The sequence below is a fragment of the Cervus elaphus genome, chromosome 2 (assembly GCF_910594005.1).
Source record: "Cervus elaphus chromosome 2, mCerEla1.1, whole genome shotgun sequence".
Taxonomy (NCBI): domain Eukaryota; kingdom Metazoa; phylum Chordata; class Mammalia; order Artiodactyla; family Cervidae; genus Cervus; species Cervus elaphus.
In genome coordinates this window covers 17,837,573-17,953,925 of record NC_057816.1, presented here as the reverse complement: position 1 = coordinate 17,953,925, position 116,353 = coordinate 17,837,573, and the positions used below count along the sequence as shown (strand labels likewise).

General features: G+C 43.8%; 1 protein-coding gene and 1 non-coding gene across 2 annotated transcripts; one reads left to right on the top strand and one right to left on the bottom strand.

Moving 5' to 3' along the window:
- Positions 1–10,128: 10,128 nt before the first annotated feature.
- On the bottom strand, positions 10,129–10,235 carry LOC122677545. The gene has a single exon (XR_006335831.1). It is a non-coding gene; the product is annotated as a U6 spliceosomal RNA (small nuclear RNA).
- A 3,137-nt stretch (positions 10,236–13,372) lies between these two features.
- On the top strand, positions 13,373–89,738 carry BARX2 (BARX homeobox 2). Its single transcript, XM_043873268.1, has 4 exons — positions 13,373–14,465; positions 74,624–74,921; positions 80,330–80,414; positions 88,769–89,738. Exons 1-4 carry the CDS (start codon positions 14,279–14,281, stop codon positions 89,033–89,035), a joined length of 837 nt encoding a protein of 278 aa, XP_043729203.1. The 5' UTR covers positions 13,373–14,278; the 3' UTR covers positions 89,036–89,738.
- The last annotated feature ends 26,615 nt before the right edge of the window (positions 89,739–116,353 follow it).

The window sequence follows — 116,353 nt, the reverse complement described above, 5'->3', positions numbered from 1 at the left end:
GTTCTCTGTTGTAAGATTATGCCATGTTCTTATCTGTAAGGATGTTATTTTGCTCCTTATTCCTTTTTTTTTCCTTGTAAGAATTTCCAAAAGGTTTGATTTTGATACTTTTCTATTGCTATTTTTCACATGAGGTTAGTTTCTCTGAATTTTTAGAAAGAGGCAGAGTTGAGAGGCCCATCTAACTTCCAAAAGCATTAACAAACATGGTAGCTTGCTTTCTGAGATTTCCTGTCTCATTTCCTCCACCCCAACTTTGTCTGGGCCTTTTCTTCCATTGTCTTTTTTATCCCTGTCCGGTGAAATCTGATTTCACTCTTAGGACTTTCTCCTTAGTATAGGTTCTGTTCTGGAGGTCAGTCTTTTTTTTTTTTAATGGTACAGTCACTTAAAAAGTGCTCCTGCATTGGGAACTCAGAGTCTTTTTTGGGGGGGGAACTCAGAGTCTTAACCACTGGACCACCAGGGAAGTCCCTGGGAGGGAGTCTTGGAGGTCAGTTTTGAGAATTTCAGAGGCTAGGGTCTCTAGACCTTTCCATGTTCACCTTGGACTCCTTGCACTCACCTATTACCCATGTAAATGGTACTACCATGCAGTTGAAACTCTTCAGTGTCAGGTGCTGCTCTCAAGTTAGACATCACAGATTTTAGGGAATACTAGCTGCTATTTTGGGGTTCACCTTTTGTCAACTTCTCAGATACCCCATTGTTTGCATCTGCACAGGCGGCAATGCCCTAGTAGTCTGTGCCGTGGGTGGGCTGCCCTCACGGCTTGCATTTTGTAGTTCATGGGGACACTTTATCACTTAGTTTCCCTGTAAAGTCGTGGCCAACTTACACAATCCCATGGACCGTAGCCAGCCAGGCTCCTCTGACCATGGGATTTTCTAGGCAAGGACACTGGAGTGGTTTGTTATTTCCTTCTCCAGGGATTTTGGCCCCTGGTTGACAACTACCAATCACACCTCCACCTCCACCTCCACTCCTATCAGAAAAGATAAGCAGAAGCAGTCTGCCCTCACCTGGGTGGAATGAAGGAAGACCTTTACAGTCCTGTCTCAGAGCCTCACCACATCTCCAGCTCTCTGACACATAAAATCCAGAAGGATTTGACCATCTTGCTCTCCCGTGGGACATCATGCTGGCCCCTGACACTGATGATATTTTTTCTAGTTGAATCTGGAAGAAAGAACTAGGGAGCACTCTGACGAGATGGATGCACGCTAGAGGGGAGCTCAGAAGTGCTTGCTCCATCAGTGACAGTTCCAGGGCTCCTAGGGTCTGGGGCTCAACAGCCACTGCTAAGTGACCTGCACCTTGCATGCTCACTGCAAAGGAAAAGTACCCCATTTGTGGGACTGTTTGGGTTGTGGGGCTTCGCATCTGACATTTGGCTGTGCTACTTTGACTCATGCACTGGGTCCCCCATTAGGCCACTGATTTTGAGTGGAGTCTGATATAAGAACCCTTGGCAGAGCTACAGGCTTCATTTCAAACTATCCTACCTGTTTCACTGTAAAATCCACTGTAAAAGACCTAAAATTATGGCATCTCTGGCATACAGAGATGCAACCTCCACCCAGCTCCCACGGGAGACCCCAGGGGCAAAGCCATGCCTATTCTGTGAACAACTACACTGCATTTGCAAATACAGCCACCTCACAGCTGGGTCCTGGCAGAGACGAGATGTCTGACGATGGGATACAAGATGAGTTTGTAACCTGGACTGTTTGACTAAACTACATTTGTCATACAACTAAATGCAACCACAGAGCAGCATGTCAGCATAGGATGGAACCAATATCTATGAGGTCAGGCCTGAACATGTCCAGGAGACACGTTTTCCGTTGCCGCGCAAGAAACTAAGTGGTTCGAAACAATGACTTGTTATTTCTCCCGATTCCGTGGGCTGGGAATTCAGGCAGGACTTGGCAGGGGAGTGCATGAGCTCCCTGCCGTGTCTCCACGCTCTGAGGTCATGGTGGGGCGAGATCGTCCGAAAGCATTTCACTCACATGCCTGGCTTCTTGAGACCCATCTGCATGGCCACTCTCCTCCCAGGAGTTCGGGATTCCTCACAGGTCTGTGGTCTGTCAGGGGAGCTGGATTTCTTGCACAGTACGTGCTTTCCAAGAGACAAAAAGTGGAATCGCCGGTTCTCTGAAGAGCCAGGTCCAGAACCATCACTTCCGCTGTATGTGTGTGTGTGTGTGTTAGAGGCTCAGTCGTGTCCAACGCTTTGTGACCCTATGAACTGTAGCCCTCCAGGCCCCTCTGTCCGTGGAATTCTCCCGGCAAGAATAGTGGAGCGGGTTGCCATTTCCGTCTCCCAGAAAGGAGGCCTGATCTTCCCTATTTCAGAATGTGATAGCGATTTGTGGTACTTCTGAGACAGCCCTGAGGTCTGGGAGCCCCTGGAGTGGAGGACTGGGGAACTAGTTAGCCAGGGAGGGCTTCCTTAAACGTCTGCATTGAAATACAATAGAATGTTACCTCCTGAGGACCTCGGGCGCTGTTCTGGGCCCAGGTGATGCTCTGAGCCCACCGGCGCCTGCTCCGAAGCCAGTCTTGGGCGATGATTTTTCTGCCAGTAGAGGGAGACGTGGCTCCACAGCACAGACGCAGTTCTGCCTTTCATCCGGGAGGGGGCAGTGCCGGCCACGCCGCCGCCCGAGACACCGCGGGCTCCCGGACAATCCGCCGCTGACTCCCGGCAGGGTCCCTCCGAAAGCCAAGGCGATTGGGCCCTAAGGCCCCGCCGGGGGCGTCGGGAAGGACTGCTGGGAGGTGAAAAACTTGTGAGAACTCCGAGAAAGCTCGTTGACAGTCTACCTTCTACATGCTTATCAACTCATTTTCCTTGCTCATGAAGTCTCTGTTAACTTTCAACAGGTGATTGGGACTGTCTATATTTAGAGTAACCGAAGCTGCAGGACACATGAGATGCTTCGGCTTACCATCCGAGACCAACTTTGCTATTTCCTGACTTTAATATGTTTTCATATCAGCCTCCTTAGTATTCAGTACATCTCAGTTTTATAAAGTGCTGAGCATTATTCTTAATGTGGAAGATGAAAAACAGATATTTGTATAACTGTAATTATAACTCTTCCCACCCCCTTCCCTCCTGTTTGGAAAAATAAACTGGGATTCTGGAAGAATCATTGTCCAGTGGGAGGTATAGTGAACTTGAACTCAGAAGACCTGGGTCTGGGTTGTTTCCTCGCTAAGTCCTGTCAGACTCTTTTGTGACCCCATGGATTGTAGCCTGCCAGGCTCCTCTGTCCACGAGATTTTCCAGGCCAGAATACTGGAGTGGGTTGCCATTTCCTTCTCCAGGGATCTGCCCAGCCAAGGGATTGAACCCCTGTCTCCTGAACTGGCAGGTGGATTCTTTACCACTGAGCCCCCTGGGGAGCCTGAGGCTCTGAGATTAGGGTCTGCAACATTCTTAGCTGTGGGTGGGGTCCTCAGGTAAAACATGGATTGCTCATACCTGAAATACAAATGATGAGATACGTCTCTTTTCATTCATAGGACTTTGTAAGCCTCTAATGAAATAAGCTACTTGGAAATTTTCTGTAAATGTTAAGTGTTCTGCACATGTAAGATGTTTTAAAAGTGCACAGTATTTTTGAACTTAAATGCTTTTGAGGAAAAATGAGAAATGTTAATTGAAAAATAATTCAAACAATATGCAAAACTACAGAAAGGAAAGTAAGTCCCTCAAAATTTCACTATCAAGAAATTATCACTGTTAATATTTGAACATGTTTTCAGACAACTCTGCATGTCCATATTTACATATGTATGTAAACAGTGTTTCAAAAATTAAATTGTATTCCACATTCTCTTATTTAAATGCCTTTTCCTCCACTCTATTGCATGATATCTAATATTTATTGATCTTTAATAATGTGTCAGGCTTTATCTAAGCCTTTTAAGTGAATCATTATTTAATCTCAGAGCAGTGGCATTGAGTATCTACTTTTATTGTAAAGATGGGGAACTGAGGTTCAGAGAAGTGAAATAACGTATTTTCCAATTTCCTGCCACTTTAAGGAGTCTTACAACTAATACATTTGCTTCTGCTTATGGCTTTTTCTACTTTTATTACTATGTCTTCAGCACCCTGTTTATTGGTAGTCAAATCAAGAGAGCTACTTATTTAATATGTCGATTCTCATACCTGCAAATCTCTGGGGAAAGAGACTTAGGGGTTGAGAAGTTTTTAAACAAGCTCTCCTTGGAAGTTGTTATGTGTACAATCATGTTTGAGAACCACAACCTTAGTTTAAATTCCTGGGTTGGGTTTGCTGGATCAGTTTTAAATCTGAGACATAATGCCAAACGGCCCTCCAGAAATGTCAACTAGTTTACATTCCCACAAACCGTGTGACTAATTCAGGCTCTCTTGCTTGGATCTCTTTTTCTATTCCACAATATTATCTTATAAATTGCTTCCTAGTTTGTCATCAGGACAGTAACCTACTTGTTGGCTATTTAGCGTGTGTGTGTGTCTGCTAAAGTTTCAATTTGAGGTTGAGCACGTGTATTAAAATATGTTAATTATTTTGAAGTTCAGGAACCTTTGTGCATATTCTGTTCAATGCTACTTTCTCTTCCTGTCTCATCTCTTCAACACCTTGCCTCATGCTGTTCTCTTCCTGGTCTCCAAGCCATTGTCTTCAGGGCTGTAAAACATATTTTTCTAAATCCTACTGGATAAATGAAAGTATAAACTGTGTAATTAGTACCTCCAGGTGGAAAAAAGATTCTTGTTATTTCCACAAGAAGTCAACTACAATCTACCTTCTGCCCCACTGTTTGATCTCCCTCGTTTATCCTATTCTTAACCCAGAGTCCTGCCAAATTCTCCAAAATGTTTTGATCTTACCAACCTCCAGTCTCCCCACGTCAGAACTAAAGTTCTCCCCCTTGGCTACTTGAACATCATTCCTTTACTGGATTCCAGAGTTTATGAAGCAAGATTCTCCTTGTACTAAAGTTCTAAATAAAACATCTTTTCTCCTTTCTCTTTTTCAAAAACCATCTTCTTCCTACCTAGGAAACTGTATTTCTTTGAATTTCTTTGTCCTCAAAGTAAAGAGTTATTTTCTCTCATAAAGATGACAGACTTTTTTTTTTTTTTTACCCATTCATTAACAATTAACCTTTAACAATTAAGATAGGGACACTTCACAAGTTATACACAGACAGCCTCTAAATGACCATGTACTCTGGAATATTCAGTAGGAGGGTGAGTTCATCTCAGACTTAAAGTTTACATTATTCATTTAAGACAGTAATTGTTTCTAATTATCTGTATCTTTAGAAAAAATTTTTGAATCTATGCGCAGAGAATAAAGCCCTGTAAAATTAAACATAAGTAGGTTATCTGGATTTCATTGCCCAAAAGAATATAAAAATGTCTTCTTTTTCTAATGCATTTATGCAAGTGAGAGCTTTCATTCTGATACAGTTTTCTGAAACAAATTATTTTATAAACTGTTTCAGATCAGGTTTTTAGTCTGTGAATGAGAACATGAATGTGAAAGGAAGACGGGTTAGTACAAGCAGAATGTTGGGCTGAGGTCCTGACTTTCTCTTCCCTTCTCCGAGCATTTGTTTCTCCTTGGGGCTGTCTCTGTGTGATCTAGAAAGGTAGTGATTTGAAGTCACAAATATTCATTGACAATTCCATATAGGAGGCTGAAAAAAATAAAAGGATTTCATTGTTTTGATGATTTTACAGAGAAGCATTCTATGCAGCAGTGATTCAAAGAAAAGGCTGTATTCTCATATATGTGTTGTTCAAATAACGTATCATATTTCCTTTAAGTGAGGACATAGGCGGACAGGAATGCTAGTAAATTCCTGGGGAATAAACACTATTCGGTGATTTCTAATACTGCTGCTTTTATTTTCAACATTTAACAAACACCAGTCTGGCTTAATTCTAGCATGATCCCAACCTCAAGAACGTCGAATTCAAATCAACACAGAATTGTCTCAGAGACTGGCTAAGCCATCTTCATACCCATGACATTTTGGACTGAAGATCTGTCAGAACACCTCCCAAACATTAACCGATAAAAATCGCAACCTCCTTCAGGAACCGGTTTCAGAAGAGAAAATTAAAACCTTTTGAGCTGTATCCACTTACTGTCTACTCTGAGAAAACAACCCATTGTTCTGCTGTACAAATGACTAATTTGACTAATTTTTTCCCCTGACTTGGCAGAATCTTTTATTGAACTGATTGAAATGACCAGATGTTTTGGCAGCTTATGTAGACATAATCTAAGAAACTCAGTAATTGACTTAAGTAAACGTATCAGGATGTGGACTGGCAATAGAATTGGGGATTCTCTGTTCTGTGATGACTTCAAATCCCTCTTTAAAAGGAAGGCTGCTTGTGTAATTGAAATGCACAACAGAGATTGGCACCATCTCATTCATTTACTTTAGTAATTTATAGCCTATGTAGATCGGAGCATCTCTGTAACTTTCAGAAAAAAAGCAAGGAAAAGCTTCAGCATTAGAGAGTTATAAAAATTGTCTGTGAGGCTGGCTGCTCAAGTGAAATGAAATACTTCTTTGCATAAAAATCCCCAGATGAAAAGATTGAAGCAGAATTTCATTTGACTCAAATTATCTAGAAAATGATACAATTGCATTGCCTTAAGTTTCTGAGTGTTTTTTTGAGAAAATATTTAATACCAGAATTTTCCATGTTATTTTTTGATTCTCCATTTTGCTTTGAGCACACTTCTGTGTTATAATCTCTACTGGTAATAAAAATATTCATCATAAATAACTCATTAAAGTCAACTTTCTCTGAAAAGCTTATAACCAAAGGAAAGATTTTAAATTGTGGTTTATTCCTTAGAAAAAGAAACAGTCTAATGAAAAAAAAAGGAAACAGTCTACATGTCTTTCTGTGTCTAAAAGCCTGCCAACCCAAGAAGAGCACAGGGCAGAAGGCAAACAAACGTCAAACTTTGGGCTGGACAATTCACTTGGCCTCAGGTTTTTTTTTTTTTAAGCCTGTTTTTTCCCTCTCCTCTAAGATTAAGGATTCCTCTTGAATTTATTTAGGAAACAAGGTTTTTGAGTATCTCTTATTTCCTCCTTTTCCTGTTGTTTCCTACTCACTCATTCATTCCTATATTTTACAAAATGTATAGAACCTGGGCTCTGGCAGGTTTGCACACCCACCTCCTCTGCACTTAGAACTAAGTAGGTGATTAGCACCTGTGACCAGGAGTCTGAGCAAACTTCCTCTTCCTTACCAGCTTGGAGAGCAGAGGCCATTACGTTCTGACGGGCACTCTGCACCCAGTGTTCTTGGTAAATATTGTTCTGTAAGAGCATAATAACCATCCCACCAGAAAGTTAATCATTCGAGCGTTGTTTTCCCTTCATGTGGTCAGAGGCAGACTGGCTCCACAAGTCTTTCCCCTGCGCTGGCTGACACAGGAACCTTCCTGTCCTTGATAACAGCCCATGCCAACAACCAAAGGACTGATCGCTCTCTTTGAAATCTGGCCTCTCTGGGTTGGTTGCTGGCCGGCCCTGTGTTAGGGCAGATTATGGAGAATTCACATGAAACCTAACTGAGGCCTGCTTGAAACAGAGGAGAGAATAAAAATACTTTATGAGATGATTTGGGTGAGCTGTCACCCAGTGGGTGCAGGATCCTAGCATTGTTTTCTGCAGACAGAAAACATAACAACGATAAATGAGCACGTCTCTTGTGAAGTGCTGGTTAGGATGATTGACACCTACAGATGTGCTGAGTCTGGGCTGCAGGTGCCAGATGTTGAGTAGCACTCAGGGACACTTGGTGACCAGCGCCATTCCCCTCAGTTAACGACAGTCCCTTACTTTTATACTGGTTCCTGTCACTCTTCATTTCTTGGTTGATCCTAGGTTCTGAACATGGAACAAAAGCCTAAACCAGACATATATGAAACTGCAGTGGCTCTGACGCTTTTTAAAATATGCAGTTGTATTTTGTGATGGTTTCTTACTCTAATCCTTGTTGTTTATCTATAAAAAAAAATTTTTTTTTTGGCCACTTCACAAGGCGTGTGGGATCTTAGTTCCCTGACCAGGGATCGAACTTGTACTCCCCCTAATCTTGTTGCAGTGAGTGGGGGCTACTCTTCACTAGGGTGAGCGGGCTGCTTATTGCAGTGGCTTCTCTTGTTGCTGGCCACAAGCTGTAGGGTGCATGGGCTTCAGTAGTTGCAGCTCCCAGGCTCTAGAGCACAGGCTCAATATTTCTGGCACATGGGCTTAGTTGCCCCGAGGCCTGTGGGATCTTCCCAGATCAGGGATCAAACCCACGTCTCCTGTATCAGCAGGAGGATTCTTTACCACTCACTGAGCTTCCAGGGAAGCCCTGTGATGGTGTTTGAAAGCAAATTGCTTCCTAGGTTCTGAACATTGAACAAAAAACCAACCAACTCCCCCCACACATGAAACAGCAGTGGCTCGGATGCTTTTTGAAAAATGCAGTTGTATGTGTGATGGTTTTTGAAAGTGAATAGCTTATTTTATTGAACTCAGAGTAAAGGCAGTGGGAACACCGGCTTCTCATGAATTAGTGCAATGCATACAGTCCTCCATGGAACCCTCCAGCAAACCTGAGTTGGCTACCATCATCCCACGTTGCGGGTGAAGACAAGAGGTCAGGGAGATTACTAACTAGTTGGGGTGTGAATGGAACACATATTTGCCTGATTCAAAAGTTCTTCCCACTTACCCCAGGCTCAGAGCACTGCTCCCTGACATTTTGAAAAATGATTCTCCTCTCTTGTGGCAGCTTCCTCATGAGTGAGGGGTATCATTTACAAAAAAGGAACAAATCAAAACCAGTGGTGTCCCAAACATCAGTATCCATTTCTACAACATTGTGAAAAACATAGGAGTGCTTAAATTTTATTTTCCTGGCTATATCCAATGGGATAATTGAGAAAAATAGGCAGAAACAAGACTGTTTAGCCTGGATGGAAGGGAAGGTTGGGGAAGAATGGATACACGTATATGTATGACTGGATCCCTTTCCTGTCCACCTAAAATTTATAACAACGTTAAATAAAAAGTAAAAAAAAAAAAGAAAAAAAAAGAAGACTGCTTAATGTTAGGATAGAGCAATTTAAAAAAGGAAATAATCAGCAAAACAAATGTTTTTTGAACTTTTTATTTTATATTGGTGTATAGCTGATTCACAATGCTGTGATTGTTTCAGGCGGACAGTAAAGAGACCCAGTCATACATATACATGTATCCATTTCCCCCCAAACTTCCCTCCCATCCAGGCTCCCACATAACATTGAGCAGAGTTCCCTGTGCTATACAGTAGGTCCTCAAAACAAATTTGTGTGTGTGTGTTTTAATTTTTAAATCTGTATACCAAGCTTCTAAAAATTTGGAAACATTTGGATGATTCACTGCATTTTCACTTTTCACATAAATGTTAGGTGCCCTGTAGATACAGCAATCGTCTTTTTTTTTTTTTTTTTTCAGTTTAAACTTTTCCGCCAGAAAGATGTTTCGAGAAAGAAGGACCTATTCAGACATTTCCAAGCCCATTTGTCAAGTGGATTGCATTTGTACCTCTCTTAAAAAGATGCTTTACAGAGTATGAGAGCAGTTTTTGTAAATTAATATCATCATTAAAAATAAGCTGGCTTTCTTGTCTGCCTCCTTTGACTTCTTGTGCAAGACTGCTGGGCCGGGCTCTGCAGGCAGCAGTTTTGGCATGGCCCTGGAGCCCAGGGGAATATTAACTTACAAGGCTTTCCCTATTTTGCTTTTACATGTCTGAAACTATTTCAAAACTTAGCGACTGAAATACAAGTTATTAAACACACTTTACTGGAGTGTAAGGAGTGCTTTCGCTCCCCTCCCCCTACTTGGAGAAAAGATGATGGGGAATGAATTCGTTTACTCAGAAGACTTATTTATGCACTGGCCACTTCTGTATCTACCTTGACACATTGCCCAAGGTTATAAGATGATAGTTACACAAAAAATGAAGCTGAGTTCATTTACCTAGGGTTAGCTCCTAGAGGCAATTAAAATGCCACCCTAGGATTTTTTTTTTTTCTTTTTTTAAAAAATATGGAACGCTTCACGAATTTGCGTGTCATCCTTGCGCAGGGGCCATGCTAATCTTCTCTGTATCGTTCCAATTTTAGTATATGTGCTGCCGAAGCGAGCACCCACCCTAGGATTTTTAAATACTGTTTTGTTTTGTTAAATTTTCATGTATTCTAGTTGAGTAGAGACACTGGGTGTCAGCTGAAATGGGAAAGAGCAGGTCTTTGGTTTCCAGTTGTCAAAACCTTAAACTTTACACAGGTGTCTTGGCCCCTTATTTCTGGCTGGGCCCTATCCCCAGGAATCAGGCGCCAGATGGAGGAGGGGAGCCGAGCTCCTGAAGCCTCCTGGGGGCGTGCATTTTTATCCCCCTCCCTGCCTGCCTGAGCAAGAATGGCTGGGTACAGACGGGTCTGTTTCTCTCCGTGTGTGTTCCTCCCGGTAGAGGGGCAGACACCACCGGGGCACCGTCGTCACAGGAGGCTGGGAAGTGTCTGTGGGTCTCCAGCAGCTGGAAAAGGTTTGAGGCTCTTTGGCAGATGTTTGCTGTTCCAGCCACTTCATTAATGTTGGAAACTAAACCCCGGACTATTCCTGACCAAAGCCCCACTTTGTGATTGACAGCTGGGGTGTGCTTCCTTCTACGAAAGCCCTTTACAGTCTGAGATCAGGAGAAAGGGAGTGAAAAGAGAGAGACGAGAGCAAAATGGGAGCTGGGCTGGATGCTGTTGCTGAAAAATCAAAACTACAAAGGAAGGAGAGATGGATTTAAGGAGAAAGACAAATTCAGTACAACTAGTTATGATCTGAAGTCCTACCAAGTTCTCGAGTCTTACACACATTATATAATGATCCAAACTTTCATGCATTAACTTGTTCATGACATGTACTGAGAACCTACTATGTGCCAGGTACTACGCTGGTCTTGGTGATACAAGATGAATTGTTCAGTGGGTGACATTAACACACAGAAGACAGTAATTTGGTAAAGAAACCCCTAAGATAGGAACAGCAACCAAAGTCTTGAGAAGTGGGGGATATTTTTTCAGAAGAGGTGACATATGAGATGGGCCCTGAATTACTTTTTCAGGCAAAGAAGGAGGGAGGGGATGGGGTGCCTTGGGCATTCTCATTGAAGTCAAGAGCTGTAAAAAAAAGGCACGGATCATGAAATGCCAACCTTGTGAAATAGATATTATGATGGTCATGTACAAATGAGAAAACAGGCTTGTCTTTGATTATAAACAACACAGAGCTGGAGGCTCCAGACTCCAAGATCGGGCATCCCTCTCCACTCAACCTGGAGACTTGTGCTGTCAGACCCCTTCTGAGATTTCTTGCGTCTGTGGTAGAAAATAGAAAAGACGGAAGGTCCAAGAATTATTACTTAATTTATTATGTAGCTATTTGGATACGCTGCAGATTTCCAATGGCAGGACCAGTTGCAGGAGAGTCTGAGTGAACGTTGTGCAGTGGTCGAGTGCACGCCGGGAGGAACGCGGGCTGGAGGGCGCGGCGGGCAGAGGCGATGCCGGTTCCCCCCAGACCGGGCGTCTGGGGCTTTGGCGCAGTCCAGTCCCGCGAGCCACCCGCAGCCATCCGGGTGGCAGAGCGGCGATGCAGGGGCACAGGAGCGCGGCTTCAGATGCGGGTCTGAAGAGAGGACAAGAAGGAGCAAGGAAAGGGAGAGAGGAAAGAAAGAAAGAAATCAGGCTGACAGATGGGGAGAAGGGGAGAAGCGGGAGTTCGCTCGAGCAGAGGAGGCCCGAAGGGCTGGGAACCGTGGGGGAAGGAGAAATGGGCGCAAGCGGGGGAAAGGGACGGTGGCGGTGGAAGGGCCAGGAAGAGCCGGCCAGGGGAGGACGGGACAAGAGGTGAAGGAAAAGACAGGGGCCAAAGGGCGCGCGCGTTCTGTGAAAGCCCGACAGAGGGTCCAAGCGGTTAACGCTCGATCCCTCGCCAGGGTCGCTGGGTGCGATGCAGAGCCCCCCCCCCACCCGCCCCCCCCCCCCCCACGCCGCGCCCTCCGCTCCCACCAAACAGTTTCTCGTCGCTGCAGACAGCGCTGCACTTTCCAGCAGGAAATTTAGCTCCGCACCCAACAATGTCCTCTGCTTCAACGCCGCACCCCTGGGACGGTCCCCAGCTCGTGGCGCAGCGTGTCCTTGCTCCGCCAGCATTCAGAAGGCGCCCGGCGGCGATGCCCAGACTGAGCCCGGAGCATCCTCGGCCCGGTTCCCGGCAGCGGACAGGCCGTGGAACCCGCCACCACGGCCGGGGGCGCACCGGGGCCCAGCAGGGGGACCTTCAGGCCTTGCGGCGGGACGCACGCCGCCACCCGGACGCATGGCAGCAGCTCCCACGGGCCCTCGAGCTGTCTCTCCGGGGGTGGGGGGGGCGGGGAGAAGAATGAGCATAAGGAGATATGAGAATAAACGAAAATCGTATTAAATTGGAGGGGAGGGGCGGAGGGGAGCCAGGGTGCACGCAAACACTTTGGGAATGAAGTTCCTCAAAGGCGCGTAGCGGGCCACGTCTAATGTAAGGCTATAATTCGGTTTATTACTACTTTTTTCTAAGAGCCTCGTTATTAGTTCTCCAGTCGTGGCGCTTCCCTTGTAGTCGAACCACTCGCCCAGGCGCGCGCGTTCACTTGCTTCGCGGCGACCTGGGCTCCGGGACAAGCAGCTCCGCGGGGAGCCCGCCGCGATAGAGACCGCGAGATGTCACCAGCCACAAACTCGGTCTCGGCGAAGGCCATCCGCATCTGTAATTCTTAATACCCCTTCCGGCCCCGCACAAACCTTTTCCCAGACAAAATCGCGCGGAACTGGCAGCACCGACAGTTTCTGCCGAGCGCGGGCGCGCGGGGAGGATGCCGGCAGGACTGTCAGTCTGGGTGCCTAGGCTGGGTGGGGTCCCCTCGCCCAACAATTTCAACTGAAAACAAAAGTTCGTTCAGCTGCTAACTGGAATAGACTCGGAAGTTAGGCATCCAGGAGGGAAAAGACAAAACACTTCATGAACGCGTGTCCTCGAGACTCCCCGAACCCTGCGCGTCGCCAGGGACCTGGGGGAGGAACGCTGCGGTGCCTGAGTATTCGGCTCCAGGAGCCACCACCGGGCCGGCTGCCCGAGGACCAGCCGCACCGGCAGTCACGCTCCGCTGGCCCTCCTGGAGGCGAAAAAAGGTTTATAAACAGAGTTAAAGAAAAAAAAAAAGAACACATGTTTTTACTGATTCCCTTTTTTTTTTTTTTTAAGTTTACTGGTGGGGGATAACGGACAGCGCTAGGGTCATTGATGGCTTGGGATCTCCGTGGAACCATTAACTTCGCGATCCCAGCGCACACTCCGGGTGCTGGAGCGCGCGGGCTGGGCGCGGGCTGCGAGCCTAAGGAACGCGAGGGATGCCCTGGTCCTCGGGAAACGGCCTCCGGAAGTCCAGATGGGGAGGGAAGGCAACCAGATGCTGGGGGACGCCGGTTCTGGGGTCCGCAGTCTCGGGAGCCACGGCGAGGTCTCCACTTCTTTCTACTAACAGACCAGGACGTGCCGGCCGGCTGGGTGCTGGCGATGGGAGCCGGACCGGGAGCGCAGCATGCCCGGAGCGCCGGGCTCGGCGGGGGCAGCGGCCAGCCGAGGCCTGGCCGGCAGGCGGGGGCGGCGCGCGCTCCCCGCACCGCGCGCACACACAGGCGCGCACACTGCACACACACACCTGGAGCTCGTCCCGGGAGGGGGGCGGGGAGGACAGCCAAAGCAAGTGTCTTAAAATAGGCAGGCAGAAGAGCGCTAGACGCTGAGAGGCGGGAGGAGGCGATCGCGAGCGGCAGGCACTAGGCGCGCAGGTCCGCGCCGGGTTGCACAGGCGGGCTGGGCGGGGTGGGTGCCGACGCCCCTCGGCGGCCAGCCCTAGGCGCAGCTCCGCACCCGGCCCCGCAGGAAGCGCGCGCTGATTGACAGCTGCGATGTCCCCAAAAGGCTCCGCGAAGATGCTGATCCGCGGGTGGGTCTAGACGCGCGGCCGGCGCGCCGGGTGCCGCCTCCCCTCCGCACCCCTCCTGAGCCCCGCCGCCTCCCGGCCGCGGAGTAGCCGGGCCGAGGCCCCCGCCGGCGCGCCAGCCCCACGGCCCCGGCTGGCGGGCGCTCGCCCGGGCTCACCATGCACTGCCACGCGGAGCTGAGGCTGAGCTCGCCCGGCCAACTCAAAGCAGCCAGGCGGCGCTACAAGACTTTCATGATCGACGAGATCCTCTCCAAGGAGACCTGCGATTACTTTGAGAAACTTTCGCTGTACTCCGTGTGCCCGTCGCTGGTCGTGCGACCCAAGCCCCTGCATTCCTGTACCGGTAAGACGGCCCGCGGGGGCGCCGTGGGGTGCGGCAGCTTTGGCACCGGGGTCGGGCGCTTGACCACTCTGTTCTCCCACCCGAGGGCGAGAGGAAGCGAGCCGGGAACTCTGGGCCCCTGCAAGGGAACTAGGCTTCTCCGCGGCTAGCATGGCAGAGGCCTCTGCAGCTTGGGGAAAGGCCTCGCAAGGTGTCGATGGCCAGGTTGGAAACGCAGTCACGGCAGCGCGCCCCGGAGAAACGGCGGCTCCGCAGCGCCTGGGATCCGCCGGCAGGAGAACCTTCCTTCTTCCCCGCGCCGCTGTGGTTTTCCGGCAGAAGAGGCTTGTTTTCGGGCACAAAAGGCTGACTTGGTTCAGCGCCTAAATCATTGTTTCAGGAAGTGGTGGTGTTCTCACCTGAGTTAACTCGTCCCACCGCCTCCTGTCTCCAGTGAGAATTTTACATGTAAATCAGTAGTATCCTGAGGTTCCCAGAAAAATCGTGGATCCACTGAAGTTTGCTTTAAAGGATCGCCTTCTGGGGAAGTAGTACTGGGAAGTGTGGAGTTGTGCGGCAAGCTGAGGTCAGCCCCCTGAGTTCTAAGCGAGTGGGAAACAATGCTCACAATAAAAACAGCCCTCAGGTCTGGTTTCCTTTCTCCATAAGAGCTAAGACCCTTGGGAAAGATAAAGAGCACTTAATAAATATATTTTAGAAGTCGTAGGTTTATGTAGAAAATAAATCCAAAGGTATTTAAAAAAAAAAACTTTAAGAGAAGCTCCAAGTTTCATAGTGCCCTGGTATTATAATTATAAAATCATTATAATTTGGATTTAGACTATCCAAACGTGGGTATAGCAAAAAAAAAAAAATTTTTTTTTTTAATCAAAAAAACCTGTTGACTGAAGGTAAAAAGTTCAGTATTTCCAAACTGAAAGACCCTTTGAGGTTATGTTTGTTGCATGGGTGATATGAAATAAATGAATTTAATTGTACTAACATTGAAAAAGTAAAGGGAAGTGTTAGCAGTGGTTTTAAAGACAATTTTGTAATATTCGGGCCAACTGCTGGTACACAATGCTTGGAATACTACATTTTCTGTTGGCTCCATTGACGGGCTCTTTAGGGAAATCAGTAAATAAGTGTGTGAATAGATACAGTAAAGTTCTTTCACAATCAAGTTGTTCCTACATGTGTTTGGTAATAAATGAATATTCTATTCAGTTACTCCTTTGTAAAATACAATTTGTCTGTAAGGTGGAGTTAGGTCTGATAGCCCAGAGCAAGACTTGAAATACTGAATTTCAAAAGCCAAGAAATTTATGAAACAAGAAATGAAGAAGAAATTTTAGAAACAAGACAGATATGGTTGATGTTGTTTTTACTTTTGTGTGTCTGTTGTGCATTAACCCTGGGATGAATTGTCCACATAGATCTTGAAGAGAGGAGGTAGGCTGAACCTTGTTTTGAGTATGTGGTATCATTTCCTGAAAAAACTCAAATCCCTTAAAGGAAAAAGAGAGGATCTGTTTTAATCATAAATCTCCGTGAACCCCGCAAAGACTTTCCATACCTGGGGGTCCCTAGGACAAAGCAGAACAGCTTCTCCTAAGCACCTTGGCATGGGCTGATGCCTACAAACTTTTTAGTGACTTTGTACCATGCGTTGACTTGAAGGCAGCTTTTCCTGGCTTTTAGCAGTCACAGAGTTGGACCAGAGAAGAAATCATGCCAGAAAAAGAGTAATAAATAGCCTCCAAAAACAATGATCCAGTCATCAGTTGAGGCTGAGTAAGTTCTGTGTTTTATTGAACCTTGTGCGGGACATAAATCAGAGGAAAATACAATGATTCATATGTACTTTTGTGAGTGTTAAGAGTGAATTGCACATATTTCACAAACTAAAAGTTTTGCTCAGTCTTGTGCTTTTGAAGTTCTTTGATGGTTTGTCGGGAAGCATGTTGTTGGCACTGACGTTCTTTCCCTATCATTCCCGCTCTTGATTTCTTTAGGTTGTTCTTTTGAAAAGTGTGTTATGATTTTGCTCTAGTTGAGATTTAAAATATAGAAACTGGGATTGGCCAGTGGAATTAAACCCAAGAAAACTGGCTACAATAGTCCATCCTTTCAGATCATAAGCTTTCAGTGGGTTTACGATTACAGTTAAAGCCTTACATGTATTAGATCATGGGAATACCATTAACGACTTCTCAAAGGCTTTGCAAATACCACGCTTTGAAAGTTTTGCTTTTAACAGTAATATTCAGGTTCACAAATCTTAGATTGGATGAACTTAAATTTTTTTGAACTTAATTTTTATTGAAAAAAACAGCAATAAGTTGCTGGCATCCATAATGAAACTATATATACATATATATATATGTATATATAGGATAGAAATAAATACCTTAGCACTTTTGGTGGAACTAATGAATAAAATGTTCAAATCAAGTGAAAGGCATAAATTGCAATTAAAGTTACTGAACTGTCTCATCCTTTGGCTTTGCTGTTTTAAGATTTAAATAACTAAGAGAAGTGAACTTCGTCAGATAAAATAATGAAAACTAAGATAGTAAAGTGACCACCGTCTACAGTAAGTACATAAAATTGTAGAGAAAAAGCTACAGCATTTTAAAAGCCTCTACATAATTAAGCAATCTGTGTTGTTTAGATTTAGCAATCCAAATGTCAATTTATGATACCGATCTCCTCAGGCAGAAGAGCATGTATTCAAGTAAAATGAGAAATGGAAACGTTTTTCATCAGGCAGATAATCGCTTGACAGTAATTTATTATTAGATACCCTAACCTTGACGGAATACTCATCTTCAAAAAAACTGTTTGAACAGGTTTTTTCTTATTAAAATATAGTAAGTTTAGTTTTAGAAAGCAATCTCTAAATGGATTTAAGTTTCCTAATAGATCTCTTACATCATATAATAGATACTCAGTGAAGCAATCCTTTTCTTAAAGCCAAACTAAAGGAACATTTGTCATTAAATTTAAAATGAAATAACTCAGTCTCCATTTGAAAAAAAAAAATTGTTATTCCGACCATTAATGAATATGGAACATGTTTAGAATTGAGTTTATAGCATGTTGTTCATATTTTAAAATCTGATAACAGTAATCTTTATTCAGAGGGGAACGATACTGTCATTTAGAAACCAGTGATCTCTCTTATGAATATTAGAATGTTGACAGTGATTGAAGCGAAATATGACTTGTAGTGTATGATATCATATTTAACTCTGGTGCATTGTTTTATTTTTCTGGTTGTGATGACTGTTTCTTGGTGGGAGAGTTGCTTGAACTGGCTTCTCAGGACAGAACATTGCAGAGGTATCGTCACGGTTCCTTTGGAAGAATCTCTGTTTCAGTTTGATCTTTAGAAATGGGCAGAGTTTCTAAATTTGAGGAGTGTTTGGAAAAAATGAGTAACTTGCATCACAAAAATGAGTTGTTGCAATTTACCCTAAGAGTTTTCATATGAGGATACTGAGAAACCAGTGTACTGTGCATAATTACATATAGCATTATAATTATTGATATTTATAACCTAGAATTACCCTAGGTCTTGGACACTCAATTTAGGGGGAGCTGACTATGATATTTGAACATTTTACAACTCGTGACCACTATATGACTTTTAGTGATCTTACTGAAGCCTATAGTTTAATTCCTTTTCTCTTCTCTGGGTTCTGTTGACTGTCTCCGGGACCCTCAGTGGCCAGTCTTATAGAGCTGACTGGTGAGTTTTAGAGCTGGAAGGAAACATATCAATCACAGACCAAGATTCCCAAGTAGACATACTTTTATTTTTTGCAAAGTCCCCAAACTCCCCTCCCATCCAGGCTGCCACATAAAATGGAGAAGAGTTTCATGTACTGTATGGCTGAGACCCTTCATTTCACCTGAAGCTATCACAACATTGTCTGGTAATTGACTATACCCTGTACAAAATTAAAAGTTAAAAAAAAAAGTGCTGTGGTCACATCAGTGACATATGACAGCTTAAACGTACTTTCAGCCTGCACTGTACACTGCTGTCTTTCATATTAGGGTACTCAGAACTCAGGAAGATTTTTCCAACTCAGTTACACACCCGGGATAAATCCGCACAGTTGCACCCAAGAGACAGTCAACCAGTCAATTAAAAGGGGCATGTGGGGAAGGGTGTTTATCTTAGGAGGTGGCTTTGAGAACATTTTATTCTTTGGTGGGTCTAAGAGAAACAAGTTCTTTTGGGTGGTGTCCTTGGGTTCATTTTTTTATCATAAAGATTGAGTGTCATCCTGGTTAAGAATGAAATGAGGTGTAGACATGTGTGATGACTTCTTTGGGAGTTAGGGAGCTGGCTGCTGCTTCATGAGTTGGCTCTAGTGAGTCCCCAAATTGTAGCTCAGTTTTTTAAAATTAAAGCCCAAGCCCGTTGGATCTTAGGAGCCTGGCTGCTGGGCCCTGAAATGTTGATGGAGAAATTTAAACTGTGGGTTTGGAAAATGGTCTTTATCAACAGGCATTTGTATTTCTGCCAGAGGCAAATGGGCTTTTATTAGCAATTACTCATCTCTGTCTTTCCTGTTCCCATTCTCAGGGTAAATAAACTGAGGAATGCATGCCGTAGAGGACTCAGGGTCAGAATATACTTGGAGCGGAGCTCTTTTGGGATACCGAGCTCTTCTGGGATCCTCAGCGGTCGTCTCTTTTCTCTTTAAATTTTATAATGCCTCTGCTAAATAGAGAGGCTAAGGGGATTCCTTAGGAGTCAGTTTTAAGGAGTTTATTAGCAGTTTCTTCTCTGGTTCTGCTTTTTCTAATAGGAAATGGGAAAGTGATTCCAAATTTAGCAAGTTAAAAATGCCTTTCCAAAAGTGTATAATCTTCAGTGTCATTTAACTCAGTAATTTAATTCAACAAATATTTACACTTGGTTGGTGACAGCAGTTCCATTATTTTTGAGTTTATTTTAAGTCTTGACTAACAGTGGGGATATTTTAAACCTTTCTCTGAAGCACCTGTAGAGCCACTGCCTACCTTTCTTTGTGGTCCTCTGAAGTCTGTTCAGACTTTACAATTGTGGACATTAAGGGCATAGTAGCCCACTCCAGTATTCTTGCCTGGAGAATCTCATGGACAGAGGAGCCTGGCAGGGTTGCAGAGAGTCGGAGATGACTGAACTTCATGACTGAAGCGACTGAGCACGCACGCATGACAATTAAATCCTTTTGCTTACCATCGGGAATTTTCTCTTTGAGCTCCACCTGAAGGGTATTATCAGCACCAAAATTGTCATATTAACCTCCTTAAATGCAGCTCAACTGACCCTGTATATATAATAAATCTTTTATGAAACCAGTTTCCTGCAGTGTCAGTTGTACCTCTGGGTTGAAAATAGAATTTGTGATCCCAGCATAGCCCGTATACAGTTGCTAGTTTTAACATACCTCGGAAATCTAAATGAAAAGATTGTTACATTTTTACATCCAAGAAATCTACGTAAAAAGCAGTAAGGATTGAAGATGTTGTTGAGATTGTAAAGAGAGATGAAAATGAGAAAACAGACGGAATAGGGAAAAAGAAAAAGAAAAAGAGTAGGTTTCTTTGAAACTCTTGAAGCCACTTGATTCTACCTTGTATGTAGCACAGTGTCCTTCAGGATGACCTTAGGGGTGACCCAAAGGTGGCTTCTAAGATTCTTCTGTCCCTGTGTGGAGAGGAAATGACCAACGTGGATTTTACTTAGACATCTCCCTGGGGACCCGTCGGGGAAGAGCTTGGCGACAGTGCCCTGCCTGGCATTTAGGCCTCACGGTGCAGGACTGAGCCCGTGTGAACCCAGGGCATTTTAGGTGCTGTTTGCACTTGGTTTTGAGGTCAGAAGGAGGAGGATCAGGGGTGGCAGCTAGGCAGGGCACGGACCAGAAGCACTCTTCTTTGTAGGAGCCTGGGGACTTTGGTGTTGGAGCCTACAGGCCGCACTCACCACTCATCCATCCAGAGTGAAGACACTTTGGGTCCCCTGGTGACACCGTTGCTGACCTCTTAGCTGGAATATGATTAGAGGCCGTGGGCCTTTGGTTAGATGGATAGATAGAGGCCTCATTCTGTGTTCTCTTGCGGAGTGTCAGTGTCCATTCTGATCTTGAGATGGTGGAGTTTTTCTCATGGACCCCCGACTCTGCTAGATTCACCCCCTTCTAACCCAGAACTTGCCAAAACCAACAGGTGCTCTCTGGCCTGTTGAGAATCTCTGGGCTGCAGGTCTTTTGGGAACAGTACAACAAAGAGGAGGAAAGAGAGAAAGAAAAATAGAGAACCTTCGGGTATAGACTTCCCATGTGAGGCAAAGGCCCTCTGTCCCACCCGGCATGCCTGCCTCCGTTTCAGCTGCTGTGATGTTGGAATGGTTGTTTCTCCTTCTGTAACACAGATGACAGGATTAGAACTGGCCTTAGGATTGATCAAGAGTGGGGTTCAGACCAGGACCGTGCACCAACTTAGTGACATTAATAAAATCAGAAATATTCTCGGTCCAGGAGGAGAGCTATTTGTTTGTTTTTCACCAGAAATGCCTTGCAAACCCTCAGAATTTAATTTATTTTTATTGCAGTTTAATAACAGTTAGAAAAAGAAATGTCTTGTTAAAATGAATGCTCTAAATAAAAACACAGTTAATTTTCCATTACAGTGTCTAATTACTTATCATCACCAGGGCATTTTTATATGGCGATTTAACTTCTTGGAAGCGGAAACTTGGCACACATTTAAGGAAGAAAGCAGTACACCCAGATAGATATCAGAAGAGGGTCTAATTATATTTGGGCTGGAGTTGACGCTTATACATGATTGCTCTGCAGAAGGCAGGAGTAGGGTCACTGAGGAAAGTCTCTGGTTTCCTGAGTGCCGGTGGAAACTGAATCTGGAGGGAGAGATGAGGTGCCAGTCACCGGTGGAAGCTGATGTCAGGACTTCTTGATCGGCCTGGAGGTCAGCTGTAAATGCTCCCTGACTCCCCTGGCAGAGTTCATGAAGATGAACATGGCCCTTCTCCAAGGAGAAGCCAAGATGCAACTGAGTAGAAGCCAACCTGGGCACAAAATTAAATATGTTAAGAGTCTGAGCAGAGAGGCTTACGTGATTCCTTTTTATTGCATCTCTCTAGCTCACCACCATGCCCTTAGAAACATGTGCTTCTGGATAGTAGGGATAGATACGTATTTTCACAGAGTGCTTGCCAACCGAGGTAATGTCAGTGTACTTTTGGTCACTATTAAAAAAAAAACACTTCTGTGTTTGATACGTGATAGGATGATTGTCTTTTTGCTGTTCTTATGTGAGGGACATGCAGAGGTCTTGGGCTTGGTGGCATCTCATGAAGTCAAGGTGTGCTTCCATCCCAGGAACACCAACAGGTCTCTAGCACTGCCTTACCTTCCAGCTTCTACCACCTCCTGCCCTCCTCCCTTTTCATGCAGGTACTTGAAATTCAGGATCATGGTCCTTTTGTAGACAAGATCACAGTCACTTGTAGATTGGAGGATGTGTCACTTTGATGTTTCGTTTAAGCTCTCTCTGGGAGAATCAGCACTGCACACGTTCCTCATAGAAACTTGTAAACAACAGAATCCTGATATGTTCTTGTATCTAGGGGAAGTTGGAGTAAGAGATGCTCAGAGTCCCCTTCCTGAGTCCTATAGCATTTATCCCAAAGGAACTGTGAAGTGGGGAGGAAGGCTACAAATGCATACTCTAAACCTCATTCTTCATCTTCATCACAGTAATGGAAATAGTGACCTGTTTTGAGGCTCTACATGTAACAGGCACTGGACTCAGTGCTTTTTGATCCGCTTCTGATTGTTCCTAAGAGATGTTATCTCCACTTTTCTAATGGGAAGCTGAGAAATTAAGTAACTTTCCCAAAGTCACAGAATATATAAACATCTCTTCCAGACCAATTAAGTAGGACTTCCCTGGTGGCACAGTGGATAAGAATCTGCCTACCAATGCTGGGGACTGGGTTCGTCCGTGGTCTGGGAAGATCCCACATGCCAGGGAATAACTAAGCCCATGTGCCATGACCACTGAAGCCCAAGCTCTAGAGCCCATGCTCTGCAACAAGAGAAGCCACTGCAATGAGAAACCCTTGCACAACTAGAGAGTAGCCCCTGCTTGCTGCGACTAGAGAAAAGCCCACGAAAAGTAACAAAGACCCAGCTCAGCCCAAAATAAATTTAAAAAGACAGCTTAAAAAAAAGGAAAAAATGCAAGTAGAAAAATTGGCAATTCATAGAAATGAAGATCTATGTCCAGTGAACATGAAAAGGACTTTTTTTCCTGGTAATCGAGAAAACACAAATGAAAACGAGGTACCGTTTCATACCCATCAGACAAGCAAGCATGAAAGAGTCTGATGCTATCGCTTGATGACAAGGGTGCAAACAGTAGGCACTCTCGTCCCCTGACGGTGGGAGTGTTGTTTGGTACAATTACTGTGGGAGCCATGTGGCAGCACCTGAAACTGCACATACACACAGAAGCCCTCGATCTGGCGCTTCCACCTCTGTTTATGCCCCGAGAAATCACTTCATGTGGGCAACGGGACCCTGGGAGAGGAGTGTTCATGTCTCTGTTGTTTATGCTAGTGAAAAATCTCAAACAGTCTAACTGCCTTCAGAGGAAAAAATCATGTGTATTATAGTCATGCAGTTAAATTCATGCAATAATGAAAATGAACGTGTGTGTGTATGTGTGCACGTGTGTGTTTAGTTGTGTCCAACTCCTTGCGACCCCATGGACTGTGGCCCACCAGGCTCCTCTGTCCATGGAATTTTCCAGGCAAGAATACTGGAGTGGGTTGCCATTTCCTACTCCAAGGTATCTTCCCGACCTAGGAATCGAAACCTCGTCTCCTGTCTCCTGCATTTCTGGGCAGATTTTTTCCTACTGTGCCACTAAGGAATCCTGAAAATGGATGTCCCAGACCTAACTGTATTAAGATAGATAAGATTTAGAAATACAAGGCTGAGGAAAAACAAGTTGTAGATTGATACCTTGTGTATAATGCTGGAGAACCTGCAGACTGATACTGTTATATTGTTTAGGAAAGCAGGTGCATGGAATTGGGAGGGCTGCACAGAGATTTTTTACTTTCCTGTGTAGTTATTTATTTATTAAGGAAAAGAAAAGGCCTAATGTCAGTATAGCCAGGTATAAATATTGGACAAAGCTTGGTCACAGGCACAAAAATGTTCCTTACATTATTTTCTGGACTTTTCTGCATGTTTGAAATTTTCTATAGTATAAACTTTGAAAATGATAGTATAGGAGACTCCACATATTCATACACCTCTTGATTTTGGGGACTTTTGATGGTTTTCTTAATAGCTTTCTATCCTGAAACAGAAACTTTTAAATACAAGCTTCCTGTATTCAGACTCACAGTAGGGAAAGAACTTTATAATTAGACATGTATGTACCGCTCATCCTGAAACAACCAAAGCGGCTTCTGAAATTGGGTTTTGGATCTCACCCACCTACCCTGGCTGGATGGGGATGTCGTTTATCACCAAGATAACTGCTGTTCCCCCAAGTAATGCTTTGGCATCTGAATAAATGGGCTCTGAGTTGGGCTTGGAGGCAGGAGGGAATTGCTGATAAACTGTGTGTTTATTTTCTCTAAATACCCGTCATTGATCATGCAAGCAAGAGTTGTGAGGTTCTTTCCCCTCTTTCTTAATGATGTTTTCAAAACCCCAGTAAATTGCCTTTGATTGCATCCTGCTTTGCTATTTATCTGCTCAAATGATATGCCACCCTTGGCTTTTGACCAGTGGTCATTGCTATTAACAATTTAACTTAAAATTTGTCTAGGGACATTGGTGAATGTCCAAAGAAGCCAAAACTGTTTTAAAAAACGTAGCTTCTTAGCTGGGAAGAATCATGTGGATGTTGGCACATAAGCTGGTGAGTTCTCTTTATGATTTGATTTTAAACCATTTTTAAACCATTTTTAACCATGATCTGATTTTAAAACTTTGATGTGTGGTGTCAGGGATTGTTAGGAAGGAATGAGGACTATTACCATGGTAATCACACAGCGCGCTGTCTGTTAGGGGTGATGGATGGTCGTCCTGTGGTTTGGAGAGGTTAACCTGGACCGCATTACTCTCCAGTGACAACTGTGGTGGCAAGTGCTTTGTTCGGCCTCGCTTAACAGCCCACACATTCTTCTTTTCTCTGCAGAATAGTTGCAATGTATAAATGTTGCTTTCAGGTACTGTGACAAAAACCTGACACTTTGGGAGCTCTATCTTTCTATGTCCCTTCAGAGGGAATGCACTCCTTGGTGTGAATGAAACAGTCTGTACAGTCAAGAGTTTGCCAAAGCATTTCTCCTTCCAAAATCACCCCTCTGTCCAAAGGAAGGTACAGGGTGCATGAGTGCTCAGTCATGTTTGACTCTTTGCGACCCCGTGAACTGTAGCTGGCCAGGCTCCTCTGTCCATGGGATTCTTCAGGCAATAATACTGGAGTGGGTTGCCATTTCCTCCTCCAGGAGATCTTCCAGCCCCAGGGATCATACCTGCATTTCCCTACCTCTCCTCCATTGGCAGGCAGATTCTTTACCAACCGCACCAGCTGGGAAGCCTCTCTCCAAAATCCATATATAAACAGAGAAGCAAATAGATTAAAGCACCCAGAGCCCACATCCCATCCCTACTGTCCATAGCCAGGGTCGCTGTGCTATCTTTGGTTCTTGGCAGCGTGGCGAGGTCTGCAGGAATTAGTGACCGCATCTGGAGGGTGGTGGCCAAATTGGACATGACTGAAAGGCCGGTGGATCTAGCAGACCTACTGCCAGTGGACAGACTTTCAGGGCTATAGGAGCGAGGCCTTCTGCATTTGATCTTATCTGTATGGAAGCACAGAACAGCCACAGTGAGAAGAATAGATTGAAACTTCATTTGTGCCACACTCTATCCCCTTCCTGGGTCTCTCCAGTGAAATCTTATTCTTTTAAGATGGACTTACCAGGCTCGAGGCTCTGAATGGAGTGAATACTATCGAGAAACACACTCCACGGGCTGTGTGGGGCTGTCCAAGGAAGATAAAATGCAAGTCTTGCTCCTGTTGCCCTGACTGCCCACTTAGTGGCAGCAAATCTAACAGCTCCACCTTTGATCTTCTCTTTGGAATGACTTGGGAAAGGATGAGCAAGGATTTGGGGTATTTATGGTGACTTTGAACAAGTTTCACTGACAGAAGGGGATGTATCCAACCCAAGTCCTTTCTTTGTCACCGCTGAACATTTGATTGAAATAATTAGTAACTCACCCCAGAGGAGATTTTTTTGGGAGAGAATGTTGTTAATTTTGTTATCCCTGGATATCATGGCAACTCATTATTGCTCTTAGCATGTTAGACAGCTGTGTGTCTTGGAAGCATGCTCTCAGCCCTTAATTTGAAGGACGGCAGAAAGGAATGTCCTACTGGAGGGCTGGATTTTTACTTTTTTTTTTAAATGGGACATTGAGCCCGGGCAGTTAGCTGCATAAACAAAATGTGTTTCACTTTTCAGAGAATGGGAAAGTAAAAATAATAACAATTATAAATGGTAACTGTGAGCCATTTGTAGAGGAGCCAACGGTGCTCCTCTATACTGAGGAATTTAAACTTATATGGAGACCCTATAGGAAGTAGTTATGGTTATCACTGTTCTTCAGAGGAGGACAGTATTAATAAAACTCAGAGATTAAGAAAATCATAACACGATCCTGTGAGGAAGTGGCAGAGTTGAGACTGGAACTCAGGTCTGTCTCTTTCAATATCAAGTTTCATCCTGTGATTATATGTTGTTGTTGTTCAGTCACTAAGTTGTTTCTGACTCTTTGAGACCCCATGGACTGCAGCATGCCAGGCTTACCTGTCCTTCACTATTTCCTGGAGTTTGCTCAGACTCGTGTCCACTGAATCGGTGATGCTATCTAACTATCTCGTTGTCTGTCGCCCCCTTCCCCTTTTGCCTTCAATCTCTCTCAGCATCAGGGTCTTTTCCAATGAGTCTGCTCTTTGTATCAGGTGGTCAGCTTTAGCATCAGTCCTTCTGCTGAATATTCAGGGTTGATTTCCTTTAGGACTGACCGATTTGATCTCCTTGCTCTCCAAGGGACTCTCAAGAGTCTTCTCCAGCGCCACAATTCGAAAGCATCAGTTCTTTGGCACTCTGCCTTCTTTATGGTCCAACTCTCACATATATATATGACTACTGGAAAAATCGTAGCTTTGCTTATATAGACATTTGTCAGCATAATGATGTCTCTGCTTTTTAATATGCTGTCTAGGTGTGTCATAGCTTTCCTTCCAAGGAGCAAGCGGCTTTTAATTTCTTGGCTGCAGTCACCGTCTGCAGTGATTTTGGAGCCCAAGAAAATAAAACCCAACACCTTTTTTCATGATCATATGAAGAAGTGTCAATTAGGAGTCAAGTATGCCTTCTTGCGTGGAGGCACCATCCTCTGTGTAAGGAAAGGTCCAGTGAGTGCCAACTCCCTAAGGATTTATTTTGAATGTATTAACTCCTTCACACATGTATTATACAGATGTATTTATGATCATGTCACATGTTTCTGAACAATTCCAGATGAGTCTTAAACAGCAGTGCCGTCTTTGGAAGAAGTGGGTGGTGGGCAGATTTTGGGCCTGCTGCCGTCTGGCTGGGTCACCCTGAACTCATCTCTCACTGTTTCTGGACATCAGTGTTCCCTGACCAGGGACCAGACTGACACCCCCTGCATCAGAAGTGCAGAGTCTTAACCACTGAACCCCGGGGAAGCCCCTGGAAGCTTCTTCTTCTGGATAAAGCTTTTCTGTGGGAGTCTAGAGTGGAATTCCCAGGCATGCCTGTGTTCATTCATTTATTCATTCTTGTGAACCAGAGAGGAAGTACTGAACAATGGAATGCTAGCCAATTGCCTTGAGAGTTAAGATTTGGAATATTTTTCATGAAATACTCATTATTAAGTTCAATGGAAAAAAAAAAAAATCTAGGACTTCCCTGGTGGTCCAGTGGCATCTGCCTTGGAATGCAGGAGACCTGGGTTTGATCCCTGGTTGGGGAACTAACATCCCACGTGCCAAAGGGCAACTAAGCCTGGGCAGTATTACTGAGCCAAGAGAAATTCAAAGTGAGAGAAAAAAAGTCTGGCCATTTTTTTGGCATTGCTGAAAACAAAGGAATAAGAGATTAATTTCTTTCATATTCTATCCAGTCGGGTTGGGGTGAGTTCTGGGAATCTCTATTTTGAAAAAGAGATTGTAATGAAAAGTCAAGTTTGGGAATCACTGTAGTAGATGGCAGCTTAAGGATGAGATTGAGGTAATTTATATCCATGACTCAAATATATGAAGCTGTTGAGCAGAATGATCCTGCTGGATGGATTTAGAGTCAAATGGTCCTTGATTTGTTTGTGTTTTATTATTGGTGTGACCTTAGGCAAGTCATTTAGCCTTTCTGACACTCAATTTCCTCATCTGTAAAAGGAAGATAGTAATAACTACTTAATAGGGTTAGTCATATAGGTTAAATGAGATAATGTGTATAAAGCACTTAGCATTAATTCCTGGCACGTAAGTACTTGGTAATTGATAGCTTCTATTACAAATAATTATCTTATAATAATAACCTCATCTTGGTTGGCTGAAGCACAACCGTTTAGAGAATGATTACTATTCCTGGTGAATGAAACTCAAGAAAAATTAAATATCCTTTAAAAACCACTTCACTCTAGGGCATTCTTGTGGGTTATGTCATTGCACTGGCTGCCTCGTAAGTCCTCTGCCACCAGGGTGGTCTGTGAGCTGTTGAAGTCTTCATGAGTAGGTATGTTTCATTCTTTCCACCATTCTGGTTTATAGTGTGAATTCAGAATTTTGTGAATTCATACATGAGTGACACAAACAAGTCAAACACTACGGCATCACAAAATGTGCTTTGTTACTTTACTTTTTACAAGAACTGTTCGGGATTCATTTACCCCTAGGAAATGTTTCATCATACAGCTGTGCATCTCAAGAACTGTTTTAGAAAAGTGGCAGAATTTCTCAGCATGTTTTTTTTTTTTTTTCCTTTGAAGAATAGAGTTAGGAAAAGTCTTTTCTTTTGAAAGAGAATATGAGTGTTTTTATTTTCTTATCTCAGAGTACTAAGAGAAGGAAAGAAATGCAATTGATACCTTTCTTTCTAATTGGTGGTGTGGAAAGAGGTGGCAGGTTGGAGGGTAATCCTTGTCTTCCTGTATTATTGAGTCTGTGATTCAGGGGGAGTTCTAAAGGAAACCCTTGTATTACAGCTTTCAGTTGCTCATGGGGATCTTTTATGATTGCCTTCTGATCAGTAATGATGACCACTGTATAGAAGGGGCTGAATGCACAGGGTTCTGCATGGATTTTTCATGGAATTGTGTTTCTTAACTAGTCACTGGTATCTTAGGAAGCCAGGTATCTGCCAATGAAACTAACTGGTGGATCCCCTTCATAGGGTGAGAAAAATCCTTTAGATTAAGAAGGGTGAATGGAGTTCTCCCATGGGCTGAAGAAAGTCACAGTGACCAGGGCAGCAGCTCTGTCCAGCTGTTTATAGTGGCAATTCCTGTAGGCAGTTTCTAGTGACGTCATCCAGGTTCAGAGCGGGTGAGGGCTGGCTGGCAGCAGGTGGATAGGAAGGGGGAGGTATCGTCCTGGTGCCTTGGGGTGGTATTAATTTGCGGAGAGAATGCCAAAGTGGTCCCTTAAGCTCCTCAGAACCATTGTAGAAATAGGACTCAGTTGGAGATATGGATCTTTCTCCCGCCTCTTTATGTTTACTTTTTAAGACCATTATTTATTTATTTATTTGGTTGTGCTGTGCCTTAGTTGTGGCATGTGGGATGTAGTTCCCCAACCAGGGATTGAACCTATGCCTCCTGCTTTGGGAACAAGGAGTCTTAACCATTGGACTACCAGGGAAGTTCCTATTTTCATTATTTTTTTAAACCTTTTATTTTGTATTGGAGGATAGCCGATCAACAATATTGTGATAGTTTCAGGTGGACATCAAAGAGATATGGATCTGTGGCAGCTTGCTGAGAATACCCTGTTCCCGGTGAATTCGGAGAAGCAAAGTGTTTCTACTCTGGCGGGAGGGGAGCAGGTAGGGATGGGTGGGGGGCGGGGGTGAGAAAGAATGAGGGGGTTGGGGAGAGAGGAGTCAGCAGAAGGCTTAAACAGGCTATTCTCCTGACGCGTGGATCCTTATGTGCTTGTTCAGCACTTGTTGTCCAGATTTGAAAATGAGAATGGAACATTTCATTTGGGAAATTGCCCTGTGAGTACGTGCTGCTTCTCAGAGGCGTAACTCAGAACTGACAGCAGTGATGACTTGGGGTTGGGCCAGGACTTGCTCAGCCACGTAGGTTGCCTCATTATCATATATATTATGATAATATATATTAATGATGCATTAAAGAGTTTCACCATCCTGGGTCATGGAAGATACTATTATCCCATTAGGATGCAGTAATAGCGCTCTTGTAGTGCTCTGCAGGAGATGTGTGCACTCAAGATAAGCAGGCAACGGGGGCACAGAGTTCGAGATGGAATTGCTCTCAGAAAGCCTCCCCCGGGACTTCCCTGGTGGTTGAGTGGGTAAGCCTCCGCTCCCAATGCAGGAGGCCAGGGTTTGATCCCTGGTCAGGGAACTAGATCCCAAATGCAAAAACTAAGAGTTCACATGCTGGAACTACAAGATCCTGCATGTTGCCACGAAGACCAAAGAGCCTGCATGCCATAACTAAGACCCAATAAACATAAAATTTTTTAAAAAAGAAAACTTCCTCTGGGTCCCCCTCTCTCCGGGCTCATTCTGGGTTGGCTCAGTGCCTCAGTTTCTGCATCAATAAGACAGACTTGCCTCCCCGGTGTGTGGGCAAGAGTGGTTGATTAAGAATTATTAACTTAATGCCCTGAGAAGATCAAGGTGCAGTGAACAAGCACAGTCTCCACCTGAGGGCAGCTGTTCAGTGTCAGGATCATTCTGTTTTTCTAAATGGCTGGACCCCAGGGAGGCCAAACCTGGACCAACACCTGTCTTCCTGTTGCCAAGAGCTCATGATGGCTTTTACATCTGTGCACAGAAGTCAGAACAATATTCCATGATGTGTGAAAGTTACATCAGGTCCAGGTACCGGTTTCTATGAAGTTTTACTGGGGACAGCCATTCCCCTTTGTGTACGTATGGAGTCCATTCGACGGAGAGAGTGTGGTCCACAGGATCTAAAATACTTACTATCCTGGCCCTTCATGGGAAGAGTTTGCAGACCCTTGAATGAGACTGTTGGAAACAGGGTCCCTCGGTTGTGAAATGAGTTTGTTACCGATCCACGCGTGGGATGTCCTTCTAGGCTACAATCTGATGCCTCACACACCGGGCTTGTGTAGTCATCTTGAAATGTGTGGAGGTCAGAAAGTGGGAGCTTAGTGGGGAATTTTACACAGACTCTCTGAACTTGGGATCAGGCTCTTAGCTCTACGGAGACATTTCCATGCCTTTATAGAAATAACACTAGATTATTTTCTGCAGAGAGACAGGGGTCAAAAATATTTACAGGAAAGTGGTTGGGATTCCACTGAACAGGGGCGACTTTTCTTTATAGTTCTAAAGAGGAGATCTTTAGATTTCCCAGAGGAAATATGAGGATGACAACTGATGAGAGGCTGGGAGCAGCAAAATTACTGGCCTTTTTCCGTTTGAGGTTTGGGTGACTTTTATATGCTTCTTCTCCGACTTTAATTTGTTGCCTGGCCCTTGAAGTAATAGTAATAATAATAAACATTGTGCAATCACGGTAGCACAACCCCACCTGGAAGGGTGTGTATTGCTGGATGATGTGCTTAATTGCTGTGGTCCTTTCTGCTATGGTTTCCACACACATCTGTGTGTGTCTGTCGGAACCATCAGCTCACCAGGGTCAGGGCCACCAGGCCTCTCTGCAGGGACCAAGGGTGATTCTCTCGGTGCCTTGTCCCATCCTTGCTTTTGTCTGGGCACTTGAGTTCCGGTGAGGCTTCTGGGTTCCAAAGCAGCCATGAAGTGTTAGGGGAATGGGAGACTGAAATTAACCTGATGAGGTGCTAACTTCCTATTTGTGTTGGGTTTCTCTAGCCACCAGCCTGAGAATCCTTTAGGTTTAACCCTTCCCACTAGGATGGAATGGAGAGTGTGAGGACAAGTGGAAAGCAGAGTAACTTCAGAGAAGGAAGTGATTGATGTTGCAGGTAAAATTCTACCTGGAAGAGAAGTATGTGTGGGACGCGCTTCATCTGACTTTCTTACACCAAATCAGAGGTGAAGTCACAAAGCAACAATAATAACAATAATAAAAGAACTATAAAAACAAATACACATGATAGCAGACACTTACGTAATTGTTCCTATGTACCAGGCACTGCTCTGGATGACTTACCTGAATTAATTTATTTAATTCCTAATAGAATCATATGAGACTATTTTTTTCTTTTTTTAATTTATTTTTTTTTGAAGTAAAGTTGAATTGCAGCGTTGTTTTAATTACTGCTGTAGAGCAAAGTGATCAGTTATACATACACATATACTGTTCTTCATAGTCTTTTACATTATGGTTTATCTCAGGATATTGAATGTAATTTCCTGTGCAAACTAGTTCTCTTATCATCCCTGTTTCATTTGCAGCTGAGAAATGAAGCTTAGAATGTGGGAGAGGGTAGAATCAATGACTCTCCTAATTGCTGTTATCCAGCCTACTTGCATTTGAAACACTGTTATTCTTCCTATTTAATAGTCGAGCCTGACTCTTGGAACCCCGTGGACTGTAGCCCACCAGGCTTCTCTGTGCTTGGGATTTCCAGGCAAGAGTGCTGAAGTGGGCTGCCATTTCCTTCTCCAGGGGATCTTCCCAACCTGGGGATAGATCCCTTGTCTCCTGCATCGCAGGCAGATTCTTTACCAACTGAGCCACCAGGGAAGCACCTAATAGAGGAGGAAGCAGATAGAAAGAAGTAGGGAGATAGACCTCTTCGTGGGTGGGAGATTATGGAGAGAAGAGGAGAGACAGCAGGATTCTAGGTTGTATAGAGATTGACTACATTAAGGGATAATCTTATTATCTTAGCTCTATGATGCTAATATAGAAAGACAAAAACTCTACTCAAAAAATATGTGAGGGAAGGCAGAGGAGAAATCTGAAACCTTGTCATGCATAGGGTTCTGTGTTGCCTCATTTGGAGCTTAAACACCTGAAGAAGAGCTTATTTTCAAAAGCATGGTGCTGGGTACAAAGTCGGTCTTCAGCAATATTTAAATTTATTTTTCTTTTATTACAACTGATTTGACTTTCCTTACCTCATTCTTTATTTCTGGGCTATAAAAACACACCTAGAGTGATGGGGACATGTTTTTTCCCCCCAAGGATCAGTAAAGTTCTTACACAGCTGGAGCCCTAGGGAATGTCTAGATGTCCAAATTTGCCAGGTGTGCTAGTGATGGACGAGGTTCACTATTTTGTCCATTATGCTTCACTTCCTTAGGTATTGTTCCAGGGTGGGTATGACTTAAATAAATTTCACCTGATTGTTGGACACCAAGGCGGGAAAGGAGGGGTGGGATGGATTGGGAGATATATACACCACTATGCATAAAGCAGATAACTAGTGAGAACCTGCACTATAGCACAAGGAGCTCTACTCCGTGCTCTGTGGCGACCTAAATGGGAAGGAAATCCAAAAAAAGGAGGCTATATGTATATGTATAACTGACTCACTTTACTGTCCAGCAGAAAATAACACAACATTTTAAAGTGACTATACTCCAATAAAATTTTTAAATAAATAAATGTCACCTGATTATTAATGTTGTTAATATAAATATCAGGTAGATAAAAATATTTATATAAGATATGTAGGATAGAAAAAAATAATAACAATACAGAGGATTAGAAGAGGGAGGGACTGGAAATTTGGGATTAACAGATGCAAATTATTAGATAGATAATGGATAAACAAGGTCCTACTGTATAGCATAGGGAACTCTATTTAGTATCCTGTGGTAAACCATCATGGAAAAGAATGTGAAAAAGAATATATGTATATACACATAACTGAATCACTGCTGCTCAGCATAAATTAATGCAACATTTTTTTTTTTATTAATGCAACATTTAAATCAACTACACTTTGATAAAAAAGTAACAGTGAATAGCTGTGTACCCGCCACTCAGTTTAAGAAAAAGGGCATTTTGTCTCAGGCTGCTTATGCCCTTTCCCTGACACTGTCCTCAGCCCTTTGCCCATTAAGGAACCCGTATCTCAGCTCTCTATGCACACCGTGTGGTTTTCTGTAGTTTTACCATGTATTTGATGGCTCAGCTAGTAAAGAACCAGCCTGCCAATGCAGGAGATGCCAGAGATGAAAGTTCTCTTTTCTGGATTTGGAAAAGGAGATGGCAACACGATCCAGTATTCTTGCCTGAGAAATCCCATAGACAGAGGAGCCTGGTGGGCTACAGACCATGGGATCCCAAGAGTTGGACACAACTGAGTGTATATACATGCACATCATATATTTATATCTCTTAATCACTTTAGTTTTACTGTATATTTATCTTTTGTTTTTTCTTGGACGAATTCCTTCTTCCCTTTTTATTTAAATGTGAACTGCAAAATAAAATCACTGAGTCAGTTGATTGATTATTCATCAGAGACTTGTGACAGGTCAAGAAATCAATCACTTATTTTAATTGTGAGAGAATGGTCCATGGAAAGAATAAAATAAAATTGTTAAGAGAAATACTGTTGGGTTTCATACCCACCATTCCCTTTCAAATTACAAGTTTTACAGTTAAACCACAGTGCAATTAAAATGTGAATGAACTGGTTGCAGAAAGAGTCATCATCTCTTAATCACATATTGTTTAGTTCTGCTGGTTTTTGAACTTGTTATAAGTGTATTTTTGTGACTTGCTTTCTCACATAACATCCAAGATTTGGACTCATATAGATTCCAAGAATTACCTATGCTGTGTGTAGCTGCAGTTCACTCGTGTTCGTTACTGTATAGAATCCAGTATATAAATATTATACAATATGTTTATCCACTCCATTGACTTTTGCATTGTTTCCAGTTCTTATTACCGATATTGCTACTTGAATATTCTTGCTAAAGTCTTTTTTAAAAAACAATGACCAGGAGGACTCATTTCATTTTTTTTTTTTATTAAAAAAACAGAGCTTAATGAAAATTATAATGTCTGTTCTTTGCACAGATAAATGTAGTTTTCATTTGGGGGCACATATTACATATTACTTGGGTTTATTTTTAGTTGCTTTTTGGGTTAATTTTTTTCCCGAATTGACAATGATCTGTGTATTTTATTTGATAAACAAATTGAAACATTGATTGTAAAAAAACTCTGCCCAATTTTAGGGGAAAGGTTTTGTAAATATTTTGATAAACAAGTTTGAAAATAGTAGTTAAATTAGAATGTGAAGGACTTTCTTCTCTAAATTAAACATGAAATAAACTTTTGTCATCCAGAGCAACAAACAAACAATGTTCCATTATGTAGCTCAGAGGGTCATTGCCCCCTTCTTTTATTTGGAGACTAGAAAAGAAATTTTTAACATTTTCTGACTTAAAAAGATAGAACTGAAAAAACTTGTGAAATCACTGGTAGAATTGTGCACAGGCACAGAGATTTAGTCAGAGAAGGATTTAGAGTTCACTCTGCCTTTTTTTTTTTTTTTTTTTTGACTGGAAGGAAAACCAAAGCTCCGAATAATTAGATGACTTCACCACCATCACAGCAAGCCCTTCTAGCCTTTTAGACACGATTTCTCTAAAACAGCGTTGTAAGCTATAATTTCATTTCTAAATTAGAAGCCACAGCTTCTTTTTTTTCCTTTTTAAATTTATTGACCATCTTCTGTGCTTTTTTTTTTTTTTTTTTAAACTTTTGGCTGTGCAGCATGGCACGCGGGCTCTTACTTCCCTCACCAGGGATTGAACCTGCGCTGTGGGGATTGGCAGCAAGATCATCTGAATCAGGCTTGGGGCTGGATGTGAGGCTTTTTGTGTTTCTGGAATCGCCTGGCCCTCCTGTCACTCCCTCCAGCGTCCCACGCAGCTCCACCCTCTGCCCCATGGTGAAATAGCCTAATTCAGTGGGAGGTGGGGGAATTACCAGTGAGCCCTGCATTTGCCCTGGGGTGGCTTTTGACTTTCTTTTCCTTTCAGGAGAATCTGAAAGCTTAAAATTTGTTTAAAGACCTGATAGGAATGTAACAGAGCGTGGCAGCCCACCATGGAGACTGAGGGGCCAGCCCCGTTCCTCTCTTGGTGACTCTGGGCCAGCCACCAGCCTTTCCTGGGTCTCTCCTTTTCGACTGTGAAGCAGGTATAATAGCACCAATCCTGCTTTTTTGAGCTGAATCTCCATCATTTTACACAAATAATTTCACCTCTGAAATACATCTGAGGGGAAAAAAAAAAAAAACCCTACATATTTCCTTATGTTTCTACATCAGAACCAGGAACACATTTACAAGAGGCCAGAGGGCTAGTGGTTGGTTGCTGGGCTCACGGCCGGTCCAGCCCCGTCACACACCAGTGCCCCCCTCCTGCATTCCAGCAGCGGTGACTCAGTGGGGATGTTATATTGAAACTGTCGGACTGTCCCTCCTGTGGGGCTCTGAGCTTCCATCGGGCAAGGTCTGTGCTTCATTCTTCTTTGTGCTTCTAGCATCTAACATATTAGTGGCGCATGGTAGGTACTCAGCTTCCCAGCTAGTGAGAAAGAATTAGCCTGCCAGTGCAGGAGATGTAAGAATCGAGGGTTCGATCCCTAGGTCGGGAAGATCCCCTGGAGAAGGAAATAGCAACCCATTCCAGTATTCTTGCTTGGGAAATCCCATGGACAGAGGAGCTGGACCATGGGGTTGCAAAGAGCCGGACACGACTGGGCAACTGGACAACAGCAACAAACTCTTGAGAATTGTCTGTCCCTGGTGTTTCTTTACAGGAACTCGTTTTTTTCCTTAATATTTTCTTGTCCACACCTTAGGGCATGTGAGATCTTCGTTCCCTGGCCAGGGATCAAACCCATATCCCCTGCATTGGAAGTGCAGAATTCTTAACCACTGAGCTTCCAGGGAAGCCCCTACAGAAATCTTTCTTATGGTACTTAATGAGTTTCTCTCTCACTCAGCCTTCCCTGCTTCCTCCACACAATTGACTTTTTTCCCCAGTCTGGGGACCACCCAGATCCTACACATGCAGTTTTCACACATTACTGCTCCTTTGTACACCCCCTTTTTTTTTGGGTGGGGTCTAAAAATTTATGATATGTAGCTTGCCACACTTAGCTAATAGGCTTTATTATCTGGAATGGTCTGCTTCAGCGTGAGAATCCTTAAGGCTTTGTTTGTCTATTTTACAGTGTCTGCTGTTTTTTTAATTCTCTTAGTTCACCCTAATTGTACTTCACCATGAGGGCTAACGGTTCATTTCAAGTTAATCTACGAGACTAAAGTGTAGCCTATTTGATGGTAGACGGGAGTTAAATAGCAGCTGTTAAACAGTGCATAGCAACTCCTCACAAGGGCTTAAACATGAAAAAGGAATCGGAGTAATAGAATATGCTGGAATTTGAGGAGGACACTGGGTGCTACAGGCCAGGGGACGTGAACTTGCAGTTGCAGACAATGACCAGCTCCTGAGCCCTTCAGCACCCCCCGCCCCGGCACCCCCAAGAAGGGTTGCTGGGGTTACCAGCCAGTTTCCGGTGTAGCTCCCTGGTCCTTTAGGCTCTGTCCTCACACACCACCCGTTCCTTTCTTCCTTCAAGTTCCCTGTGATAGAGACATACAGACTTGCTCCCTTCCTGAACCGTAAGGCTGATGATCAAACCAACTGCAAAACCTTTTAAAACTTTCAGAGGTGAAAAGTGATAAGAAATGGAAAGAAGTCACCCAGTGCACGTAACTGGCATTCAACATTTTTTTCATGAAAGAATCTAGTCTAAGTTAGTGGCTCTCGAAAAATGCCCTAAAAATGTTGAAAGCATCATTTTAAGAGTGTGGACGCCCTGGGGGTGGGGGGTGGGAGGGAGATCCAAGAGGGAGGGGATATATATATATACTTATAGCTGATTCACATTGTTGTACGGCAGAAACTAACAGCATTGTAAAGCAGTTATACTCCAATTTAAAAATAGATTTAAATAAAGAGTGTGGACCTATTTGGAAATAAAAATTATTAATAAGCTTGCTTGCCTATTTTTTTGTGCACAGGAAATTTTGCTGATGGCTGTTATTTTTTGGATTTTATACAAACTTAGGTTCTAAACAAGTTTATCAAAAACTTAGTGTCTACATTGAAAACCTTAGTGAATTCAATCTAACCCTTAATTGATAGAGTGATCCATACTTAACTTTCTGGCTAAAACAAAGAAAATAGCACTTGTTGTTTCAACTAGAGTTCATTAAAAACAAAACAGGTGTTGTGCTAAAGACTGTGGTTGTGTTGGGGACAGAGCCTCAGAGCTCTGCCCTTGTGGTTGTGGGAGAAATAAGCGGAGGAATAAATGTGGAGTCACCTCACCAGCACAACAAGACATGACACGTTCCATGATGGGGAAGGTCGGTGTGCGGAGGGGCTTCTAACCCAGGCTGGGATGGCATAGCAGTTACAGAAGGTAGCATTAAGATGAAACTACAGGATGAAGAAGCAGGCTGAAAGCAGTGCCCCGACAGAGGCAGAACGTTGCTAAACTGAGTTCATGTTCCTGAATGCTGTAATGAATGTAATTGAACTTTTTTTTTTTGATGGTTGAAGATCTTATGACCTTCAGGGTAATTATTATTTTTTTTTTTTAGTATTTTTAAAATTGAAGTATAGTTGATTTACAATGCTGTGTTAATTTCTGCTGCATAGTAAAGTGATTCAGTTACACATGTTTATACTTTCTTTTTTGTTACAGTTTATCATGTGATATTGAATATAATTTCCTGTGTTGTACAGTAGGACCTTGTTGTTTATCTAAATATACTCCTTTGCATCTGCTAAACCCAAGAATAATATTTTTATCATCAGTATTTATATAATATTGCAGATGAAATTATATCAAATGTAGTAATATTAATGATAACATGGTCTGAAATGCATCTTTAGAAGTTGTATTTTAAAAATAAAACTCAACTTAATACTAGTGTGGTAAGACAGTGAAAACCATTAGGGTGAATTGTGTGTTTTTGAATCATGACTTATTGTTGCTTCATAAATCTATTTTCACCCCCTTTTCATCATTTTCCCCTTGGAAGGTCAGAATATTTTTCATGTCTCTTGATGAAGTTAGGACTTTGTGTTTTACCAGGAATGAAGGTTCACTGATGTACTGGGTTTACTTTAAATTTTATAATGAGCCCCTGGAGTGACAGGGGTAAGCTGTTTCACTTCTTTTGAACTCTTTTCTTTTAGAACAGACACAGTATGCTCATTAGTCAAGTGCTTGGAGGTTCTTAAATATCAAACAGGAAACTTAGGAAAATGTAAAGTATGATTCTCTACATACAAATTGGTTTGTCTGTTCCAAGCAGATGTATGATAAATGTGTCCTGAAGTAAGTGTGATAGAGAATTCAACCATTCATAGTTCATTGTAAAGCATTGGAATCCTAGTTGCAGCAGGTGAAAAAAAAATCTCACTGATATGCCTAATGGACTTTGAGAGCATCTTGTGAGAGTATTTCTTGGGCATACCACACAGCTTGTGGGATCTTAGTTGCCCGACCAGGGATTGAACCCCGGCCCTTGGCAGTGAAAGCATAGGTGTATGAATATTTTTTATTCTGGTCCATTCATCATTTGGTTAGCTCAGTTCATCAAAATCTGCATGGGAGGTCAGGAAATATGTTAGCTCGGTTTGTGCAGGACACAGCTCAGCACCATTTGCAAAAGCTGAGTTTGAGTTCTAATACTTGCTTTATGGAACCTCAAGAGATCCCAGTGACCATGCTGGGGTTTGTGAGAGAAGGGGCTGTGTGGCTACGAGTTTCCTTATCCTCAGAGGCTTAGGATAACTGTTCTGTTCCTTGGTAATATAGTGGCTCGGAGAAAACCATTTCTGACTACTTTACTACCCTAATTTACTTTGGGAATTACAGTTCAACTCTTGGGATATTTTCAGAAAGAGAAAACATATAGCCACTTTTTCCCATAGCTCTTCTTCTTTTTTTTTTTTTTTAAATCATTTTGAAAGTATAGTTACATTTCCTCATACTCATTTCAAGCCATTAGCAACTTCTTTCTCTTTCTGTTCTGTCCTTTTTAAAAAAATTATCTTTAATTGGAGTATAGTTGCTTTACAGTGTTCAGTAGCTCTTCAAGGAACATCATACAGACCACTTGGCAGTCCGTGGGTCTGCTCATGTCCACCTAGTGGAGTAGTCCGTCAGTATTGCATTTATAGGGGCTTCCCCTGGCAGCTCAGACAGTAAAGAATCTGCCTGCAATTCGGGAGACTTAGGTTCAATCCCAGGGTCGGGAAGATCCCCTGGAGAAGGGAATGACTACCCACTCTAATAAACTTGCCTGGAGAATTCCAGGGACAGAAGAGCCTGGTGGGCTACCGTCCGTGGGGTCACAAAAGAGTCAGACACGACTGAGTGACTGACACTTTCTCCTTTTTCTTGATTGCATTCATAACACATAGGGCTTTGGCGCTATAGGCTCTCCTGAAGTAGAGTTAATTAGGCAGCTTATTTTTGAGATTACCGTTCTCATGGGAAGACTTGCAGATCGACTGGAGGGGCAGAGTGGGAGGACTGGCTCTAGAAAGCCAGGAGAACAGATTAGACTGTAAGCCAGCTGCTGCTTGTCCCAGTCATGGAGAGTCTGTGGCTCTTTGATTAGAACTGTAGACCTACAGACCTGAAAGGTACTGAGGCTGCTCATCTTAAGGACCTTTGTTTGGCGTAGGAGAAACAGGTGTGTGTCAGCTCAGAAAACATTCTTGGAGCACCCACTCTTTGCCAGGTTGAGGGAGCAGCTACAATGATGAATTATCCCCTCATAGAGCTTCCTGAGCAGTAAAGGGCTGCAAACATAAGTCAATTTAAATGCTCTTTGGAGGTGCCTTGGGAGCACAAAGGAAGAGATTCAGCCCTGTCCGTGTAGGAGGCAGCGGGAAGGGCTGGGGGAGGCTTTATGGATGAGAAAACGTAAGCTGAATCTTAAAGGATGAAAAGAATTAGCCAGGGGTATGAGAGTCCTGGGGTGAGGCTAACAGCATCCTGGGAAGAGGGGAAATAGAACCAAAGGTGCGGCTTGAGATAGCATGTGTCTGGGAGCTGCGGGCAGCTCAATGGTAATAGGAAGTGAAGTGCAGAGAGCAAGTGCTGAGAGGCGGGGTGGGAAAGGACCACACCTTAGAGGTTTTGTTTTGTAGGCTCTGGGGAGTCCCTGCCTGGCTCTAAGCAAGGGAAGAGCAATTGAGTTTGGGTTTGGGGAGAATCACTATGGGAGATGACTTTGCAGGAACAAGACTGAACATAGGAGGACCAGTTAGGAGGTTCTTGCCATCATCCAGGGAAAAGATGATGGACTAGGACAGTGGTGCCTTCCCATTGTCAGGTGGCTCAAGTGGTAAGAAATCTGCCTGCCTATGCAGGAGACGCAGGTTCAGTTCCTTGGTTGGAAAGAGCCCCTGGAGGTGGAAATGGCAACCCACTAGTATTCTTGCCTGGAGAATGCCATGGACAGAGGAGCCTGGTGGGCTACAGTTCATGGGGTTGCAGAGAGTCAGACACGACTGAGCACACATGAACGCACACAGGACAGTGGTAGGATTGGGCCAAGGATGGAGCCTTCACGGGCAGGAGAAAATTAGGAGCCTAAGCAAAACCCCAGAGAGATAAAAGAAAAAATCATCAAAGAATGTCAAGAAGAGGATTTCAGAAGCAATGGGTGATTGGAGGTATTAAATGTAGCTGAGGGATCCAGTTGGCTAAAGACTGAGAAGTGTCCAAAGTGGTGGTCTGGGGCCCAGCAATGCCAGTAGTATCAGGGGCTGGCTACAAGAGCAAACTCATGACCCACACTTGAGAGACATAGTGTGGATGTAGAGATGGCTGTTGATGATCTGGACAGATCATATTCATTGGAGTGGCTGGGACAGGATCAACACTGCAGACAATTTGGGAGTTAATATAAAATGAGAAATGAGACAAGTGCTCAGGGCTGGTGCGCTGGGATGACCCAGAGGGATGGGATGGGGAGGGAGGTGGGAGGGGGGTTCAGGATGGGGAACACATGTAAATTCATGGCTGATTCATATCAATATATAATGCAAAAACCACTACAATATTGTAAAGTAATTAGCCTCCAACTAATAAATGAAAAAAAAAATGAGAAAGTGGAGCTAATATTGTCTTGAAAGAAACTTGACCTAGACAGGAAAGTGACTTTGTTAGAGACATATGTAAGTCAACAAGGCACATTTCTGGAGCTTCCCTGGTCCAGTGGTCAAGACTGAGCTTTCAGTGCAGGGGGAACGGGTTTGATACCTGGTCGGGGAACTAAGATCCCCCATGCCACACAGCATGGCCAAAATAAAATAAAATAAAATAAAAATTAGATGTTAAAAAAAAGAAGACATATTTCTTAGCATGGCTAAGACTTGAGCACCTGGTTTTTTTTTTTTTTTTGGTCTAAAGGAAAGTAGGAAGATTGAGGTTTATGGTAAGGAGGTGGCTAAAGAAAAAAAAATATGTAGAAGACATACATATCCTTTCATAGCAGTGTAAAAACAAATATAAATTACTGTACAGTGGGATTGAGAGAAATGGCTGTTGCCTTGGGGTTGTGAGGCATGGGGTTTAATTCTGGCTCTGGTTTTCAAGGTTTCTTTGAGAAATCTTGGGTATGAATAATAATACATTGCAGGAGCCTCCCTGGCAGTCTAGTGGCTAAGACTCTGAGCTCCCAATTTGTGGGGCCTGGGTTCAATCCCTGCTCAGGGAACTAGATCCCACATGCTGCAGCTAAGAGTTCAAATGCTGCAACTAAGACCTGGTGCAGTCAAAGGAATAAATAGATAAAAATAAATATTTAAAAATCCCATATGTTTAAAAAATAGTACATTGTATATTAATAATAGCCCACAGCTATTTATGGCACAGACCTGGTTTGAATTCCAAGTCCCTTACCATTAAGTGTGTAAATACGAGCAAATCATCTAGATACTCTTAGCGTTTGTATCCTCATTTCTAGAAAAGGCATAATAATATCCACTATAGTGAGTTAATGTGGTGATTAAATGAGAAAGTGTGTATGTAAACTCTAGGGTGTCCCGTATTAGCATAGACAGGATAAGCACTCAGCAACTGTTTGAAGGAATGACTAAGAGAATTAATGTAAAAATCAGCACGTGACTAGGCAGGCTGTTTAATATTGGAATGTTGCACTTTCCCCATCTGTGGAAAAGGGCTAATAATAGCACCTTTTCATTTATAGAATTTTATTAAGAGAAAAAGGAGCTTTTTATGAAACAGTTGTATGAAATTTAATACTTCAGAAGTTAAAGGAAACGTTTCACAGCACTGACAATTAACTGGTTGGTTATCTTTTTCTGTGTCAGTTTCCTTGTAAATCCTCTACAGGAGAAATCAGTCAAGCAATCAGTCAATCAGCGATTGTTCACGCGTGTGTGCATAGTCACTAAGTCGTGTCTGACTCTTTGCAGCCCCATGGACTGTAGCCCACCAAGCTCCTCTGTTCATAGGATCTTCCAGGCAGAAATACTGGAGTGGGTTGGCATTTCCTTCTCCAGGCAGCAATGACTCATTGAATGTCTAATGTATGTAAGAGAACATTCTAGACACTGAAGGAGAGCCACAAGAAACAAACAACAACAAAAGTCCATGAGGAGCTTCAAGTCTAACAGAAGACATGATGTTCCAGGGTAGAAGTGATTCTAGTCATGTCAGGAGCTCCAACAGTTCACGGTTAGGAACTTGTTCAGAAGAGGAGGAGAGCATTTGCATCTTTTTGCAGATGCGCTATGTTTGGAGAAACGGCAGCTGCTAAGACCAGCGGTGCCCTTGGAATAATCCCAGTCCTTGAGCTGCAGTAGTCTCCCTGGCAGCTTTGCGACTTCAAGGAGCTCTGACCCCAGCGGCTTCCTCGGCCTCTTTACGTTTCTTACTCAGGAACGAGCTTGTTTGGAATGGTGGTCACTGATTACTCTGAAATTTCTTCCTTTCCACTGCTTTTTATATACAGACTAGGTGGTGGGAGAAATAGAAGAGGATGTAACAGGGTGGGGTTGTGAACTTCATTTTCATCATGGAAACTGGGTGACTGCTGCTTTGTCTTCTTGGACACCCTTGAAGGCTGTGTGAAATTTGCATCTGCCTGGAGATGTTGTGCCCAGTTCATTGGTGAGGCTGCTCCTGGTTTCTCAAGCGTCGGCTTCTCAGTGGCAGCCTCCACTCTTGGACTACCATTTCTCAGTATACTCCCCACCCTGCACCTTCGGTCACAGTGCTCACTCAGCATGCGTATTTCCCAAGCTGGTGGTGACTGTGGAAGGCACAATACTACTACCACATGAGGTTCCATCGTATGTTTCCTGTATGACCAGTTGCCATGTTGTGTTGTAGAGCTGATGTGGAGTGGTGGGTGCCTAGATGTGAAAGCAGTAACAGAGCCTCCACATGTTTGTTGCTGAGATCTATCTGGATTGCTTCCATTGCAAGTGGATTTGGATCCAATGGAAATTTGTACTTTTCTGTAGGCAAAGAAAGGTCAGTAGGAGTAAGGACTGCATCAGAACAAGTGACAGGATGCTGAACCAAGGATCATTGCTTTTTTGGAGGTTTCCCTTGTGACTGAGAGGTAAAGAATCTACCTGCAATGCAGGAGACTCGGGTTTGACCCCTGGGTCCTGAAGATCTCCTGGAGAAGGGAATGGTAACCCACTCCAGTATTCTTGCCTGGGAAATCCCATGGACAGAAGAGCCTGGCGGGTGCAGTCCATGGGGTTGCAAAGAGTTGGACACGACTAAGTGACAAATGCTGATTTACAATGTGTTAATTTCTGCTGTCCAGCAAAGTGACTCAGTTATACACACATATACGTTATTTTTCAAATTCTTTTCCATTATGATTTATCACAAGATATTGAATATAGTTCCCGTACTATATAGTAGGACTTTGTTGTTTATCCATCCTATGTATACTAGTTTGCACCTGCTAATCCCAAACTCCCACTCCATCCTTGGCAGCTACATATCTGCAGGAACCTGTTCTAAATAAGGATTTGATCAAAACTTCTGTGAGAGAGAATCCAGTGTCCATTTCACCCTGAGATTTTCCAGAAGGAGCATTATTGAGACCCACAGGCACACCTGCCAACACAGCCATTTTTGTTTCAGTTCTGACTGCTATTGCCACATCCTTAAGTAAACCCAGATCGGAGAGGTCATCGTGAGAGGCTGCAGGCTGATGTGGGGGAACAATGCCCCATTCACAGGTTACAAGGGCGGGCCTGTCTCCTGCGCCAAGCAAAATGGTACCCGGCATAGATGTCACTCTTCTGATCTTGCTTCAGGTGATTAGAACCAATTAAGAGGGTGACACATAGCAGAGATGGAGAAGGAAAACACAGAGTGTCAGTTGGTTTCTCTTGGCCCAAGAGAGAGAGCAAGCATTTGCATCTGCCTGCTTCACAAGTGCCCTTGTAAACTGTTGGACACCTTTAGCTTGTCTGCTGACCTTTCCGGGCTCTTCTCCCCCTTGGTTCTTGAAACAGCCTAGTTACTACTTGCTCAGTGAGAGTCATTTAGTCCTAAAGAATCTGGTGGGAAATGCTTTTCTCTTTGGAGAGACTACTGTTATTGCATGCTTCCCTCCCAGGAGCACTCAGAGCCTGTCCATTTGGTGCGAGCAGTGGAGGGAGGAGGCCAACAGGTGCCATTGGGGGAGCATTCTGGTCCATTCGGGGGGCACCAGGCTTGTTTTGATCTTCACTCAGATGGGAGGCTTTAGTGGGATCCCCTCTTGGGCTGGGAAGGGGACTCTTTGATCTCGCTTCGCCTAATAGGCAGAACCCTCTTCTCTCTTTCCTCTAAGGACAAAAATAAACAGAGAAGCTGAGTTTGTGGACAGCTGCATAAACAATGCAATTTGGAAGTATGCAAAAAATATGTGGGTTATATATACATTCGTACACATATCCTCTTGATCTGGTCTTGCATCCTTGTGACCATCGCTGGATCTGAGAGCGATTTCCATCGGATGCAGTAAAATCCAGTCCCTTAATGCTTCGAGGAGTTTAAGGACTCAGAGCACTTGGGCAGAAGCATTTCTCTCCCTTGGACATGCAGCAGTTCTGAGACATTCCAACTGTAATCATTTCACGTGTAATAAGACAGCCCTCCTTAATATGCCAAAAGCAGGCTACTCACACTGTAGACGGCAGGTAACTTGATTGAGTAGCAGAGGTGATGAATTTACACTTAGACAACAGAGTCTGCAAGTCTGAGGCCAAATTCATCTTCTTTTTTGTGCCCCTCCCTCCCAAGGAGATCTTTCTTCTGACACTTACCACTTTTTTAATGGGACCACCATTTGCCTGCTCACAGGCACAAAACCCTGGGTGACCTAGTATCCTTTGCTCCCAACCTCCAATCAGTCTCCATAAATGTTCTCTATTAGTCTGTCTCTTCATTGACACTGAGTTCAGGTCGTTGACCTGATAAGAACTAATGCAACAGTTTCCTAACTGATAGTATAACTTTACGTTTAACGACATACATAAAATATTTTGGATAATAATATGATAGGATGTGGAAAGCTCATACACTTTAGACGCTCGGGAGAACAGAGAAGAGACAATGACATTCAAAAGACGGCAGTGGTTAAATGTTTAGAAGCGTTTCACTACTTAATGCTGGTCTCGAGTTATTTTCCATGGCTTTTCCTCCCTGACCAGTCCTGCAAGTTTTTGTCTTTGTACCTGTGTCACAGTGCTCCCTCTGCCTAGAATGCTGGCATTCATTGGTTCCTTCTGCTGATCAAAATCCTCTCTGTTAATCAGAGTGGCTCATAGAGTGTCCTTCCTGAACATTCCAGGCAGAAATCTTCACTCCCTTGGCTGAATTTCCAGAACTCTTATATGCTTTATTCCACATTTAATTGAATTCCTTGCTTTCTAGTTCCCTGTGTATATTTCTTACCTGTCTCCTTACTAGATTATGGATTCCTGGACCAAAGCGGGGTTTATTTTATTTACTGTGTTTTTTCTTAATTGAAATTTAGTTGATCTGTAACATTGTGTTAGTTTCAGGCATAGGGCAAAGTAATTTGATATTTTTTCAGATTATTTTCCACTATAGGCTATTATAAGATACTGAATATAGTTCCCTGTGCTATACAGTATATCCTTGTTGCTTATCTATTTTATGTATAGCAGTGTGTATTAGTGGTATTCCATATTCCTAATATATGCCTCCTCTCCCTCCCTTTTCCCTTTGGTAACCATGTTTGTTTTATATGTCTGTGAGTCCCTCTCTGTTTCATATAATGTATAGGTTCACTTATATTATTTTTTTAGATCCCACATGTAAGTGATATTATATAATATTTATCTTTCTCTTTCTGGCTTACTTCACTTAGAATGATAATCTCTAGGTCCAACCATGTTGCTGCAGATGGCATTACTTCATTCTTTCTATGGCTCAGTAATATCCTGTTGTACCACACCTTAAACTAGTCATCCGTTGTTGGATGTTTTTTACCCTTAAACATATTTGTGACCTGCAGAGCATAGCATGGTGCCCTGCATAAGGTAACCCCTAAACAAATACTTTAAAAAGCAGATGGATGGTACCAACCATCATATCCACACATTTATCTAATATTCCTTGGGAGGGGGGAAGGGATAAATTAGGAGACTGGGGTTGACATATACACAGTACTATATATAAAATAGGTAACTGTTAATAATAGGACCTACTGTATTCACAGAGAACTCTGCTCAGTATTCTGTAATGACCTATGTGGGGAAAGAATCTAAAAAAGAATGGTTATATGTATATGTATAACTGATTCACTTTTTTGTATAGCAGAAACTCACAAAAAGTTGTAAACCAACTATAATCTAATAAGAATTAATTTAAAATTAAAATAAAAAATAATATTTTTATGCCCATCATTTTGTGCCTTTGTGCCCATGATTTCTTTTTCTAACCTTATTGAGACCAGGCTTTTTCTTCAGGAGCTCATAGCCTGATTCAATTAGCAATTCTTGACAGAACATTATTTCTAATTACCCTGATCCCATCACCCTCTCCTGGAGAGTCAAGTTTCATTTAAAGGATGCTTTCAACAGTTGGGCCCAGTGCTCTGTGAGATCGGTCTTTAGCGATTCAAACTGTGATCAACTGACATCCCCCCTTTCACCCATACCTGCTCCACAGACAGCTGTTAACTCATGTTTTCTGTGTTATATCTGTTTAATTCATTTATTCATTCAATAAACGTTGCTCCTGCTCAATTGCTTCAGTAGTGTCCAATTCTTTGCGACCCCGTGGACTGTAGCCTACCAGGTTCCTCTGTCTGTGGAATTCTCCAGGCAAGAATACTGGAGTGGGTTGCCATGCCCTCCTCTAGGAGATCTTCCCGACCCAGGGATTGAACCCTCGAATCTGTGTCTCCTGCACTAGCAGGTGGATTTTTTACCCGCTGAGTCACCGGGAAGCCCAGTAAACTTTGAGTATCTACTAAATGCTCAGTACTCTACCAGATGCTGTCTCTAAGATTTAATTCTGGACTAAGATGCAGTTTTGAAATTGAGCTCAGGGACTTCCCTGTGTGGTTCAGTGGTGAAGAATCCACCTCCCAGTGCAGGGGACACAGGTTTGATCCCTGGTCTGAGAAGAGCTCACATGCTGCAAGACCTTAAGCCCATGTGCCACAACTACTGAAGCCCTCGCTCTAGATCCCGTGCTCTGCAACAGGAGAAACCACTGCAACAAGAAGCCTGTGCATGCAACTCGAGAGTAGCCCCTCTGCACCACAACTAGGGAAAAAAAGCCTGCGTGCAGCAATGAAGACCCGGAGCAGCCAAAAATACAAAATAAAAATATTAATAAATAAATAAAATTTCTTTACAAAGAAATTGAACTCAGTCTAGTAGGAAATACATACATAAATAGAAATTACCTGTGACAGTGCTGTGACAGAAATGTGTTTGGAAGGTGTTATATAGTCACAAGCCTCTTCCCTGGTGGCTCAGTGGTAAAGACTCTTGCCTGCGGTGCAGGAATCTTGGGTTCGATCTCTGAGTTGGGAAGATCCCCTGCAGGAGGGCATGGAGACCCACCCCAGTATTCTTGCCTGGAGAATTCCATGGACAGGGCAGTCTGGCGGGCTACAGTCCATGGGGTCGCAAAGAGTTGGACACAACTGAGTGACTAACACACACACATACAGTCACAGAGGAGGGATATTCCCTGGAAGGGAAGAAGGTGGGAAGAGTGCAGAGAAGGATTCCTGGGGATTTGGTAATTCTGTGAAAGCTTGGAGCAGTAAAATAGAAAAAAAAGTAACTTAGCCAGGGGAAGGAGAACAGGGCAAATAGGACAACCTTTGTAAGAGTGTGTGTGGGGGTGGCTGAGAAAGCCTGAGGGTGTTTGGAGGACTGACCAGAACAGGTTCTGTGATGAGTGAGGAAGCTGCAGAGGTGGGCAGGTTTTGCATGCCTTGCTAGAGAGATTGGATTTTATCTGAAAAGCTACTGAAGGATTTATTTATGTCTGTGGAATTTAGCCCATGCCAAGCTTTACAAATTCTGATAACATCATGCAGCGTGTTACTTTTTTGTGGCATGAGAGGATGGTTTGGTAAGAATACCTTTTCTGCTTCCAGATAAATTTTGGATAAAAATATCGGAAAAGGAATAATAAAACATGGACAGAGGCCCCTGACATGAAGGTAGCCGGTCAACAGCATTGAATATGGGTGGTCAGCGAGCAGCTGCAGGTCTTACAAAACCTGCTCATTCTCCTGACCTGGCCCTTCCTGTCTCCCCAGACACCTGCTCTGCTTCATACACATCCTCTCAGCTGTCCCTGGGACGTGCTAAGCTTTCCCCTGATTCTGGTCCTGTTCCTCAGTCATTCCACATCCTGATACACTCATTCTTTCTATGGCTGGTTCTCCTCAACCTTGAAATTTCTTCTAAAAGGTCTCTTCAGACACTATCTCAGACTTCTTAATCCCAAACCCCACATGGATATTCTCCATCATTCCACCGGAACATTTCTTGCATATACTTATTATGAGTATGCTTATATATTTGTTAACTTTTTACCATATTATTTATTCATCTTCTGTCTCTTTCTCTAGACTGTAAGCTTTCTTTTTAAATTTATTTATTTTTAATGGGAGGATAATTGCTTTACAATATTGTGCTGGTTTCTGCCATTCATCAACATGAATCAGACATAGGTGTACATATGTCCCCTCCCTCTTGAGGCTCCTTCCCACCTCCCATGCCTTCCCACCTCTCTTGGTTGTTACAGAGCCCCAGTTTGAGTTCCCTGAGTCATGCAGCAAATGGGCTGTAATCTTTCTGAGAGGAGAGACCAGGTCACTCTGTCTACCACTGGTGCTCAGGAAATATTTAGGTGCTATTAAATGAGGAGGTTTCTACATGAACACCCATCAAATATGGTGAAACACGAACTCTCGGATATGGGCAATGACCTTTGCTGACCTCAGGCTGACCAAAGGGGAGTCTAATCACTATCCAAAATCCATAGTGATGGCCATATTATAGATGAGGCTAAATTATAGCAAGATTCTTTCCAAGTATATTCTTGGACAGTTTTGAAGTAGGTCTGTGATTCAGGGGATGTCACAACCTTTCTGGTTATGCTATGGTGACCCTCCCTGTAAAAGTGAGTCTACAAAGAAAGGCAGGGGGACTTCCCTAGTGGTTCAGTGGTAAAGAATCCTTCTGCCAATGCAGGAGACAAGGGTTCAATCCCCGGTCTGGGAAGATCCCACATGCTGCTGGAGCAACTAAGTCCATGCACTACAACTATTGAGCCTGTGCTCTGGAGTCCACGAATTGCAACTACAGAAGCCTGTGCACCCTAAAGCCCATGCTTCATAACAAAGAGAAGCCACTGCAGTAAGCCCACACGCCACAGTTAGAGAATAGCCGCTGCTCACTGCAACTATAGAAAGCCAGTGCAAAGCAAAAAGTCAGTGCAAAGCCAGTGCAGCCAAAATAAATAAATATGATTTTAAAAAAAGGCAGAGAGTAGATATAAATGAGAATAATATGGACATGATGGAATTATGCTCAATAACTTGCCTTTTAAATATGGCAGAGCCATGTTTACATGGAGATTCAGTAATGGAATCGTGGGGTGATGAGCTATGTGAAATCAGGAGTGGAATTGCCATGAGGCTCCTGTAAGGCAGAATTCAGAGAAAAGAGGTTTATTAACTTAGAGACAGGAAGACTGGGAGGCTTCATGATAGTTTGTAAGCGTGTCAATCAGTAAATCAACAAGCATTTGTTGACTTACAGTTTGAACTTGGTGATAAGTTGCTTTTCAACCCTGGCTGTGCAACAGACTCCTCAGGGCCCACCTCAGGCCATTTAAATCAGAACCTCTAGGGGTGGGGCCTGGGAATGGATATTTTTAAAAGCTCCCAAGATCGTTTTAATTTGCAACTGGGATTGAGACTTACAGGCACGGAGTCTTTGGAAGAGAATCAGGTGTGTAATAGGACTCCTGTCCTTAAGGGGCTTGATTGGAGCTTGAAATTTAACAATGACAACTCAAGTGATAACACAAAGCTTGTGCCAAGTGAGTAGTTTGTAACATGTATAGGTGAGGTTAGAGTAGGGACATATTTTTGTCCTTGGGATACTTAGGGACAATTAAATGTCAGTTATGTACCCAGCCTTGGAATAAACTCTGAAGGAGCTACAGAGGAGAATAACACACAAGAAACATCTGTTTTATATAGAGGAAAACAGAATTAACAACTTTGAAAAAACCAGAATGTTATTTGCTATGCTAAATTATGGTTGGGAATTTAAGTGCATTAAGATATTGAAAAGGAATTCCCTGGTGGTTCAGTGGTTAGGACTTGGTGCCTTCACTGTGTGATGCAGGTTCAATCCCTGGTTAGGGAACTAAGATCCTGCAAGTTGTGCATTATACCCCACTGCCCACCCCACCACCCCCAGAAAAGTACTGAAGAGATACCATTAAATATATTTGGAGAAAGTTTCTAGTTGGAGGTAGAATTTGAGTTTTGCCTTAGAGAACTGCAAATAATTTAATTTTACAGTTTAAAGAGCAAACAGGGAGGACATACTTCTTCCCAGGCAGCATGCTAAGCACTTTGCAGGAATTATCTCATTCAGTGATCATAGTATACTTATGAACTATGTTGTTATTATCTCTCTTTTCCGGGTGGCAAAACCAAGGCTTATTGAGGAAGACATTTGTCGAAGGCCGCACAAGGTATAAAGAGTTAAATTCAAAACCAGGGCTATGTGGCCCTTGGACTGGGCTTGAACTCATGTCTATAGGACCAGCATGAGCAGAGAGGGGAGACCAGGGTAGGCAAAGTACATTTCTTGCATGTTGAGTAAGTAGCAGGTGAGGTTGAGTAGACCTTTGATTGGAAAAGTGAGTTGGGGCCCAGTTCAGTTTATCAGGGATTTTGATGTCCATTTCATGAAATGTAACTTTATATAGATCTCTCAGCAGGTGAATGGATAAAGAAGATGAGGTACATTTACACAATGGAGTACTACTCAGTCATAAAAAAGAATGAAATAGGAATTGCCCTGGCGATCCAGTGGTTGACTCTGTCTCCCAATATAGGGTGTGTGCATTCAGACCCTGGTTGGGGAGCCACATGTCTTGTGGCCAAAAAACCAAAACCATAAATCAGAAGCAATACCGTAACAAATTCAATAAAGAGTTTAAAAATGGTCCACGTAAAAAAATATCTTGAAAAAAAAAGAATGAAGTAATTCCATTTGCAACAATGTGGTTGAACCTAGAGATTATCATACTAAGTGAAGTAAGTCAGAAGGAGAAAGGCAAATACCATGTGATATCACTTATATGTAGAATCTAAAATATGATACAGATAAACTGTTTTACAAGACAGAAACTGACTCACAGACAGAAAACTGACTTGTGGTTGCCTGGGAGAACGGGGCAGGAGAGGGTTGGATTGGGAATTTGAGATCAGCAGATGCAACTATTATATACAGGATAGACAAAAAACAAGGTCCTACTATACAACACAGGGAACTATTTTCAGTATTTTATATATATTTTATATATATAACTATTTTTGTGTATATATATATATATCTGAATCACTTTGCTATACAACAGAAATTAACACAACATTTTAAATCAACTATACTTCAATAAGGGCTTCCCAGGTGGCACAGTGGTGAAGAATCCGCCTGCCAATGCAGGAGACACAAGAGATGCTGGTTCAATTCCTGGATTGGGAATATTCCCTAGAGTAGGAAACGGCAACCCACTCCAATATTCTTATCTGGGAAATCCCGTGGACAGAGGAGCCTGGTAATCTACAGTCCATGGGGTTGCAAAAGAGTTGGACATGACTGAGCTACTGAGCACAGACACACGTACATACTTCAATAAAATAAATTTTAAAAATGTCTCAGAAGTCAAGGCATGAAGGCCAAAGGGCCTGAACAAGGTCAGTGACAGAGGGACAAGGAAGCATTTGATTTGGGGCACCTTGGAGAAGAATATCTGTTCTTCATGTCCAAAGATGGCAGGGCATGTGGGATTGGACAGTAAGTACCTTGGGGCTTATTTTGGTTTGATTTGAGTTTGAATTTCCTTACATTACATTAAGGAAAGGTGGGATTCCCTGGTGGCTCAGATAGTACAGCATCTGCCTGCAATACGGGAGACCCGGGTTCGATCCTTGAGTTGGGGAGATCTCCTGGAGAAGGAAATGGCAACCCACTCCAGTACTCTTGCCTAGAAAATTCCATGGTTGGAGGAGCCTGGTGGGCTACAGTTCATGGGGTCACAAAGAGTTGGACACGACTGAGTGACTTCACTTTAAGGAAAGGTAGGCAGATTTTGGAGTTGAGCATGTCTCTCCTTTTAAGAAAAAGGCCAATGGCAATTTTTCTGAAATTGTTTAACTTTTATCTAAATTAGCTCTAGGCTTGTAAGGATTGAATGACCTTTGATTCAATTCAATCCTGGATATTATTTGATTTAGGCCCTGAGACTAAGCTACTTCACACGGCTTATCTTAGAGTTTCTGAGATAAAGGAATTACGTAAGTTCAACCTTTCATTATAATGTAAGACTGGTAATATTTTCTCAGTGAGCCAATAAGCCTTAGTTCTCATTTCCCCTGTTTTCTTTAGTATTAATTACAGCTCTGGGTTGTGTACAGCTCTTTCCTTAATATCCTAAGACTTTACCAAATGAGATCTTCTCCAAGTCTTGGATGGGAAGCCTTTCCAGATCTTATCTTGGGCTTCCCTAATGCTGTGCTGACACCTGTGTCTTCAAATGTTGTGCTCGCACTACCTGGGGTGACAGCAGGGAGAAGCGGGGGGCAGTTCAGAGTCTGCCTGGAGCTCTCTGCTATTGCTGCCCTGTGCTGGCGTAAAGACCCTGTGTCTTGATTACTGGGATCCTGGTTGTGAGAAAATACTAGGTGAGCCAGGAGCATTATTACTAATGATTTTCACAAGGGCCGAAGTGTTTGGGCCAAAAATAATTAGAGTGAACAATAGAGCTACCAGAAGAGCAACCAAATAATGAGATGGCAATTAATGAACCGGCTCATTCTTCTTTTTGGCTCCAGGGCATTAAGCCTTTCATTTTGTCATGATGACTAGTAGTAATATTGCTCATTTAAACCTTTATTTAATAATTATTGTATGCCTTTATTTGATAGTTATTTTACTTTTCATTTCTTTTAGTTTTAATTTTAATTTAATATCAAGTCTTTTATTTTATTAATTTATTTGGCTGCACCGGGTCTTAGTTGCAGTATTCGGATTCTTACTTGGACCATGTGGGATTGAGTTCCCTGACCAGGGATCGAACCCAGGCCCCCTGCATTGGGAGCATGGAGTCTTAACCACTGGACTACCAGGGAAGTCCCAAGTCGTTTATTTTAATTAAAAAATTAGATTCCATCCCTCATACCCACCCCGTCATACACCTTATGAGCAAGAATGCTTTTGGTACTTTGTAACTTTCTGATTTCCTTCCCTGTGATAGGCCCCATAATAAAGGTCCTATAAGTGTTTTAGTGTGTTGATGATGATCCACTCCAGTATTCTTGCTTGGGCAAGAGATCCCACGGGCAGAGAAGCCTGGCGGGCTACAGTCCATGGAATCACAAACGAGTCAGGCACGACTCAGCAGCTGAGCATGCTGTATGCTGGACCTGCCTTTATTTATTTATTTATTTATTTTTGGACCTGCCTTTAGATATCCATTTCCTCCTCCCTTTAGATCCAGAAGTATCCGGAAAAGCCTTTCACCTTACTTTCATAGCCAGCCCTCCAGGATGTCATGGAAACTGCGGGCACATAACTGACCCAGGCAGCAAGCTTCCCTTCCTACAACTGACCAGAGATTCCAGACAAGCAATGCTGGTTGCTCCCTGGAGCCCATTTCTCCTAATTTGTATACTAAGTGCCTCTCCCTTCACCTTCGGCATCTATCCTTTCTCCTCAAGAAAGACCAGATTGCTTGCAAACCATTTCTCAGACCACAGAGCACTGAGTCCTAGAAACTTTGGGCTCCTTTCCATAACTAAAGTGTTCAAAGAGTCGTAAGCTGAGGACTGATCGTGTCCTTTATTGCACAAGTTATGTTTGCACAAGACATTTATCAAGATTTGGTTGAACAAATTCCTTTCCCCCCACCCTAACTTTTTTTTGTTCTCCTCCTTCTGAAGAAAAGAGGTTAATAGGCCAGTTTAGGTCTTCTCTGAAGCCTTAGCTGACCTTCGCTGGTTCTGAAGTAAAAGTGTGCCTGAAGACACACTAATTTCCCTGAATCTTTCAAAGGTTCTGTTTCTGGAGGCCCCTTCTTCCAAGGTCCAACCTCCCTTGGGCTCTTCTCTCCTTTTTTGGCTTCTCAGAGTTCACACCCAGAGAGACCCTTTGGTTTCAGAGATGTGGATTTTTTAGAAATCTCCTGTCCCTCCCCCTTTAAAAAAAAGATTTAATTATTTAGCTAGATCCCCTGGAGGTGGGCATGACAACCCACTCCAGTATTCTTGCCTGGAGAATCCAACGGAAAGAGGAGTCTGGCGGGCTATAGTCCATGGGGTTGCAAAGAATTGGACCCCATTGAGTGACTAAGCACGCACATCTATTTATTTATTGGATGTGCTGGGTTTTCGTTGCTGTGCAGGCTTTTCTCTAGTTGCAGATAGTAGGGGCTACTCTCTAGTTGTGGTTCGTGGGCTTCTCATTGTGGTGGTTTCTTTTGTTGCAGAGCATGGGCTTTAGGGCATGTGGCCTTCGGTAGCTGTGGCTCCTAGGCTCTAGAGCACAGGCTCAATGACTGGCATGTGGGCTTAGTTCCTGAGGAATGTGGGATCTTCCTGGACCCAGGGATTGAACGTGTGTCCCCTGCATTGGCAGACAGATTCTTTACCACCGAGCCACCAGGGAAGCCCAGAAATCTCCTGTCCTCTGTTTCATCTTTGTCTTGTGTGGGAAAGGTTGGATTAGATGGGCTGGCTGACCTCCATGTAGACACTCTGTTTGGTCTGCAGGTGGGTTCAGGGCCGAGGCTGGCATGGAGGGTAAGGCTGGGGCGTGCTTTTTTGAAATTTCATTTGTTTTTTATTTTTTGGCCACAGCTCTCATCATGTGGGAATCTTAGTTCCCCTACCAGGGATCAAACCCTCATCTCATCCCCTGTATTGGAAGCACAGAACCTTAACCGCTGGACCACCAGGAAAGCCCTGGAGCTGCTTTTTTGATCCTTAAGCCTGACTCTGAGTTGGATCTCTTGTCTCTCATGCTTGGGATCACGCTGTGTGTGGATTCTGAGATTGCTTACCGGCCTTGACAAGACGTGACGCTGGTGGTAGCTATGGGGAAAGCAGGGTGTGGCTGGGGTGGAGGTGGGAATGCTGGTTGTGAAAGACTAGCAAACATTAGTGTGTGGACAGTGGGAGGAGCCACGTGGGGATGGAGAAGTTTGGCAGGATAGGCTCTTCCTACATGAACTTTCTCAGAAATTCCTTAGCAGAAGCGAGCTGGCTTGGTGCTTCTGAAGGAAGCTATAATAGCTATATATCTTTGACTGTAATGCCCAAAGAGTTCTGAAACTCAGAAATAATAGCGATCCTTGCTGGGTGTGGCGCCCATGACCTGCACTGGAGTTGGTGTGTTCGTGCTGATTATTTCCCCTTTGAACTCTGACGAGCCAGGCGCTCTCATCAGTTAAGTGAGCAGGATAACAGATGTCACCACGAGTCTGTATTTAATTGCTACCTTAGAAAAGTGACAGCCTGAGCGTGACTCTAATAACTTTACTATAGGCCTAAAAATATAAAAGACTAACTGCGGTTCTTCATCTTCTCTGTGAATGGATGTTTGCCACTGAGATCCTGGTGGGGTGTAGATTGGCATGAGGCTATTTTGGGAGGCTTTTGCAGTGTCCAAGGAGTTCATCCAACCAGGGTCTTTATCTGTACTTTAAACGGCATGACCACACTCCCGCCTCTGCCAGCCCTCTAACGAGCTGTGGGGTAATGATGTGGATGCAGCGGACCAGCGAGGGACCCCGCTGTGTTCTGACTCTCTCAGCTCCGTTCCCAGGACTGAAAAGATGCTTCCTGGGGCAGCTCTCAGCATAGCTCTCAGATGTGTGATGAGAGAGGGGAGGCGGGTTCTGGCCTGAAGTAAGGACCCAGGGATGCTGGGCGCAGGGCCTGCGGGGTTGGGCCACTTTGGAAGAGAGCTCGTGTCTACAGGGCACACTGTGTGTTCAGCTCTTCTCATTGGGGCCTGAGTTGCTTTGGTCAAAAACTCTCTTTTCTGTGTTGAATCTAAAGAGTGGAGATGAATCTTTTTTGACTGTTGAACCTACTGCAGAGTCCCTTTGAGTCTGAGCTAGTAGTTAGTTATGCTTCATGTGGGAACTGGTTTCTGTCATGTTGATGGCAGGAAGGGAGAAGTTCTGGGGAGGACTGTGCTTGTCTGGGGGTCTCTGTCAGATGATAACTCTCAGTCTATAGGTGTATTGCCCTTTTCAGTTTAGAATAGTATATATACAGTAGTATAATAGTATATGTAAGTGAAGTACATCAATTATTACATTGACATTTGTATGATTTTCCATTTTCTGACTAAATTTCAAAATCTTATTCTAATATTCATCTTATAGGCAGAAGAGACCCTAAATTAGTATATATATATAGCCTTATTTTATTTATTAATTTATTTTGTTGAAATATAGTGGATTTGCAATGTTGTATTAATTTCTGCTATACAACAAATGATTCAGTTATACATACATACATATGTGTATATATATAGCCATTCTTTTTAAAAAATATTCTTTTCCATTATGGTTTATCTCAGGATATTGAATTATATATCTTTATTTTAAAAATTTGTGCCTTTGTAAATTAACTCTACTTCAATTTAAAAAATTCTGTGCTTTGAGATATCTTGGTAGAATTCTACACTGCAGTTTATTGACCTTATTTTTTTTTCTGTTAATAATTGACAATTTTTGAACCAGTAGTCCTGAGCTTAGAATCTAGTGAGAAGTAGTGTTTATCTGTGCTTGTACAACTTTTCTACAGCAATTGTTAACTCGTTCCCAGCTCTGGAAATAAATTTGACTAATCGGGAGAGGCAGTGTTGATGTATATCTCTAGGAATAAGAGTTGCAAGTTCTATAAAAATGCCTGTCTGCTTCTCACATGGTCAGTGGAGAAATGGCTCATGGAAAATGAGAAAATACCTGGGCATCTGGCTACAAATCTGAGTTCCTTGCCATGTGTGTGGCTTGGCTCAGTTCTTTGGTCTTGGTAATAGGCTCATTATTGCTATGTTAGATGGATTTCAGAATGTCATACTTTGTTTCCATCCAAGCCGTTCCCCAGGAAACACAACTGTTTGTCCTCTTTTTCTTGTTGGACTAAAACCATGGCACCATCTTTCTTCCAGGCAGACCAGAGTCTATCCAAATAGGACCTCCTGTGTCTTTCAGAAATCTGTGAGCTTTGCTGGTTTTTCTGTATGAGGGAATGTACACAGCTTTCTTTTGGTGTCTGTGTTTCTGTAGATTTAAATTTTCTACACTGAAATATGTTGCTTCCTACTGGGAAAAAATTAATGTGATTTAAGATGAAACAAAAGATATCCTTTGCCTGTTTCTTTTGGAGAAGGGTAATAGGGCACTGAGTCATGAAGATTATGGAGCCTTGAGATAAGAATTAACTATTTGGATGTCATGTAAGCCAACATGTGTGCCCCATGCTAAGTCGCTTCAGTTGTTTCTGACCCTTTGAGACCTAATGGACTGTAGCCCTCCAGGCTCCTCTGACTATGCAATTTTCCAGGCAAGAATACTGGAGTGGGTGGCCATGCCCTTCTCCAGGGGATTTTCCCCATTCAGGGATCGAACCCACGTCTCTTACGTCTTCTGCATTGGCAGGTGTGTTCTTTACCATAGTGTTACCTGAGAAGCCCATGTGAGTCAATATTAGTGCCTAATTCACAAGCACACCCTTGAAGAGGCAGAGGTTTAACTGTGCTGGAATGTGCATCAACTGTGTGGAACAATAGAATGCCATAAGGGAAAGTCCCTGGTAAGATGTATTTTAGGATTTTGAAAGGTAGCATGATGTAATAATGAGCATGGCCATGAATCAAACAAATTTCTGTACAGATTGCAGATATTTGCCCTCATCATCAGATAATCTTTGTGAGAAGTAAAAGAGATATGTATGTGCAAAGTTTAGCCCATGGTAGTGGTGCCAATAAACTCTCCTCTCTTTGTCCCCTCCATCTGTCCATCACCTTGAGGTTATGGGTGGGATTTAAGGGATGTGAGGTTGACTTAGCATCTGTTGGGCCTCTCTTCTTTTGGAGAGATTGGGTTATTATTTTTTTCTTATGAACAAATCGATGTCAATGTTTCGGGCCATTGAGCTGTAATATAGTCAGAGATCTGCACTTATTTCCACCTTTCTCCTAAACATCTACTAGCCCAATCTAGGAAAAATTTCCAAGCAGAAGTCTTTCAGACTGGCTGATAAAAATATCAGATTATTAACTGTTAATCTCTAATATGTTCAAACTTCCTAAAAACTGAACCACATAATTATAGCCATTACAGAAAACAGTATGAAAGTTCCTAAAAAATGAAAGATAGATCATATGATGTGATAATTTCACTTCTGGATGTGTATCCAAAGAAAGTAAAATCACTATCTTCAAGAGACAACTGTACCCTCATGTTCAGTGCCGAGTTATTCACGACAGCCAAGACATGGAAACAACCTAAGTATTCGTTGACATATAAGTAAAGAAAATGTGAGATAAACATTCTCTATGCAGTGAAATATTAGTCTTGAAAAAGGAGGAAATCCTGCCATTGTGACAACATAGATGAACCTGGAGGACATCATGCTAAGTGAAATGTCAGACAAAGACAAATACAGCATGATCTCCTTTATAGGAGATGTCTAAAATAGTAGGACTGAGAATTCCCTGATGGTGTAGTGGTTAGTTTCCACTGCAGGGGTACAGTTTCCATCCCTGCTCTGGGAGCTAAGATCCCACCCACATGCTGCACTGTGTGGCCCCAAATTTTTTTTTTTGAAAAACACTGTATAACTCATCGAAACAGAGAAAAAAGAGTGGTTGTAGGGAGCTAATGAGTGGGGGAAATGGGGAGATGTTGGTCCAAGGGTACAAACTTCAGTTATGAGATGAATACCTTCTGGAGACCTAATGTGCAGCAAGGTGACTAAGATAATCATAATGTATTATATACTTGACATTTGTTAACAGAGTAGCTCTTAAGGGTTCTTACCACGCACCCGAAAGAAAACAGTATGAGGTGATGGATGTGTTAATTAGCTAGATTGCAGTGATCATTTCATAATGTGTACATATACAAAACTATATAAAATCATGTCATATACTTTCAGTAGATACAGTTTTTATCTGTCAATCATAATTCAGTAAAGCTTGAAAAAAAGAAGTGAAATGGCAAAACCTTAGTAACTTCCAAGGTAATATTTACCATGTCTTCTCAGATTATTAAAACCATAGTGCTCTTAACACGAGATTGCAGAATAAAAGCGTTAACTGTTAAAATAAATAGACTACATGAATGAGGAAGAATAAGTATCTGAAGCCAAACAGTACTCAGCACTTTGGCAGGCTCTTGGCTAGAAAGGCAATACGTGACGTGAAAAAAGTGGCATTAACCAAACATTTGTCTCTTCAATGGACATGAGTCTGAGGAAACTCTGGGAGATAGTGAAGGACAGGGAAGCCTGGCGTGCTACAGTCCATGGAGTCACATAGTGTCAGACACAACTTAGCGACTAGACAACAATAACAAACTGGAGGTCTGGGCTCTGGTCCTAGTTCAGACATCGACTTTGTGTGACTTTATCCTGTCCAAGGCCGGGTTAGAAAAAACCACTCTCTGTGTTTTGTTATTCAGCATGTCATTCCCTATAAATCAAATAGCGTCGAAGTCTTAATTGTGCATGGTGAGATTTATTCAAAGATAGTCTTTTGCCTTTATAGTTAAAATCTGGATCACCTATGAGGATATCAGATGAGTAAATAGTTCATTACTCCACTCCCTTGTGAACTGACAAGATTTAGTGGTTCTGGGGAAGTTTACAGGCATTAATACTCTGGCTCTTAGCTCGCTCATTAATTGCAGCTAATATTTATTTAGTTGATGCCATTTGCAAAGCTTGGGAAGTACATCGTGGGAAAGGAAGTAGAAGACAAAGACTTTACAATCAAATTGACAAACGTAAGAGACTCCGTGTGTCTGAGTGTCGTTATTGCTCATAAAGTCATTGTATCTTGGTACCGAAAAGGACCCTAGAAACCAACCGACTCCCCCAACTACTGATGAGGAAAACTCAGAGAAAGACAGACCTCATCACGGACTGAGGCTAAGGCAAGGGGAATGGCATTGTTGACAGTAGAGTTGGATCTTAGACAGGATGGGGCTCAGTGCAGGGAGCATCGTGCTGTAGGAAACAACTCTCTTTGGTTCCAGTTGACCAGTTAGTCACCATGGTCCACATGATTCACATTCAGTGTGTTGCAGAATTTTATTACTGTTTTCCCTTATTACCTACAAAAGCAAGACTCAGGCATGAGTAAATATTGATATCTGTTGTATAATTTTTCCACTACTGTTTGGGGGTACGCTGACTGCCATTTGATCTTAACTCCTTGAACAAAAGAGAAAAGGAGAGGATTTATTTCATTCTAACAAGAGCCTTCCACTAAATAGCAGAGCTCTATCCCTCTCTTTTCAATTAGTAGATTCCTCCGAAGTTTGAGTGCATTTTGCAACACAGTTCTGTATCTGCATAAGCTTCAAGAGTACACTTTTATCAGAAAATAATGGGGCACCAGGAAGAGGAGATTTAACCATTGAAACCACATGACTATCTGCAGGACATCAAGGTTTCTTGATGGAAATGCCTGCATTATGCTGGTTATCACAGCAGAGAGAGATGTGCTGGTCATTGACTGTACTGGAGGCTTACTGGGCAGTGGATTGAGAGGCCTCCAGTTTAATGATTTGCCTTCATGTTCCAGGGTTTCCCAGGTGACACAGTGGTAAAGTATTCACCTGCCAATGTAGGAGACGTGGGTTTGATCCCTGGGTTGGGAAGATCCCTTGGGGTAGGAAATGGCAACCCACTCCAGTATTCTTGCCTGGAGAATCCCATGGATAGAGGAGCCTGGTGGGCTACACAGTCCAGGGGGTTGAAAAGAGTCAGATAGGACTGAGTACACACACAGAGAATGTATAAGGAGAGAAGGAAAACTAAATTGGACTTAGAAAATTACATTTTGGCATGAGATGCCCAGTGTTTGGCGGCTGCTTCTCCTCCTGGGTAATCAAGAGCTTGCCTGGGCCCCACGGGACCCCTGACAGAAAGCAATCTTCAGTGGCTTCTCCTTGACACTGACCAGGGTCTTAGCACAACGCGTATTTTCCCAGTCTGCCGGGTGGAGATTCCTATACCATGAAGATAGATCTGAAGTATCAGAGAAGGGGAGAAATTTTAAGGTCAAAAGATTTCCTAGTGAGTAACCTTATTGAAAGTGGATCCTTCTTGAAATTCTCTGGCCATTTCCACTGACCCTGTATTCCTACTTGTGCTGCTTGCTTCTTACGCTACAGTGTCTGTCTGATTTATCGGTCCTATTTCCTTTCCCAGCTCCATTGATGAAGATGTACCCCAAGGCCCAGTCCTTCATCCCCTGCTAGTCTTAAATCTTTCTTCTTGGGAGATGAATTCTACTTTCAGCCCTTCGGTTATGTGCAGACCAAAGGTCAATGCCTTGTTGAGGAAAAAGCTCAGGGTCTTTGAGGAACTGACTGAAAGCTAGTGAGACCAAAGCACAGGAGTGAGAAGAATGTCCCACGATTCAGAAAGCAGGCAAGGTCCAGATCCTGCAGGGCCCTTATGGGCCTTGGTGAATAGTTTGGGTTTAGTTTTAAATTCAGTGGAAATCTGCGGAACAGTTTTAACCATGAAAGTAACATGTTTAAATTTGCATTTTACATCATTCTGGCAGTTGCTACCACAATGGCCCAGGTACAGCAGCTTGGGTTATAGCTTGGTAATAACAGAGGTGGAAAGAGTTGCTGTCATTCACTTGCTAAGTCATGTCTGACTCTTTGCGACCTCATGGACTGCAGCCCGCCAGGCTTCCCAGTCCTTCACAATCTCCTGGAGTTTGCTCAGATTCATGTCCGTTGTGTTGGTGATGCTATCTAAACCGTTTCATTCTCTGCCGCTCCGTTCTCCTTTTGCCTTCATTGTTTCCCGGTATCAGGGTCTTTTCCAGTGAGTCAGCTCTTCAACTCTTGTTCTATGTAAAATCCACAGACTCATCTTTGAGTCCTTCAGCAAAAATGAGTTTGTGACCATGCATGCCTGCCAGGAATCATATGTCAAAATCAGTGTATGATTTTACCACAAACTAAATAAGCCTCTGCACGCCATATCTCTTCTAATGAAACACTGTCACGTGACAGAGGTGGAAGCTCTCTGATCCCAGCAGTTCTGCTGCAGTATTGAATCTTCCAGCATCTTCTCTGTTTGCCCTCCTCTCTCTTCCCAATCTAGTGCTTCTCCAGGTCCTGTGGGTTCTTCCTAGACAGTGACTCTGGAATCTGTTCCTTTCTTCTCTCTCAGAACCCTAGCTCCTTCTTTTTTCATGACCAGCCACTGTACACTCTGGAGCGCAGAGCTCTGTCCTGAATTCCCATGAGTCTTCTGCCATCCAGCATTTGCCATAGGCTTCTTTGTCTACTTATTAACTTTTACTGTAATGCCTCATGTCTCCAGTGGGATAATTAGCTTCTGGAGGCAGAGCTGTTCGGTGGGCTTCACGGATGATGGTGACAGTGAACCAGAGGGCCCCTCCTGGTCAGTTTTGTGTAGCCTCTATCCCTGTGGCAATAGGGCCGTAACCAGAAATGACAGCGTATGAGAGACAAGACAAAGGGGGGATTAGGTTGGCACCGAAAGCAGGATAAACATTTGTTTTTTCGATTGTTTTCTGGGCCACATCACATGGCCTGTGGGATTCTAGTTCCTTTACCAAGGATTGAACTAATGCTCCCTGCAGTGGAAGCACAGAGTCTTAACCACTGGACTGCCTGTGAAGTCCCAGGATTATGATTTCTTTGGAAATAGAGGCATCTCTGAAATTTGGAAAGCTGGTGCTTTTTTGACTGTTGGGGAAAAAAAAATGACTGCCTTTTTTTGGTGTAGTTCTTTGTTGTTTACCAAATTGTTTTATACTCATTATCCATTGCTATCTTTCAACAAGCTTGGGAGAAATATTATTAGTGTCATTTTTAGGAAAGAAAGCCGAAGGTTGGAAGGATGGTTTGACCAAGACCACAGACCCCAAACGTGTAAGAACCATGTCTCCAGCCCCAGTCTTCTGATACCAGGCAAAATCAGTTCAAGTCAGGCGTGGCATTTTCACTGGGAAGATGCATTAAAAAAATTATTTTTATTTGAAGGATAATTGCTGTATAATATTGCTTCGGTTTTTGCCATACATCAACCTGAATTAGCCATAGGTATACCTATGTCCCACCCTCTTAATCCTCCCTCCTACCTCTCACCCTTTCCCACTCCTCTTGGTTGTTACAGAACCTCGGTTTGAGTTTCCTGAGTACATTTCCATTGGTTGTCTATTTTACATATAGCAGTGTATATGCTTCCATGCTACTGTCTCCATTCATCTCACCCTCTCCTTCCTTCCCCCGCCCCAACCCGTGTCCATAAAAGGATGCACTTTTTAATTCTGTCCTGAAGAAGTTTGCAATCTAGTGAGCAATGGATGGGTAAACACATTAACTCTTGCTCCAAGGTTTGAATTAAGTGAGGGTGAATAAGGACACATACAAAAAGCTGGGGTGGGGGTGCCTGGAGGTGGGAGTGATGAATTCAATCTCTGTACTAAACAACAGCTGCTCTGGGAAGCTTTCCATCCGTGAGTGGTTACGAGGAATGGCTGAAAGCAGGTGTGGGTGTGTGGAGATAACAGAATGGCCAGGAGGAGAAAGACAATGTCATTTCGTATGTATGCTTTGGTGCTGGAGGTCGTGGAGCAGTGACGGCTAGAGGGTGGTTGATGACCACGTCTGGGTGGGTCACTTTAGGCAGGATGGGAAGGTCCACACACCTACCTTCCAGCTTAATTGATTTCATGGAGCTCCCTGTGAAGCCCTGCAGTTTTGTGGGCGTTTGTCGTTTTGATGATGATGCAGGTTGAATGTGGTAAGACTGAGCTTGTCTCTTTGTGAAATCAAGAATCTGAAAAGATGGCGTGATGCAGTCCAGCCTGCTGGGGTTGCTCTCATGTCTCCTCTTTGTTTCCCAAATCTTCATTGCTCTAAATACCCAAAATGTCTTCTCCTCACTCCATCCCTTTGTCAATCTTTGTGAACCTTCTTTAGTTTTTAATTTAACTAGATGCTTATTCCAGAATCGACATTATGGCAGTTGCATGTGGATGGTGGAATAAATTTATTCCACATGTTTCTAATTCGTTTACACTTAACTCATCAAAATGCCCACCTGCTTTTTTTTTTTTTATGAGGTAGTTAATGGCTAAGATGTTTTGTTAGCCTTTGAGTTGGCCTCTTCAAACATTTTCTTTTTTCTTTAGTAATACAAAGCCATAAGCTGTAAAGGGAGCATGTATTCCATTAACTCTTACTGGGCTAAAAGCTTAGTGTGTCAAGGAGTTAAATGGCCATTCAGCCTCATTATATCCCATTTCCTCCCTTCCTTGCCTTTCTTTCTCTACAGCCAAAGAAATAGATAAGCACATATTTAAATAAAATTCACATGCCGTTTGGTCCAGAAACTTACATTTAAAAATGTACCCAGCAGGGATAGATTTTCATTGCAGCATTACATGTAGCAGCAAAAACAACTACCCTAAATGTCCACAAAGGGAGGAATGACTGAATAAGCATCAGGTGCAGTCACAGTGTAGACGGCTGTATTTAAAATGTTTACATAAGCATATCTTTAGGTATTGGGATGAATTATATCAATTATCAACAGAAACAGAGAATGATTTTTAACATATGATACTATTTTAATAGATATAAACTCACTTTCACCTGCTGTAAACAATTTGAAAATCTTTCTTTATGTGTGTTTTTATTAAGAAAAATAATTTAAAAAATTATTTGTTGGCGGCATGGGCTCTTCTCTAGTTGCAGTGAGCAGGGGCTACTCTTTGGTTGAGGTGCCTGGGATTCTCACTGCAGTGGCTTCTCTTGTGGAGCTCAGGCTCTAGGTTGACCGGCTTCAGTAGTTGTGGTGCCCGTGCTCAGTTGCCCCACGGCATGTGGGATCCTCTCAGACCAGGGATCTAACCGGTGTCCCCTGCGGTGTCAGGCAGACTCATAACCACTGGAACACCAAGGAAGTCCCTATATGGATAATCTTCAAGAATGGTAAGGGAGGAGGCTTCCCTGGTGGTCCAGTGGTTAAGACTTCACCTTCCAACACAGGGGATTCGGTTCAATCCCTGGTTAGGGAACTAAGATTCCATATGCTTCAGGGCCGAAAAGCTAAAGCATGAAACAGAAGCAAAATTGTAACAAACTCAATAAAGACTTTAAATAATGGTCCACATTAAAAAGAACCTTAAAAAAAGATTATTCTTATAGACAAATAAGCACTGAGCTTTCATGTCTGGTTGCCACTTACCGTCAGCTCAGCCTTTTCAACATAAGACGAGGCACATTAATTTTAACCACGCATCTGTTTGCTCTGCAATTTTTAGAAATTGGTACAGTCCTGTGTGCCACCACCTTCATCCTTCTTCACCTGCAACTAACCTTAGAAAGGGCTGTGAATTGTTTATCCAGGTGTGCAAAACCACAGTAGTTATTCCTTGATGGTTTTAGGGGGATGTCAGTGGCACTAGTGGTAAAGAACCCACTTGCCAATGCCGGAGACATAAGAAACCTGGGTTCAGTCCCTGGGTTGGGAAGATCCCCTGGAGGAGGGTCGGCAACCTGCTCCAGTATCCTTGCTTGGAGAACTTCATGGATAGAGGAGCCTGGTGGGCTACTGTCCACGGGGTCACAAAGGGTCGGACATGACTGAAGCAACTTAGCACGCATGCACTGGCTAGATTAGCCCTGTCACTGATTTACTCTAGCTGCCTTGTTTTGCTGTTAGGGCATTTGAAGACCACCATGTGGCAAAGAGAAGCTGACATATTGTTGCTGAATCTTGCCTTTCATGTAAATGTGCAGAGGATAAGAAGATAACACATGCGTAGTTCACAAGTAAGTCTGCTTTCTTGATAAGTCCAACTTCCACTGAGCTCATTCATGGAGCATCAAACCACTGAAATGAAAAGAGGAAAGAAAGAAAGCTAATGGCAATTAAATGCATTTCATCTTTACAGTAATCTACCTGGGGAAACTATTATTAGTCCTGCTTTACAGAAGAGGAAATTGAAACTAAGAAAGTTTTGCTAACCTGCTCAAGGTCCCTCCAGGAATCAGTGAGGTCCCGTTCTTTCCATTGTCCTAGATTACCAGCCAATGTGTAGGTATGTGAGTCCATGGGAGCCATTTGGTGTGGGTGGTTTTATGATTTTTCCCAGGAAACTCAGCCAGAGCTTCCCAGTTGTTCCATCAAGTCTGTCTTTTAGGTTAACTGAATACATCTCTACCCATGCCTCTGTGTATGCTGCCTCTGTTCCTCGGAAGCTTTCTGCGGGTATATAGGTCACACATTCCCAGGACATAAATCCGTCAAGCAGGCAGCTTAGAGATCCTTATCCACTCAGACCTTTGACCTTCGCTTGTGTCAACCAGAATGTGGGTGTAGAGAGCCAATGTGGGGACTTGGTGTCTTGGAGGAACAGAAGAAGAGCCCCTAGGAGGTGTATGGGTGCTGGCACGGTGCTCTGGGGTTCAAGTCCTGCTGTAGCTAGGGGTAGACTAGTCTTTGTGGGGAAGGAGGAATTATGCTGGGGAGCCGTGCCTGGAATTGGCCATTCTGGACTGTGCCCACACTTCGCCTAGTTGCATTCACATGCGTCACTTCCTCCCAATTTGCAGAATCCACTTGGGCTTCCCAGGTGGCTCAGCAGTAAAGAATTCAACTGCGAATGCAGGAGACAAGGGTTCGATCCCTGGGTGGAGGAGATCCCCTGGAGGAGGAAATGGCAACCCACTGCAGTATTCTTGCCTGGGCAATCCCACAGACAGAGAAGCCTCAGCTACAGTCTGTGGGGTCACAAAAGAGTTGGCCAGGACTGAGCAGCTAAACAACCACTTGTGGAATCCATGCGATGGAACATTCTGTTTAGCTTCCTGAATGTTCCACTTCTCCCCAGGCTGCCAGGGATGTCCCTGAGCATCAGCCTATCACAAATGTGCTCAGGTTTTCTAATCCCAAAGCAGATTCTCAAAACAGTCCAACACTTGGCAGGCAGCTATTTCTAGGTCGACAGTACACGCAGTTACGTGATACCCATCTTACAACCTTATTGGTCAGGGAGCTGGGTTGAAGAAAACAGTTATTAGAAGATGCATTCACTGTGGTCATGTTTATACTCCTTTTGTCAACTAAAATGTGTTTGTTTAAACAAAGTCTTTGGTTTATGACAGTCATTACTCCCTCTCAGTAGCAGATAATGTGCTCGAATTTCGCAAGTGTATGTAAATGATCCAGGGTGGCTGGGCAGCTGTCTTCCGTCAACATTTTCACATAGCGATAATTCTCAGGAAAAGAGAAAGTCATACTTAATACATAGTGTTATACATCATCTGCCTTCTCAGCAACCCAGGTGGCCCCCCTCCATTGTATGTGCTCATTTATTATTTCCCCTCTATTTTTAAAACCTAAATTTGATTTTTTTAGCCAAAATATAAATAGGGGACTGGATGACTTCACAGAACTTCTGTGAGAATGTGAAATGGGACTGTGTAAATGCTTTGTGGAATGAAAGCTCTGGGTACTGTTTTGTTGGAAATCAGGTCATATATTAAAACAAGGAAAGACAGGGAGCAGCTGGCTGGAGTATATTTGGTCTCCCTTTTCTGCTCCCATTGGTTTGCCTCTCAGGAGACGCGCCGCTTTGCTGCACACACAGAACCCACCCTGTGTCCCGGTGCAGCCACGCTGTTCTTTCCTTAGGGACACACATCAGATACTAGAAACACCACGTGGTGCCTCACTGCGATTGTGTTTATTTACAATGACGGCTTCCTTGAACCCTCCAAACATTTATCAGCATCCCAGAGGCCTCGTGGGTATCTCCAACATCAGAAGGTGCTCTTTCCACTGAGTGAAACTGTTAGTTGCTCAGTCATGTCTGGCTCTTTGCAACCTCATGGACTGTAGCTCCCCCGTCTTCTTTGTCCATGGAATTCTCCAGGCAAGAATCCTGGAGTGGGTAGCTATTCCCTTCTCCAGGGGATCTTCCCAACCCAGGGATCGGACCTGCATCTCCTGTGTCTCCTGCATTGGCAGGGGAGTTCTTTACTGTCTGAATCACCAGGAAAGCCTAGTGGGGGAGTACAATTTTGTCACTGAATCTGCATCAGAGTATTGGGTAAAGATTCCTGAAATTATAAACGTTGGTGATTAGAATGTTGCCTTAAAAAAAAAAAAAAGAATGTTGCCTTAAATCCCTACCATTCTTCTGAAGTTTTTAATTTTGTTTGTGTTTTTTAATGTGAGGTTTTCATTGGGTTTAAGCTTTGTGGAACCAAATATTATAAATCCCCAAAAGCCATTTTTAAATACCCACAATTGCTTTCACCCTACCAGAGACCAGGATTGTCAAAAGAATGATTTTTCCCTATAGTAATCTATAAGGTCAGTGGAAGTCTAATACATTTTTAGTAGGGTTTGCTTTTTTAGAGACTAACAAGTTGATTCTAAAATTCAACTGAAAAAAATTAATTAATGACAATAGCCAAAAAAGTTTTGTAGAAAGAATAAAAAGGGGAAATTTGTTCTAGAATAAAACTCCCCAACACCCCACAATAATAAAAGTGGAATGGTCTTATAGCAGGATCATATATTAGTTGAGTAGATAGAGTCCAGAAACAGATACATGTATATATAAAGTAATCCATCTATTTCTAAGGCCCCATATGACCCAATGTATCTGTAGAATTCTACTCAATGACAACTGAAATCTGATTACATAAGCCTTGAATATGAAGATCTTTAGTTTTTTTTTTAAAGGAATATATTCAAGGATTTTACCCAGTGCACCTCTAAAATGTTTTTCAGAAATCCTCTCAAAGTAGTCTTCACTCTCCCCAAAGTGCAGACTCTTGGCAGCCCCCTCAAAATCTGCCCGTTTCTGTTCCACCTGGTTTCCTAACTTTAACCTCCCCAACCCCTTCTCCTGCATACCCACTGCCCTCATGTAGCAGCTCTACACCTATTTATAACCATACTAATAGAGGGCAGCCCTTGAGAAGGGTGGTTCTTGTCCTAGTTTGGCTGCTTTTCTACAAAGCAGGAAGTTCTCATACTTATGGTGACTAAAATTCCCCAGTAGACTCTCAGAATTCTGATAAACAGAAATTCCCAACTTCATTTCTTTAGGAACTTAATGTCTCAAAGCTGACATTTTAAGTAGTGGACTAGTCAGTAAAGGATCTGGGGAATTGTTGGCTATCTGCTTAGAAAAAATAAAGTGACATGTCTATATTTTACCAAATAAACACTTTGTAACTATGGGTTTCAGTAGATTAGAATATACATGATTAGATTTGGAACTTAAGTATGTTTGTGAATATGTGCGTGCTAAGTCGCTTCAGTCATGACTGACTCTGTGCAGCCCTGTCTATGGACTGTAACCTGCCAGGCTTCGCTGTCCATGGAATTCTCCAGGCAAGAATAATGGAGTGCCAGGTCTTCCTTCAGGGGATCTTCCTGACTCAGGCATGGAGCCCGTGTCTCTTAAAGTCTCCTGCATTGGCAGGTGGGTCTTTACCACCAGCGCCACCTGGGAAGCCCATGTTTGTGTATACACAGGGCCAGTTATGGAAGTTTACCTCTAAGATTTGGGGTTGAAAACTGAGAGAGGAGACTTCTATTTTATATATTTCCGATTGTTTTAAAGTTCTTTTATAACAAATTGTGTTACATTGGTAATGAGAAACAAAGTAGTGGATTTTCCTGGTGGTCCAGTGGTTAAGAATCCTCTTGCCAATGCAGGGGACACAGGTTTGATCCCTGGTCCAGGAAGATTCCACATACCTTGAAGCGACTAAGCCCATGTGCCACAGCTATTGAAGTCCATGCATCTAGAGCTTTTGCTTAGCAATAGGAGAAGCCACTGCAGTGAGAAGCCTGCCCGCTACCAGGAAAAGTAGCCCCTGCTCACTGCCACGAGAGGAAGTCTTAGCAGTAACAAAGACTCAGTGCAGCCATAAATAAATAAAAGAAATAATAAAAAAAAATAGTAGTATAAGAAGCTTTTAGATAGTTTCTTTTTGAAAAAGCATCATTTCATAATGTATACAGATGCAAAACCACTGTACTAGGTATCCTACTTTTATTATAAAACATCATTCCCAGATTTTTTTTTTTTTCATTAAAAGAAAGAAGAAAACCTTAAGTGTTAGCCTTGTCTGGATAGTTATTGGAAGTAGTAGCCCTTGATGATTTATTGTTTAACAACTTTGTGGTTTCTACTGGGTCTTAGATCAGGCATGTGGTCAAAGAACAGGAGAAGTTACCTGTTTTCATAGCTGTGACTGGGGTCCAAAACAGAAGCATGGAAATGAGTAAGAAAATAAATGCCAGCCTAGAGGAGAGAGTATACACATAACACCCGGGAGCTTTTGTGATGTTCGTTTTTAACCCTAAATGAGTATGAGTGTTATCTGGCTCAGATATTCGCCTTGCTCTTGTAGTGAGTTGTTGGGGATGGGCTGAGTCCCAAAGGGCACCCCAGAACTTCCTCTGTTTTCATCATATATCAAGATTGGCTTGGGATGAAAGGTGCTTTCATGACATCAGTATGAAAGTGTAAAAGTGAAAGTATTAGTTGCTCAGTCTTGTATCCCCTGTCCATGGGATTCTACAGGCAAGAATACTGGAGTGGGTAAACATTCCCTTCTCCAGCGGATCTTCCCAACCCAGGGATCGAACCTGGGTCTCCTGCATTGCAGGCAGATATTTTACCATTTGAGCCATGGAGGAAGTCCCATGGAGGGACTTCCATGGAGGAAGAGTTTGAAGAATTCTTTGAAATTATCTCCTTTTACTCACTTGTACAGCTGATAAAACTGAGGCCCAGAGGGATAAAATGATTGCCATAGGTAATGATAGTGACATTTTAAACGCAATTCTATGGAATAATGGAAAGGAAGAACTTTTTCACTTGAGTCTTAAAAGTATCAGCAAACAAAAAAAGGTGCAGCCCTCAGGCCACTCAGCCCTCAGCCACTTCTCCCGCCCCTTGGCGAGCCTGAGGGAACTTGAGAGGGGGACCAACAGGCTGCAGGCTGCCCACTCCCCTTGACCACTGCAGCTGCCCCCAGAGGTGCCCCCTGAGGGACTCAGGAGAAGAAGGAGCCAGATACTGGTCCCAGATAGCTAAGGTGCATATCAAAGGAATGACTTTAGTGAGCCCAGATTTGTTTTTTCCTTGTGTGGAAAAGTGCTAAATCCATTACCTTGAGATGTCTGTGTTTTCTCTCTCCCTCTCTTTTTAAAAACTTTTATTGGAGTATAGTTGCTTTACAATGTTGTGTTAGTTTTGGCTATATAGCAAAAAGAATCACCCATACGTATACATATATTCCCTCTTTTTTGGATTTCCTTCCCCTTTAGGGTGTCATAAAGGACTTGAGTGGAGTTCCCTGTAGTATACAGTCGGTTCTCATTAGTTATGTATTTTATACATAGTAGTGTGTGTATATCAATCCCAATATCCCAGTACATCCCACCAACCCTTCCCCTTTGTCGTCCATACATTTATTCTCTATGTCTGTGTCTCTATTCATACTCTGGAAATTTAAGTTCATCTGTACCATTCTTCAAGATTCCACATACAAGTGATCTTATAGGATATTTGTTTCTCTCTTTCTGACTTACTTCACACTGTATGACAGTCTCTAGGTCTGTCCATGGTTTTCTTTAGTTAATAGAAATCCTTTGATGTTGTGACAACCTAGACTTTGTTGCAAAAATTCCTGTATATCCTGGCTCCTCTCTTACCTCTTCAGAGCAGTCCCTTGGAGCTATCTGCAAGGATGCTCCTGGGCTTCATGTCTTAAGAAAGTCCCTAAAATATAAAACATAACTCTCAACTTTTAGGTTGCGCAATTCATTTCAGTCAACAAAAGAGAGAACATATTTTTGGACAGAAAAGGTCTCCTCTCTTAAAATTCAGAAGAGGCACAGAACTCTAGTGGGAACTACCATGCCCCCTACCCCTGCCCACCCCGGGCCAGACATTGCTAATCAACCCCAGCTCGCTTCCATCAGCTGGACTCTGACCCAGCCTGAGATTCCTAGGCATCCACTATAACAGATCTGAATTTTCATGTGAATTAAAATATTTTGGGCCCCTCTTCTAAATGATGCATCTGTGTGATTCATGGTGTGGTAACTGCCCCGTAGTTCAAGCCAGGGGAACCTAGTTTGACTCCTAAATGTGCTTGTTTCTAGCTCTGTGACACCATCTAAGTCCTTTAGTCTTTCTGGCTGGAACGGTTTTCTTGTCTCTGAAATGAGGAGGTTGAAGTAACTTTTAAGCATCTTTCTACCTCTGAAAAATGTTCTGATTCAAGGTTTGTAGACTTCCCAGGAAGAATTTATACTTACAACCATGTATTTTTTATAAAGACCGGAGGTGGTTCTCAGGTACTTTGTATATTACGAATCTATTTCGGATTCCTTAAGTCTTCAGTTCCTTGCTTTATCTGACTACTTCCTTCCATCTGCTGTGTCATTGACCCATATCTGTGAAACCAGAATTTAGATATTCAACTGGAAGAGATGAGGAAAGAGTCATTTAAAACCAGAGGAATTTCGGGACCCTCTTCTTTGTCGTGGAAGGCTTGAATGTTCTCACCCATCAGGCTGATCTAACCTGCATGTGTCCTGCCCACCCAGCCTCCCCCAATTATACCCGCTTGTGAACAGGAGGCTTTGCCAGGCAGACGGGTCTCAGTGTGGGTCCTCTGAGATCTCTGGCCCCCTTCCTGTCCCCTGCCCCTATGTGACCCACCTCCCTGTTTGTCTTCCAGGCCCCGCTTCCCTCCGGGCATATCCTCTCCTCTCAGTGATCACCCGACAGCCCACGGTCATCTCCCATCTGGTCCCCACCACCCCGGGAATCGCCCAGGCTCTGTCCTGCCACCCTGCCGCCGAAGCTGCCTCTGCGGAGGCCCCAGGCGAGAACCACGGCAGCAGTGAGTCTGAGACGGAGCAGCCCACGCCCCGGCAGAAAAAGCCCCGCCGGAGTCGCACCATCTTCACCGAGCTGCAGCTCATGGGCCTGGAGAAGAAGTTTCAGAAGCAGAAGTACTTGTCCACCCCAGACAGGTGAGGACACGGGGAAGGGACTGTTCCAGGTAAGGCCCTTGAGAAGGGAGACTCTTTTTGCTGTCAGTGTGGCACAGAGAGCCACAAGGACTGTGCTAGGGTTTGTGCAGGGCACTAGGGCAGGAGTCTGTCCATGTCTTGGCTCATGTAATCTCAGCCTTGGTTAAACAAAATCCAGCCCACCTGAGGGCTTCCCAGGTGGTGCAGTGGTAAAGAATCTGCCTGCCAATGCAGGAGATGCAAGAGACCCAGGTTTGATCCCTGGGTGGGGGAAATCCCCTCGAGTGGGAAATGGTCAACTCGTTCCAGTATTCTTGCCTGGAAAATTCCACAGACAGAGGGGCCTGGTGGGCTACTTACAGTCCATGGGGTTGCAGAAGAGTCAAACACTACTGAGCCATTAAGCACACACATAGCTCACCTGAATGCATCATACTTAGCCCCAGAAGCCTGCCTGATGCTGAAGTTTTACTCCTCCCTGCATCTCTGTATGTTAACTACTACAGTACAACAAGCATGGTGAAAGTGAAAGTCGCTCAGTCGTGTCCGACTCTTTGTGACCCCATGGACTATACAGTCCATGGAACTCTCCAGGCCAGAATACTGGAGTGGGTAGTCCTTCCCTTCTCCAGGGGATCTTCCCAACCCAGGGATCGAACCCAGGTCTCCTGCATTGCAGGCAGATTCTTTACCAGCTGAGCCACAAGGGAAGCCCAGCAAGCTTGTTTACCATACAACAAGCATGGTAGAGCTTAGCAAGTGGTTGCCCAGGCGCTCAGCGGGGCAACAGGTTTGGCGTTTAAAACCACTGACACTTAGGATCAGATGCACTGGGACTAGACCTGGAGTTGAGGTCCATGATCTTCCTAGGCTTCTCCCTACCCTCTAACCCCCAACTGGCTCAGCAGGCGCATCTGGCTCCCGCATGGCAGCCTGGATTAATGGGGCTGCGGAGCTGTCAGATGTCCTGATGGACTTGACAGGTAACAAGTCAGAACCATTTGGCTGAGACCAAGGAGGACCTGGATGAAGGTCTCTTCTTTAAGCCCTTTTGAGATCTCAGTGAAGGTGGCTGTGACCCCTGCTTTACTCAGAGGCTTCTGTACCTCCCCACTTTCTTTAATTTAGCATCTTAGCAAAGAAATATGCTGCAAGAGTGTGTGTTCTACCTTGTTCTTTCAAACTCGCTCTGGAATGACTGGCCTAATGTGTGACCCTGTTTATTGGAAGGATTTTCCAGGTACTTTTTCTCTTTCTTTACTTACTGCTTTGTCCATTTCAGGTCTGACCCTATTAAAGAGAAGGAAAGGAAACTCAAAGGCATCTCAAGCTGTTTATTAGCTGCTCAATAAAAATTTGAGAGAGGAGCCTGCAAGTCATTGACTAAAAGGGAATTTGTTTACTGATTCAGTTAGTTGAGCTCCCAGCAGCTGTGTGTAAGGCACTGTGGCAGGGATTATGGGTCCAGAAGATAGCAGAAAAGAAACCTGCTCTAAAGGAGGTCACAGGGAAGGATGTGGCTGCGGTAAACATCACAACTTGGGGTGTGGATGCCAACATGTTCCCGAGGGCTGCAGGAGCACAAAGATATTGCTGAGTATGTCCGGTGGCAGCCGGGAAGCCTTCTCAGAGGAGGCAGCACTTCAGAAGCACTTTGACCCCAGGAGGGAGAGGGCATCCCACAGAGGGAAACAACATGCAAAAGGCACAGAGGTGCTGCTGGGCATGCTGAGGGCCGTGCAGGTGGTCGGGCATCTCCAGCTTCAGGGGGGAGGGGGTGTGGGGGGAGATGAGGCTGCAGAGATGGGAAGTACCCTGTATGTCTGACCAAAAGATGTGAACTTTGTCGTGCAGGCTGTGCGTCAGCAGCTGTGAAGAGCTGCAAGTGCTGTGGCCAGATTTACGTTTTATTTTTTTTTAATTTTTGTTTATTAAAAAAATTTAGGCCATGCCCTATAGCATGTGGGATTTTAGTTCCTTGATCAGGAAGCAATCTTGGGCCCCCTGCATTGGGAGCATGGAGTCTTAACCACTGGACTAGCAGGGAAGTTCTGAGATTTACATCTCGGAGTCCTCATATTGGTAGCCCCATAAGTAACAGAGAGAGAAGAGTGAGAAGAGATGGAGCAGGGAAAGCAGGTGGACAGAGTCCAGGGAGGGTCATTGAAGACGTGAATTAAGGTGGAGACGGTGGGAACAGAGACGAGAGAATAGATCAGAGACTGTTCTGAAGCCGGAACAGACAGAATTTCCATTGGCATGAGGCAGAGAGCGGAGAATTCTGTGGCTTCTACATGGGCCACCAGGGAAAGAGGGACAAGCTGGAAGGCAGAGGGCAGAGTGAGTTTGGTGAGGAAAGAGCGTGTTGTTTTGGACATGTGTAATTTGGGGCACCTTCAGGCAGAGGATGGAGGCAGGTCTGTGATTTGGGGGTTAACAGATGAGATCTCTGGGCTTCCCTGGTGGCTCAGATGGTAAAGAATCCGCCTGCAATGAAGGAGACCTGGATTCTATCCCTGGGTCGAGAAGATCCCCTGGAGAAGGGAATGGGTACCTACTCCAGTATTCTTGCCTGGAAAAGCCCATGGACAGAGGGGCCTGGCGGGCTACAGTCCATAGGGTTGCAAAGAGTCGGATACAATTACGTGACTAAGCACACACGTGCGCACACACACTCGAGCGCACACACACACGGTGTTCTGCTATTCTGATGCCCCCCAGTGTAACGAAGCGCCTCCTGTACTCAACACACATGGAGTAGAGGAGGTGGAGTGGGCATCTGGATTTATGAATCAGCACACTCAAGATGACATTCTAGGCTTATTTTAGAAGTCAGAGAATATTTTTTAGCAGAAACGTTACTTCCAAATCAACCTCCCGGGGTTTCCTGCTACCTGCCCAGGCACCTCTCAGGTGAGCTTGATTCCCTTGCCTGCAGAGGAGGACCATCTGGCTGGCGTGGAGGCTGTGCCCGAGCTGCCCCGCCAGCTGTTCCTCACCTCGTACGTGACCGGGGCCATGAGCACGCCGCCTCCCACGGCGCACACCCTCTTCCCCTGTGTTTGTTTCTCCAGTCTCCTAGGTGACCCCATTGAAGCGAATTTGCGCAGGGAAGTGAGAATCTGTAACCGCGGCAGGTAATGAGAGAGAGCTGATGACAGCGAAGTGTGTTTCTGGGGCCAGCATGAGTCAGGAGTGCATTTTTCCCAAGTGAGCTCATCCTGGTTGGCCAGTGCCGTGGCAGAGCTGTGAACTGATCCTTCCATTCACTGATGCACCTGACGGCCTTAGGTGAACTGGCCGGGAAGGCTGTGGGGAGGGGGGAAGCCCTCTGCCTCCAGGGAGGTCTAGGGGACCCGTGGGATGGCCCTCCTGGGCTCTTGGTGTTTAAATGAATAGCTATCTGGGATGCCAAATTATGGCCAGAAAGGTTATGGTGCAGAATTTACCTATGCCCCCCAAAGAGCTATCCAGAGATACCATGAACTGCTATATGGTTGTTGATAACACTATTGCTTATAGTGTACCCACTGGGTGACAGACACTGTTAGGTGCTTTACATTAGCAGTTCTCAAAGGGTTTGGTCTTGGGACCCTTTTACATTCCTAAAAATTTTTGAGCCTCACCCCCCCCGCCAGAGAACTTTTGTTGGTTAAACTATTGATATTTACCAAATTAAGTATTAAAGTTGAGAAAGTTCAAAAATATTTAGTTATTCATTATGGGATAACAATATTAGGCCTATCACATTAACATAAATATCAATTTTTAAATTAAAATCATTTCCAAAAGAGTGAGAAAAAATGGTCTTATTTTCACTTTTTCAATTTTATGTCTACCTTAATAGAAAAAGTTTAGATTCTCATATGTGCTTCTTGGGCTTCCCAAGTTGTGCCAGTGGTAAAGAATCTACCTGCTAATGCAGGAGACCCAAAGGGTGCGGGTTCAATCCCTGGATCAGGAAGATCCCCCGGAGAAGGAAATGGCAACCCACTCCAGTACTTCTTGCCTAGAAAATTCTATGGACAGAGGAGCTTGGTGGGCCACAGTCCATGGGGTCGCTGAGTCGGACACGACTGAGCACGCGCACACACCTGGGATGCAGGGCTTCATTAGTGGGGAGGGTGAGGACTGCTAGCACTAGGAATTTATTGGCTTCAGTCTGTTAATGACTTTCAATAAAACTGTCAGCTTACAGTAGCCCTTTTACTGGGCAGCAGATAGGTGTGAATGGGGATTGAAGCCAGGAGCTGAAGTCCTTGACGGAAAATGGTTTTTATTATTGGAGATTGAATTGGGCACTCTGGTCCAAGCAGGGGGTCTGAGAAGTGTGCCTGGCACTCCAGGAGCCACGCCTGGAACCTTCACTCCTGTACCACTGGTCTTCCTGATGGTGAGGTGCCGCTTGTTACTCCTCAGGTAGAGAAAGTTGAAGCTGAGGTGCTGTGCTTAGTCGCTCAATCGAGTCCAACTCTTTGTGACCCCGTGGACTGTAGCCAGCCAGGCTCCTCTGTCCATGGGGATTCTCCAGGCAAGAATACTGGAGTGGGTTGCCATGCCCTCCTCCACGGGATCTTCCAACCCAGGGATCGAACCCAGGTCTCCCGCATTGTAGGCGGATTCTTTACCAGATGAGCTACCAGGGAAGCCCCAGGGAGGCTTGGGTGCAGCTGAGGATGTGTACCCAAGTCCCCGTGGCCCAGGCTGGTGGCTCTGCAGGCTACAGAGAAATGTCGGACCATCCTTAGCCGTGGAATGGGGAGCAGGAGGGGTACGGATGTAATGTTCCTTTTGGAATCTGGCATCATAACAGTTGAGGGCAGGGATGGAGGATGAGTCAACCTGTCAAAACGTATTTTTGAGCCTTTGTTCTTGATGTAGAATGTGGTAAGCACATTGTTGATTGTGAAAGAAGCAGTGGAGTTGGGGAGGCAGAAATAACCCATGAGAAGCAGAGACCAGTGAGAACTCAGAGCCCCCGGGGTGAGAGGTGACCTGTGCAGAGGAAGCAACCTTCAAGGGGGTGTGGCGAGATAGCAGGGCCGGGGGAGGGGGTGGCGGGGGGCTCACCCCCCCGAAAAATGTGACTGTATCTTTCCTCCCCAATTTGGATTTGGGGTCAGAGTGTTCATTTTATGCAGGATCAGAGAAAAGAGCCTGTCGGGTCAGGGAGAGGACTTTGCAGTGAAGGCTCAGAAATTTTTTTCAGGTTCGATGTAGACAGTTCTTAGGTTTGGGCATCTATTTCTTAGCTTCACAGAGTTTCCTCCATAGGATTCTGGGAAGGAAAGCAGAGCTCTTTGGGAGGAAGTGTTTTAAGGGGGAGGTCCACGTGTTGGTAACAGGCTCCCACCTCTGCTGCCCCTTCCCCTCTTCCTCATCCTCCCCCTGTCTCTCGTGCCTTCTAGGTTGGACTTGGCCCAGTCTCTGGGACTCACTCAACTGCAGGTGAAGACCTGGTACCAGAACCGCAGGATGAAATGGAAAAAAATGGTAAGAAAGAGAGTAAGTCCTAACCAAGGGCCCATCGTGATGGGAAAAATTCTTACTACAGGGCTGGCGAAGAAGGCAGGAAGGACCCTTTGGTGGGTTGAGCTCCAGAGATTGGAAGCCCTTTTATGATGCTGGCTGGGAGGGAGGCCGTTTGAACAAAGGGATAAGCAATTCTTTCTGACCCGGATTTCCTGACCAGAAGGATATTCTTTTTGACAGTTTCATTGGAAATAAAAGAAAAAGAAAGGCTCCAGGCTTGTCAGTTGCTGCTTTTAACCCCACCTGCTAGCCTTTTCAAAGAACTTCCTTCCCACTCCCACCAATAGCTAAGAATAGAAGTCAGTCCTCTGTGTTTTTAGAGGACATGCAGGGTGCACCTGCTCTTGTAGCTGTGTGTCTTCTAACACAGGGATTCTCGACTCCAGTGGGCATCAGAGGAACCTGGGTGGCAGGTATGAATGCAGAACTCAAGGCCCTTCCTAAGATTCTGCTTTGCTGGCCCAAGGCAGGGCGTGTTAACTAGCACCCAGGTTCCTCTGATGCACATGGTATAGTGACTCTGGTTTCCCAAATACCACTCTAGTGCCTTACAGATGAGCCGTTCCCTATTTGGTTTTTAAATGAACTTATATAGCAATAGAAGGGGAAAACGTGGAAGCAGTGACAGATTTTATTTTCTTGGGCTCCAAAATCACTGGGGACAGTGGCTGTAGCCATGAAATTAAAAGATGCTTGCTCCTTGGAAGAAAAGTTATGGAAAACCTAGACAGCATGTTAAAAAGCAGAGATAACACTTTGCTGACAAAGGTCCATATAGTCAAAGCTATGGTTTTTTTCAGTAGTCATGTACGGATATAAGAGCTGGACCATAAAGAAGGCAGAGCGCGGAGGAACTGATGCTTTAGAATTGTGGTGCTGGAGAAGACTCTTGAGAGTCCCTTGGACTGCAAGGGAATCAAACCAGTCAGTCCTAAAGGAAATCAGTCTTGAATATTCACTGGAAGGACTGATGCTGAAGCTGAAACTCCAATACTTTGGCCACCTGATGTGAAGAGCTGGCTCTTTGGAAAAGACCCTGATGCTGGGAAAGACTGAAGGCAAGCGGAGAAAGGGCAGCTGAAGATGAGATAGTTACATAGCATCACCGACTCAATGGATATGAATTTGATCAAATTCTGCGAGATGCTGAAGGAAAGGGAAGCCTGGTGTGCTGCAGTCCATGGGGTTTCACAAAGTTGGACACGACTTAGTGACTGAACAGCAACAACGAATTAGTGTAAACATCTCTTTAAAAAAAATCTCTACATTTTAAGGAACTCATTTCATAATGGTTTAGCCCGCTCTCTTTTTCTTATTCAAAAAAGGCAACAGTTAAATCCAGATTTTCCAAAGCAGTTGTCTCACTTCCAGTTTTGAAAACTCCAAGGGTCAAAGTGAAAGCCCAGAGAAAATAGGAGGGTTGGGAAGAGAGTGGGAATAAACCTTTGACCCAGGCCTTTCCATGTTCTTGCTAGGTTTCTGGGCCCCTCTCCTGTCCTGTGGACCGAACATCTCAGGCCTGCCTGCATGATGTCCTAATTGCTAAGCCATCTGGTCACAAGCCTTGGTGTCTCAAGGGCTGGAGTATGAATTTTCTACAATGACCAAATAACTAAGACCCTCTTCCCCTGCACCAGCCACCTAGTTTTCAGAAACAAAAAAAGTTAATAGGCACTTTTTGATAATGGGTAATAGATTTTGAGTTTTCTCCATTTTGTGTTTTTATCCAATATATCTATTTTTTTCTCTGAAAACTTTGGTTCTTGCTATTGCCTGCTAACAGGCTTCCAGATGGCGCTAGTGGTAAAGAACCAGCCTGCCAGTGCAGCAGGCGTAAGAGATGTAGGTTTGATCCCAGGGTCAGGAAGATACCCTGCAGGAGGAAATGGAAACCAAATCCAGTATTCTTGCCTGGAAAATTCCATGGACAGAGGAGCCTGGTGGGCTGCGGTTCATGGGGTTGCAAAGAGTCAGACATGACTGAGTACCCACAAGAGTACCCACAAGAGTCCAGAGGAGAAGTGAAATATTGGGACAGCTTTCAGGGAGCAGTTGAAATGGAAAGATAAATAAGATTCAATTAAACATGTTGCTCCCCAACTTCTAGAATGCTCAGACACCCGTGGAGCCTTTCAGGGGACTGATCTCTAAGGGAACTAGATCTGGGACCTGGAAACACTGGGCTGTGTTTCCAGGCGTGCCCCTCCCTGCTTGGCTTTGGGCAGGTCTTTTCACTGCTTTCTGTGCAAGTTCCACCACCCACCTCCTTCCCCGTCCCATCATCGTCATCAAAATTGATGTCTCCTGAGTGGCAGAGGCATTGTTTGAGTTGGTTATCAGCGATCTTTTCGTGAGTCACACGATGGAGGCACTGCCAGCACCGCCCAGTGCCGGTGGGGAACACGTGTGCCCCTGCCGCTGACGTCAGCTGTTTTCCACCAGCCTCTGCAGTGCTGGCACAGCCGCAGGCCGCGTGTTGATGGTTATCAATGTCATAGAAAACAAAATGGAAGTAACTGCACAGATTTAAATCTCCAAGCAGTCCACAAGTCAACTGAATGCAGGCCCCTTCCGGAAATTCGAGTCCACTTCATTTCACCTTATGAGCAGTTACTTTTCACCAGGCAGTAGAGATGTGGCTATAAGACACCAGTTGTTGTTGTTGTTCAGTTGCTAAGTTGTGTCCTACTCTTTGTGACCCTGTGGACTGCAGCACACCAGGCTTCCCTGTCCTTCACTATCTCCCATAGTTTGCTCAAATTCATGCCCATTATGTTGGTGATACCATTCAACCATCTCATCCTCTGTTGCCCCCTTCTGTTGCCTCCTACCCTCAATCTTTCCCAGCATTAAGGTCTTTTCCAATGAGTAAGATACCAGGCCATCCATTAAAAAAAATTCAAAAAAGGTACTCAGTCAGTGGGGGTAGCTGACCTGTAAGTCGCTCATTATTCAGAGTGATCAGGGCAACAGTGGAAGGAAATAAAAGGTTCAGCATCAGTAGGAGAAGGGAGGGCTTCCTGGAAGAGGTGCCATCTAAGTTGGGTCTAATGGATGAATAGACACCTGCCAGATGAAGTTGAAAGGGTGTCACCGGCTGAAGGAAGGAGCAGAAGTACGTGGGGGCACTGTGAGGACCTCAGAACGGCTGGAGTGAAGAGGAGAACAAGGTAGCTCAGGTATGGGTCACGTTCTGACTCTCCCCAAACAGCGAGGCATTGTTGGGATCCTGATTGCTTCATAGTTTCCCCTGGTAAAACTTTCAAGGCTGTCTCCTCAAGGACGGGGGAAGAAAAGAATAATTGAGCAATAAAGATGTCTCAAGGCAAGTAACCTCACTGGAACTGGAAAAAGATTAGCATTCCCTTCTCAGAGTTACTCGCATGCTGCCAGAACCGAGATAGCATCTCTGACTAGTTTTTACCAGTCAGCGTGTAGAACCTTTAGCAGGTTGGGTAAATGTGGTCTCCCACATTCGGTGGGATGCTCACCCTCCCTTCTGTGTCTGCTTGGCTTGGGTTCCAGTAGGGTCCAGTGGGCTTCGTAGCGGGCCAGAAGTACCTAATCATTCAGGGGTACTTTTCATCTCCAAAGTAGGGTTCTGTTCTGTGAGAGGGTCCAGACGGTTGGTATCTTCCTCTCCCAGTCACAGAACTGGGTGGGCCACATACCACACACAGTGGTCATCTTGTGCACTGAAATTCTCCAGCTGGTCAACAATTCTGTGAAACGGCTACCGGTTTCTACCTATGTAATCGAGGGCAAGCGCCTGTTTCCTCATCAGTAAATGTCTGATGTCCACCTTACAGGGATGCAGATGAGGTCAGTGAGCCAGTCTGAGCCAGTCCCTATAGGACTCAGAACAGTGTCTGCCCCATAGGATACAGTCAAGAAGCGTTAGCTGCTGTTTGTCTCGGTGTTTTTTGTTTTTTTTTTTTAATTTCTTTACCCATCCACAAAATTCATGTCTGTAGAAAATCTAAACTTTTGGAGGCCAGGAGAGATAATCTGAAAATGAATTCTGCAAGCTTCCGGGATGCTGGTTAAGACAGTCAGGTGTTTTTCTGCATCCTCCCCACTTCCAAGCCTTCCCCGGTCTGTTGGTGCTTTAGCATTCAGGCTTGAGTTGAGTGGAACATCCCATCTTCTGGCAGAAAATCTGCTAAACAGTGAGCTGGGGAAATATCTGTGCTGGAGATGGTGAACGTCTGTTTCAGAGAAATAGCATCAGGTACATGGCTCTCCGGACTTCCTTGGTGGCTCCGTGGTAAAGAATTCACCTGCCAATGCAAGAGATGCAGATTCGATCCCTGGTTCAGGAATATCCCCTGGAGAAGGAAATGGCAACCCTCACCAGTATTCTTGCCTGGGAAATCCCATGGACAGAGACGCCTGGTGGGCTACAATCCATGGGGTTCCAAAGAGTCAGACACGACTGAAACAACAACATGGCTCTCATCATTCCCATAGAGCTGTAGGTAGAGAAAGGGAGCAAAGAGGCAGTGGGTTAATGAGTCCATGGTCTAGGATCTCTTGGGAGGTTAGAAGGTCGGTAAGATAAATGTGGTAGAAATATCAGTTGAACCCTTCCCTTGCACATTACATGCAATGAAATACTAATATGAGTGTTAGATTCAGACAATTGAGGTTTTGTGTTCAATCCCAGCTCTGCCTTGGGTTGCTTTTTCACAATGACAAACCACTTCTGCCTGAAAAGTGAGGGAGGTAGAAGGTTCCTCTCTGCACTGACAGCTGGGTCCTCCCGTCAGTGTGCCCATCACCCGCCCACCTGTGCAGGTTGAGAAGGAAGGTCCTGACATCCCCAGCAGGAGGGCATGGGAGAATCTAGTTTTAGAGTTTGGAGGAAGGCTGCCAGCAGGCCAGGTTAATAAAAGTAGGTGGTGCGCTGGGTGTTTTTACCAGAGGCATGTGACCTCACGTGCAACAGATTGCCTCGCCTCTCTGGACGAAGGAAAGTAAATTGGCTCCAGAGATGCCTAGGGAGGAGGGGTCCTGAGAGAAGGGCCGCAGAGTGCATGTGAGTGTGTAGTCCTAACGTGGGGTGGTTGCGAGATAATTGCATGTCTCAGGTGTGCTGGGAGGCAGGGGCCAGAGGTCAGGTGCAGAAAGCAGCCAAGAGTGTAGTTATATCCTAATTATTGCTTGTGCTGGAATGTTTTATTCCATTTATAAAATGGTCTGATTGTTTTGATTTTTTTTTTTTCTTCATGCTGTAGGAAAACAGCCAGGTGGGGTCTAGCCAAGCTGTGTGGGTGGTGTTCCCTAATTGCTGGGCTGGACTTTCTTTTGCCAATTAGGTGGCTTCCTTAGACCTGCTCTTTTATAACTTGATTACTACATGGGGCAACTCGATTTTGTATAACCTCTTTCATACCGAGTGGAGCTGCTTTCAACATGTCAATTTCATCTTGGCACATTTGGGTGCTTTCAACAGCCTGTGCTCACATTGAAACCAAAATCAGATACTGACATATGAAAAGGAATATAGAGACGTCTTTTCCCCAGAGATTGATTCTGTCAGCATCTCTATCTTTTTAGAAGTCCCCTTCACATCTCTGTGTTAGCTGTTTGGGTTGAAAGTACAGTGGCTGAGTAGATGCCCAGCTAAATGGAGGTGTTTAGTGCAAATTTATGGTTTTCCTTATACCATAAGCAAAAGTTAACTCAAAAGGAATCATAAGCCTAACTGTAAACATTAAAACTATGAAACTCCTATGGCTGATTCATGATGAGGTTTGACAGAAAACAACAAAATTCTGTAAAGCAATTATCCTTCAATAAAAAAATAGATTTAAAAAAAGTTATGAAACTCAGAGGGAGGGGACATACATATACCTGTTGCTGATTTATGCTGATATATGGCAGAAACAACACAATATTCTAAAGCAATTGTCCTCCAATTAAATTTAAATATTAAAAAAGGAAAAAAGAACTATGAAATCCTTAGAAGAAAATATTTTCTTTTAGAGTAAATGCTTATGACCCTGGGTTAGGCAAAACCTTTTTAGATAAGATACCAAAAGCACAAGCAATAGCAACAAAATTGGACTTCATGAAAACTAAAAACTTTTGTTCTGTTGAAGGACATCATCAACAAAGTGAAAAGGTGGGACTTCACTTCTTATTTTCCAGGGGTTAAGAATCTGCCATGCAGCGTAGGGGATATGGATTCAATCCTTAGTCAGGGAACTAAGATCCCACATGCCAAGGAGCAATGCAGCCAATAAATAAATAACATTTTTAGAAAGGATGTGAAAAGGCAACACAGAACTAGAGAATATATTTGTAAATCTTCTATCTGATAAGGGGCATTCATCCAGTGTATTAGTGTTAATAGAGAACTTATAACTCAGTAATTAAAAAAGACAACCACATTTTTAAACAGGCAAAGGATTTGAATAGACACTTCTGCAAGGAAGATATACAACTGGCCCATAAACACATGAGAACATGCTCACCTTCAGTAATTATCAGGGATGTACAAATCAAAACCACAGTGAAATACAACTTTACAACCTTTAGGATGGCTGGAATCAAAAAGACAGGTAATAACAAGGATTGGGACTTCTCTCTGGTCCAGTGGTTAACATTTAACCTTCAAATGCAAGGAGTGCAGGTTCTGTCCCTGGCTGGAGAACTAAGATCCTACATGCCTTGAGGCCAAACCAAAACAAAAGCAATATTGTAACAAATTCAATGACGACTTTAAAAATGGTCCACATCAAAACAGCCCTTAAAAAAATGAGTTTTGCAGAGGATGTGGAGCACTGGAGCCCTCACATACTGCTGATTGGAATGTAACATGGTGCTCCTGCTTTAAGGGAACAGTCTGGAAATTCCTCAGTCTTGGACTTACCCTGTGGCTCAGATGGTAAAGAATCTGCCAGCAATGCGGGAGACCCAGTTTCTATCCCTGGGTCTGAAAGATTCCCTGGAGAAGGGAATGGCAACCCACTCCAGTATTCTTGCCTGGAGAATCCCAAGGACAGAGGAGTTGCTGGGCTACAGTCCATAGGATTACAAACAGTTGGACACAGCTAAAGTGACTTACCACACACATACGCATTGCTGTTTTACAGAATAGGAAACTGAGTCCCAGAGTCTTCAAAGGACTCTCCCAAAAACAAAGTAGACAAGGGACACAGTTGGTATTTAATCTAGTTATTCTACTTTCAAAACAAGAACACACTCTCTCCTATGCGTTACTGCTTCTTCAAGCAACATAAAACTGTATGTTTCATGATATCTCCTTTTCTGATTACAGAAATACTTATACATGATCATTATTGAAAAATTAAAAAATACATAAAAAAAGAAAAATAATTGAAATTATCCTTGATCTTGAGACTACAAGCAGGGTAGTGTGTAGCTGTCTAGCCACCAAATTAAATTATGCTGGTTTAGAACCCATTTTCACAAAAATGTATTAATAATATTTCCCATGTTATTATATGTTGTCCTATATAACGATTATAATGGTTGTTAAGTTTTCTCTCTTTGCCGTGTACTATAATTATGTACTCAATTATATGGTGGAAACTTTAGAGTATGTTTTTTTTGCTGTTGTTGCCAATTGTGATGAACATTTTTGCACATCAATCATTGTCCCAATCTTTGATGACTTCCTTAGGCTAAATTGTTAGAAGTAGAATTTCTGTGTCAAACATTATGCACATTTTTTTTAAGACTTTTGATTTGCATCCTCAGGTTGTCTTTTGAAAAAGCTGTACCAATTACACTTTTACACAGGCATATGAGTGTTTATTTTCCTGTTTGTGACAAATATTGTTTTTTTTCTTTTAACTTATCAACTTGCTGTCACATTCATATTTTAATTTTCCTTTATTTCCCTATTTTTGAAGTTGGATTTTTATGTATTTATGATCATTGTATTTAATAGAAATGATATTGACTAAAAGTGCATCGAACCTTTCATGAATGAAGCTGTCTTTGTAGACTGCAGGTGACTCATGGAGAATATTTTTTGCCAAACTTTGCAACTTCATTGCTGGGAAGGAATGGTTTAGAGCAGGGGTTCCCAACCTCTGGGATCTAATGCTTGATGATCTGAAGTGAAGCTGATGCAATAAAAATAGAAATAAAGTACACAATAAAATGTAATGTGCTTTTATCATCCTGAAACCCTCCCCTCCCCGGTCTGTGGAAAAACCATCTTCCACAAAACCAATCCCTGGTGCCAAAATGTTGGAGACCACTGGTTTAGAGGTGGGGGAGTGGGAAAGTGGAGGGAAGAAGTTATTTCTTAGATTTGATCTCGTTTGTCTCCCACGTAGGTTCTTAAAGGTGGACAGGAAGCACCCACAAAGCCCAAAGGTCGTCCCAAGAAGAACTCCATCCCCACATCAGAAGAGATCGAAGCTGAAGAGAAGCTGAACAGCCAGGTTCAGACCCAGGAGCTCCTGGAGCCCTCCCAGGGCCTGGAGGGTCTCTGTGATACACAGGAACCAAAGGCACGCGGTGTCCCCGTGGAGGTGGCCAAGTCCCCAGGCCAGGCCCAGGAGTTGCCAGTAGCCTCTCCGGAACCCCCACCATCAAGCTAAGATAAAACTCTTGGTGGGGGGAGGGGGAGACTGGGAAGAAGGGAAAGAAAGAGGGCAGGGAGACGAGGGAGAAGAAAGCTGCCGAGAGCCCGAGACCTGGGGGAGAAGACCACGGCCGGCTCCCTCCCTCCTGCCCGTGGCTCTCAGCTCCAGCCTTTGAGGAAGACTTGCTCACCTTGGCCTGCTCTTCCTAAAAGGCTGCCTAAGCCACACAAGCCCTTGACTAAGGGACACAGTGCCTTGGAACTGCCGGCCCCAGTGGGGGTGACGCCGTGCAGCTGTCCGGGTCCAAGCTCCCCCTGGCATGATGGGGGACACTGCGACCAGCCTCGGAGCAGCTAGCCATCAAAGCAGAGAGACGGAGGAGTGGGCAGCATGCCCAGGTTCCTTGCTGACTCAGCACTTATTTCTGTAGTTTTAAAAGAGAATTTAATGTTTTTGATTGTTGTTTTTTTTTGGGGGGGGGGTGGTCGGTGAGGGCGGGCAGATAAGAGTTGGGGGAAGGGAGTTTTGAGTTAATAGAATAAAGTTTGTTTGTTTGAAGACATGCGTGCCTTTATGCCCATTATATGGTAGTCAGGTGACCCAGGAACTGATAAACCTTGTTTTTCTCGCTTCATTCAGTTGCCATCCCTGAAGCTGCAATGCAGATATGTTAAGATAACTTTTATTTTTTAATTAAAAATAAATCTTTTAAAAAGGATGGGGTGTGTTGTTTCTTCCGGGGAGTGTATTTAGATCTTGAATACATCCTATGCAAAGAGGGTGGTGCTAATGCAGGAGACACAAGAGACTCGGGTTCGATCCCAGGTCTGGGAAGATCCCACATGCCAAGGGACAACTCGGCCCGTGTGCCACAGCTGCTGAGCCTCAGCTCCCTAGAGCCCGTGCTCCATAACGAGAGAAGCCAGTGGAGTGAGAAACCCCTGCACCACGACTCGAGAAAGCCCACACACAGCACCAGAGCCTCGGCACGGCCAAAAATAAAGGTAAGGAAAAAAAATAAAAACTCGTAAGCCTGAGAGCTTGTAGTACACAACTCCTTCGACAGGACTGGATTCAAGCGTCGTGATGGCCACTTTGACTTTGCTAAGGCCGTGCCTTCCCCTGGCCTTTGAGATCAACAAAGAGAAAGCAGTCTCTCTCTCAACGCGGAGGTAAGGACTTGGCCTCCGAGAACCAGTTCGTGCAGCCCACACCCAGCTGTCGGCCACTGCCTCCCTCACCTGAGCCTCCCCCCCCTTCCCCCCCCGCCACCGCCCAGGGCTTTAGGATCTGCCCACCAGGTGGTGTCCCCACGGCCAAAGTAAGCAGGTGAGTCCTGCCAGCTGGGTCTCCCACTTGAGGAATCATTCTGTCCCGTTCTCCTGCTCCAGAAAGGCCCTCATTAGGACGCAGCTTTCTTAGGCTGGTTTCCGGTCTCTGGTCTGGGCTCTCACGCTGTCCTTCTCATAGGTGTCTGACCATTCAAGGCCTGAACCACCAGAGTTCAAGGAGAGGTGTGTGCACATGCTCTGGGTTTCCCCCAGCCTAGCTCTGGGCACTGTTTCTGACTTCCAGCCCTGGGTTCCTGGCCCGTCATCTTTGGTATTGTTTCTTGGCCCTATGTAAGAGACAGGGGTTTGATCCCTGTATTGGGAGGTTCCCCTGGAGGAGAATGGCACCCCACTCCAGTACTCTTGCCTGGAGAATCCCATGGACAGAGGAGCCTGGTGGGCTGCAGTCCGTGGGGTCGCAAAGAGTCAGACATGGCTGAAGCCACGTAGCCCGGCACAGCACGTGGCCCTGCAGGTTGGAGGGGTGAGCGGACAGTCTGAAGAGCTTGGGTTATCTTCCCTCCTGTTTTCAAGGCCCCGAGCTCAATGTCACCTCCACGGACCAGCCTTGAGCTTGTCTTCCAGCCTTCAGCTTGTCCTCCAGCCTCAGCTCTGTGGAGTTCAGCCCCATGGGCCAGCGGTGGGTCTGGGCTGGGCCTTTCCAAAGCCAGTGGGCACAGATTCAGGGGCCAAGTCAAGCTCCTTCTCCACATCCATCCTTCCCTTTTCCTTCCAGGTCTCGAACCTTGTGACTGGCACCCAGACACCAGCTCCACAAGTCCCTGTGGGGGACTGCCTCCTCTCTTTATCAGCAGCCACTGGATGTCTACATTTGAGGACGCTGCTGAACAAAAGCATTTTCTCCTCCAGCATCCAGGGTGGTGACCCCTGAGGGTTCAGAGTCTTATTTCGGGGCTTGCTCACTTGCTGCCTTTTGTTTTTCAAAGGATGGAAGAGGCCTGAGTAAACTGACCACGGAGGGAAGCTGACCACACGAGATTCCTGCATCCCTGTGAGGATGGAGGAGTCTCTTACAAGCACTTGTAGCTGATGCTGCCCCTTGGGCTGCAATGTGGACTGTTTTTTTCCAGTTTTACAGGAAGCTTATTCATTGGAGTGAGGTTGATATCTAACCCTGGTCATGCAGCTGGTGAGGAGCCACACTGAGAACCAAGCCTGGTGGGCTTTGTCCTTGCAGAGGGTCTCCATGGCTGGCCTGCCCTCTCTCCCTACTTGGAAACCGCCTGCGTCTTCTCAGGGTGGTGGTGGGGAAATTGCTTCCAGCAGCAGTCCTCTCCCGCACACAGCTTCGTCCTAATGCAGGGTTGGGAGGCGGCCTCCCTGCCTCTGCTCCCACCACCTGGATTCCCAGGGCAGGTCTCAGCCTCCCAGGGTGCCCAGGCCTGCTTGCCGAGCTCTGCATTCATGTTCTGGGGCATGGCACCCCCTGAATGGCTTCTCCACGGTCTACAAAGGTCTCACCCAGCTTGACTCACACAGTCTCCCAATGGGTCATGCTGTGAGCTCTGAGCCCTCACACTAGCCCAGGCAGATCTATCAGAAACCAACCTTAACTGGGCTGGAATCCAGTCTGTCTCAGAGACTGGTCAGTTCTAGAGCCATCTTAGAGAAGGGAGTCTGCGGACCTCAGTGACCTGCCCTTCAAGCTGAGTATAGATTCCCCTGCACTTCTCACCATATTTCAACTTCATCGCCCGGCCTTGCCCCATGGCCTGAGCCAGGCTGGGGCTGGAACTGGACTGCAGCGCAGAAAGCCCTTTCCTCAAGAAGCTGTGATCTGTCAGCCTGCTTGCATGTTGTCCACTCAGCAGAAAAGAACCAGGGACTTTACAGGACTGGGTTAAAGACTATCCCTGGGAGCTCACCCTAGAGAGCTCCTGCCCGAGTCACCTGCTGGATGATTGCCTGAGCCCCTGGTGATTTTCTGTAGGTGCCACAGAAATCTTACCCCATCATATTTGAAGACCAGGAAGTACTGGGGTTAGACAGCTGAAATGTGCTTTACCCACCCACCCCCCCACACACACCCCACACCTGTTTCTCAGGATTTCTATATACTGAATGCCTGTTTGTCTAAAGTGCGGGGGGCTGCTGCTCTGTGTCCACACAGACTCCTGGTGGTCCTCTCTCTGCTACCTTCGTGGAGGGAGGAGCTGCATCGTCCAGGCTTCTCCAGAGGCTTCTCCCTCCTCTTTGGACCCTTCCAGTCCCGCTCCGAGAGGCTGCACCCCTCCCTACCCAGGAGACAATGTCCTTCTCCCCGCTGGCTCCCTCTCCCTTCCCCTCCTCCAGCGTAAGAGTTTGAAGCCATGTCTTCGCGTTCTTTCATTAAGCTCTCCTCTACGCCAGTCTAACCTGTTCCTTCCTCTCTCCCTGCTTCCTTTTAATGCATCTTTTGTCATCATCGTTGTGGTCCTGCCATTCTTCCAAAGAGCACACGGATTTGTTTGGTTTCCCTGTTACAGCATGAATTCCTCCAGGCTGTTTTCCAGTTGATACGTTCAGAGTTTCTGCACGGAGGCTCCCAAGAACCACACACAGGCGCTGGAAGATCAGGACCTGCTGACACTGCTCCTGGCCCAGGGCTTCTGTGTTCTCAGCAGGAGGGTCGGTCTGGCTTTGCGCCACGCACTGCCTCTCCCATCACTGACCCCTGTTAGCACCTAGCTCGCTGGAGGCAGGGCAGGGGGCTGCCAGCACTTTTCAGAGACGAGAGAGAAGGCCGAGCAAAACATCTGTTGTCCGCAGAAAGAGTCCCACCAGCCAAGGGACGTGGTGCTCGGCTGCTTCCCCAGGGACAGAGGCACTGGGGAGGGTGATGGGGAGCCCCCACTTGCTGGCCTGCAGGGCCAAGGGTCAGCTCACCTCCATTTGGCTAACCCTTTGAGGGGAAAAGCATTGAAGCGGCTTTGAAGAAGAAACTCTTGGAAGATTCTCCAGATCCCAGGCTAGGATGCAGCCGGCAGCCTGCGAAAAAGATGCATACAGAGGTATTTGTCTAAAACAGAATTAAAATCCTATTTAGGGCTTCCCTGGTGGCTCAGTGGTAAAGAATCTGCCTGCCAGTCCTGGAGACGTAGGTTTGATCCCTAGCTGGGGAAGATCACACAGGCTGAGAAGCAACTTAGCCCGTGAGCCACAAATACGGAACCTACATGCTGCCAACTACCGAAGCCCACATGCCCTAGAGCCTGTGCTCCACAACAAGAGAAGCTCCTGCAATGAGAAGCTAAAGCATGCAACTAGAGAGTAGCCCCCATTCACCGCAACTCAAGAAAAGCCCATGCAGCATTGAAGACCCAGTAGAGCCAAAAATAAATAAATAAATAAATAATTTAAAAAATCTCCTGCTGCTGCTAAGTCACTTCAGTCGTGTCCGACTCTGTGCGACCCCACAGACGGCAGCCCACCAGGCTCCCCCGTCCCTGGGATTCTCCAGACAAGAAGAACACTGGAGTGGGTTGCCATTTCCTTCTCCAATGAGTGAAAGTGAAGTCGCTCAGTTGTATCCAACTTTTAGCTACCCCATGGACCGCAGCCTACTCCATCCGTGGAGTAGGCTCCTCCATCCATGGGATTTTCCAGGCAACAGTACTGTAGGGGTGCCATAGCCTTCTCCCTTTAATCTCCTATTTAGACGCAAATCGTATTTGTAGCTGGTGGAGGGTGGGTGAGGCAGTCTGATCTGGCTCTGGAGGTGATGTGGGAGGTGGCTGAAGGGAAGGCATTGGTCCTGGAGGATTGAGGAGACAGGGAAGGGGGAGATGGCAGCTGTGCCTAGGGCTCAAGTCTAAAGCCTTGGGGCTGGCAGCACTTGCAGGTTGTGGGGAGGGAGGGCTGGGGGAGACAGCAGAGAGAGGCCTGACACTCAGGTAGGAAGCCAGCAGCGATCTCTGCCCTCAGAAAGCGGGGTGTCCCGGCCTCTGGGCCCAGCAGCAGTGTCAGCCCCACTGGAGTCAGCAGGCGCTTCCCGTGCCTGCCCAGGGCTGGTGCCAAGGGCAGGGGAGCTGCGAGGGGGCCAAGGAACATGTCTCTATCCTTAGTAAGCTTGCCGGAGACACGCCTGAGTGAGTGTTGGAGCAAAGGTGGGGATTGCAGCTAGATCTCTGTGTCTCTACCCTGCCCCTACCCAGGAACTGGTGTTCTTTGTGGACAAGGAAGGTGATTCATGGCGGGCACATCCCCACCATGTCCTTACCAGGCGAGGTCGCTAAGGCAGCACTGAGTCCTTAGGTTGGACCCTTGTGCACCTGGGAGGGTGATTAACACTGGAACAACAGGTGTGCGATAAGTCACCTGAACCTGCCTCTAATCCCAGATTGTTGCCCAAATCCTGGGCGGAGGGTGGTTTGGGAGGCAGAAAGGTCCTGGTAACGCTGCCTCTAATCCGGGTGCAGATGCTGAAAAGAACGGAGCTCTGCACCAGCCTGCTTCGGCCTCCCTGCCTCCTGTGGACAGGAGGCTGCCTGGTCCTCCCGGCCTCCTCCTCCATCCAGCTGTGTGTGCCCCGGCAGATGTGTGAGCCCATCTAGGTGTGTGTGCCCATCCAGGTGTGTGTGCCTGTGCAAGTATGAGTGCCCCTGCAGTTTTGTGCCCCAGTCATCCCCACCTCCTCCCCCATCCAGCTGTGTGTGCCCCTGCAGATGTGTGAGTCCATCTAGGTGTGTGTGCTCATCCAGGTGTGTGTGCCCGTGCAGGTGTGTGTGCTCATCCAGCCATGCACACTCTCAGCCCCTGGCTGCTCCAGGTCAGTGGTGGCCAGGAGGGCACAGGTGGACGCCGTGGTTGCTGAGGGCTGGTAAGTCACCGTGACAGGCCCTTTTCATACTGACCTCCTTTCCTTCCCAAACCCTCTTCCCTCTGTTTACTCTGGGTGCAGATTTATTAGACACGCAGTTAAGTGCCCATTTAGCTCTGCAAACTGTCAGCACCCCTGCTTTATGAATAAGATTATTCACTGACAAAACCTTTTAACATTTTTTTAAACAAGAAGGTGGGGAGAGGAGAGGAGCAGGAAGTAACGCCCCGGGTCAGTGAGGAGGCCAGGAGGGACCGAAACCAGAGTGCGGCCTCTCAGCTCAAGAATGCAGCCAGCGCCTGGAGCCGCCTCGCACTCACCCTCTCCGTCAAGACAGGTGTCATTGTGCCCGCGGGACTGCGGGGTCTAGAGCTCACTCCTTTGTCTCGGCTGTGTGCGCCTGCTCTGTGTGGTCCCGAGAACCCCAAGGCCTGCTGGGTGAGTCAGTACCCCTTGGGCATCCTCAGTGGATGGGCCCGTTCTGCCAGGGCTCCCCTCTTCCATCCAGTTGGCATCTCTTCCCAAGCACCCGCTCCTTAAACACACAGAGGGTAGCAGACCCTGGTCTGTGTCTCTCGATGCCCTCTGACCAGACGCCAGGCCCTGCAGTGGGGACCACTTACATGATCACACCTAACATCTCAGCAACCCTGTGATGGAGGCATTATTAGCATCTTGGCTCAGAGACGGGGAACCGAGGCCAACATGGTAAGCTCTCCCCAACACAGCTGTGGGTCTGTCTCCCCCACAAACCACGCCTGGGCTTACTTCTAAGAAGGCTGAGGTTACCGAGTTTGATCTGAGGGCAGTAGCACCCTGCAGGTGCCCTTGCCCAGCTCACATAGCTGTCACTGGGGTCCCCATCATGGCATGCTGTTACAGTGTGAGGTACGGAGAACAGACCACAGTCTTCCCCTCGGGTGTGAATGATCAAGTTCTCCATCTACCCACCTGTGATGGAGAAAACCCGGTTTCCTCTCCCACTTCTTCTATTGTGTTTTCAGAGGCTTGGAAAGAGTCAGAGTTTGGGGGTGTGTTGTCCTTGGCAGTGACCTTGGAAAGGGGTGCTGGCATCCGGAGGAAGCTCGGTGGGAGGGATCACATCTGAAGCAGAGAGACAGCATAAGTCCTCACTACCGAGTGGCAGGCAGTTCCCCGGGAACACTGGCTTCCATCCCGAAGTGGAAGGGGCACAGAGAAGCTGGGAGACCCCCAGGAGGATCTGCGTGGAGTCCCGAGACTTCTATTCTGGCTCCGGACGTGGACGCTGTGCCTTCTTGGCAGTCTTGGGTGCCCTCTGAGGTCTAGGCCAGCCTTGGAGATTGCCTTCTGGACCCAGAAGTCCCAAAGCTAGTGTTCCTTTTCCTGCTCCTACCTGTCCTCCTCCTCTTGGTTTCTCCCTCAGCCATTTATTTATCTTTATTTGTAGTATGTGTTCAAGACAAGCAAATTCCCTAATATGAGAAAGTCACTGAATCAGAGCATCGTTACACAGATAACAAGGATGATCCAAGCAGATGTTCCACACGCGAATATAAAGCAACAAGAGGAGTATTCATGAGGCATACAAAAGCTTGAGATGTGTTGGAGATGCTTGTTTCATATTGTTTTCTAAGAATGGCAAATATTTGCTTTTGTTATCAAGGCTATACGCCTGTCTGGACCCTGGAACACCAGAGTATGGTCAAGGTAATCAAAGAATTCAATGAGTGCGTACTTCTAAAAACAGGCTTCTGCACACACAGGCTTTCCAGAATCAAGCTGGTTTTAGACTGGGTGTCAGGTTCTAACCATTTAAAACACTGGCTGACAGAGTGTGCTTCAAAGCTAGCCTTATTCATAAAGGTGGAAAAATTATTTATAAAAATAGCGTAAAAGAATTTTTATGAGCTCAATTCAGGTAAGTTTCCAATGTTCAATTTACCTCAGTTTTTTTTTTTTTAATTTCTTTCAAGATTAACAAAAAATGCTCACTGGATGTTTTACATTTTTATATGTACTGAAACAAAAGGCACTAATTTAAAGTTATTTGGGACTTCCCTGGTGGTTCACTGGTAAAGACTTCACTTTCAGTGTGAGGGGTGTGGGTTTGATTCCTGGTCAGGGAGCTAAGCTTCCATAAGCCTCAGGGCCAAAAGACATAAAACAGAAGCAATATTGTAACAAATTCAATAAAGTCTTTAAAAATAGTCAAAAAATTCTTAAAAATAAACAAATTTATTTGGGGTCATATTCTCTCAGCCCAAAGAATCTGACTCTTTTGGTGAACGGGAATATGTGAAGGGAAATGCCCAGTTTTCAACCTTTTTGGCTTAAAAGCAAGATTTAGTAATTATCTTCCATTTGGGGTAGTTTCCAATCTATAACTACTCTGGCACACGCCAGTTACTTTCAGCAAGTCAAGTGCAAAACCCTGGAGGAAACAATTTAGTTCCCAAGAGAACAGTGAAGACTTATCAATGGAAACCTTTATCCAGAGTAAGTCAGCATTAAATCAGTGCTGCTGAAATAATACAAAGACGCTTCAAGGTAGAACCTGGAGGTTCCCTCCACTGTGCACAAACATAAGAACCTGGAAATTTTCATACTACCTAGTTACTTTACATCTGTATAGATTTCACCAAAGTGAAAACTGAGTCTCCATTCTACATACTGTTTTTTTATTCTAGATCAAGGTAAAGTCTTTTCATTTCCACTGTGGGGTTTTGGGTATCCACATTTTCTAAGCCATATTATTATACTTGCATCTCTCTTTGATTTTGTATGAGAAATCGCATTTTCCAGGTTTTTAGCATTAGCGTCTACCATAAAATTAAATCCCTCAGATGTTCTTCAAACCAATCACATTTAGAAGTCTCAATAACTAAGTCACTGCTCTATAGCAGAAATTAATACAACATTGTAAATCAATTATTCTCAGTAATTTTTTTAAAAAAGCCCCCAAACACCCCCAACCCACCCTCCAGAAGAGAGAGTAAGTGCTAAATAATGTTTGATATGTGGGACATGGACAACAGTGAGACCCTGTAATGATTAACTTTATGTGTCAAAATTAGCTAAGCTATGGCTCTGTTGTTTGGTCAAACATCAGTTTAAATTCAGCTGTGCAGATAGACATGATTGCCACTTATAATCACTGGAAAACTGTATGAAGTTTCCTCAAAAAAATAAAAATAGAACTACCATAGGATCCAGAAACTCTACTTCTGGTATTTATCTGAAGAAATAAAAACAACAAAAATACATGCTAACCAAGACATGGAAGCAACCTAAGTGAATACTGATAGATGGATGAATAAAGAAAATGTGGTATGTATATATATGTGTAATACATATAACGAAATATGATTCAACCATAAAAAAGAATGAGAGATTGCCATTTGTGACAACATGGATGAACCTTGAGAGCATTGCGTTAAGTGAAATAAATCAGACAAAAATCAAGTATCATATAACCTCACTTATGTATGAAATCTAAAAAAAAAATAAATAACCACACATACACCCCCTTCAAAAAAAAAAAAAAAAGAAAAACAAACTGAGCTCATGGATACAAAGAACAAACTGGTAGTTTCCAGAGGTAGGAGTGAGCAAAATGGATGAAGGTAACCAAAAGGTACAAATATCCAATTATAAGATAAATAACTCCTGGGGGTGTAGTGTGCAGCATGGTGACTACAGTTAACAATTCTGTGTTGCGTATTTCAAAGTTGCTATATGCAGAGTACATCATGAGAAATGCTGGGCTGGAGGAAGCACAAGCTGGAATCAAGATTGCCGGGAGAAATACCAATAACCTCAGATATGCAGATGACACAACCCTTATGGCAGAAAGTAAAGAAGAACTACAGAGCCTCTTGATGAAAGTGAGAGAGGAGAGTGAAAAAGTTGGCTTAAAGCTGAACATTCAGAAAACTAATATCATGGCATCCGGTCCCATCACTTCATGGCAAATCGATGGGGAAACAGTGGAAACAGTGGCTGACTTAATTTTTCTGGGCTCCAAAATCACTGCAGATGGTGATTGCAGCCATGAAATTAAAAGACGCTTACTCCTTGGAAGGAAAGTTATAACCAACCTAGACAGCATATTAAAAAGCAGAGACATTACTTTGTCAACAAAGGTCCGTCTATTCAAGGCTATGGTTTTTCCAGTGGTCATGTATAGATGTGAGAGTTGGACTATAAAGAAAACTGAGCACCGAAGAATTGATGTTTTTGAACTCTAGTGTTGGAGAAGACTCTTGAGAGTCCCTTGGACTGCAAGGAGATCCAACCAGTCCATCCTAACGGAGATCAGTCCTGGGTGTTCATTGGAAGGACTGATGTTGAACCTGAAACTCCAATACTTTGGCCACTTGATGCGAAGAGCTGACTCATTTGAAAAGACCCTGATGCTGGGAAAGATTGAGGGCGGGAGGAGAAGGGGACGACAGAGGATGAGATGGTTGGATGGCATCGTCGACTCAATGGACATGGGTTTGGGTGGACTCCGGGAATTGGTGATGGACAGGGAGGCCTGGCGTGCTGTGGTTCATGGGGTCACAAAGAGTCACTGACATGACTAAATGACTGAACTGAACTGCAAAAGAGTAGATCTAAAAGGTTCTCATTACAAGAAAAAAAGTTTGTGACTATATATGATGACAGATGTTAAGAAGACTTTTGATAGTGATCATTTTGCAATATACACAAATATCAGATCATTATGCTTTACACCTGAAACCAATACAATGTTACATGTCAGTTCTATCTGAAAAAAAAAAATTGTTAAAATAGTCAAACTAAAAAAAGTTTTACAATCAGCAGCAGACTTTGAGTGAGGCAGATAATATTCCATAATATGGGTGGGCTTCTTTTAATCAGTTGAAAGCTGCAAGTAAAAACATTGAGGCTGCCAAAAGAAAGAAATTCTGCCTCCATGCTTCCTGAAGACTCAAAACTGCAATCAACTCCTGCTGGAATTTTCAGCCCACCAGTCTGCCTCACAGATTTAAGACTTGCCAGTCTCACAATTGCATAAGCCAATACATATCTATCTTTTTCCTTTTTTTTTTAGTTCTACCACTTTATTGCTACCAACCCATCTCCCCTCCACCCTTGTTGCACACATGTTCAGTCATGTAACCCCATGGACTGCAGCCCTCCAGGCTCCTCTGTCCATGGACTTTTCCAGGCAAGAATACTGGAGTGGGTTGCCATTTCCTTCCCCTATCTTTTTCTTTATCATGTCTATCCATAGATGATCTCTATCTTCCACTGGCTCTATTTCTTTGGAGATCCTTGAGTAACTCCCACCCCAAGTCCCAAGTGCAGCTCCTAATTCAGAGGCTGCAGAGGAAGAACTTTCTTTCCTGCCCCGCACTATCTCTTCCCTCTGCCTTCTTTTCTTTGATTTGTCTATCTTTCATATTGGCAGCTTTTCTCATCCATGATCCTTGCCCAACTATATAAATGATGCATGAAGTAGTTGATGGAGACCACAGGTAGAATTATCAATTGGTGGGCTTTATTTACCATAGGGCTTTCAGCCTTGGACCTGGCCTCTTTTGGGGGCAGGGGGTACCTATGTTTGTAAGTTGTTTGCAGTGAAGGCATTTATCAAAGAAATAAATGTGATAATTGTTCCAAGAATTTGAGTGTGTTCATTTCTAGATGAAGAAAGTCTACTTTATGCTTAGTGCGAATGAGTAAAGACCCACATCAAGGCAACTGTCATGAAAATTTGGAACACAAGGAATATGAGAAAGATGCTTATATACATCTCCTGGGGCATGTTTGCAAGCATCTCTAGGATAGACACCTAACTCTTCTAGCGTATGCTAGGGTGCACATGGCCAACATAATAGATGTTGCCAAATCACTCTCCTACATGTCCCAACTGAAAGCAGTGAATGACAGTGTGATCAGCCTTAATGTTTTGCAATCTAATTGGGGTGAAATGGTATTTAATTATCATTTTAATTTGGATTTTCTGTTTATTAGATAGGTGTGGCATATTTCCACATATTTATTGTTCAGATCTATTCCTCTGTGAATTGTGTATATATATCCTTCATTCATTTTTCTTACTAATTTGAGTAGTTGTTTAGGTATTATAGATATTAATTCTTTTTCAGTTATAAAGTGTTACAAAAGTCTTTTCCCATTTTGTACTGTTCACTTTGTGTTTTTAATATTTTCTTCTATAAATTTGGAATGTTTCTTTTCAAAAAATTGACATCTTTAGACTATATCTTTTTTATATATCATGTAGGGTGTTGTTATTTTTGTTTAGTTGTTAAGTCATCTCCGATTCTTTGCGATGCCATGGACTATAGTCTGCCAGGCTCCTCTGCCCATGGGATTCTCCAGGCAAGAATACTGGAGTGGGTTACCATTTCCATCTCCAAGACATCTTCCCGACCAGGGATTAAACTCGAGTCTTCTGCATTGCAGGCAGATTCCTTTACCGCTGAGTCACTGTAGGGTAGGGACACATTTTTCCTCCCATGTGGACAGGTATCATGCCTTAGATAGCCATCTTCTACTGACTTGTAATGACACCAAACTTATGGATATATTGATATATTCTTAGATCTGTGTCTAGGGGGGTCTCTTCTCTCTCAATTTGCCTTTTGTCTATCCATGTTATAATACTGTGCTCACTTTATTTTACTTTCTAGTGAGTTACTTTAATTTCTAGTGAGTCTTACTGGTAAGTTTAATTAGTCTCCATAGACTCTTCATCTACACAATTGTTTTGCCTATTTTTAAATGTTAAATTTGGAATTAGATGATCAATTATGTGGGAAAAAACTCTACCAGTAATTTTATATTTTGCACTGAATTTGTACTTTAATTTGGAAGATATATTGGCCATTTAAAGTTGTTTTTAAGTTCTTTAAGTTCCTTTTCATAATTAAAAAATAATTTTCTCCACAAAAGTCTTATGCATCATTGTTAGAATTATTCCTAGGTACTTTATAGTTTTTGTTGGTATTGCAAATGGTGTGTCTGTGTTAGTCACTCAGTCGTGTCCAACTCTTTGTGATTCCATGGACTGTAGCCTGTCAGGCTCCTCTGTCCATGGAATTCTCCAGGCAAGAATACTAGAGTGGGTAGCTATTCCCTTCTCCAGGGGATCCTCCTGACCCAGGGTTCAAACCCAGGTCTACCAAATTGCAGACTGATTCTTTACTGTCTGAGCCACTAGGAAGCCCCATTGCAAATGACATCATTTTTCAAAATTTATATTTTCCATTTGATAACTGTTGGTCTGTAAGAACACTGATGATTTTATATACTGATTTTATGTAGAACTTTGTTAAAATTCTAATATTAGGATTATAGACATTCTCAAGTATTCTAAATAATTATATCCTCTGAGAACAATAGCAGTTTTATTTTATACTTTTCAATCTCCTTTCTTCCTACTCAATCAATTTTAATGACTCTAGGTTGATTCATGTTCTCTTTTTTCTTGAATTAGTTTTAAAAATTATTTTCCTGGAAAATTGCCTATTTAGTCAACCTTTTAAAATTATTTCATTTGTTTATTTATTTAGGTATAATTGACATATATTGGTTTAAGGTGTACAACATAATGATTAGATATGTGTATACACTTCCAAATGATCACCCCATAAGTCTTGTTAACAACATTCATCACCATACATAGTTAACAGATTTTTTTCTTCTGATGAGAACTTTTAAGATCAATTTTCTTAACAGCTTTCAAATGTGCAATATAGTATTGTTACCTATAGTCACCATGTTATACATTATGTTCCCAGGACTTATTTATTTTATAACTGGGAGTTTGTACGTTTTGACCATTTTCACCCATTTTGCCCCTCCCCCCACCTCCCCCCTCTGGGAATCAGCAATCTGTCTCCCATATCTGTTAATATTTATAAGGTTGTTTGTTGTGTGGTTTTGTTTTGTTGGCTATTACTTATGAGATCATACAGCATTTGTCTTTGTCTGACTTATTCCACTTTAGCCTGATGCCCTCAAGTCATATGACAAGACTTCATTCTGTTCTATGGCTGGATAATATTTCATTGCATATATATAAACCACACCTTATTTATCCATTCATCCATCAACGGGCACCTAAGTTGTTTTCATATCTTGGTTATTGTAAAGAATGCTGCAATGAACAGGGTGACACATACATCTTTTTTTCCCCTTACCATAGTAATCTACTTTTTTTTTTTTTAACTTTAAAAAGCATATATCTTAAAAAGCATTTATCTTTTGGAGTTAGTGTTTTCATTTTCTTTGGATAAATATCCAAAAATGGAATTTCTGGTTCACATGTTAGCTCTATTTTTATTTATTTTTATTTTCTATTTTTAATTTTTTGAGGACCCTCCATACTGTTTTCCATAGTAGCTGAGCCAATTGACATTCCCATCAATACTGCACAAGGGTTCTCTTTTCTCACATCCTCAACAGTTCCTGTTATTTCTTGTCTTTTTGATAGTAACAGGGATGAGGTGATACTTCATTGGGACTTTGATTTGCATTTCCCTGATGATTAAAGATGCTGAGCCCCTTTTTGAGTACCTGTAGGTCACCTGTATGTCTTCTCTGGAAAAAAAATGTCTGTTCAGATATTCTGTTCACATTTTGTTTGGATTGCTTTTCTTGCTATTGAGTTGTATTGTTCTTTGTGTATTTTGTGTATTAACTCCTTGTCAGATAGGTGATTTGCAAACATACTTTCCCATTCAGTAGGTTGCCTTTTCATTTCATTGGTGGTTTCCTTTGCCTTTTAGCTTGATGTAGTTTCATTTGTTTAGGCTTCCTTTTTGTTGCCTTTAGTTTTGATGTCAGATCCCAAAAGTCTTCACCAATGTCAAGAATGACTGGTTTAAAAAAACTGGTTGACCTATTGTTTCCATAGAATTTTCCTAAATTTAAAAAGAAATCTTATTTTATTTGTATTTATTTCACTTTTAAAATTCCTGGTATTACTTACTGTATTTAAACTTTTTTTCAAGTTTTGCTCTTTCTTTTATTATACTTTCTTCTTTTTTCCCCTCTATATGCCTATGTGTGTATGTTTAGTCCCCTGCATTATTTCGAACTTATTTGTCTATTTATCTTATTAATGTTTAGACTATCTTTCACTATTTTATACATACATGTATACAAATATATAAGTTAGGTAATGGGTTTTCCTGTTCTTATCCTGTTTTTCTTATGATTTACTTTTAATTATTTTATAATTTCAATCTTTGCTTTTTCTTTGACATGTGAAACAAAAACATATTTTAAATATTAAGAAATACTTTTACTATTGTCAGAGAACATGGTTTGTGATATCAATTCTTTTGATATTGGTTAAGATTTGTTCAGGAATACAGCAGTAGTCAATTTTAATAAATATTATATGTGTAATTAATAAGAAAGTATTTATCTAATATAGATTTTTCAGTCAAATGTTAATTTCACTTTTTTGTGTCCTTATGATTCTGGTGTGTTTTTATGATGACTATATAATAATTTAAATTGTTATATATATATATATAAGTAATTTAAAAGTATTATTCAGTGGTTTTTCTTTAACATCAATATATCTCTGATTATCAAACTAATTTAAGACATTCCCCTGGGAAGAATATGCTTTATTTTTTATCTGATGCTAGAACTTCAGGTTGATATTATTCAACAGAACACAATTAGAGCAGTGTGGGAAAATGTCAAATTTTTCATTCAATAAAACAAAGCTGGTTATTTCTGTGGGCTTGGAATTCTAAAGGTGTTTATGATTGTGCCATAAAGTTAGTTTTAAATTTTGAGCATAAATAGTTAAATATGAGAGCTTCTATAATTGTATGTTAGATATTATTCATTTATTATGATATTTATTTTTATGCTGGGCTTTATGTTATTGCATCTAAAGTAGGAATACTTGTTCTATGTACTGCAGAAATGTTCTTGGAGGGTAGTTAGCAAGTAGATGTGGTGTTTTGGTCATTAATATCATCTAACTCAATAAGTTGGACTATTAATGTTCAAGAACAATTTTCTAGGTAGTAGAAGTATAGACTGTGAACTTCCAGATGTTCAAGCTGGTTTTAGAAAAGGCAGAGGAACCAGTGATCAAATTGCCAACATCTGTTGGCTTATCGAAAAAGCAACAGAGTTCCAGAAAAACATCTATTTCTGCTTTATAGACTACGCCAAAGCCTTTGACTGTGTGGATCACAACAAACTGTGGAAAATTCTTAAAGAGATGGGAATACCAGATCACCTGATCTGCTTCTTGAGAAATCTGTATGCAGGTCAGAAAGCAACAGTTAGAACTGGATGTGGAACAACAGACTGGTTCCAAACAGGGAAAGAAGTATGTCAAGGGTTCTTTGTATTGTCTGTGTATTGTCACCCTGCTTATTTAACTTATATGCTGAGTACATCATGAGAAACTGATGGGCTGGATGAAGCACAAGCTGGAATCAAGATTGCCAGGAGAAATATCAATAACCTCAGATATGCAGATGGCACAACCCTTATGGCAGAAAGTGAAGAACTAAAGAGGCTCTTAATGAAAGAGAAAGAGGAGAGTGAAAAAGTTGGCTTAAAACTCAACATTCAGAAAACTAAGATCCTGGCATCTGGTCCCATCACTTCATGGCAAATAGATGGAGAAACAGTGGAAACAGCGTCAGACTTTATTTTTCTGGGCTCCAAAATCACTGCAGATGGTGGTTGCAGCCATGAAATTAAAAGATGCTTATTCCTTGGAAGAAAAGTTATGACCAACTTAGACCCATATTAAAAAGCAGAAACATTACTTTGCCAACAAAGGTCTGTTCTAGTCAAGGCTATGGTTTTTCCAGTGGTTGTGTATGGATGTGAGAGTTGAACTATAAGGAAAGCTGAGCACTGAAGAACCAATGCTTTTGAACTGTGGTATTGGAGAAGACTCTTGAGAATCCCTTGGACAGCAAGGAGATCCAACCAAGTCCATCCTAAAGGAAAAAAATCAGCCCTGAATATTCATTGGAAGGAGTGATGCTGAAGCTGAAACTCTAACACTTTGGCCACCTGATGCTAAGAACTGACTCATTGGAAAAGACCCTGATGCTGGGAAAGATTGAAGGCAGGAGGAGAAGGGGATGACAGAGGATGAGATAGTTGGATGGCATCACTGACTCAATGGACATGAGTTTGAGTAAACTCTGGGAGTTGGTGATGGACAGGGAGGCCTGGCATGCTGCAGTCCATGGGGTTGCAAAGAGTTGGACATGACTGAGTGACTGAACTGAACTGAAATTATAGATACACAGCAGAGTTAGAGCGCAGGTTTGGAATTCAGCTTATACCTGCCTTTAGTTCCCTCCTTACTGAGTTAGCTCTTTGGGGAGACAGCTAGTTAAGTTCACGCTTGAGGAGACAGGCTTTGGGGGCTGGTGATGCTTGTCCAGGCTGCTTCCTCACCCTTATATCACCCTCTCCTCCCAGCTCTGGGGTTCCCATTCAGGGGCCTCAGCTGCGAAGTCCTGCTCTGTGACCCTGGCCTGGCCGAGCCTCTTCCTGCTCGGACCTTCCCTGGCACTGAAGTAGACATAAGCTGTTCTTTAGCCAATGACACTTACCCCATGCCCCCCACCTTTCCCAGGCTGTTGGCCTCTTCAACAGGGGTTGCCCTGTAGTGCCCGTCACCCCCAGGACCTGGGCTAGGGCTGAGCCCACACTCAAGGCTCCACTAAGTAACATTGATGGATGGGGTGATAGCTTCATCCAAGAGAAAGAAATGACAATGTCCTTTTCTCCTGATGTTTTGTAATATCCTTATTGAGCAAAATATATATGACACCAACACTGAATCCCTTGATTGTGTGTGTACCTATGTCAACCTTGTTGGCCTGTGAAATCCAAAAGTCTTGGATCTGTAGCTCTAGTGGATGAACCCTAAGTCTGTGGGACTTAAGAATCATTTAGGACAATAAAAAATAGATTCCTGGACCTTGTCCCAGGCCCAAGGAACTGGAAAATGAGAGCCCAGGAAAGCTGTATTTAAAAAAGACATGCAGATTATTCTGATGTGGGTGGTATTTAAATTAGGCCTCAAACACTGGGGAGAGTTTGGACATGGGGTGTTGGAGGTGGGTACTGGCAGGAAGAGGCCTCTAGAGTGAATGTGTGAGCAAAGGTAGAAAAGAGGAAAAGCAAGTTTTGGAGTGGCCAGTGGACCACATGGACCAGAGAGATGGCCTGTACAAGGGAGCAGATGAGGTGCTGGCCAAAATGTACGTGGTGGTTCAATTGTGACAAACTGAACCTTTACCAAGAATACTAGAACCTTCTCCAAGGGAGAAGAAAGAAAAATTACTGAATTCCTTATACGCAACAGTCATTGTCTTTGGGCAGAACAGATAATGTCCCCTGCATTATTTTAAATAGATATTGTTTGGATTAACGAAATATAACTTACTAATATATAGAAAAGCTTTCCTGAATTCTAGGTAGTGTTTGCTTATTTTTACCAGATCTTAGAGTACAATTTTCATGATGTGAGATGCTATGAGTTATTTTAACCAAAAGATTGAGAGGGGCTTGTGGACTCAGGGGGACCCCCTGTTTATTTGTTTGGTGGTGGTTGTTCAGTCACTAAGTCGTGTTTGACTTCTGTGACCCCACGGACTGTAGCCCGCCAGGCTCCTCTGTCCATGGGATTTACCAGGCAAGAATACTGGAGTGGGTTGCCATTTCCTTCTCCATTGTTTGGGTGGTATCATTCTTTTATTAATTTTTTGTATTGAAATATATTTTACATATCAATATATGCAACATGTTAATTTGATACATTTATACACTGTAATGTGATTGCCATTGTAGCGATAATTAACACTATCAATTTACATAATTAACCTCTCTTTTTTAAATTTTTAAAAATTTTTTTATTTTTTAACCTCTCTTTTGATGGTTAGAATAATTAAGTTCTACTCTTAGCAAGTTTGATGATTATAGTACATTATTATTATCTATGTTAACTATACTGTGCACTTGATCTCTAGGGCTTATATCCTCACTTGTTGCAGATTTGTACTCTTAACCTTTATCATATCCCTTCACCCCTCATCTACTGGTAACCATAATCTTACTCTCTGCTTTACAAGTTTGGCTTTTTTAGATTCCACATGTAGTGGTATCATACAATTCTTACCTTTCTCTAACTAATCTCACTTAGCATAATGTACTTTTAAGGTCCATTCATGTTGTGGCAAGTGGCAGGATGTCCTTCTTTCTCAGACTGAGTAGTATTCTGTTATACATACCAGAATATACAATACACAATCAAGGGACTCAATGTAGATGTTATATATATACACACACATATATATAAAATGGGCAGTTAGGTTATTTCCATGTCTTAGCTACTATAAATAATACAGCCATGAACATGGGGGTACAGATACCTCCTGAATAACCAAAGAAACCCTGAGAAAAAAGAACAAAATTTGAGGTATCCTGCTTCTTGATTTCAAACTATATGCCAAAGCTATAGTAATAAAAACTTAAGTGCTGACATAAAAAAGACACAGAGACCAATGGAACAGAATATAGAGCCCTCAAATTAAACTTCTATGTATATAGTCAGCTAATGTTCACCAGGAGAAGCAAGAATACCCAGTGGGGATAGTATATTCTCTTCAACAAATGGTATTAGGAAAACTGGATAACCACATGCAGAGCATTGAACTTGGACCTGTATCTTACACCACTCACAAAGAGTAAATCAAAATAGATCAAAGACTTAAACCTAAGACCTGATACATTAAAACTCCTAGAAGGAAACAAAGGGAAGAAACTCCTTGACTTTGGTCTTAGCAATGCTTTTTTGCAGATGAGACCAAAAGCACAAACAAGAAAAATGAAAAACAACAAATGGGACTTCAAACTTAAAAGCTTTGGTACAACAATATGAAACAATATGAAAAGGCAATCCTGGGGGTTTGAGCAGACTAACGGATGCTCAAGGTGAAGTAAGGAAGGGAACTACTGAAGATGGAGACACCAGGGAGAAGGCCACTCAGATATCCAGAAGGAGGTAATGAGGACCCACAGGAGGTGAACAGCAGTAGGTTTCAGGACAGCATCATATCTTGTGGCCTGGCTAGGAGTCAGCTGCTCTCTTTTTTTTTTTTTAAGATTTTTTTGATGTGGACTTTTTTCTTTTTTTAGTTTTTATTTAATTTGTTACAATATTGCTTCTGTTTTTTTTTTAAATGTTTCTTTTTGGCCATGGGGCATGTGGGATCTTACCTCTGCAACCAGGGATCAAACCTGCACCCTGTCCATTGGAAGGAGAACTCTTCTCCACTGGATCACCAGGGAAGTTCCTCCCTGCTCTTCTCATCACAGGTCTGTCCTTTACAGACCTGCCCAAGCCCCCATGTCTGCACCAAGCTATATGTCCCTGAGGCAGGAGATGTGACTTATGCTTCTCTGTATGCAGAGTCCTGGCAGACCAGTTAGTAATAAGGTATTTGATTTATCTTGCTAATAATGATCATTCCACATAACCCTTCCGGCTTGAAAAGACCCTCCTGAACCCAGAAATGTATTTCTCTGGATCAAAGTATAGTCCTGGGTGAATGAGGGTAGGAGAAAATGGGCCAGAGAACAGTCTACTAATAACTCAAAGAGATCAGATTTAAAGAAGCAGCAATCCTTTAATCCCAGGCGATATTGCTTCTGCTGCAAACCCTGGAGTCCACATCACCATACAGATGAGCCCTGGCTGCAGTCTTCAGCCACCTGATCCTCAGACGGGTCAGGGAACATTAGCTGTTCCAGAAGTGGATACAACGGGCTGGTCGGGTGGGGCTGGACACTGTCATTTAAGCCACAGCATGCCTCTGTCTGGCTAGGAGCAATTGGTGTGATGGAGATGTAGAGAATCTTAACCCTAGCTTGGCACAGAGGCAGCCTGATATTCCCCAAGGCTCTTCTACCCAGAAATTCTGCCTTATAAACAGAGGAACCAGTATGCAAGCCTGCGGTGAGGAAGGGCCACTGAGGCATGTGGCATGGTGACAGAGCAATGGAATTTTCTGGAGGAGGGACATTTTTTGCATCAGATCTAGACTTCCTGTCTCAGGAAAGACTGCACTGTGGTCTTATTTCACCTCTTTATGTCACCTGTATTTCCATTTTTCTGGAGGAAACTAATGCGTGCATGTTCAGTTGCTCAGTCGCATCCAACTCTTTGTGACCCCCCCCCGGGACTTCAGCCAGTCAGGCTCCTCTGTCCATGCAACCTTTCGGCAAGAATACTGAAGTGGGTCACCGTTTCCTCCTCCAAGGGATCTTCCCAGCCCAGGGACCAAACCCGTGTCTCCTGTGATCCCTGCATTGGCAGGCAGATTCTTTACCGCTGAGCCACCTGGGAATCCCATACATAGAAAAGTGCTAAATTCCTTAACTTGGGATATCTGGTTTTCTTTAATTAACAATAATCTTTTGACATTCTGACTACCTCCCCTTTGTTGCAAAACTTCTGTATAACCTGGTTCCTCCCCTCACCTCCTTGGAGCCATTCTTTCAGAGTTACTTGAGATGCTGTCTCCCGGGCTTAAAGTCCTAAAAATTTGTACCTAATAAAACACAACTCTCAACTTTTACAGTGTGAATATTTTTTACGTCAATGCAGGGCTAAAGGAGTAACTAGAGTGATCATTAGCAGAGACTAATTGACCATAGGTTCTCAAGAACTGAAATAGTCAGTTCATTCATGTTCTGTTTGAACTCCTGAAGAGAAAACAAATCCTAGGGCTGAGGAAAAGAGGTGTGTCTTTAGCAATTACCATAAAGTTTTATGGGACCTTAACAAATTCCCTGTTCTCAAAGTTTGAAACACAAGGAATTCTTCAGCTCTAAGGACATCACAGAAATTTGTGTCTCTCTAAAGATTAAAAATGCAGGTGCAGTGATTCTTGTGTGTTCCCATTTAACTCAGCTCTTTGGTTTGTGTAGAGGAAAGATTGTTTTAGCATCCAGCACTGAAAAATATCCTTTCGCTATTTTGCTACTCTCCTTTAAGACCTACTATTCTAAGGAAGAAGCCAACTAAGGTACCTGGAGAAATGTGATCCAGATTCTACCAACCAGCTCCACAATGCTGGGACTTGAATTCAGAAGTGAATCCCATGAGGAGGCAGCTACATGTAGGGGGATGCTTATCTGAACTGCAAGCTTCATGAAGGCAGGGGATTCCTCACATGGGCAGTGGTGACCTTTCTAGCATTTGGTTCCAGGCATTACAGGGGCCAAGCAGCATCTGGTTGTAATGGTTTTGCTAGAGAAGCTGTTGCGTGTGGCTGTTGCCCAGCTCAGATTCTGTCTTTCCAGCTTTCCTGGAAATTTGCTGAGCTCCCTAACATTCTTTGCTGGGAGAAACACCAACAACCTGGGATATACAGATGATGCACTGTAATGGCAGAAAGTGAAGAGGAACTAAAGAGTCTCTTGATGAGGGTGAAAGAGGAGAGTGAAAAGTTGGCTTGAAACTCAACATTCATAAAACTAAGATCATGGCATCCAGTCCTACCACTTCACAGCAAATAGAAGGGGAAAAAGTGGAAGCAGTGAAAGATTTCATTTTCTTGGGTGCCAAAATCACTGCTGGCAGTGACTGCAACCATGAAATTAAAGATCTTGCTCTTTGGAAGGAAAGCTATGATAAACCTAGACAGCGTATTAAAAAGCAGAGATATCATTTTGCTGACAAAGGTCATATAGTCAAATCTATGATTTTTCCAGTAGTCATGTATGGATGTGAGAGTTGGATCATAAAGAGGGCTGAGCACCGAAGAACTGATGCTATAGAACTGTGGTGCTGGAGAAGACTCTTGAGAGTCCCTTGGGCTGCAAGGAAATCCAACCAGTCCATCATAAAGGAATTCAAGCCTGAATATTCACTGGAATGACTGATGCTGAAGCTGAAGCTCCAACACTTTGGCCAGCTGATGCAAAGAGCTGACTCACTGGAAAAGACACTCATGCTGGGAAAGACTGAAGGCAAACGGAGAAAGGGCAGCTGAGGATGAGGTAGTTACACAGCACCAACTCAATGGATATGAATTTGAGCAAACCCTGGGAGACAGCAGAGGACAGAGTAGCCTAGCATTTTGCAGTTAATGGGATCTGAGAGTCAGACGTGGCTTAGCAACTGACCGATGACAACGATGACAATTTATGACAAGATAGCTCTGTCCATGGGGTTGCAAAGAGTCGGACATGACTGAGCCAGTAAGCACAGCCTAAAATATACACTGGTGAAAGGATAGTCTCTTCAATAAATGGTGTTGGGAAAACTGGACAAATACATGCAAAAGAGTAAAACTGGACTCCTATCTTACACTACCCACAAAAATAAACTCAAAATAGATTAAAACCTTTAATGTAAAACCTGGAACCATAAGAAAGCCATGCTTCTTCTTAGAAGAAAACATAATGAGTACAATTCCTAAACATCAGTTTTGGAAAAGATTTTTTTTAATCTGACACCAAAAGCAAAGACAACACTAACAAAAAGCAAGCGTAAACAAGTGGGACTATATCAAACCCAAAATTTTCTGCCCAACAAAATGAAGACAACTGATGGGGTGAAAATATTTTCAAATCATGTATCTGATAAGGGGTTAATATTCAAAATGCAGAAAGAATTCAAACAACCCCCAATAGCAAAAAAAAAAATGGAACAACCTGTTAAAAACTGGGCAGAGAATCTGAATAGACGTTTCCCCCCAGAGAACACATAAAAATGGCCAATAGGTTCATGAAAAGGTGCTCAGCATCAGTAATCATCAGGGAAGCACAAATCAAAACCACAGTGAGATATCACCTCATACATGTTAGAGTGGCTGTCATCAAAAAGACAAGAGAAGAGTGTTGGTGAGGATTTGGAGAACAGGTAGGCCTATATATGCCCCTGATTTCGGTTCATGCTCTAACACGCCCCTCTGTGCAGCTCCTCTCCCCCAGCTGCCCCTCTGTTACTTCTGACAGTGAGAGCTTGTAAATGATGGAGAACACATGTGGTGACATAAGTGTCCTGTCTTAATGCTTTTCCTAGGGTTGGCTGTTTTGTACCCTAACCTAAGTCAGAGGTCCTTGACAGTGCCTGCTGGGAAAAGCAGAGAGTGCCATGGCCTAGAGCAACAAGGAAAGAAGTGTTAGTCGCTCCGTCGTGACCGACCCTTTGTGACCCCATGGGCTGTAGCCCACCAGGCTTCTCTGTCCATGGAATTCTCCAGGCAAGAATACTGGAGTGGGTTGCCATTTCCTTTTCCAGAGGATCTTCCCGACCCAGGGATCGAACCGAGGATTCCTGCATTGCAGGTAGATTCTTCATCATCTGAGCTACTAGGGAAGTCCTAGAACAATGAAGGCCTCCATTCAAATATTCCAAAATACCCCAGGCTTCCAGAAAGACAGAATTCTGAGTGAACACTGCACTTGGACTTGACCTCTCCCTGGGGCATCTGAAACGGAGGTAATTGATCCCAGAGTATTGTGTGGACCAGATAGCTGAGTGTGGCAGAAAGAGCGCAGGATTTAGTTGAATCTTGGCTTTGAGTTTGTTTCTGCCCCAAGCATGTGTCTTTCCCCCTCCCTTTCAATGGTCTCAAGTTTCCCTTTCGATGGTTCCAAGTGTGTCAAGAGAGGTATTTCATGCACAGCAGCCCAAGAGGAGGCCCAGTGCAGACACAATCAGAGCAGACGGAAGAGTAATCCTGGAGACAGAAACGCCAACCCACTATAGTATTCTCGCCGTGGGAAATCCATGGGCGGAGGAGCTACAGTCCAGAGGGTTGCAAAGAGTCAGACGTGACTGAGGCAACTTAACAGGCAGGCATAGGAATAATCTGGGAGGGCTTCCCTTAGGAGGTGAGTCTTACCAAGGACTTTGAATGTATTAGACCACGTTCACCCTGGAAAACACACAGATGCCAAGGTTACCTCAGAGGCCACCGGCAAGTCCCCATCCTCCATTTCATCTGGGCTCGGCCTCCTTGGCTCCCACTTCAGGCCTCTGGGGAGAGGTTGACATTCACTAACAAAGGGATCCTTTGAGAATCCTGGGAGCCCAGAAATAAAACCACGATCTGGACTCTCCATCTGCCTGGCTGGCTGTTGTGTAAGAGCTGCAAGGGGAAGAGGAGCGGTTGGCGCAGGATGGCTCACAGTGGCTGCAGTCAGTCCCCAGCCGCAGAGAAGCCAACTCCACTGACAGGCCAGGCCTCTCCCACAGGCCTTCCCTGGGACTAGACAAAGGAGGAACAGAGAACAGGAAAAGGGCGGAGGCCGCAAATAAAAATTAATTAACACTATTTTTCTTTCCCTTTCTGAAGGTAATCCCTTAATCCTAAGAAGTGGGATGCCTGCCTGCCCCTTGGTCCATAACAAAAAGGGAAGGTCAGAAAGAATCCATCATGTTCAAGGTTCTCACCTGTTAGATTTACTTTCGTCAATGGCTCTTTGTGTGGCAAGCTCCTGTGGACTGAAATGGGCCTTCGCGGCTTGGACTAAGATGGGACAATCATGGCCAAGGATGGCCATCACCAGGGAAGTTTTGACTTGGACAGATTGGCAGCTCCAGGGAAACTGCATGTCAGGACTTGAGTTACTGAGGGAAAAAGAGAGACTATGATTGTTTCTCAAGTGCTTTCCAAATAAATCTTTATTCCATCAACAAGTTTTTCTCTATAGCCCATTACACTCCACTTTTTCTCTGCTTCCATCCAGGGACCTTGCTAGGGATTAAGAAGGTTCTTTTTGAGGTTTTTGTCTCTAGGCTCCAACATAATCAATATAGGAAAGCCTTTACCATCCTGGCCTCCACCATTTGGAAGTGGGCAGAAGGAAGAAAAAAAGGGATGACTGGAAAGGAAATACGAAAAGTAATTTGGAACCAGTGGGGAAAACTGGGAAACTACTCTCATGCTTAACCTAAGTAAATGGACCACCATTCCCTTGGTTGTTCAAGTCAGACACTTGTGTGAGCATCACTGGTCCCTTCCCCCACCCCCTCTGCATCCATAGTGAGGGATTCAAGCCATTGTGACCTCTTGTCTGGGTTATTGGAATGGTCTTAAATGATCTCCTGATCTAATATCTCATTGTCCTTCAATCTAACTTGCAAATCACGACCAGAATTTCATTCGACTACACAACTTGATCATATTTCTTCCCTGGTCTAATGGCTCCCTACTGCTTTCAGAACAATTTCCAAACTCCTAAGTATGGCAATATTTTGGTTAACCTGATACAAAGAGCCAACTCATTGGGAAAAAAACTGATTTGGGGAAAGAGTGAAGGCGGGAGGAGACAGGGATGACAGAGTACGAGATGGTTGGATGGTAACACCGAGGACATGAGTTTGAGCAAACTCTGGGAGATGGTAAAGGACAGGGAAGCCTGGCTTGCTGCACTCCATGGGGTCACAAAGAGTTAGACATGACCTAGTGACTGAACAACAACAAAGTATGGCAATGTCTGTGACTCTAAGGTCCAAGCTCACCAATCACCTGGTCTAATCCCTTCTTATAATAGATGAAGACAGTGAAGCTTTGGAAAATGTAGTGACTTGCCTTTGCCCAAGGATACCAAGATACTCCAGCAAAACTAATCCCAGAAGCACAAAAACCCAGTCAAATATTCCTTCCACGCCATTCATGGCTTCCTGTCACCATCAGAGAGAAAGTGGGGGGAGGGACTGAAACCCTACAAGGCTCTGAAAAAGCCCCTTCTCTCATCTGTGTCTGTCATTTCCTTGGCAACCTAGGGAGGACACCAGTGAGATGTCACAGGGCATGTGGAGGTGTTTGGAAAATACAAATCCCTCAGTTAGGAGAGTCCAAGCAATTATTTACTTGTCATCTTGGGAGGGTAGGGCAGGATTAATCTAAGCTCAAAGGATCAGGGTAAAAACAAAGGTGTCATTATTACTTTAATAATGATAATCATTTACTAATCTGCGGACTCTATACAGGTATTACTCCACCCTCGAGTAGTTTATCTGCTACAATTGGGGCTAAGCCAGTGGTGAAGGTGGGGATGAGAAGGAGCCAGGTAACCGACACCCTGAGGGTCAGAAGGTAGGAAAACAAATTGGAGAAAGAAAGGATGTTGATGTGCTGCTGACGGAGGGAGAGTGCAGATGGTCCGACAGGCAAGACA

Excerpts from the sequence above, each read along its gene's own strand:
- BARX2 (XM_043873268.1), top strand. The coding sequence starts at position 14,279 with ATGCACTGCCACGCGGAGCTGAGGCTGAGCTCGCCCGGCCAACTCAAA. Across the intron at positions 14,466-74,623 it reads GCCCCTGCATTCCTGTACCG|GCCCCGCTTCCCTCCGGGCA; the intron begins GTAAGACGGCCC and ends TTTGTCTTCCAG. Across the intron at positions 80,415-88,768 it reads GGATGAAATGGAAAAAAATG|GTTCTTAAAGGTGGACAGGA; the intron begins GTAAGAAAGAGA and ends TCTCCCACGTAG.